The sequence below is a fragment of the Globicephala melas genome, chromosome 2 (assembly GCF_963455315.2).
Source record: "Globicephala melas chromosome 2, mGloMel1.2, whole genome shotgun sequence".
In the NCBI taxonomy this organism is placed as follows: domain Eukaryota; kingdom Metazoa; phylum Chordata; class Mammalia; order Artiodactyla; family Delphinidae; genus Globicephala; species Globicephala melas.
In genome coordinates, this window is record NC_083315.2 from 45,950,414 (window position 1) to 46,094,592 (window position 144,179).

Here is a 144,179-nt window from a genome sequence, read left to right on the forward strand (position 1 = left end):
ACCAAATTCAGTTCTTTGCCATGAAAGTTCTTAAACTTTTCTACATTGATTTATAACCTTTGAGGGAAAAAAGCATTTCTTAATTCTCCATGGTTTCTGATCACTTAGGCTTTCCTGGACTGCAGTAACACAGCATGCCACATGTTTTCCTAACAAATTACATTCGGACACTTTCCGACACTTTCATTATTTTAACTCACGTAATAATTAGTCACTGTCAGAGGAAGGACTTAGGTTGTGCAAATCAGAATAAATTTACCTTGCCATAGCAGCAGTCACAAATGAAGCAATAAATTAGAAATAGCAAATTCTTACGGACTTAAGAGATCACAAATCAAAATCGTTCCCTGAAATCCAGGAAAAGGTAGAGGACTGCCAAGATTTCTTTGAGAGCTTAATTTTTCCAGATAACTTTTGAGTCAAAATCAGTTTGTGACAAATCCCAGAGACGATGCAGACACTGATCACAAAGATGACTTTCTGGGACTTCACTCCTGTAATATAAGCTATTTCATAATGCTTCTTATTTTAAAAGAAGTACTTTTTTCTTCTTATGATATTTGGGAGCTCCTAAATCTTTTTGTACACATTCACACACGCACGCAGAGAAAATTAAAAATGCTTCTGAAAAGTCCCTTTGAGTATACAAAGGCTTTCCTGGTATACTAGTAGTCAGAATGGTAAAATTTGAGCTCATGAGAGAGTCCTGGATTTAGCTGAACATCTGTTCCCAGAGGTGGGTGATTAAGTGAATTGATGTCACCAAGGGGCGATGTTTCTAGGAGAATGTCATGACCACCCTGCATTTAGCCTCATCTTATTTTTGGTTTGTTTTTATCCAGGATCAGAAAGATGATGTAGAAGACATGCTCATCACATTTTCTTACACAAACCCAGAAAGGATCTTGAGCACAGTGAATGAAAGAGTGTGAATGTTGAACCAAAATATACAGTCATGTCAGTGGGACAAATGTACAGTCTTGCACTTTTATCCAAAGAAACAAAAGGCCTGAAATTATTGGATGAGAAAATTATGGCTTAATCAAAGCCTCTCTGAAAAAGATTGGTGGCTTCAATTGTGAAATAGAGCCATAGGTGTCAGCTATATGATGTGATACCCAGTAAGCTAATACAATGCTGCTTTGGTTATAGAAATAGAGGTACTGTATTTAAGGTCAGGTACACAGTCAGAGTGTTGTGTTTATTTATTGTGCTACATCCTAAGAAACACATAGAAACACTAAGACAAAACACTAATGGTGAGAAAATACCAGTCCATCCCACATGAAGAACACAGGTCTGTATCACTCAGAGAAGAGAATCTCCGGGTCAAGGTGGATATTACTGAAAACTGTTTTCCATTACTGACATAATCGCCACGTAGAAGAAAGAATAAATGTGTTCACTTTGGAACAAAGATGAAGAATAGATTTTGGTCCCAAAGGATGGAACTCAAACCAATGGGTATATTTCTGGTTAAAATGGCCACTGGATGGTGAGCATCTAAATTTTCCCTATTCCGGCTGCCCCCCAACATTACCAGTAAAATTATCAAAGTTTTGTTAACTAGGGAAAAGCCTTTATCATCCATACAAGAAGAGACTGACATGACAGAAGCTTTGAGTGATCTGCTCTATGTGACACATATAAAAACAGACTGAAGGAAGACTTTGAGAGTCATGATTCTCCTTCCTGTGAGAGGAGCACAGCATCATAATAAGTAGAGAAGCTCTGACAGAATCCACTAACATTTATAAACTGTAGGAGGTGGGCCAACAGGACTGCCAGCAGGTTTTGTCCACCCAGGAATCCCTTTCAACACTGATGCTGTAGCAAGAGGCTCTAGATGTCATTCTGTTACTACAGAAGGAGAACAGGTGAGGTTCACGGCCTGCACTTAGTTATGGTTTATGACTCCCTCCTGGTGCTATGGGAAGCAGTACAAGGGAGAAAGCCCTTAAATCCACACTGGGTAGTTGGTATAGAGAGTAGGTTTATAAGAAAGATAGATGTGCTTTTTGCTACCCAGATGCCATTTTATTAAGAAGAAATTCTAGGATGTCCCAGAGTTCTGGCTTTCAACACGTTCCTTCCAGACTTCTGGATCAGGGAGCAGGTAATATAAAGTAACATCAACCTGCCAAGTGGTCTACAGTCTGGGAACAACCTTAGTTGAAAATGGCTGGACATTATAAAATGAAAGACATGCTCGAAGACAAAATAATTGAATTGTAAAGCTGGGTGAGACCTTGGACATCTATTCTTATGTTTTTAAATGCTTTTCCTTGGAACACCACTGCAATAAATATTCTGCACAAACATGTTCCCCATAAAGTTTGGGAGCTGCCCGACTCCAAAGCTTCCCTTTGAGATTCAAAAGCACATTCTCACACAAAAGACCAATAAGTTCTTCAGTCAAGAAACTAGCTGAACTTTGTATAATCAAGGTGACTTTCAAATATGTAGAACCACAGTCTATAGAGGACTCTGGAAAATATTGCTTGAGTCCCATCACCTCATTTTGCAGATATCCTCAGTCAAGGTAAGCTTAAGAAACTCAACATAGTCTTTCCTTTCCAACCTATTAGAGAAAATTGTTGGGTTCCTTTTTATGGCTTCTCATCACTCCTAGTATTTGTGCCTTGGATCATGTTTTCACTTTAAATTATTTACTCAATCACTTAAAATGATGTATTCCACATTTGCCTTCCCTGATGAACTCCAATTTCCTGTGAAGGCAGAGGCCGTGCCACTTTTGCCTACTACTCTTCCTAGCATTTAGCATCCATCTGGCACTGAGTTAGTTGCTGTAAAATGTTGAATGACTACCTGACCAATGGTATTCTGGTGAGAGTTTGCAGGCAAGGTCTGTGTTATACCCAGCATCCCCTCCAAATTAGCCTAATTATGGCATAACCTTCCTCATCCAATTGGGATGGATTAGTCTTAGAATGAGGTGACCTTTCCTATTACCAGTGCTATATAGCCAGAGAGAGTACTCAGCTTAAAAGAGTCTTGTGAAATAGTTGTATCAGCTATGGGGAGTCAGAGCCATATCTAGGCTGGAAGGACACTATGATTGAATTACTATGTCTTCATAAGTGTTTTCTGAACAAATAAATGAATGCACAAAGAAACAAGGACCCTTGAACCACCAGCTCCAACTTATGTGGTAGTAACTTCAGGAGGTAATGTCAAGGAGTAGGTATAATTTGTACTAAGTACATTTACATTCTCCTGGTGAAGGCCACATGTTAGATATCAGTGCTGACAGCCTTCCAAGATTTTACACAGATGACATGGATGCCTGAGTCTTTCCATTCTTTTTACCTCCACCTCCTTAACCATTCCCCTGAGCTCCATTCACTTATTGTACCTGGAGTCTCCTTCCATCCACTGCTTTTAGCTATGGTGGCAATGATATTTGTGGTAGAGCAGGAAACTCTCTAATCCTGCGGTCAGAAAATTTGAGTTTGAGTCCCAGATCTTCCTCTTAGAAGCTTTGTGGCAACTCTGAGCATCTGTTTTATTCTCCTAAAATATCCACAGTAATGTTTGCCTTGCCCCAATTATGAAACTCTTGAGGGAAAGTGCTTTGATCACTACAAAGCCCTCTGTATATGAGAGGTTTTCAAATTTGTCCCTGTATTCATGGGAGAAGCTCTATGAAAAAAGGGGTCCAATATGCTTGAGGAAAAATACACTATATCCCTCTTTTTGATATTTATAGTGCACATTCGGAATTAGAGGCTTAAAAATCTTGCAGCAAATAAATCTATTAGACCCAGAGAGTCCCCCAAGAAATTTCATCACAAATCTTTTTTGTCTGTTTGTTTCTTTAATGTAATAAATATTAACATCTGCCAGACACAACTGTCCCACAGAACACTTTGGGAAATACTTCTCCAGGCCAATGTAAGGTAATATTATTGATAATGTGTCATGCCTCCCAGAAACCAGTTTTTCTTTTGTTTTATTTTGTTTCAAGGGACCTTTCTTTCTGGAACTGATTTCAAGAAGGAGTGGGATGCAGTGGGATTATCAGGTACTTTGGCAAAGGCAGAAGTTTGGGAACAGAGAAGCTTCTGGCAACTGGAGAAAGTAGACAGCTGATGCCTTGTCTTGCATGAAAGGCTAGTCCTGCAGAGGCCAACACAAGTCTGTTGGCTCCTTTCCTTCCCCTCAGTGCAGTGCAGGCTCTCATTCTCTCCCATAGACTAGTTTAACAGGCTTCTAACCAGCTTCTGTGTTATCTGTCTTACCCTTGTCTGCTGCATACCACCCTTCAAAAAGAGACGCTTACCTATGACCCAGCAATCCCACATCTGACTCTTTATCTAAAAGAATTGAAATCAGGATCTTGGAGAGATATTTTCATTCTCATGTTCATTGCAGCATTGTTGACAATAGCCTTGTGGAAACAACCTAAATGTCCATCAACAGATGAATGGATAAATAAAATGTGGTGAATACATAACAATAGAATATTATTCAAACTTAGAAAAGAAGAAAGTCCTGCTATTTGTGACAACATGGGTGAATCTTGAGGACTTTATGCTAAATGAAATAAGCCAATCACAAAAGGACAAATACTGCATGATTACACTTATATGAGGTCTGCAAAATAGTCAAACACACAAAAGCAGAAATGGAATGATGGGAACTGGTGGCTGAGGGGAAGGGGATATGGGGAACTCCTATTCAACGGGTATGAAATTTCAGTTACGCAAGATGATTAAGTTCTAGAAATCTGCTGCACACCTTTGAACCTTCAGTGAACAATACAGTATATATACTTAACATTTGTTAGGGATAGATCTCATGTTGAGTGTTGTTATCATGATAAAAAGAAAATTGCCCTTGTCGCTTGCTTAAGAATCCACAATGATTCCCCCCACCCCTTTTTTAATGGGATGAGATGAAGCCTAAATTCCTTAGCAAAGAAGTCCTGAGCTTACTCAGTCTGACTAACCTATCTTTTTCATCTTCATCTCTGGTCTGACCACTCCTATATCTTACCTACACTAAGCATTCAACTGTTCCCTAAAAGTGTCACACCTTTCCACAATTCCAGACCTCTGTACATGCTGCATCTTCTGCCCAGAATTCACTCCACCAAATTTCTCTTTTTAGTGCATGCCTTCAAAACCAATCATAAATATTCACTCATCTGTGACTGCCCCAGGCAGTTAACTTCTTTCTTCTCTGGAGTTATTACAGTACTACATTGAATATGGCTGATGTTATATATCAATCCTTGGCATTGAGATGTAGAGTCACTTTAGAGTTTGCCTTAGTCTGCTCAGGCTGCTAGAACAAAATGCCATAGATGGGGTGGCTTAAATGACAGAAATGTGTTTTCTCACAGTTCTGGGGGCTAGAAGTCCCAGATCAGGGTGCCAGCATGGTTGGATTCTTAATGATATCCTTCTTCCTGGCTTGCAGACCACCAAATTCTCTCTGTGTCCTTAAATAGTGGAGAGAAGTAGCTCTGGTTTCTCTTCCTCTTCTTATAAGGGCACTAATCCCATCATGAGGGCTCTACCCATGGCCTTGTCTAAACCTAATTACCTCCCAAAGACCCCATCTCCAAATACCATTGCATTGGGGGTTAGGGCTTCAATGTATGATTTTTTTTGGGGGGGGCAAATATTTAGTCCATAACAGTTACTCATCTGTGTATCCCAAGTGTGTAACACATAGCACAGCAGATGACACATGATAGACACTTAATACATTTTCTGGATAAATGCATAGACAAACCAACCACCCAACATAATTCTAGTGAAGAAGCTGGAGTGGTAAACTTGCAGAGTCACACAGAGGAGACTGAGATGTCTCTATCAGCTCAGGAGGCAGGAGCAAGAAATATTAAGTTGGCAAAGAAACCAATCTGATGGGGTCTGGAGCAGAAGGAATTAGAGAAGAAAAGTGTCTTTCCTAAATGCTGGAAGCAAAGGACACCAAATGGCTTTACCAGGCATCTTGGATTTATCCATCCAGTGTGGTTGGTATATTATTTTTGTGTTTATATACTTTTGGAATTGCAGTATAAATATTTTTGTCTTTCCCTCTCTTAAAAAGAAAAATTATATTAGGCAGCTGGCAACAGCATCTTCAAAGAAATTCTTTAGCATTTCAGTCTCAGGATTACAATATGCTAAGTCTATCTAACTGGTTAATTCTGTTAAAAGAGTTTTGGGGGGTTTGATAATTTCAAAAGAAACAGAAAAAATTCCTTTAAAATCATCGGAAAAATCACATATCCAAAGTCACTAAGGGATCTGGGTTGTCTCATTTATTCAATACATATTACTTGAGTGTCTACAATATGACACACTCCTAGGTACTAGGTACAAGAAATAAACAAAGTTTATGCTGAAGGATGAGCTGTTTGTCTCTCAGGAGATGGTCTTTCCTTATGAGAGAGGCTGATGTCCTTTTGTTACCTCCTTAAATGGCTGAAGGATCTGTGGCTTGCCGGCTGCTTTGCTCAGGAAACCACCATATTTGCAAACACAAGGGCATATTTACACTCTGATGAACAATGAAGATTATTTATTGCATGTGCTTGAAATAATGGCTGATTTTGGAGTGCCATTCATAAAACCTGCATCAAAAAGTGTGTTATGGTCTGACGTTTTCATTGCAGTTCAAGTAAAATAGTCCTTGGAAATCATCTTGCTACCAAATTGCAATCATAAAGGCAGGGGTTTAGACTGGGAGAATCATTTTATATTGTAAACTTCTGGATAATATATAACATAAAGAGTTTAATTGAATCATTCGGTTGGGTTTTTGCCCAGAAAAGTGGGAATTTAAATGCTGATACAGCTTCAGCTTCCAGTGACACCAGTCAGCACTCCTTAGATTGGATGTAAAAAATCCTATTTGCAGATATGCAATACGAGGGGGGTATGCTTGTCTGTAAACTTGTTAGCAAAGGTAATTAATTCTATCATGTCTTAATATATATGAAAAAAAGCACTGACCTCAAAGTAAAATTTGATAGGCATTTTCCTTCTAGCTACTAGAAGAAAACACTGAATTTTTAACAACTTTTATCTTACTTTGGAACTGCAGAAGCAATATAGAGAACACAAACACGCATACACACACACAAGCTAAAAGCTCAGAAGTTACCATAGCAACAGTAATATCAGCTCCTGACCCATGTTTGGAGAATTTTGCTGCAAAACAAAGTCCAACCTGATTGGATCATGTGATTCTTCTTTCCTGGGATTAGAGATGGGAATTTGTTTCAAATTCTCCATTTTAAAGTTCATCTTGATTTAAATCCTGAATTTCTCAAGTCCTGTTTCCTGAACTCCAGCCTTATCATAGCATTTTGAAAAAAATAAATCAGCTATAGGATCACTTAGGACATTGTAATCCACTCAACACACAACAGGAATGAAATGCATCTCAAAACAAACAGGCTGTTCCAGCAAACCTGATTTTTTGGGTTAGCTAATAAGAACTGTTCTCAATGTGTTCAAAATGGGCTCTGTTCATGTGGCTAAACATTAAATCAATTTATAGACAAAAAAAAAAGAATCTTAGGGAAAGAAAGGAAGAAGCTATGGATTAGAGTATTATTTCCTCTGGAAATCCATCTCCCTGGCATCATACAGGATGGCAGGCAGTATTAATCACTGTATTTCAGTATCACCTTAGATCCTCTCTCTTAATTCTCTACCTTCTTAATAATTATTCTTTCTCAGTCTCTTTCTACTTCCTCATTGATTCAATGTTCGAACACTGGTATTTCCAGGGGTGCCATACCTCACCCTTTTCCCTCCTCATCAGGTGTTATTTTCCCAAGTGAGATTAGTTACTGAAATTGCTACAATTCACCATCAGGTGTGTATCTCCAGCCAAGACTGCTCTCCACAATTCCACTCTGGTTCTGAGCTGATTATCTCCACCTGACATCTTACCTATACCTAAAACTCACCATCATCTACCACAAATTCATCTCCATCTCTGTTAGTTGCTCCTCATTCTTTTTTGTACTTAAACTTGTATATTTGAAGTTATATGAAACTTTCCCTTAACCTCCAGGTTCCTTTCAGGCATTATCAACTTTTATTTGCCCTACTTCTTTAACACGTCCAGAATTCTTACCTTCTCCATGTGCCCTGATGCAGCCTTTAGTCTGCCCCTCATCATCTCTTTCTGGGGCCATTTCCAAAGATTCGTGAACTGTATTCCCTGCTCCCTCTTCCATACCATCCTTTTTTACTGCCCCCAATAATCTTTAGAATAAAAGTTGGACCATGCTTAGAATCCTTCCATGACCTTCCCTTAGCATGCACCAGGAGGGCTATTGTCTTGATCTGATACCATTTCACCCATTCACTTAAATCTCCACTCTTGCACATGTGCCCCTCTCCTGTCCTTCATTTTCCCCACGTCTTAGATCAGGAGTCTTGACCTAGAATGTCTCCTAGGTGCTCCAGCAGGTATAAGCTGATAGGGAGTCATGGGGACTGTAATAAACTAGAAAGAGTGTGTACAACCTGAAGCAGTTAAATACTCTTTTACACTGTGCTAGGCAATCAAAACTCCTCTGTGGGCCAGATGACCCCTTTGGAAGGCATTGCCACCTCTGCTTCTGCTCTGGCCACACTCAAAGTCTCACACTCTGTGAAAGAACTAGTTTCTCTTAAAGCTCTGTGCCTTTTCATGTACTGTTTCCTCTAGATTCTTTGCTAGATATCCTATAAAGGGATAGCTTCCCTCCTGAAAAGCGCTTTCTCTCTCCATTTTCTCTGGATAGTTTCATAGATAAAGGGGGCCACATAAAGCCTTTCAAACCCCAAGCCTCTAAGTCAATCTATGTCTCTGTCTCTCTGGGACCCTGACTGTACCAGAATTGATTGGACAGGGCAGTTAAGGGGGTGTATTATGTCTTTATGAACTTGCAAATAACAACAATAAAGCTTAAGATTGGTGTGATGCTTGACAGCTTCTTAAGCACTTTCATACTTGATAGTCTCAAAAGAAAGAAGACTTAAAGAGGTATGAAGAAAGCAATAGGGAAGGGAAGAAAATTATTTGCAGGCAGTGGGCAGACGACTGTGTTGCTGGTATAGCAATTTTTTTAAAAAAAAACAATTTAAACCATCAGTCTCTGTTATAGAGGTCTCTAGAATCACTTCCAACTTTCAAACATGTGAATGATCACCCGAACTCCACTTTATAGATTGACTACAGGTACAATGTGCCCTAAATTTGTTTTTTGAAAGCATATACCAAGTCTTTTTTTTTTAATTATAGCCATATCATGCTTCTATGAAGTTTTCATATTTGAATTTATGGAATTGTTATATTGAAATGGAATTGTGTTACACCTTTAAACCTCAAGTGGCTACTAATATTTTATTAAATACAGCTGCCACTAGGCAATAAAAATTTCCAAGTGGCAAAAAAAAAGAGTGTGGTGTTTTTCATATCTGCTTTCTTCTTGCAGAAGCCATATGCTAGTAATACGTATATGCTGTCTGGTGTTCAATATATACTCCAGCTCTGTATATAGTTAGCCTACAGTGTTACACACCACCTGCATAATTTCAAAACACTGAACACTAGATGTCACAAAACAAAACCCCGTGCTCTGCTCTCAAGCACAAAAGCATTTACAATTGGTTAATGAGATATACAGAAAGCTGTTGCAAAGCCAAAGAAGTTAATTTCATTATACAAGTTTAGGAAACAATGGTGGACTTTGCAGGACAGATATTCTGCAGCTATAATTAGCTTTAAGATAAATCCATTTGGTATGCATTTGGTTTTTGATTAGGACATGCATTTTCACTCCTATGTGCAGTGTTTGAAAGGTTTACATTACATAAAATTAGGGCTGTATAAACTGTGTGCTTCATCTCTTTCTCTAATGTGATCGCGACTTCCCCCCAACACAGTTGCCTAAATGAGAGCCCCCATTGTATGCAATGCACGTCAATAAATACAGAACATAAATGTGAATCAACATTGTGTTAGTATTGGGATTAAGCAAGCTATTTTCTCCTTTTTTTTTTTTCTTCTGGGGAAATGAATATGAGTAAATAAAATGAGTGTTTGAAGCTGTGTTGGGGGGATTAGGCTTTGTGTTTTCCAGCCAACTGGCCGGCCTTGGCTGGCTACCTGGGCCAAGCATGGAAAACCCAATGCTCACCATTGTAGCAGAGAGCCTACTGCTTTGAAGGACGCAGGGAGGCGGACCTCCTCTCGCCCAGAAAAATCAGGTGCAACTCCTACAGCCTGGAAAGGTTATGCTTCATAAGACTTCGTTTTCTCTCTGGAAATTAAAGGACAATTTATGAGTGTCTAGACAGGAATTAATCGGAATAATATTGGCTGCTTTTGACCTGAGAGTGCTATTACAATAAAGTATACACAACACAAATATAGGACAAAATCATTTATATAGCCTATTATCATGCCAGTATCCAGAGGCACCTTACAAGAATAAAATGATTTACAAAAGAAAACACTAACAAAGACATATCTCTGATGATGAATGGTTTTGAAAAGCCAACTTAATCTGTTCCTGAAGTTATAGTTGAGAGAGTCTCTGTAAGTGCTAACAAGATAAGGAGATTTTAAATGATGGTAAAATAACAAAACAGATTGGTGGGGGAGGGGGACACAGATCCAGGACAGAACGAGTTTCTGCAATTTATAAGAAGTCAGTATGTGAGAATCTTCCAAAATCCCTGCAGGTACTAAACCAGGAGAATACATACATGTTCAAATCCAAATATACTAAATGCCTATGAAGTGGAAACAAATTTTTTATACTCACAGAGAGAAAAAAAATGCAAGTTTTTTCTGTGGAAAAAGTTATGAAGTTCAGAAACAGGTAAAAAATATTTTTACATGCAAATGAAATATATTATCACTCAGAAAAAAATGTTCTTAAATTTGCTAGGTAAAGGTAGAAAACATTTGAAGAATTAAACAATTCATAAAGAATTTCAATACGTTATGAGCAGGCCCCCTCATAATATGTTATATGCATATCCTTCCCCCAAAACAACTATTTAAACAGCCTCAATTGTGATGTACTACTTGATTCAGTTGGCTATTTTCTGAATTTAGGTAGTTTACTGCGTGAAAATGAACTCTAATTTTCTTTAATCTTTTGATTCAATACAACTGTTTTTTTCTCAATACAAAGAAAATATGATGTTGAACAGTTTATTCCCTTAAAGTAACTTCTCATAATTACTTGATTATTTAAGTAACACAAGCTTATTATATAAACTTGGAAAATACGAAAGAATATCAAGAAGAAAAGTTTTCTACATGATCTCCAATTGCAGAAATAACCACAGTTAATATTATGTTACATTTTTTATAAGTGGAATTTTTTTAAAATTAATTCTAAATTAATTCCAGCCTCATTCTAAGCAGGAAAAATGAACTACTCCTATAAAAACTCCTAGCATATCAAGCAGAGACGAGAATTATGGTAACTATTGGGTCAATTTATTTCCCCTCAGTATTTGTTTACCTATCCTGATAATTATGCAAAACTCTTTAAATTGAATTATTATATTTTCCATGCTGCAATTTAGTTTAGGAAAGAGAAACAAAGCCATGTTTTTTGAAACTAAATGTTAACATTATTTATATTTACATGCTATATTATTAACTTAAAGTTGTAAAACATTTAGCCATTTACTTTATTTCATTGCCTGAATAATGTTAATTAATAAATGTAATCTCTTACATGCACACAGACACACACACACACACACACACACAGGTATATATTACAGGTATGTACACATGATTTGTCTTCTTCCTATTTCCTTTCTTTGCTGTTAGAGTAGATATGTTTCTACTGTTCTATATCTGCTTGCTTGCGCAAAAAAGAAAAAAAAAACTTGGGCAGAAGACAGGAGGTTACATTTCTGTTTTTGTTCCAGCAGCCCAACCCTGAATGAGTATAATCAGCTGAGAACATGCCTGAAAAGGCTGGGCTCCTCTGGCTAAGTCACTGAGTGCTGGCTTTTGGTGACCTGGGGAGTGACACTCTGTGCCTTACTTCAATGTGGATTATTTTGAACACTTCAATTGCAAATTGCTGTTATAGTGAGAGAAAGATCAAGGCCAAAATATTCACAAAGAAAATACAATGCAAATGTGAAGACAGTCAGACAAAAGGCTTTTTTTTTTTTTACATCTTTATTGGAGTATAATTGCTTTACAATGGTGTGTTAGTTTCTGCTTTATAACAAAGTGAATCAGTTATACATATACATATGTTCCCATATTTGGGCTTTTATAAATCATTTGCTGTCTCTTTGCCCCTTAAATTTGTGAATCCATGCCTAAAGATGGGAGAAAAACACCTCTTAATCCCAACATAACTCATCCTCTTCTTCATCTCACTCATTATGTGATTGCCGAAATCAATTCCAGAGGCCCTCTGAATTGTCTTTTTTTTTTTAATACCATGAAGACATAGACCCAGTTTGCAGGGCAATTTTACTTTATTACACACCTGCTTGTTTGTATATTTCTTGACTTATTTTGCTATTCCATTTCCTTTGATGATGGTGATTACCCACTTTGCCCACAATTTTTTTTATGTTTAGTTTTTTATTGAAGTATAGTTGATTTACAATGTTGTGTTAGTTTCAGGTGCACAGCAAAGTGAATATATATATATATATATATATATATATATATATATATATAGTTCTCTGTTCTATACAGGGTCCTCATTGTTTATCTATTTTATATATAGTAGTGCGTATATGCTAATCCCAAACTCCTAATTTATGCCTCCCTCCCCCTTTGGTAACAGTAAGTTTGTTTTCTATGTCTGTGGTCTATTTCTGTCCACTATTGCCATTTAAGAAAATTACATAGAAAATTTGGATTAGTGTTAGATATAATAGGGACAAACAGATCTATTAACTCTCATCATCATCTAAACCTTGATCTGGCCTTTTGACAACTTTGGGATTACAAATATAAACTCACACCAACCAGTTGTTGTGGTTTGTTGCTACTGTCAAGGGTTGTGTCAATTGAATTGACTTCTTCTATCTCCCAGTGACAGAGAAACTGTTTTCCTCTTCTTCCCGCAAACTTAGCTAAGCTATCTTTCTTAAGTTTCTGAATTATGTTGTGTCCTTTGTTCCAACAGCTTAATCCTATCCTAATACACCTAGGAAACAGATCAGCTTCACACAGATGCCCCAAACAGTAATTTAAGGACACAGTTCTAGTTAGAAACTCTTGAAACTCAACTCTAATGGGAACCTTCAATATGTCAAAACTATTGATAAAAGGATTTGTCATTCTCCTCTCCCAAAATGTTTGGTTATCTATGATGAATTTTTAAAACATAAGAGTGATTATATTTCTCATTGTAATAACTGATTTGGAAGAATTCTCTGTTGGCTTGTTTTTTTGTTCTAACAAACAATTAAACTATTAGGGTTTCCTTTGTTTCCTTTTATCAACAGCTTTTTAACTCCATAGCTCATCCTAATATGAGTTCTCATTTTCTAATATGGGTTCTGTCCTGATGGAGGGAGGTGGTCCCGCTCACGTGCAGGTGACATGCAGGCACTGTAGACTTGCCTGGGGTACACTCTAATGGGGTTCCCAGGAGCACTGATGATTGAAGAGAACACTCCAGAGCTCACAGCATTGACTGGGAAATCTTTAGAGGCAGTTTGCATAGTGGTTAGTGGGATTGGGCTCGAGTCAGATAGTTTCAAGGGAAACCTTTAGCATTCAATGGACCAGCTAAGTGGGCTTGGGCACGTGGTTTAATTGTCTGTGCCTTGGTCTATAAAATGGGGATAATAGATAGTAGCATTTATTATTAAGATATTTATCTATATTCAAAGAACTTAGAATTGTGCCTGACCTGTAGGGTGGTGCTCAAAAAATTCTAGCTCATATTAATTATTGTACCTCAAGGTCATACTGGTCTAATTCTCTTTGAACCACATTTGCACTTTTTTTTTTTTTTTTTTTTTTTTTTTGCGGTACGCGGGCCTCTCAACGCCACGGCCTCTCCCGCTGCGAAGCAGAGGCTCCGGACGTGCAGGTTCAGCGGCCATGGCCGTCGGGCCCAGCCACTCCGCGGCATGCGGGATCTTCCTGGACTGGGGCATGAACCTGTGTCCCCTGCACTGGCAGGCGGACTCTCAACCACTGCGCCACCAGGGAAGCCCACATCTGCACATTTTTAATACAGGTTCTTCCATCATTTGGAGAAATAAATTCCTTTAGATAATAATAACCTGAAATTGTTGTTAGACTTACTTGAATTGGGATCTCAATTCTGTCCTTTACCCAACATGTGACCTTGAACCCAGGAACTTAGCTCTCCAAGCTGAGATTTTCTTATCTGTGGTAAAGCCTAATGCCTTCCTCTCCAGGATTTTGTGAGAATTAAATGAGACGATATATGAAAAGTTCCTAGCACTTAAAACAATGTCGACTTGAATCAAAATCTGTTTCATCCTTCCCCACATGTGTAAAGTTGGAATGCTGTCCTGACTGTTTATATACCCACTTTTTTTCAGGACTGTTCTTGTGTTAGCCTACAAAATCAACCAAGCATTGCCTTCTCAAACCATCTCCAAATCATTGTGATAGACATTGCTAGTGGCACATTCAACATCCAAAGCTCACTTCCTGTCTGGCTCAATTTTTTCTGGTGCAGTAATATGCCCAACCCCAGCCACTAATGAGAGCCTAACTGTATCACAACAACATTGGTGAGTTCTCCAGTGTTAACTTGCAGCCAGAGCTGGACAACTACACAAAGGAAAAATCTGTTAGGATGCTCCAGGAAAAGATTTTGCTTACTGATGAAACAAAAGGCTCCTTTTGCATGTGGCTTTCACTTTCTGTCTTGAATGCATTTGGGGAAGGTTGAGCTGCCTGGATCTGTGGCAGCCATTTTGTAATAAAGAGACAATGCTAAGGAAGTTGGAACAGAGTATTGAAAAGCCCTTAATGACATCCTGGAGCTCTTACACTGACCAGGGAACTACCTATCTCTGGTCTTTCTGGATGGGAAGATAATTAAATACCTTTATTATTTTAGCCATCATTAACTGGATATGCTGTTACTTTCAGCTGATAGATCTCTAAAACTCTTATTTGCTTAATTTTATTCTCTGATTTCTTGTTTATGCTTGCTAAGTGATGTGTTATGAAGATATATATGGCATTAAGACATGCCAAGATGTTTCCAGGGTCAGATGAGAAACTGCATTTGCATAAATATATCTTCAGCTTCCTAGGTGAGTAAAAATGCTAATGATAATATAACAATAAAAATGCTAATGATAATATAACAATAAAAACTACCAGTTTTTGCCCTTTCTTTCTTGCCAGGCTTGTTATTAAGCCTTTACCTGCATTGTTTAACTTAATCCTAATAATAGCATTTAGAGGGAGACATTTTTATCCCCATTTTATAGATGAGAAACCTGAGATTTAAAACAAAAACAAAAACAAAAACAATTTTCCCAGCTTACCCTCCTGAATTCACATATGCTGTTTCACCCCTTAACCTTTTTCATGTCAGCCCCACTAATCCTTACCCATCCTGCGGGACTGAGCTGAAACATCACTTCCTTGTAAAAGCCTTTCATGACCCCAGGCTAGATTAGATTACTTGTGACACACACACTGTTAGCAGCCTGGACATCTCCTTCGTAGCCTTTCACACATTTGCAATCATTTAATGGCTTGTAATTATTTTCCTCTTTTCCCCTTCTGTGTCTTGGGAGGAGTCACCTTGTCCATCCTGTTCATCATTGTAGCCATAAGGTTTGGCCCCCTGCCTCACTTATGACACTAGTCATTCACAATGTTTTTGTGTCCTCAGCACTGTTTGGAAGTCTAGAACTTTTCACAGCATGTGAAAAGGAAATTAGAAGACTCAAACAATCTTGAGAGAGTCTAATCACTTCCATGAAGCATCTACCATTATTCCTCTGGTTGCTTGTTTATCCCTCCACACTGCCTATCTAGCTGTTCCAGGAGGCCACCATAGCTCTGTAAGCAGCTCCTTTACCTCTTTTCTGTTTGATCATCCCTGTTTTCTTTAGTCCTTAATCATAAATATGAGATCATTAGGCAATATTTAACTTAGCTCCTGATTTCTGCTTTACTAAATATACACAACACCTTACCTACCCTGTTGATTCCTTTCCTGGATTAGAAGGAGTAAGAATGAAGAATGAAGTAGTTAAAGAATGACTGACCCTCTACCTCTAGTTTCCACTTAGTAAATTTGCAGGTGGACCTCACAGGCATAGGCAGACCACACAGACAAAAGAACATACAATTGCAGATGGACCACGCGAGCAAGACAACATCCCAAGGAAGATGGGGAGAAGTCAGCAGATCTGCACACAATGGAAAGATGACAAAGACTGCGACCTCCTGCCTTAATGATTAATTGAGATTGTTTCTCCCTTTTTCTGTTAAAAATTGTCATCACTGAGCAGAATCTTTGGATTTGGTTTCTATACATAAATCTACCATCTCCTCAGATTGCTGGTTTTCCTAAATAAAGTACTTTCTTTTCTACTGAAGCTTACCCCTCGATTTATTGGCTGTTGAGTGGTGAGAGGCTGAACCTGTGTTCAGTTACAGCTCACTGTTCTCAGGGATTCTGCAAGCCAAGTTCTAATATCAGCCTGAGGCATTACTTCTAACTCAAGGTAGTTGTGCATCTTATATCACATGAGCTGTTTAGCTTAGTGGTCCACCCAAGAGGCATCTCCATACAGTACTGTGATGAAAGCTGCTAATTGCCATCCAGTCATTCTTCTGCCCTTCTTTTTTCAGTAATATAATCCACGCTCTATCCTGAGTTTTAGGTAGCAAGAGGCCACACATGTAAAAGATACATCTCTCAGATTTACTTGAAATTTCTGTAGCCATGTGCACGTTCTTACCAATGGAACGTAAGCAAACTATCATGTGGACAATTCCTTCTTTCCTTCCTTGCCCTCTACTACTTGACTTTTCTCCTTCCTGTGGGTTGTAACAAGGTCATGGAACTTGTTAGCCAGGTTTGACCACATAGTTAAGGACTTTGTATTAAGGAACTGCTGAGCAGCAGAATTTATTACCCTAGAGAGGCTGGGATTCTTCAACCTCATGTAGCAGAATCACCCAGCACCCACCCAGGCTTCCTGCTTGCCTCTGCACTACACTATGAAAGATACTAATTTTTACCTTTGAGTCATTGTAATTTTGCTTCTATTTATTATCAAAGTGTAGTCTCTGCACCAACTAATGCAGATAAGTATATGTAGTTATAACAAAGAGAAACTTGACCAATCAATAGAAATTTGATGGAACTTCTGTAGAGTTTATAGAGCATCTGTGACATGTGTTATGACCCATGGCTCTAGGCACAATACTCTATGTTACCTAAAGCAACTGGATACATTGACATCATCAGCTGTCCCCTAAAACAGTAACTCTCAGGTGACATGCCAATGGCTGTCCCCTACATTCCTTGGTAGCTAGAATGGATGAGGAAGCAGCACATTTGAGCAAAGAAAGAGAAGAGGCACTCCACCTGGTATCAGGATGCTCAAATGACAGTGAGGATGGATAGATTTGACTGTCAGTTCTTCACTGATGCTCATATTATCTTCTGCCCTGTCTTTCTAACAGATTCTGCCAAGTTCTGGGGCAAATTGGCAGCATCAACTGAAAAAATAGTCAAATAAAACTGTCATAAAGAAACTGAGAGATGAAGTCCCTAGTTTTTCTGCTTAATAGTAATGGCTGAATTTTGGTTAGCATTCTTCCCTGCTACAACAGTGGTGGCAACATGGGTGACCAGGTACATGAAAATAACCCTGATGAAGAGAATGATACTATGAAACTATGACAAAACTTAGATTCAACCATGTCTTCAGGAGAAACCAGCAACCAATGGGACAGAAAGTGGGAGAGTAAAAATGGAGACTGTTGAGGACAAAGTAGCCACTGGAAATGACAGAAGAAAGAGCTGAACTAACTTGTAATAGAAAAATAACTTAAATCACCATGGTTAAGGATGTTGACTTTGGCTGGGGCTCTGCCAGAATCAGGGAAGCTCTTAAATTAGGGATGAGAAATCCAGCCATTTTGCTTGTGGGAGGTTTTCATGGCTGTTTTTATTGTTATCCTCACCCATTTGGTTATATCCCCTCCAGGATGGTGTGAGCTGGGAAACCTGGACTACATTTATAAAATATAAATATCTACATGCAAAGCAAATCTTCATTATTTATCATAGAGGTCTGCCTGGGAATCATAATAAACAATTAGATAGTGAGCAGGGGGGCAGGCATAAGAGTGGACCAAGCATGTCCTCCTCCAGCAAGGAAGGAAAATATTCTGGGGTCAGGCCAGACTCCTCTGGGGATCTTTTTTCACAATAACAAACTAGACAGACATACTTTCGTCTCAAAGTGCCTTTCAGAATTCTATGATGGTCCAAGTCAATTTTTAGAGATCTTAAGTTGATATAAACATACTGATATTTATGTTCTCAACCTAGCATATGCAGAACATCAAGAATTGGATGTTCACCAAATAATTCAGATTTATGGACAAAAAAATCAGGAAATCATTTCCAGAATATGCAGAGCTATTAACAAAATCTAAATGTGAGGGAAATAAAAATCAGTTAGGCTAAGGAACTTGGGGAAATAGGAACTGCCAATCAAAATGTCCATACAAGAGGCAAATTGAATAAAGAATGTACATAAATGACTAATTCTTTTAAAATACAGAAAACAATGTTGTATCCATTTATTTTGCTTGTTTACTTATGGTTTTATGTATATGTTTTTTCCACATAACTATCTCATAAGCTCTTTGGAGATTTAAGCTCTATTTACAATTCATGGTTGCCAGTGAGTGAAGCAACATCTCAGAAGTGAGGTGGACATGACTTAGAAGATTGTGTGTGGCAAAAAGGTTTGTCATTTCAGAACTCTAAATATATTGTTATTTGTGCTCACTATTTCTTAAATAGCCACCAACTGAGGTCTTGTTTGATAATTAGGTGGGAAGATTTTCCATAAAAATATGAAACACATAGTCATGAAGATTAGAGTAAGTGTATGTATAGTTGTTACATATTAGGGACTCAATAAATAGTAATAAAAACAACTTACAGCCTTGGAATGTACTGAGTCTGTCACCTGACACAGAACATTTTATACCTTTTTCACAAGTTATCTCATTTAGTCCTCACAATTATGTTAGGAGATAAAAGATATATTATCCCCCTACTGTAGGTAAGGGAAATTCCATACAGCACTCCTCCATGGATGGTTTACCATTCTCTTGAAACTTGAGCAATCTTCAAACACAAGTGATAAGTAAATAATATAAATGTGTGAAAAGGCCAACATTCAAGTAACACTCAGTAGCATTATAAATAATATCTATTTATTTAGAATTTTTTTCTATTTTCACATCTGAAAATAGAGACTTGTACCATCTTTTTCAATTTATCATGAAATAACAATACATTTGGGTTTCATGTAATATAAAACATTGAATTTCTGAAAGAAATCCTGAGGCTTGGACTAACTTCCATGGTTTATAACTGTTCCAGGAAGGTTGAACTGGGCTTTAGACTTCCAGTTGATCTTAACTACTTGAAGGTGTAAAGAAAACACATCATTCAAACTCACAGGGCATGAATTAATGGCTTTCTGTCACCAACCTCTTTTTTCCCTACTCAACGGGTCAAGGGCCCCATGGCCTCCTCTTTCCTCTCTGGGGAACTTTGGGAAATACTTTTTTGAAAACATAGCTCCTGAGCTGCTAGCACCTGTATTTTGTCTCAATCAAGACGGGTCTGCTTGTTCAGAAAATATTTCTTTAAGAAGTTGAGAATGATTTTGGGGCTCATCAGTTGAGAATATAAACTGGCCCACTTTAATCTTGGTCATGGGAAAAGTGACCATATAATTTATTGTCCAAACTTAGATACCTTTGAGATTGAAAGGAGGTGCTAATAAGAATTACTCTGGGATAACAAGCATACACTTGTCACAGGCAAAGGGAGCTATGAGTCTTGTGGGTCAAGTTAGGGATTATTTTCCTTATCCTCAGAGCAATGGGAAGACCCTGGAATTTTCAAATAAAGTAGAATAATCAAATGTATGTTTTGAAAGACAAGATCTCACAGATCAGTACACTGTGGAGGAGCCAAAAGTGACTGTAGGTAAAAAAGTAGTCCAAGAAATACTATAGTAGCAAATATTAGAGTGAGGCAATAGAAATAGATGGAAGCATTCAGATTTAAGAGGTCTATTGAGGTTATCAAACAACTGAACATGCAGATGTTTAGATGAGGTTAGCAGAGGAATTAGAGGGAAGAGACAAGGATGGCTCCTTTATTATTTATCTAACCAGATCGATGGTGAGGCCACTTGTTGGGAAGTGGCAGAGTTCTGAGATGGTGGATGGGGTAGTGAGGAGTGGAGATCATGAGTTTAATATTAGACATATATATATATATATATGTTAAAAGCTTAGAGATACTCAAGATGAAATTTGTATTATACATGGTTTTCCAGAGAAACAGAATATATATATATAATTTATTATAAGGAGCTGATCATGCAATTATGAAGGATGATGAGCTCAAAGATCTGCAGGATGAGTTGACAAACTGGAGACCCAGGGGAACCAATGGTATAGTTTTAGTCCCAAGGCCTGTAGCCTTGAGAATCAAGAAGACCTAATGTTTCAGTTTAAGTCTAAAGGAAGGAAAAAAAAAACAAACAAACCCTGATATGTCAGTTCAAATGCAGGAAGTCAGGAGGAGTTCCCTCTTACTTGAAGGAGGGTCAGCCTCTTTGTTTTACTCAGTTCTTCAACTGATTAAGTGAGGCCCATCCACATTAGGGAGGGCAATCTGCTTTATTCAGTATACAAATAAATTTTTAAATGTTAATCTCATCCAAAAACCCTCACAGGAATATCTAGAATAACGTTTGACCAAATATGTGGGCACCCACAGCCCAGTCAAGTTGACACATAAACTATTCACCACAACATCTCAATAGAACATACAGATCTGAACTCAGAGAAAAGACACAGCCTGTAGATTTAATTGAAGAATTATCCATGCAAAGATGATAACTAAAGTATTGGACCTTGACAAAATTGCCCATAGAAGAGAGTTTAGTGTTCCTATTCCTGGATCTTCTTCTAATTGCCTGAACTCTATAATCATCATCATCCTCCCTTATGAAGATATAAAGCATATTTATTCCCAAATTATAAATGTTTGTTTGGATTAGTGCAAGAGTCCACTAACTGGTCTGCCTGCTTTCACTCTGGCCCACCTTCAGTCTCTTCTCAAGACAGCAACACAGTGCCCTTTGAAATAAAAAGTTTCATTGTGAAGGTCTTCTGTTAAGAATACTTCAGTGGTTTCTCACCTCACACCCAGTGAGACCCAGAGTCCTTCCAATGACTCACAAAGCTTTAATCCCTTTGGCCTCATCTTTCTTTCCTTTCCTACTTGCTAATTCATGTTCTGGCATATTGGCCTACTTTTTTTCCTCCAAGATGTCAGTGATTCTCCTGTCTTCATTCCCTCTACTTGAAAGGCACTTCTCCCAGGAATCTGCAGGCTTTGCTCCCTCATCTTCTCTAAGTCTTTATGCAAAGGTCACCTTTATAGGTCATCTTCCCCTGACACTATTTGAAAATATTTCTACCTCCCCCAGCCTCTCCCACCCTCACTCTCCCACATCATTTTTTCCTTCAATACTTTTACCATCTAGCACATTTTACACAACACATGCTTTACATACTCACACACTCTTGTATGTACATATACATACATAGATATTAACTGGTTTTATTTATTTATCTTGCTTATTCTCCATATTCCCCACTGGAATATCACTTCCACAAGAAAGACTTTAGTCATTCCCCATGTCTGTATCTGGGTGCTTAGAAATGTGCCTCTGCATATAGTAGGAGCCAAATAAATATTTATCAAATAAAAAAAGGGGAGCAAGTCAATAATCAACTAAAACAGACCCTGTGTTACCATGTCAGATATTCCAGGTAATTGTGTAACATGGCTTTATGTTAAAAATGGTCCTGTTATTATTTCCAGATTGAAGGTCAGACCGGAGAAGTTGCTATAAATCAAACTTTCAGGTCAACCATGCAGTGTGGCTAAGAACAGATGCTAGATTTTCTAAGACAGTCCTTTTGCCTTTGCTGTGGGTCCCCAAATACTTTAGGGAGGTTCCTGGCCACTTGGTTAAAGAGGGGAACCTCGATCTATCCACCTTGCCAACCCTGCCTGTGTCTGGACATTTAGTCGGTTCAAACTGCTGTAACAAAAATACTGTAGTCAGGGTGGCTTAAACAACAAGCATTAATTTCTCACAGTTTTGGAGGCTGAGAAGTTTGGGATCAAGGGGCCAGCAGATTTGGTGTCTGGTAAGGATCTGCTTCCTGGTTCAGTGATGGTTACATTCTCATTGCATCTTCACATGGCAAAAGTAGTAAGGAAGCTCAATGAGATCTCTTTCATAAAGGCACTAATCTTATTCATGAGGGCTCCACCCTCGACCTAATCACGTCCCAGAGATCCCACATCCATATGCCATTATATTGGAGATTAGGGTTCAACATATGAATTTGGGTGGCACCTTGCATCTCCATCCCTCTCCTGAGCTCAGTCCCTCTACTGACCACCATGCACAAATGTAATCTGGACACGTAGCATGTAGTAGACATCCTTTAAAAACACCTTAAACCAACAAAAACAGAATTAGAGAAAAAAGAGAGAAGACACAGGAACCATGGCTACTGAGTGTTCAAGACTGAAAGGGAGAAGAAGGAGAATGAAATCCAGAGGGCTGAAAGCAGCCTCTGTCTGTCTCCTGGTTTTTCCTCCAGAGTGTCATATATTCCTGTCATCTCCATGAGTCTCCATGAGACCTAATATGGTAGTGTTCCCCCACATATTTCTCTCCTGAGGCATTTTCAGCTACTCTACTTCTATGACAGAGATATTTAAGAAACTGGGGCACAGGGGTCCAATCCATTCATTCATTCACTTATAAAATAAATAGTATTTATATTCAAAAATATTTATGAAGCCCATACTATGTGCTGTTGTATGCCAGGTTATGGGGAGTTCAGCAGAAAAAAAAACAAAAAATGAAACAAAACAAACAGAAAAAAACTGGACATAATGCTGCTCCCTTAAAATTCATGGAAGTTTACACATGACCACTGAAAAAGATGTCATCCTTTTTGACAAGACCAAAATGCTCCTTACCTGATAGTCCCTAAACAGCCCAGTCTCTTCAGTTGAAATCAAGGAAGAAAGTTTCCCCCGATCCTTATTGCTTTTTCCTGGGTACCATTTCCTCTGTGTCTAGACAAAGCATCTGCCCATTAAGAACACCAATCTTGCAAACCATCCTTTACCCTTCCCCCACCCCACAAATTACTCAAGACAGCAGCAAAGCCAGAACACCATTTTGAACCTGCTTGAAAGGGCACAAACCCCTTTAGGCTGCTTAGGATATTATCTTTTTCCCTTAAGTGGTAACCAGATGACCTGAAAAGGCTCACTGAGCTTCCAAAAGGTGCTTCACCAAAAATGAAGGAGGTATTTGGGCCCTAAGAAACTCTGGATCATTAAATAATATTTGCCTTAAATGCAACCATAGAACATTGCACATTAAGGTTTGGCAATCAGAAGGCTGAGCCCAAAGATGGCTTCTTCAATTCCTTTTAGAGGAATTGGAATGGAGATTTTACTTTGCTCCTCTTCCTATCACAGAGGGTGATCTCCCTGAAGACTTTACTGGCAGCCTCATCCTGCCAAAAGCATCCACTGTCCACAGAGCTCTTGCCTCTCCTCCCAGAGAACCACAGTCCCGTGAGAAAGCACGTTCGCAGTGCTGCTCTGTGGGAAACACCAGGAGGAGGACTCTTCCCAAATCTGTGCGAACTGAGTAACTGGAAGCAACACTCACCAGTTTCCTTGTTTATGTTATTCTCTGTAAAAATACTGGAAACCCAAAACAAGTCAGAAGCGTGTTGGCACTGAATTATGTCAGGACAAACATTCCATTCAAAAGAATCGCTGGATTTATTTTAATAGCTGAGAAACCTGGAGACATGTGCAGTCTATTCTTGCTGTCAATTTATGATCTTTAAAAACATTTTTTAAATTGACTGGTCTTTAAATACATCCCACCTCATCTTGTTCCAGCCAAGTTTTACAGATGCCATTTTAAAAATCAATTCAAAGAGCAGCCATAAACTCGAAAGCTTCCTCCTTGAGGTGTAGATGGCAGAATGTAATTTTGTTTAATTTTAATTGACAGAGATGTCAGCCTAAGAGACTATTTTAGAATATTAGTAGGAACAGTAAACTTGTGCCTTGACATTTTTTATAGTTATAATGGTATAATTCCCTGGAAAAAAAAAATCTCCACTGTCAGGATTTACACTAAAGCCACACATGTGTTACTCTTTTTTTTTTCCACTCGGTAAAGGAGTGACAAATGGATTACTAATTACACAATTGCTTTATTATGTGGAGCTGTAACTAAAATCTTTTCTGGATTTTCCAGCAAAATTGAGCTTCTTTCAAAACGATTAATTCTAGTAAATGGACTTGGGTAGAAAAAATTGATTCCAGCTGAAGGAAAACTAGCTCCCTGCCCTCTTCAATTGGAGATCCTGAAGTGGGTAACACAGAAACTACTTAGGACAAACTTCCAGGACTAGGATTATATTATTGAGTTTTACCAGTGTAGGAGTTTTCCAACAAGAGATGTGAGAAGCCAGAAACTTAATTCTCCTAATTTTAGGTATAAACATAGACAAAACTTAGAAGTCCAAGGGTGGTAGAAATTGGGATTACTTTGGGTTTTTAAACCTTCATGTTTGGGCAAATGCCTCTTTTTGAACTTAGGTAGCACCCGGTATGTACTTCAGCCTTAGAATTTATTACATTTTGTCAAAATAATGTCTTTATTGGTCTTCACCATTAGACTCCACTGACATGTCTCAATTAACTTTGTACCCATGATGCTTCACATAAGCCTTGGCACATTATAGGTGCTCAACAAAAGTGAGCTGAAGAGGAGTGGTAATTTTAACTCAGTTCAAAGAAGCCAAGGGGTGGCATCTCTACAACTTTGGGATCACACAGAGAATGCTGTTTTTCCGAAAATGGTTCCTGCAACCCTAGGAATAAACCTTTGGTCCTCAAAAGGAACGTGTCATGCTGGAGAGGAATATCCTTCATCAACTTCTCAAGGGTTCTCAGAGCTAAAAGGGTGTCCAGAGCAACAGCAGCAAAACAGACAAACAAACAAACAAACAAAAAATCAATGAGCATAGTAAAGGGTTTATGCAGGACATCTTCAGGACATTAACCAAGGCAAAAGAAACTTGAAAAGATAGCAGATTTTCAACTTAGATATTTCGTCCCAAAATTTGAAATCAATTTTAGTACAGCCCACTGATGTCAAAAAACTTCACTAAATCCCCTTCTTTATTAAAGAGTGATTACAGGGGGGTGAGGGTAGCATGATGCAAGGGAGACAGATAGGTATTCACCATTGCATAGATTACACATTAATGAGAACATGTATGCAAATTTAGCATTGTGACAAGCTTAGAAAAATGCTTAAGAAATGGGAATTAAAATAATACTAACAGCTAAGTATAAGAAGAGGAAATGTGTGTCCAATACCAGTAGCAGTACAAACTGCTAAGAACCAGGGAAAAGAATAGTTATCAGAAGATAAAGGGAACCATCCTAGCATTTGGCGTGGTTCTTGGAAGAAGAAGAGGATTTGAAAAAGTAGCCATAAGTGTGAAGCAATTTTTAGAAGAAAGCTTGTAGTGAGCCAAGGCAGGACAACAGGGAAGCACATAGTGGGTTTGGAGAATGGAGAAGAGTTTGACGTTACTAAAATTTTGATTGATCTATGTGTAATGGGTGATCTGGTTGAAATAATATATTAGGGTTCCTTCATGGCAGACTATAATACTTTAATAACTCATAAGAAGTTATGCCAAAAAGTTAATGCATGCACCATCTTTATTTACCTCTTAAAACTGCCCATCACAAAGCCATTATCTATAGTCTTTCCTTACCAAGAGAGACAGTGGTATCAATATAAAACAGTAACTAAGAGTTTGCCTACAAAGCATTGTCCAACAAATTTGAATTTCACATATTTAAAGAAAAGTCTAGGAGTCCCCTTGGATCTGTATTTCCATTTAATTCCAACAGATTGAATTTATATTGGTGTTTAATAAATGGTGTTCTGAGGTGCATAGTAAGGTATTAACTGGTGTTTCTTCACAAAGACTTAATGGTCATATGCATTGTAAAGATGCTGTGAGGGCCATCTTTCTTGAGGAGATTCACAATGCACATCTGTAGATAAAAAGCTCTGAATGTACTGCAATCAAAAAACCAACTTAAGTATATTTCATCTCCACTCTCACAGACTTTTTTTCACCATGAAAATTTACTCTGTGTGTGTGTGTGTGTGTGCATGCGTGAGCGCACATGTGTGTCTAGAATAACCATTAACATCTCACTGACTTAGTATTTTAGGGAACATATTTTGGGAAATTTCCAGAGCTATTACTGAGCTGTTGCAGTTGTAACTTTGGATGGAACCAGTCGCTTTGAACTCCCCCCAAAGCCTTCTGGGACAACAGATACTTCCGGGTCTTTGCTAATCATTTTATCCTTGAAGTGTACAGAAACAGATTCCTCTCACCCAAATTATACTTAAAATAATTTTAGAATGTTGCTACCGAATCCATCCAACTTTATCATTTAAAACATTTTAATGTGCTATATACTTTCCCTGCCGAAGTATTTCCACATACTAAATGGAAGGAAAAAGCCTTTCCACGTCCTGTTTTCAGAAATTGACAGATAAATTGAGTAAATCTTCCAGCCTCTACCTAATGCCTTCAGCTCAGTAAAACCTGGCCTGCATGCAATGTTGACATTGTGATGCAAATAAATTATTATATGGGAGTTTAACTTTTATAACTAAACTCCTCAAAGGTAAGAGTGGTGAAGGTGAAGGCAGCCTTAATCACTCCAAAGAGAAAGTTATATAGGAAGTGAGGTACTAGCAAAGATCAGTGTCTTGCCTGAGTCCCGTAGCTAATTTGTGACAAGACACTACAGTGGAACCAGATGGTCTGTTTCCTCTCACTACTCTTTCCCCACCACAGAAGATCTCACACTCCCAGCAAGAGGAAATTTCCATTGACTTAGGGATGAAGGCTTGAGAAAAAAAAACGAAAAAACATAGAGGCTTCCGATAAAAATTATTTGTAGGAGGGATGAAACAGTTATTGCCCAGTCAACAAGTGATAGAGGAAACTTTGGAGACAGAGTAAGAAATTCTATCTTCCCTCCACATGTGTGTTAGAGAACATGTTTGCAGGTATGCTCTTCAGGGAAATGAGCCAAAAGGCCAGGTAGAGATGAAATGTACACCAAGTAACCCAGTCAAGGTAAACAATTCAATGCATTTTAATATTGGTGTCTGACTGCAGAAGACACGGGTGATCTTTGTCTCTGCATTCATTCTCTGGCCTCCCTGTTCACTAGCAGCCCACCTCTAATTTTTTTTTTTTTTAATCCAGCAGGAGAAATACAGTGGTGAGGGGTGGAGCTGAGGGCCAAGAAGGGGAAACCAAGGGCAGTGCAGCCGATGCTCTGCGATCTGGGAGCGTGTGAATTTTAGGTCAGCTAAATCAGGACACGAAGCTCCAGCTGCTAAACCACAAAGCCCCACATATAGTTTCCCTGGCTCAATTGCTTCCCAGCCTCAAATCTGCGGAAGAGAGAGCCTTCCATGGGGGGAACCTTCTTCTTCCCCAATTAGTGCCTTTTCACAGCGGCAGGATGGAAAAGGTTTTACTCGGCAACATTACTGAGTATCAGTAATATGCAAAAGATCTGTGAAATCAATTCCCATTATTTCAAAGGACGCTGCATAGTAAAAATAATGCATAGTAAAAACACTGTAATGAAACTACTGCTTAATCTGCCGTGATTATCTAAGACGAACCAGCAACTGTTTCATCCTTATTTTGCAGCATCTGCTCAGTGGTACATAAACTGCGTGTGCCATAGTAAGACTTCATGTTTGGGAGGTTGAAACTGAATTTGGGGGTATCTTTGGGATAGAAGCTCTAGGGGACTGAATATTGGGCTGAAGATGATTAAAATGCTTCCATTCTCACCTCTCCTATTTCATTTGTTTAATGCATTGTTCTCTGAATTATCCTTTCTTATTTTTAATGGAAAAATTTTAAAAGCTCAAAGAATGAATGGTAGTACAGCATGTTCTTTTTAAAGAAAAAAAAAAGCTAGGTTGATCATTATGCAAATGTCACACTGCCCACATTCCCCCTCCCCCATTTGCCCCTCTGCCCCTTGCTAATAACAGTCAGCCTTGTTTGGCTGCAGCTTGGCAAAACTCTCAAACATTTTTGCCGCTCTATATTTCAGCCATGACTTTTGTCATATTTTGAAGAGAAACCTGCACCTGGCCAACTAACTTGCATGCCAAGATCCAGCCCATTGAGATTTAAAATGGATTTGAATCGATTGGCCTATGAAATTTCAAATGGATAAAAAAAGGAAGCAGTAAAAAGTCACAGCAGAGTTTTCTTACAGAGGTGAAAATAAAATAAAGGATATCCTGAGAGGTAGCATTTACTTCTCAGTATCTTTAAAACCACAGGCAGTATTTTTTTGCCCTATGCAAAGGTGAGGAAAGAGAAAGCAGTTAATAAAAGGTGTCATGAGAATAGAATGCATTTTTCTTTGGACATCACTGATGCAAAGAAAGAGTTTATGTTTTTTTTATTGTTATTACAACTTACAATTAACCTGATGCACAGGTATTTGCTGTTTGACAATGTGTTATTTGTTACCTTTTGGGTAAACACCTTAGTGAGAAATGGAGCCCTCCTTTTCTCTAGGGATTTGTGACTCCACAAGAAGTCTCCCCAGCATCTTCTCAACGCTGATGCTTTCTGCTCGGCCAGGAGGAAGACAAGCAGAGAAAGTTAATATGTTTGTCAATTTTGGTCCCTAGTGAGAACTGTACCACGGAGGCAGCAGGCATCTGAAACTGCCAGGTCATCAAAGGCAGACTGGCTCTCAACTCAGCCAAATGAAGCCCCCAAGTGCCAAACAGCGCCTACTTCAGTCAGACTGAAATGTGCTTATGAATCACTTCAGATCTTGTTAAAAATGCCTGTCTTGAATGAGTGGATCTGAGATTCTGCATTTCTAACAAGCTTGGGAGCCGATCGATGGTCAACCAAAGGACGGATGCTGCTTTTCCATGGACCATACCCTGAGTACCACGGTCTGATAGATTGGGCCCCTTCCTTTCACTCAAGAATCACCCACTCTAAAACAAACTTCTAAATGTCATAGAAAACTGGGCCCAATCCTAGAAAAATGGAAAGTCATGGCCCCCGAACCACAGACACAATCTTATCAAAAGCATTTCTTGAGGTCAGACAACATACTCCAAACACGAGGCAGTGAAAGCAAGAAAGTAAAGAGCTGAGACTCATAAAGAAAATCCATGTCCAGGAAGAGGAGATCCAGAGGCACTTCCTCCATGCTCAAAGTCATCAGCTGGTAAGGGCATCACTTTCCATATCTTCAGTTTTATTTGTTGATGTTTTGATCTAATTCCGTTTAATGTGTATATATATATATATATATATATATTTTATTGCAAGCAGGCTCAAATCTACTTGTTACAGAAGAAATCCATAGATTCAAAAACAATTAAAAACCACACACACAAAATAAAATTTCATTCTCCCTCATTGTGTAACAAAAGGGTAGTTATTATTTGTGACATTCTGTGTAGTCAAGTGGTGGCTGGGTGGTTGATCATTGACAAAGGTATTGGAGAATTCACCCTAAGTCCTAAAGACATCTTGGCTCATTATACGGATGCATTCTGACAAATGGAGCTCATGGCAAGCTGAACTGTGACTTTTTAAAGATTTGATTGAACTGGAAACAAGTAATGTTAATATTTTCTGATTGATATTATAGAAAACACTTTCCAGATGACACACTTACTTTAGCCTACAAAAGGACAAAAAGGATTAGTTTGTATTTAAAACTACTGCACAAGGACTATTCCTGTGGGTTCATCTCTCAGCACCTGTTCCACTCTGCAGGTAAACTCATGCCTTGGTGTAACCGGACGTGGCAGCCACATTAGCAATAATGGGTTCACTCTTTCTGTTATCTTGTCTTCTGAGTCAATGTTGCCTAAATGAGAGAATCTCATCAGTTATAAAACTCTTTTTTTTTTCTGGCCAAAAAAAAAAGGATGGAAAAGAGAAGAAAAATTGTTTGAGCGTAATATTGCTGCTGAATATTCCTATTTCCCTTTATGTTGCAGTGTTATTTTTATAGTGGCAATCCAATTTTTAAACAAACTTTCCAGATATGGACACTTATAGGAAGGTAGTGATTTCACCTCAGCCACGTGGGAGGTACCAGTGAGGAAAAAGCACAGATGTGGTCTTCAAATGTAAGGGTATGAGTGATGGCTAGGTCAAGTTACATATACATCTTGTATTTTTATTCCTACATAGAACTGAGAAACTAAAATGTATTTTTTCCTAGTTTATCTATGGCTTATCTATTGGGATAATGTTTCTGTACACATGAGTTGGCAGAAGGGATGGCAAGTAGCTTATTGAAATAAGGAACCTGACCAAAATATTTTTTAAATGTCCTAGTAAATAAAAGAATGTAAATCAAAATTGAATATCATCCACTCAAGTCACAATCTACTTATTTTGTCAATGAACTATCTCAGAGTACCTTGTTGAAATTCAGGCTTTACCCCTTAGAGAGATATAAGCAAAAAATATACACGAGCAGTAGATAAAATGTTCCTTCCTTCCACATTTTAGAGAATTCTTTTCCAGGAAGGTTAAAGTCCTTAACTGACTTTCAGAGTGATTCACTTTTTATTCCACAGGTAATCTGTTTCTGTCCTTGTTTTACCAAATGTTCCCCTTTCTGTACAATTTCAAACATATCTCCATTTTAGAAGTAAATGATTTTGTAAATGCCGTGTTTTACACACGACTGCCAAAGACTCTAAATCTGAAGAATTCTCCTTTCACAGACAGGGATAAACAACTCCATTTGGAAGTGTCAATAGAAGCCTGCATTGTAGGTTGTGAATCGTTCCAGTGTTATTTTTACAAGTGATATGTTTATTTTTGTGATCAGTGAGAGGTTTGGTCTATGAGTCCCAGCTGAGAATCCCAAGCACTTCCTCAGTTCCCAAGAAATGGAGAACACCTGGGAGAGGACTCACTCAATGAAAACTACAAACTCTCACCCCAAACACATGCAGACAAGATGCACTAGAGCTGCTGCTCTGTTGTCCATTCGGAAACAAACAAAAATACAAATCAAATCGAGTATTTCTGTCTTACCGTCTTTCACCTCCCGTCTTTAATTTAAAACAAGCAGATAAAGAAATAAACATTCGCCCAAAGCACCCCCCCCCCAGGCCATTAGGATCTCCAAAGTAAATAAAAAGTGGTACTGCCGGGAGTGAATTGCTGCTTCAATTCCAGGGAGAATCCTGATTTTAGCACCACTGTACCAAATTTGTCATTTCGGGAAGCTCTTGTTCCCTTTATTGAGTTCCACTGTAGCGAACAATTTCTGCCTGCATCCCTCGTGTGTCCTTTTGGTTTATTATCTTTCACTGTGAATTGAGCCTCTACCATCAGTTTCACGGGAAGCCTAATTTCGTTCACTGCTTATACATATGAGGAGACACCCCTCCCGGCCTCCCTCTCTCCCAATGTTCTTATCAAATGAAGAATTGTGGATAAGGGTTAGGTGCAGATAAACATGAGTGTAGCACTTCCAGAAAGGTTGTGACCCCCCCATAAGGTGCTTCTTGTTATGCCTGACCTTCAGATTTTCATCATCAGCCCGCCTGACAACTTAATAATGCAGAGGAGCAGAATTCATTTCACCCCTCTGAGAGAGCCAGCACGGGACGCCCTTTTCCCTGATTATTTCTCTGCACTCCCGGCTGCCCTTTATAAGCCAACCAGAACTCCATCAATCATGCTCCTCTCTTCCCTCGCCTCCTCGGCCCCCAGTTCTGAGGCCTCTAAAACCTGCCCCGTTCCTTTTGTCTGGGGCTGCCATGGGTATACAGCGATCCCCAAAAGGGGGGTGATGGGCAAATAAAACATCTTTAGCAAATCATTGCTCCAGTTCCCATGTCTGTGCATTTGTGTCAGAACACAGTGAATTTCCTTTTCTTTCTTGTTTTTTTTTTTTTTTTTTTGGAAGAAATCCTTGAAAAAGTTCTTATTCTCATTTGTGTGTATGACTGTCATGCACCATCTCTCTTAATGAGCTCTGATCAGTGCTGGGGTTTAAAATACCCCTCTAATGTAAGTTAGAGGTTTCCTGGCCTGGTTTCTTCATTATTGTGGGTACTGTTGTTATGAGAGTTTTTATTGTTCTGGAAGTAGTAAAAGGAGATGAAACCTGTTTCCCACCTTCCTTCCTGACCCTCTTTTCTCCTGGCTGCAGCAGAGAGAAAGAGGGAGAGAGGAGAGAGAAAAACAGAGCCGGGGATGAAAACATACAGACGGTGGGAAGAGAGAGCAGACCGGTTTGTGGGAGGAGTGGGGCATTTGGTTCACCTTGGTCAAAGTGAAAACGGCATGCAGAAGTTTGCAGGGAAGAAGAGTGTAAGTGCTTTGGGAAGGTGATGATATAGACTGGAATTGGATTCTAATAGCTGTAATAAACCTGTTCTATAAAATATGCATGGACTTCACCCTTCACCTTGCAAGCATTTTCCAGCCAGTAAAGAAGAGGTTTTAGAGGACAGTATAGTGCGGGTCTCACTAACAGGGCACAGAGTGCCCCTGGCCAGCACTGGGACCATGGCCTATGACAGCTGCCTTTTCTTTCTTGAAAATGGACAGCATCTCCCCTCAGTCAGCATCTCAGACGGATGAGGGACTGTCAGCCTATCCAGCTAGACCACTTGCATCCCCAGCTGCTAGGGAGCAGGATGGAAGTCTGTGCTCAATTGGATTGGGGTGTCAGTGTCAGCCCAGCTCACATTAGGCTGCTGCACTGAATTAGAATTTTTTTTAAGAAAGGGAAAAGAAAAGAATATACAATGGAAAATACAATACATTCACTTCATGGCCAAATATCCATTAAAGGAAAAATCAAAGAAACAAACGACAACCAAAAAAAGAGATCTTAAATAATCTTTGACAATAACAAAGCCAAGAGGTAAGTGCAGACAATATATCACATAATGTTTAATCAAAGGCATACATCCATCCTCTACTTCCCAGTAAAAATATGCAAAACCCTATGTTGAAACAGAAAGCAAGTTACCAGTTTTTCGTTTTTTTTCTTTCTTGAGTGAGTGACTGGCAGCCTCATAACAATGGGTCTCTCAGGAAACACAAGAATTAATCTACATACCTTTAATTCAGTGCCTACTGTGTACCTGGTCCTGAGCGAGATGCCATGGTGCTCAGAACCCGATATTACCAGGAAACTTGAATTATAGATGGAGTGGGGGCATCTAAAATCAAGATTTCTGATGTTAACATCTTATTTTGAACACCTATGTCCCCAAATGAAAAGAATTAGATTGAAACAGGTGACTTTGACCTGACCTCCAAGAATTTAGTGTGCATTTGTGTAGTTCATGTTGCATGTATTCATGTATATTTTTAGAATAAAGAAGTCACTGTTCTTATGCTATGGATTATTATGCTATGGATTATTCTTACGCTATGGACTATTCTACCCAGGGACCTTTAATTTGGTAGCCTGGGAGACTGGAGACACTAGGAATGATCATCACTGCCTCCTCCATGTTTATCCTGTAGTCCTTAGGCTAGAGCAGACTGTTTGGCAGTGGAGATACCCTTGAAGAGGCAGGTTTAAAGTGGAAGATGATGAATTTATCTTGACATTTCTTGATTTTGATGCATGCCAGACATGCAGGTGGAGCTATCTGTGGATGGACAGTTGTATACATGAACACTGGGGTGAGATCAAGACTAAACAGATAGTAGAAACCATCAGAACAGATAGAAAAGTGTGAAGAATGAGAAGAGACGTAAAGAGAGAAAGCTGGAAAACACCAAGTGTAAATGAGAAAACTATGTATGCAGCACAAGAAAGATTCAGAAGTATAGAATTAAATTGCTTTGTTTTTATGTTTATTTATTTCTTTAACATTCCTCTCCATTTCCCCCATCATGTAAGTTCTGTTAGGGCAAGGACTTGCTCACAGATATATCTGGAATATAATAGAATCCCAAATAAATATGTGTTTACAAATAAAAATTAATGGATGGGTAAAAGGAAGACCTGGAGAATGTGGTATCACAGGAGCACAGAAGTAGAGCTTATGTCTTATATACTTAGAAGGATGTGAAAAATGGAACACTGAGAGAATGTGCAGTTGACGAACTAGGAAAAAAGACATTGGATTTGCCAATTGGTAATTGGTTGAGGGCTCTTTCAACAGAGCAGTGAGAGGAGAAACTGGATTGTTGAATGCTGAAAAATGAAAGAAGGCAGTAACATATAGGCTGCTGAATTTCTTTTCAAGAAATGTCTGGATAAAAAAGTCTTGGCAGCCAGGCATGTGGGTAGATTTGCAACAGATGCTTTTCTCCCTTTTCAAGTACTTATTGGCTATGGTCAGAGCTGAGCATCTTAGGCAGACTTGCTTTGCTTTGCCCAGGTAAATGTAATAACTTATTTATACCTATAGTTAAGCACACAAGGAACTAGGATTTCAATAGGTACTTTTTTTATAAAGTGATGTATATTAATTACATAAAATACAAAAAAATGAAAGAAAATAAAAACTTTGCCTTTTTATCCATGTTTAATATTTTGTTATGTTTTATAATATTTTTACCTATGTATATTTTAAAAAGGAACCATTCTGTATTTGTAGTTTTATATCTGTATGTTGTCATATTTTTTTCATGCGTCATGCTATTAAATGTTTTTAAAATAGAATTTTTTAGTTGACCCCATAAAATGGAAATACATCTATATCAATCCATCTCTCTCTCATATATATATAATTCATTATATATATATAATTCATGTAATATCTGTATATATAATTTAGACTTATAACCTGTACATAATTTATTTGTACATATGCTATATATATAAATATATTATATATAATATACATATATATAACTTATCTAACTATTTTTCTATTTGGGGATATTTAGGTTCATGGAGGATATTTGTTATTCTTTGACTGCCCAGTAGCTTTTGAACCTCCTTCCTATGTATGAGGAACTTTTCTGGCATATGTCCTGTCTCTGCACCATAAGAAACCTAAATTCATCCTCCTAGCCTCCCTTGCAAAGTAAATGGAGGCATGAGACCCATGCTCTACCAATCAGATACACACATATGACCCTTCACTTAGGAAGAAAACAATAAGAAAATGGGCAGATCTATATATGTTGACAACAGTGATGCTGGTATCTGACTTTAGGGAGTAATAATGCCTCAGGTTCTGGCAAGTACAACTGAGCCTCTGGTGTGAGCTGTGTGTTCTATGACAAACAATGGCATTTTGGGTGTCTTCACTGGAGTGACCACCTATTGTGACCATATAGTCCTTAAGTCAGACTTCAGCACTCCCCAGAATTCTGTGTGCTTCTTGTAATGAATTCCTTTCTGTTTAAACCAGTCAAGGTGGGTTCTGTTTTTGTTTCTTTGATCTAAGAACCCTAAAGATCCAAAGTTGTCTTTCATGTTTGGCTGGGATGAATATCTTCATGTGCCAGTATTCTACCAATTCGCTGATTCTTTCATTTTTCAAATTCCTTGAAGAATTTCTGAGTCAACTGATGTGAACATTTTTAAGGTTTTTGATAGACCTTATTAAATTCTTGAAAGACTCTGCCAACTTAGTCCTCAGAGTGGTGATATGTGGAGAGTCACCTTAATGAGGACTCCCTAATATTGAATATTAGCTCTAAAAAGTTTTTAATTAAATGGGCAAAAATAGCCCTTCATTGAAGTTTAATTTGTGTTTTTTTTTATTACTGAGTAGAATAATTTCCTGTGTTTATCTGCTTTATTTTTCTTTTATAATTTTAATCTGCATCTTAATATTAATTTTCTATCAGATGATTTACTCATTTTTCCTTTATAAGAAAAATGGGTAAGAACATATATGCAAAACTCACAGAAAAGGTCACCCATAAGGAGGAGGGTGTCACTGAATGTTGGAAGGTCATCCATTAGGACTTGGAAATAATTTTATTGCCTTAAGTTAATCATATCACTAAAACTGTCAGTTTTCATATCCCTTCATTGAATTCCCTTCCAGGGACATTTTCCAAAAACACCATTTTATCATGCTCTGGACTTTCTTAAAAATCTTCAGTCTTTCCCCAAATACATACATATAAAGAAGCCTCCTAAAGCCTAAGCCTAGGATAAAAAATCCTGCCACAATGACTGCAATCCATCTTCTCAACTTTCCATCCCAACCCACCCTGCCCTCAGCAGCATTACTCAACTACATGTTGAACAATATGAAATTGCTGATAGTTGACCACTTTTTTTTTTTTTTTTGGCTGTGTTGGGTCTTCGTTTCTGTGCGAGGGCTTTCTCTAGTTGCGGCAAGTGGGGGCCACTCTTCATCACGGTGCACGGGCCTCTCCCGTTGCAGAGCACAGGCTCCAGACACGCAGGCTCAGTAGTTGTGGCTCACGGGCCCAGTTGATCCGCGGCATGTGGGATCTTCCCAGACCAGGGCTCAAACCCGTGTCCCCTGCACTGGCAGGCAGCTTCTCAACCACTGCACCACCAGGGAAGCCCTGACCACTTTTGATCTATGAAAGTTGGTCATTTCATTTGGTTCAATTTAGATATCTAACGAAAATACATTCATCCTTTCACAATGCTAGTTTCCAACCCAGTCTCACCATCTGAAATGCTGTCTTCGATTCCTATCCATTGAGACAACTTCAGGCCTCAGCTATATTCTCATTCTCATAAGCAAACTGCTCATTTGTGCTCCCCTTACTCCTTTATTCACAAATCGCCACTTTAGCATTGGATATTAACTGTTTTGTGACACTACTGCCTTAATGAATATAATGGTTTGTGAACACCTATAAACAAACACTTTACTTTGTAATTACCTACATTTATGAAAGACCACCACTGCTTACACTCCCCTCTGTCAGCCCCTCACTGGAGTTCCCATCATTGTTGCCAGATGAGCAATGCCCACCTTCCAATGAGGTACTCCTACAAGACATGGGCTTGATGAAATGTCTTCTGGTGAAGGTCCTGAAGCTGACATCTCTCTGGGTCTTTCTTGCAGACCAGTTTATACAAAGGAAAGAACTCAGGGCTGCATTAGGACAGGTACTGAGTATGATGTTCCCCCAAGAACTCTCAAACGTGAGTGGAGTCAAGAAAAGAAGGAAAAATGTTTGTGGAGCCAAGGACTGAAAACTAGTGAGGCTAACATTTCACCAAATCAACGGACTTGGGTGAGGTCACAAGTGAAGGAAAAGAGACAGAAAAAGTAGCTAGGGAGGGCTGTAAACCACAGGAATAATGCACATGAGACAGGGTGGCTCAGAACACGAGGAACTCTGAACACTAGGCATCATGTATGATGCTGCTTTTGTGCAGAGTCCGGCGTGGGCTTTCAGATCTGTGGTGGGGAGAGCAGTCTCTAAGGGTGCCAGATGGACTAAGTATGCTGAGGGATGATGAAAGAAGTAAAAAGATAACAAAAACAACAACAGCAAAAAGGAACTTCATATCTTAATGAAAACTGTGAATTTAGAAACACAGGAGTAAAACCAACAATGTAAAGTAAAATTTCTCAAAGGAGTACAAGAGCCCATTTCGAGTAAAAGTTAATCTAGTAGTGACACTTTTATTCCCCTTTCAAAAAATTATTCTACGTAACCCATTTCTTAAATGTACTTAGAAATTCCATTATCTACAGAATCATTAGATTAACAAGCTTCTATTTGAAACAATTAAAGAGCATGAGTGTGGTACTACTGACTGTCATACTTGATGGTTTAAGCAAGTGCTGTTCCTCTAACGTGTACATGATTTTGCAAGTGCTGTTCCTCTAACGTGTACATGATTTTAAGTCCTCGAAGGCAGCAGTCCCCAACTATTTTTGGCACCAGGGACCAGTTTCATGGAAGACAATTTTTCCACAGACCAGGGGGAGGGATGGTTTTGGGATGATTTAAGTACATTACATTTATTGTAAACTTTATTTCTATTATTATTAGATTGTAATATATAATGAAATAATTATACAACTCACCATAACACAACATCAGTGGGAACCCTGAGCTTGTTTTCCTGCAACTAGATGGTCCCATCTGAGGATGATGGGAGACAGTGACCCTTGAAGTGTGTTGCTTATGTCCAGTCTACTCCATAAGATGCAGCTTAATTGTCATTTGCCACTCACTGATAGGGTTTTGATATGAGTTTGCAAGCAATTGATTTATTATGGTCTCTGTGCAGTCAAACTTCTCTGCTAATGATAATCTGTATTTGCAGCCACTCCCCAGTGCTAGCATCACTGCCTCAGCTCCACCTCAGATCATCAGGCATTAGATTCTCATAAGGAGTGCGCAACCTAGATCCCTCATGTGCAGTTCATGGGAGGGTTCATGCTCCTATAAGAATCTAATTCCACCACTGATCTGACAGGAGATGGAGCTCAGGTAGTAATGCGAGTGATGGGGAGTGGCTGTAAATACAGATGAAGCTTCGCTTGCTCACTCACCCACCACTCACCTCCTCCTGTGCAGCCCGTGTCTTAACAGGTCACAGATTGGTACCAGTCCGTGGCCTGGGAGTTGGGGACACCTGCTCTAAGGTAATCTGTGTTTTGTTGGGGAAATAGATAGAAGGAAATACCTGCACTAGTTTGAGAAAAAGGGGAAATCACAATCATGTTTTGAACTTCATGAGAACATGAAGTTTCATATTCCTTCACCAAAAAGAACTGAATTGCATCTGGAGTAGGGGGAGGAATTAAAAAATATTTTGAGAGCTTCCCTGGTGGCACAGTGGTTGAGAGTCCCCCTGCTGATGCAGGGGACACGGGTTCATGCCCCTGTCCGGGAAGATCCCACATTCCACGGAGCCGCTGGGCCCGTGAGCCATGGCCGCTGAGCCTGCGCGTCCGGAGCCTGTGCTCTGCAATGGGAAAGGCCACAACAGTGAGAGGCCCATGCACCGCAAAAAATATATATATATATATATATATATATTTTTTTTTTTTTTTTGAGAGTGAAATAGTATTCTTTGGCTTATCCAGGCAACCTAACCAACTCATTAGCAGAGAATCTCAGTCAAGAAACTGAGACCTCCATGAATCCTTGGAAGGTGATCTCCAATCTGGCCATTACTATCGTTCCTTCTCACATTTTGACTTACTTACAAGCCTCCTGCTCCCACCCCATCTTTCTCTCATCCTACAGCCCTCATTCTATCTGACCAGTATTTGTCAGAACTCCCGGTACAAACATCCACAAAAACATGTCTGCCTGACATTATAGAACTTTAATTGCATCATCTTCCTTACCTGATGGCTGTATTTCAAGGGCAAAGTCATAGCTCCAACAAAGCTTATGAACTCTTGATACCTACTGTTGTCTCCTTGAGAAAACACATTCTCAAGGCAAACTTAAGTCTGAGCTGCTGGGTACAAATGCCTTCTTAATTTGGATACCACCTTCCTGTCTTGTATCTATGAAAGAAGGTCTCTCATCTCAGATAATCTAACTAGATTATAAACCATTCCCTTATTCCTTTGTGTATGGGCTGTGCCTTGCACATCTTTCAGAGACACAAATGCCAGTTTGTGTAGATTAAATGACTAGGTTAGACCTCAAATCATGTGCAAACTGTACCTTAGCCTTTTGAACAATATTGTGAACATTGCTTCTTTGGAGGAGTTTGCCTTGGTTAGTTGGGGTAGGAATTTTTTTTAAAAGCCCCGTGTGAGGTTAAAAATCATAATCACAATTATAAAAATGTATTAGAATAACTTAAAACTACTTCTTCCTGTCATCCTCCATGCTTTGAATTTCAAATTGAAAATAACAAGTTTCAGAGAATCCACTCCGCTTTGTGAAAACTGAAATTGGAAACTAGAAAATTTCTCCTCTGTGAACAAAAGGAAAACAAAGTCTCTAGTCCCTCATTTTGAAAGAGAGGACTCTTTTAGTGTGAATGTACTCTGCCAAAAGTGAAATGGTGTTGAGGGTATGTTCCCTTCCAGTCTTACCAGCTCCTGGCTGGAGGGAGGTTTACAGAAAAGGAGGAGGTTGATCTCTCCCTGCATCCCTGCAGAGTGGGTTCCAAGTGCTCTCTTGGGTGTGCAGTGGAGCCCTGACCTCGATATCTCCCTTCTCTGGCTTGGCAGGAGCTCTTCTTGGCAGAGACTCAATCAGTAAGCCTGACTAGATTAGGATGTAAAATATTTAACTTGAATCTATTACTGAGAAGAGTTCTCTCCTATTGTGAAATATAGAGATGAGTCATTGATATTCATTTCTAAATAAATCCCATTCTCATTATTGGGGAGAGCAGGTTATTTTGGTAACTCAAGTGAGATGACCTAATTAAAACTTGATATAAAAATTCAGCATGCCATACAGTACTTTACCTGTGCAAAGTAAACACAGACAAGCACAATTTATTTTACTGGAGTATCTCTCATGCAAAATTACTAGTGAGTATATCACAACCAATTACAGGCCACTGTATATGCAAATTATTACTCTTTCAATTATTTATAGGGAGCTATGAGTGTACACAGTTCTTTATAGAGCATTAAACACAGAAGACAAGGTCTCTGGATGAGGAAATCTGAACAGCTGGGGGACTTCTCATGGAATGACATGGCTGGGCGGCAGAAAAACCAAATGAAACTTGTTTGCAGAAAATTAAAGAAGACAAAGGGGGAAAGTATGGCTTATGCTCTTCAAAAAAGCAAGAGAAAACTCGTCACCAGAACAAGGATGGGCTCCATGCCAAACTAGGACCATAGCATCTGTTTTTATTTTCCTGGCTTCCATCCCCCACTCCCAACTACTACGCCATTTTACTATGTTAGGTTCTAGACTTCCTTTTTATCTTTATTTTTTTCACTCAAACTTATGTACAATAAAAGACATCATAAGTGAAGTTAAGAAGCAAGCAGCAAACTGAAATGCAGTATTTCAACTTACCTAGCAGTCAAGGATAAATATCCAGAGTATATAAAAACCCAAAAGAATAATAAGAAAATGAAAAAATAACCACCCCCAATTCATGGACAAATTACATGAAAATAAACATAAGTAGTCAATTACACATATGAAAAGATGCTCAGTATTACCAGTAACTGGGGGAAATGCCGATTGGAAAAAGTCCTCTGGCAAAAATTTTAAAATTTGGTAATATGTTGGAAACAGCAAAATGAAATAGAAACTCTCAAACAGCTGGTTGGAGTGTTCAGGTGTCTATTTTTCAGAAGACTTTCAGTCTTTATTAACATTGTTTCTTAAAGTGCATATCCAGTGCCCTAGCCATTCCACATCTCATTGACCACCTATCATAAGAAATACACGTATATACTGCACACAAGAGCTATGTGTAACAATGCTTTTAAAGAGCTATTTAAGGCTTTAAGGCTGTGAAACTGCCCTGCATAAAATTGTAATCGTAGGTACATGATATGACTCATTTGTTAAAGCCCACAGAACTTGCAAAACAAAGACTGAGCCTTAATGTAAACTGTGGATTTTATTTGGTAACAATATATCAATATTGGTTCATCAACTGTAATAAATGTACCACACTAATTCAAGATGGTAGTAATAGGGGACTCCTGGGGGTTGGGAGATAATATATGGGAACTCTCTGTCCTTCTTGCCCCATTTTTCTGTAAACCTAAAATATTGTTCTTAAAAATTGTTTATTAATTAAAAGAAAAAGAAGAAAGTGGGAGCTTTTAATGTTTTGGGAGATAGGTTGGTGTTAACGATGACAATGCTGACAATAAAGATGAAAGGAGGGTGTGTGTGTGGGGGGGTGTTGAACCTATGAGTGTGTTGAACCTATAAACAGTGGTGGTAGTGAGTATGTCTTGTTTGTATCTTTCTCGTCTTTTATTTTAAAATGTAGAAGTGCCTTTTCTCCCATTAGAGAGTAAGTTGTTTGAGAGATGAAAGGTTTTTCTTACATCTTACTCCTTTTCAGTCACCCTAAGCAGAGAAATATTGATGTTAAGTTATTATCAAAATGAATATTACAACTCTGATCAATCAATTTAATTTTTACATAGATAGAATAAACGAAAAGTGGGCCAGAAAATAGCAGTAGATAATATTAACATTAAGATATTTTTACCCTAAAGAGAATTTAAATGTTAAAAAATACAAACGTGTCTTTTATAAGTCATGAATTTGTATAATGAATTTCTATTTTCTTTGTTTCTAGAAACACTTGGTTATCATGGTCTCCCTATTTTGCTTCCCACCACCCACATTTGTAGCAAACTCTTCCCCATTCACTTCACATTTGAGATTCTCTACCTACAAGTAAAGTGCCATATTATTGTTTTGTCCAGTTTGTTTGTTGGTTTTCATTCTTGGCATTGTACCTCTCGTGTGTTCACCTTTTTCCTGCCTCCTCACTTATAAATCTTAATTGGATGCAGTAGCACTGCCAGCTTTCATCTGCCTCTCATCTTCCAAGTCTTTGTGTTTATCCTTCCGCGGGGCTATAAGCCAAAGCTTCCAGACAAATTGGATCGCATATTAGCAAGTTACCAAGTAATCCCTCTGTGGATTCAAAGGACAGTATGTAGAGTCCAAAGATTAAAGTTCAAAAACTGAAAAACCTTCTTGGATTTTAGGTTAGGTTTCTCAGATACTGAAGTTTACATGAAGAGGTCACTATCATCTGATATTTGAGAAGGACTCTGGAGTCAGACCAGAGGACTGTTGAAAGATCCAAGCCATTGCAAATTGACTTGGCATGGGAAGATCCTCCTGAGGAGTAAAGAAAACCAGTGCAGTGTCACTTACAACAGCAAACCATATGCTTGACTCAGCATCTATTACTGGGGAGGTGAAAGAGCCAGAGAAACGTACAGATCTGACAAGGAGGGCAATGCTTTGCCAATTGGAGCACAACACTTTCTCTTGCTCAAACACGTTTATGAAGACACATTCCTTGCCATGAAGTTCCCCTGAAACCTTGAAACCTATGCCTTTAATACGATGGGTTTTTATTTCAATTTTGAAATTCGGGGACAACTGCTTTAAAAAGAAAAGGAAAGATGTGATGGAAGTAATTGCACATTCGGCCGAAACAGGTTTCTTGTCAAGAGCTTAAGCATGTCAAGATAAACTTCTGTCTCTTTTAAAGATGAAAAGTAATTGGGACAGAAGAGGATGTACAGAGTTCTTGAATGAAGCTTACTGTTTCAGGCTGCCCAGAATTTAGAGAAATGGTAAAGAAACTTATTAACTATTGACTAAAATGTTTGTGGAAAAAGACATTGTATTTCAAAGAATTTCAAAGACATAACAAATAAATAAGGTTAATTTTATCACCAAAGCAATAATTTTGGAGGAAATTTTTTTTTAATTTATTTATTTATTAATTTATTCCTGGCAGCATTGGGTCTTCGTTGCCGCGCGCGGGCTTTTCTCTAGTTGCAGTGAGCGGGGGCCGCTCCTCATCGCGGTGCTCAGGTCTCTCATTGCAGTGGCCTCTCGCTGCAGAGCATGAACTCCAGGCTCGTGGGCTTCAGTAGTTGTGGCACGTGGGCTCAGCAGCCGTGGCTTGAGGGCTCCAGAGCACAGGCTCAGCAGCTGTGGCTCACGGGCCCAGCCGCTCCGCGGCATGTGGGATCCTCCCGGACCAGGGCCCGAACCCGTGTCCCCCGCATTGGCAGGCGGACTCCCAACCACTGCGCCACGAGGGAAGCCCTGGAGGAAATTTTAAATATTAAAGCCATGAGTAAAAAGAAAATAGATGTATGACAATTTTATGTAAACAATACAATTTTTTAAGTGAGAGCAGTAATATGGTAACGCTTAAAATGCCTGGGAAAACTTTTTTTCCCATTTTAATAGACCCTGAATCAAAGAGTGAAAGGGTAAATTGAAGTACATAGAAATAAAATTTATAGTAACTGAGGGTGATTGTGTAGATAAAGGGATCTAGAGAAATGGGAAGACTCAAACTTATTCAGAAACATAACATTGTATTTGAGATTTTTTATTGATAAGATTTGTGAAATTGTAAAATGGTATCTTCTCATTGAGATAAAAGTTGTATATAGGAGAAAAATAATGTTATACCTTTCCCCACCTCTAAGCCTATCCCTTTGGAATCAGTGCTGCCCTGTGGATTGTGTCCTTCCACATCTTATCATGATAAAGACTAAAAGTATTTTAAATATTCTTAGACCAAACTTGGAATTTCTTGCTAATATAGATCGTGTATTATTCAACCATATATCCTCAGTAAATAAATAATGATTGAATAAATAGAGGAACGAATGAATGTTTACCAATGTTTGATGGTAAAATTCCTGAGGCAAGATATTATGTCTTATTAATCTTTGCATTCTTATCAACTAGAACCTTGGCATATTATAGTGTACAGGTAATTCATTTTACTTGATTTGTTGAATAAATGAAGGAAAGAAGGATGAATTTCAATCTTAAATTGGTTCATTATGAGGAAAGTGAGGGAGAAAATATACAATAAAATAAATAAATATAAGGAAAAGAGATGAAGAAAGTGTGAGAGAATTAATAAAAAATAAGAAGATGAAGAAGGAGGGAGAGAGGAGCAGATGAGGACAGGGGTAAAAGAGACCTGAAGAGAAAACCCCATAGTTAGAGAATACACGTGGTAGCAGAAAATTTAAAAGAGAACCCCCAAGCAGAGTGCATTCCCTAAGTCTCAATGATCTACTTGCCAAGATCCACATTTAACTCCTTTTCTTTCCTTTGCCTCTACATCTAACCAATCACTAAGAACCTCTCTGACATTTGGCCAATTCTTTACTTTCTTACAAGACTTTTATCCCATCTTCCTGCCTAACCATAATCCATCATGTACATGGCTATGGAATTAATTCTCCCTGAAATATGATTTAAGTCATAACATCGCCTATTAAAACAAATTTGACTACTCTATCATGCTTAATAAGCCAAATTTTGTAGCCTCAAATTCAAGATGCTCTATAAGCTTTTATAAGATATCTTCTGAGTCTTTTTACTTGTTCAGCCAAGATAACTAATTTATCATTCATCTAACATAGTGTACCTTCTCCCACTTCCACTAAACCCAGAATGTTTTTGCTCCAAACTACTCTATGCAATATTATCCATTATTCAACTATAAGTGTATAACTAATATATGCAGCTATATGTGACTGCTTCCTTTTAATGCCAAGAATATTAATAGTATAATTTCTAGAATTTAATGTAAATATGGATTAATTCTCTTAAAACTTCATGATAAAATAATTCATTCATGATAAAATCACGAATGTATCATTGATCTATTTATTCCTTCAAAAATTAAATCAAGCATCTACACTGTGCCAAGAAATTATGATAAGCAAGAAAATAAACATAGCTTCTACCTTCATGGAACTTAAAGTTTAGAGGAAAAGACAAATAATTACAATAATATATTACGATTATTACAATAGGTGAAAAATAGATGCTTTAAAATATACACCAACACATGTCAAAATGTGAATAGCATAAAACTAAAACAAACCCACAAAAACCTATTACAATATCTTTGGAAGAATTTCTATTGGCTATAAAATCAATTGAATTGCAATGGGAAAAATAGCAAGTGACTGTTTCATGCTTTGTCTCATGATCATTATCCTAAAATCAGTCAAAGCCTTTTTTTCTGATGTCATACCATCTACTTCCCATCTCAGAAACCCAGTTTTTGTTCCGTGAAGAACGCTGAGTAACTATCCCTTTTCTGTACAAATGATACTTTTGAGGATACTAGAGTATGTTTCCTCATCAGTCTTTCTGCATTTCTTTCAGAGAATTCCAAATAAACAGCAGAAAAGGAAACAGGATTGCTGATGAAATATTAGATCGTTGGAATTAAAGCCCTCATCGTTCATGTCACTCCTTGCAAAACACCATAAGTTTGACTCAGTATCCTGTGCCAAGGAGGTAAAAGAGCCAGAAAATATCCTGTCCCCTGCTATCTTCCATTCAATACTTATAACATCCATAATTCGTTTTACAAACACCATGTTTATTGTAAAATTGTCAATCTTGTTAGCCTTTCTGGTGAATGTGTACTATTCATTTCATTATAATTTTAATTGACATTTTTTCAGATTACTAACGATAAGCAGAAATTTTTATATGATTATAAGATATTTCAGTAGCTTCTTCTTTAATGTGCCTGTTTGAGTTCTCTGTATTTCCTATTGTTTGGCTTTTTAAGATTAATTTGTAGTAGTTCTCAATATATGTCAAATAAGATTCTTTTGTTAGTTATGTGTACTTTAAACAGCTTTGTCCTTTCTGCACCTTTGTTTTTCACTCTCAATGTTTTAGTTTTTTAAAGAACATAAACACAATTAAGCTAATGTATTAACTTTTCTTTATCAATTTTTAATTTGGGGTTAAGGTTTTTTGTCTTCTGTTTAAGAATCCTTTTCCATTACTCCTATATTCCTATATTATCTTTTTAAAGTTTTATTGTTTAATCTTTCACATTAAGGTCTACAGTTCACAAGGAGGGTGAAAATCAATGTGCCAAGTACATAAGAAAAATAAGAAAAACACAAAAAAAGAACCCAAAGAAAGTAGGCAATAATAAATTAATAATATAGAAAGTTGCCATACAATAGAGAAGACCAACAAAGCCAAAAAATAATTCTTGGAAAAGACAATAAAAATAGAGAAGACAAAAATTACAAATATTAAGAATAAAAAAAAAGAACATCATTATATATCCTGAGACTTTAAAATGATTATACAATGGTATTATAAATATGTTTTTGTTAATAAATTTGAACTGACACAAGATGAAATAGACAGTGGGCATAGTCCTTTAACTACTGGGGAACTTGAACATGCAATTGAAAATATTGCCCAGACTTATGCCTTATTGAAATACCTATATTTCAATATATGAAATATTGAAATGCCTTATTAAAAGGAAGAACTATTAAAAATAAACAAAAGGAAATAGAATTATAAAATAAAATACCTAAAAATTTTTAAATGCTGTATAGACTTATAGCAGAATGGAAAAGACAGGTGAAAGATTCAGTGAACTTGAAGGTGGATCAATAGATGACCCAACCCAAAGAACTGAGAAAAAAAACAACAAAAATGTATTTTAAACCAAACTTCACGGTTCTATTGGATAGTATCCAAAGGCCTAACATTTGCAAATTGGAACCCCAGAAGGAAAGAAGGGAGGGATTGGTGAAGGTAAAATATATGACAAAATAATAGCAGAAAATCTTTCCAAATTTGGTGAATGACATAAATTAAAAATTCAAGAAAATTAGAGAAATCCAAACAGAAAAATGTCAAAGACCATGCCCACAAATATCATAATAAAACTTCTGAAAACCAAAGATGAGGGAGAAAATCATGAAAACAGGCCAAGAAAAGGATACATTATATATTGGGGAGCAATGGCTCTGGACTTCTCATCAGAAATTATGAAAGCCAGAAGACAGTGGAATACCTTTAATTTGCCTCCCATCCCCACCAAAAAAAAGAGAGAGAGAAAAAAAAAAAAGCAACTTCTAAAGCAGAATCTTGTATCCAGTGAAAATATCCTTCAGGAACAATAGCAAAAAAAAGAAATCTCATATGAAGAAAACTAAGGGAATTAATTAATAGCAGATCTGCCCTAAAATAAGTAATAAAGGAAATTCTTCACACTGAAGAGAAATAATACCAGAAGGAAACTTGTGACTTCAAGAATGAAAGAGGAGCAACACAAATAAATAAATTATTTTTCTCCTCTTAAGATCGAAAATATATATGACTTCTAGTTGTCTAAAATTTTCACTTTATTTTTGGTTTCAGCAATTTGATTAGAAATTATCTACTTTTTTCTTTTTTCTACATTCTGTATTTATACTGTTTGGGTTCTCTGGAATTCTTCAATCTATGATTAGTATACCTTCTTTAATTTTGGAATATTATCAGCTATTATCTTTTCTAATATTTTCTCTGCTCAAAATCTCTCACTGATGGACCCTTAAGATGGCAGAGGAATAAGATGTGGAGATCACCTTCCTCCCAACAAATATATCAGAAATACATCTACATGTGTAACAACTCCTACAGAACATCTACTGAATGCTGGCAGAAGTCCTCAGACTCCCCAAAAGGCAAGAAACCCCACATACCTGGGTAGGGCAAAACAACAAAGAAAAAAAACAGAGACAAAATAATAAGAATGGGACCTGCACCTCTGGGAGGGAGCTGTGAAGGAGAAAAAGTTTCCACACCCTAGGAAGCCCCGTCACTGGCGGAGATGGGGGTTGGGTGGTGGGGGTAAGCTTTGGAGCCACAGAGGAGAGTGCAGCAACAGGGGTGCAGAGGGCAAAGCAGAGAGATTCCTGCACAGAGGATTGGTGCCGACCAGCACTCACCAGCCTAAGAGGCTTGTCTGCTCACCTGTTGGGGTGCATGGGGGCTGGGAGCTGAGGCTCAGGTGTTGGAGGTCAGATCCCAGGGAGAGGACTAGGGTTGGCTGTGTGAACACAGCCTGAAGGAGGCTAGTGTGCCACAGCTAACTGAGAGGGAATCCAGGAAAAATCTAGACCTGCCTAAGAGTCAAGAGACCATTGCTTTGGGTTGCATGAGGAGAAGAGATTCAGAGCACCACCTAAATGAGCTTCAGAGATGGGTGTGAGCTGCAGCTATCACCGCAGACACCAGAGACGGGCATGAAACACTAATAGTGCTGATACAGCCACCAAGAATCCTCTGTGCAAACACAGGTCACTATCCACACCTCCCCTCCCTGGAGCCTGTGCAGCTGGCCACTGCCAGGGTCCCATGGTCCAGGGACAACTTCCCTGGGAGAACACAAGGTATGCCTCAGGCTGTTGCAAAGACTTGCCAGCCTCTGCTGCTGCAGGTGCACGCCACATTCCATACCCATCCCTCCCACAGGCCTGAGTGAGTCAGAGCCTCCTAATCAGCCGCTCCTTTAACCCCCTCCTGTCTTGGCAAAGAACAGATGCCAAAGGGTGACCTACATGCAAAGTCAGGGCCAAATCAAAAGGTGAACCCCAGGAGCCATGTGAACAAAGAAGAGAAAGGGAAATTTCTCCATGCAGCCTCAGAAGCAGCAGATTAAATATGCACAATCAACTTGATGTACCCTGGATCTGCAGAATAGCTGAATAGACAATGAATCATCCCAAAAGTGTGGTGGTGGACTATGGGAGCAACTGTAGACTTCAGGTTTGCTGTATTTGACTGACTAGTTTCTGATTTATATGGTTATCTTAGTTTATTTTTTATCACTTGTTATCACTGGTGGACTTGTTTACTGGTTCGGTTGCTCTCTTCTTTTCTTTCTTTTTAATTATTTTTTAATTTTTATTTATTTTTATTTTAATAATATATTTTTTAATTTTAATAACTTTATTTTATTTTATTGTTTTCTTTCTTTTTTCTCTCATTTTTCTTCTGAGCCATGTGGCTGACAGGGCCTTGGTGCTCCAGCCTGGTGTCAGGTCTGAGACTCTGAAGAGAGAGAGCCAAGTTCAGGACATTGGACCACCAGAGAACTCCTGGCCCCATGTAATATCAATTAGTGAGAGCACTCCCAGAGATCTCTGACTCAGCACTAAGACCCAGCTCTACCCAACGGCCAGCAGACTCCAGTGCTGGACACCCCATGCAAGACAATGAACATGACAGGAAAACAACTCCACCCATTAGCAGAAACGCTGCCTAAAATCATACTAACTTCAAAGACACCCCAAAACACTCCACCAGACTTGGTGCTACACAACAGAAAGACAACATGAATTCCCACCCATCAGAACACAGGCATCAGTTCTTTCCAACAGGAAGCCTACACAACGCACTGAACCAAACTTACCCGCTGGGAGCACACCAAAACAATGGGAACTACGAACCTGCAGCTTGCAAAAAAGAGATCCCAAACACAGTAAGTTAAGCAAAATGAGAAAACAGAGAAATACGCAGCAGATGAAGGAGCAAGGTAAAAACCCATGAGAACAAACAAATGAAGAGGAAATAGACAGTCTACCTGAAAAAGAATTCAGAGCAATGATAGTAAAGATGATCCAAAATCTTGGAAATAGAATGGAGAAAATACAACACATATTTACCAAGGAGCTAGTAGAACTAAAGAGCAAACAAACAATGATGAACAACACAATAAATGAAATTTAAAATTCTCTAGAAGGAATCAATAGCAGAATAACTGAGGCAGAACAACAGATAAGTGACCTGGAAGATAGAATAGTGGAAATAACTACTGCAGAGAAGAATAAAGAAAAAGAGATGAAAAGAATTGAGGACAGTCTCATAGATTTCTGAAACAACACTAAATGCACTAACAATTGAATTATAGGGGCCCCAGAAGAAGAGAAAAAGAAAGGAACTGATAAAATATTTGAAGAAATTATATTGAAAACTTAGCTAATATGGGAAAGGAAATTGTCAATCAAGTCCAGGAGCACAAAGAGTTCCATACAGGATAAATCCAAGGAGAAAAATGCCAAGGCACATCTTAAATTAAACTATCAAAAATTAAATACAAAGAAAAAAATATTAAAAGCAGCAGGGGAAAAGCAACAAATAACATACAAGGTAATCCCCATAAGGTTAACATCTGATCTTTCAGCAGAAACTCTGCAAGCCAGAAAGGAGTGGCCGGACATATTTAAAGTGATGAGAGGGAAAAATCTACAACCAAGATTACTCTACCCAGCAAGGATCACATTCAGATTTGAAGGAGAAATTAAAACATTTACAGACAAGCAGAAGCTAAGAGAATTCAGCACCACCAAACCAGCTTTACAACAAATGCTAAAGGAACTTCTCTAGGCAGGAAACTCAAGGGAAGAAAAAGACCTACAATAACACACCCAAAACAATTGAGAAAATGGTGATAGGAACATACATATTGATAATTACCTTAAATGTAAATGGATTAAATGTTCCAACCAAAAGACATAGACTGGCTCAATGGATACAAAAACAAGACCCATATATATGCTGTCTACAAGAGACCCACTTCAGACCTAGGGACACATACAGACTGAAAGTGAGAGGATGGAAAAAGATATTCCATGCAAATAGAAATCAAAAGAAAGCTGGAGTAGCAACTCTCATATCAGACAAAATAGACTGTAAAATAAAGATTATTACAAGAGACAAAGAAGGACACTACATAATGATCAAGGGATCAATCCAAGAAGAAGATATAACAATTGTAAAAATTTATGCACCCAACATAGGATCACCTCAATTCATAAAGCAAATGCTAACAGCCATAAAAGGGGAAATCAACAGTAACACAATCATAGTAGGAGACTTTAACAGCCCATTTTTACCAATGGGCAGATAATCCAAAATGAAAATAAATAAGGAAACACATTAAACAAGATGGACTTAATTGATATTTATAGGACATTCCTTCCAAAAACAACAGAATACACATTTTTCTCAAGTGCTCATGGAACATTCTCCAGGATAGATCATATCTTGGGTCACAAATCAAGCCTTGGTAAATTTAAGAAAATTGAAATCGTATGAAGCATCTTTTCTGACAACAACACTATGAGACTAGAAATCAATTACAGGGAAAAACCTGTAAAATATACAAACACATGGAGAGTAAACAATACACTACTAAATAACCAAGAGTTCACTGAAGAAATCAAAGAGGAAATCAAAAAATACCTAGAAACATATGACAATTAAAACACGACAGCCCTCAAATTATGGGATGCAGCAAAGGCATTTCTAAGAGGGAAGTTTATAGCAATACAATCTTACCTCAAGAAACAAGAAAAATCTCAGATAAACAACATAATCTTACACTTAAAGCAATCAGAGAAAGAAGAACAAAAACCCCCAAAGATAGCAGAAGGAAAGAAATAATAAAGACCAGATAATAAATAAATAAAAAAGAAATGAAGGAAACAGTAGCAAAGATCAACAAAATTAAAAGGTGGTTCTTTGAGAAGATAAACAAAATTGATAGTCCAATAGTCAGACTCATCAAGAAAAAAAGGGGGATGACTCAAATCAACAGAATTGGAAGTGAAAAAGAAGTAACAACTGACACTACAGAAATACAAAGGATCATGAGAGATTACTACAAGCAACTATATGCCAATAAAATGGACAACCTGGAAGAAATGGACAAATTCTTAGAAAGGTATAACCTTCCAAGACTGAACCAGGGAGAAGAGAAAATATAAACAGACCAACCACAAGCACTGAAATTGAAACTGTGATTAAAAATCTTCCAACAAACAAAAGCTCTGGACCAGATGGCTTCACAGGCGAATTCTATCAAACATTTACAGAAGATCTAACACATATCTTTCTAAACTCTTCCAAAATATAGTAGAGGGAGGACACTCCCAAACTCATTCTATGAGGCCACCATCACCCTAATACCAAAAACAGACAAAAATGTTACAAAAAAAGAAAACTACAGGCCAATATCAACTGATGAACATATATGCAAAAATCCTCAACAAAACACAACAAACAGAATCCAACAGCACATTAAAAGGATCATACACCATGATCAAGTGGGTTTATCCCATGAATGCAAGGATTCTTCAATATACATAAATCAATGTGATACACTATATTAACAAATTTAAGGATAAAAACCATATGATAATCCCAATAGATGCAGAAAAAGCTTTCAACAAAATTCAACACCCATTTATGATAAAATCTCTCCAGACAATAGGCATAGAGGTAACTTACCTCAACATAATAATGGCCAGATATGACAAACCCACAGCCAATATTGTTCTCAATGGTGAAAAACTGAAACCATTTCCACTAAGATCAGGAATAAGACCAGGTTGCCCACTCTCACCAATATCATTCAACATAGTTTTGGAAACTTTAGCCACAGCAATCAGACATGAAAAAGAAATAAAAGGAATCCAAATCAGAAAAGAAGTAAAACTGTCTCTGTTTGCAGATGACATGATACCATACATAGAGAGTGCTAAAGATGCTACCAGAAAACTACTAGAACTAATCAATGAATTTGGTAGAGTAGCAGGATACAAAATTAATGCATAGAAATCTCTTGCATTCCTATACACTAATGATGAAAAGTCTGAAAGAGAATTTAAGGAAACACTCCCATTTACCATTGCAACAAAAATAATAAAATACCTAGGAATAAACCTACCTAAGGAGACAAAAGACCTGTATGCAGAAAACTATAAGACACCAATGAAAGAAATTAAAAATGATACCAACAGATGGAGAGATATACCATGTTCTTGGATTGGAAGAATCAACATTGGGAAAATGACTCTATTACCCAAAGCAATCTACAGATTCAATGCAATCCCTCTGAAACTACCAATGTAATTTTTTTATAGAACTAGAACAAAAAAATTCATAATCTGTGTGGAAACACAAAAGACCTTAAATAGCCAAGCAGTCTTGAGAAAAAACAACAGAGCTGGAGGAATCAGACTCCCTGACTTCAGAATAACTACAAAGCTACAGTGATCAAGACAGTATGGTACTGGCACAAAAACAGAAATACAGATCAGTGGAACAGGATAGAAAGCCGAGAGATAAACCCACACACATATGGTCACCTTATCTTTGAGAAAGGAAGCAAGAACATACAATGGAGAAAAGATGGCCTCATCAATAGTGCTGCTGGGAAAACTGGACAGCCAAATGTAAAATAATGAAATTAGAATACTCCTTAACACCATACACAAAAATAAACTCAAAATGGATTAAAGACCTAAATGTAAGGCCAGACACTATAAAACTCTTAGAGGAAAACATAGGCAGAACACTCTATGATATAAATCACAGCAACATCCTTTTTGACCCACCTCCTAGAGAAATGGAAATAAAAACAAAAACAAAAAAAATGGGACATAATGAAACTTAAAAGTTTTTGCACAGCAAAGTAAAACATAAGCAAGATGAAAAGTCAACCCTCAGAATGAGAGAAAATATCTGCAAACGAAGCAACTGACAAAGGATTAATCTCCAAAATATAAAAGCAGCTCATGCAGCTCAATATATAAAACAAACAAACAAACAACCCAATCCAAAAATGTGCAGAAGACCTAAACAGACATTATTCCAAAGAAGACATAGAGATTTCCAACAAACAAATGAAGGGATACTCATCATCACTAATCATTAGAGAAATGCAAATAAAAACCACAATGAGGTATCTCCTCACACCGGTCAGAATGGGCATCAATCAAAAAATCTACAAACCATAAATGCTGGAGAGGGTGTGGAGAAAATGAACACTCTTGCACTGTTGGTGGGAATTTAAATTGATACAGGCACTATGGAGAACAGTATGGAGTTTCCTCAGAAAACTAAAAATAGAACTACCATATGACCCAGCAATCCCACTACTGGGCATATACCCTTAGAAAACCATAATTCAAAGAGTCATGTACCACAATGTTCTTTGCATCACTATTTAACAATAGCCCAGACATGGACGCAACCTAAGGGTGCATCAACAGATGAATGGCTAAAGAAGATGTGGTACATATATACAGTGGAATATTACTCAGCCATAAAAAGAAACAAAATTGAGTTATTTGTAGTGAGGTGAATGGACCTAGAGGTTGTCATACAGACTGAAGTAAGTCAGAAATAGAAAAACAAATACTATATGCTAACATATATATATATATATATATATATATATATATATGGAATCTAGAAAAAAAATCATTCTGAAGAACCTAGTGTCAGGACAGGAATAAAGACACAGCCATAGAGAATGGACTTGAGGACATGGGGAAGGGGATGGTAAGCGGAGATGAAGTAAGAGAGTGGCATTGACATATATACACTACCAAATATAAAATGGAAAGCTAGTGGGAAACAACTGCATAGCATAGGGAGATCAGCTTGGTGCTTTGTGACCACCTAGAGTGGTGGGATATGGAGGATGGGAAGGAGACGCAAGAGGGAGGAGTTATGGGGATATTTGTATATGTATAGCTTATTCATTTTTTTAGAAAGCAGAAACTAACACATCATTGTATAGCAATTATACTCCAATAAAGTTGTTAAAAAAAAACAAAGAGAAAAAACAAAAATAGTATAAAGAAATAAAAATAGAATTCTAAATCTTTTTTTAAGTAACACCAGAAAACAAAAGGAACAAATAGAATACTAAAAACAAAATGGCAGACTTAAGCCCTAACATATCTATGTTTACTTTTAATGAAAAGAAGTTGTTCCAGTTTCCAAAAGGAAGAAAGTGGGTTCTGATCAGCTTTGTGATAATCCTGAGCAAAAACTTTATAATGAAATAATTACATGTCAACTCAATGGGACCAGAGAATGAGCAATTAGATAGGTTGTGGTGACATAATATATTTTATGAAATCCTTTGAACAGGTATCAGGTTAGTAATTATTAATAAGTGTTAATTTTTGTCATAAAAAAATACGTAGTGGGGAAGAGACCTTCAAGATGCCAGAAGAGTAAGACATGGAGATCACCTTCCCCCCCACAGATACATCAGAAATACATCTATATGTGGAACAACTCCTACAGAACACCTACTGAAGTCTGGCAGAAGACCTCAGACTTCCCAAAAGGCAAGAAACTCCCCATGTACATGGGTAGGACAAAAGAAAAAAGAGAAATCACAGGCAAAAGAATAGGGATGGGATCTGCACCACTGGGAGGGAGCTGTGAAGGAGGAAAAGTTTCCACACACTAGGAAGCCCCTTCACTGGCAGAGTGACTGGGGGGAACCTTCACAGCCAAGGAGGAGAGTGCAGCAACAGTGGTGCAGAAGGCAAAGTGGAGAGATTCCCGCACAGAGGATCGGTGTTGACCAGCACTCACCAACCCAAGAAGCTTGTCTGCTCACCTACCGGCCGGGTTGTGTGGGCACTGGGACCTGAGGCTCTGGCTTCAGAGGTCAGATTCCAGGGAGAGGACTGGGGTTGGCTGTGTGAACACAGCCTGAAGGAGGCTAGTGTGCCACAGCTAGCCAGGAGGGAGTCCGGGAAAAAGTCTGGACCTGCCTAAGAGGCAAGAGACCATTGTTTTTGGGTGCACGAGGAAAGGGGATTCAGGGCACCGCTGATATGAGCTCCAGAGATGGGCACGAGCTGCGGCTATCAGCGTGGACACCAGCGATGGGCATGAAACACTAAGGCTGCTGCTGCAGCCACCAAGAAGCCTGTGTGCAAGCACAGGTCACTATCCACACCTCCCCTCCAGGGAGCCTGTGCAGCCCATCACTGCCAGGGTCCCGTGATCCAGGGACAACTTCCCTGGGAGAACACATGTCACGCTTCAGGCTGTTGCAAATCACACTGGCCTCTGCTGCTGCAGGCTCTCCCCACATTCTGTACCCCTCCCTCCCCCCTAGCCTGAGTGAGCCAGAGCCCCTTAATCAGCTGCTATTTTAACCCTGTCCTGTCTGAGCAAAGAACAGATGCCCTCAGGCGACCTACACACAGAGGTGGGGCCAAATCCAAAGCTGAACCCCAGGAGCTGTGCAAACAAAGAAGAGAAAGGGAAATGTCTCCTAGCAGCCTCAGGAGCAGCAGATTAAATCTCCACAGTCAACTTGATGTACCCTGCATCTGTGGAATATCTGAATAGACAGCGAATCATCCCAAAATTGAGATGGCAGACTTTGGGAACAACTGTAGACTTGGGGTTTGCTTTCTGCATCTAATTTGTTTCTGGTTTTATGTTTATCTTAGTTCAGTATTTAGACTTTATTATCACTGGTAGATTTGTTTATTGATTTGATTGTCTCTTCCTCCTTCTTTTATATATATATATATTTTTTCCTTTTTCTCCTTTTGTGAGTATGTATGTGTATGCTTCTTTGTATGATTTTGTCTGTATAGCTTTGCTTTTACCATTTGTCCTAGGGTTCTGTCTTTTTTCTTTTTTTTTTTCATATAGTTTGTAGCACTTGTTCTCATTGGTGGATTTGTTTTTTGGTTTGTTTGGTCTCTTCTTTCTTACTTTTTTCTTTTTTTATTACTTTTTAATTTTTTTATTTTTAGTAATTTTAAAAAAAATTTTAAAAATAATTTTACTTCTTTTTCTTTCTTTCTTTCTTTTTTTGTTTAACAAACATTAAACTCTTAAAAGGCTATGATAGAAACTTACATTTTGTGGAAGTAATCTGTTCTGCATAGCATTGAAAAGAAGGTGCATAAAGGACCTACGGTAAAATAATCTTGTTACATCATTACCCTACTTAAAATCATGAGTGATTCCATATTGCCAGGATAAAATACACAACTTTGAACATCCCTCCATAACTTGGTCCATTTCTACCTTTTGCCTTCTTTTCCACTGATTGTTCCATTAGTACCAAATGACTTGCACTGCCTCAAACAAGCCAGACTTTCACAGACTTTTAGAACACTGCATGGATTTCCATTTCAATGTCATTGACTGCCTTTTCTAGGTGGCCAAGTTCTTCTCAGCTCTCTAAGCTTTTCTGAACCTCTTTCATTAACCTTTCCATGACTCTCCCCTAATTAGATGATAGCTAGAAGATCTCTTTTCCCTCAGAGTAGACTACATATTTAGTTATTTCAGTAACTACCTTGAAATTATTTGGCTATATTTTCCAGCCCCAAAGTCAGGGATAATGTCTTATTTGTTTTTGTATCATTAGCATCTAATGTAGTGAGGTGTTAACTGCAAAATCAGCACATGCCTACTTGCTAAAACACCTTGTGTTCTCCACATATAATGGTGGATGATGACATATGAGCTAAGGCAAAGTGAAGAAACAAAGCCCAAAGTGATTTTTGCCCGTATGGAAAACGATTATTATTCTACTGACAAACACAGAATTTAGCTTTTGGGAATTCAAATCTAATTCACTACAAAGGGGTTCAATCTAAATCATTGCAAAGAAAAAAAAAAAATCCTGAGTCACCAAAGCAAAGTCATTTCTTTTTTATTATCTACAGTATCAAAAGCTACCAAAATATAAATGAGGATGTCATTGTGAATTTTATTATGTATTTAAATAGGAAAAAAATGCTATTTAATATAAAGCAACAGTTTATAACAATGTGTATGTTGCTAAGCTCCTCTTAAATGTATAGAGTAATCCTCTAAAACACTACATCTTAAAGTATGATCCTAGGAAGTGCAATATCAGCATTACTTAGGAGCTTGTTAGAAATGCAAATTCTTGGACTCCACCCAAGACTACTGATTCAGAACATGCATTTAACAAGATCACTAGGTGATTATACACACATTCAAATTTGAAAAAAACAACAACAAAACTCTACTGTAAAAGATATCTAGAATATCAAGAAGAATAACAGAGTCTGACTAAAAATCTCTGAAGAAGAAAAGGTTTTTGCATTTACCCTGGTTGTGTCAACTCAGCAGCAGTGGCACATGCTCCTAATGCACAAGATTGCTGATAGCATTTGTATCCATCTTGTATCCCTGGTATCAGGCACCCACATTTGTCTGCATCTACTGTTCACAAATAATTAGCATTTTGAAATGAGTAGCTATATCAATCTATTTGTGCTTAAATAATCACCTAGTATTTATTTATTTTTTCCTGTGGAAGAAGGTGCATGAGCCCATATGCTTCAATTTGACTTCAGAATTTATTCATTCTTTTTTAAATTTAAAGAAGAACAGAAATATACATTTTTTGGACTATATTGAATTTAGGATATTACAAATTAATAGTAAAAAAATGCTTCAGGTAAAATTTGTTTCCCTGTTAATTCCTTTTCCTTACTGTACGTTTGGAAACCAACGTCAGTTTCTCTCTTCAGCTGTAATTTGAAATGCAAGTAATAAAGTTATTTAAAGTCCTACTGATTACGCTGAGATTTAAAAAAAAAAGAAGAGAGCAAATTTTGCTAAAAGAAATGCTTAAAATGTAATGACCTATTTAAAAGGGAAAAGTGTATTGAATAGAGTTATAAAAACAGTACTTTCTTTGCATTTGAAACACCTATGATTTGACCATTTTTGTTTATCTTTCAAAATAAATAACACATTGGCCAAGAAAGATTTTGGTAGCTTAATTATAAATAAATTCTCCCCCAGGTTAACAGACAAAACCTATAGCAGAAGCACATCAATAGGATTCTTTATTCTCCATCTCTGCTTTCTCAAAATCTTTATGAGTTCACCTAAACATGCACCATATGTGTCTTTTGAGGGCTAAAGACCCAGTGCTCTATGGACTCTGTCTGGAAGGAAGTTTTCAAGAGTTATACCACTATTAACTTACATTTAATGGCAAAATAATTATACCTGCCAATTACTTAGATGCAATAAGAGAAGTCATTGCTCATATCAATTAAAAAGATAAAATTCAGTATGGAGATGAATTGTATTTTTAGATATTTTATTTTAGTTATCATTACAGTAAACACATCTCAGAAAGCACACCTTTATAAATACATTTTAAAAATCTTTAATGAGCGGAATGTAATAGATTAGGTTTTAATTTTCTACTGACCTAATTCTTAATCTTAGGAAACATTACTCATAAATGCTTACAAATGTAAAATATCTACTCACTTCAACCAGTTCAACTGAATCCATATGTTTAAATTGATTTGTGGGTAGAGTTTAGGAGATTACCATTTGTGACTTTGTTTTTTTTTTAACATCATAGTATACTATATTTAAAATAGGAATAGAGTATGTCTAAAAGATGAAAATGAGGATTTATTTGATTTTTTTAATCCACTCTGACAATTAACTGTGTTTGGACCATTCACATTGAGAGTAAGTACTGATATGGTTGGAATAATATCTACCATCTATCTACTTGTTGAATTTGTTTGTTGTCACCCCACCCACTTTGCCTTCTCTGGTCTTAATTGAGCATTTTACATGATTTCATTTGATCTTCTCTTTTATCATGTCACTTACAATTTTCTTTTAAAATTAGTGATTATCCTAGAGTTTACAATATAAATTTTGGAATAATCTACATCTACCTTCAAATAACAGGTTGTATACTTCACATGTTGCATGGATACCTTATAACAGAATATTCCCAATTCCTATCCCTTGGCCTATTGATGTCATTCATTATATATATATATACACACACACACACATATACATATGTATGTATAAATGTATACATATATATGCTAGAGTAACTCAATACAGTGTTACTCTTATTGCTTTAGCATTTATTATTATTATTTTTTTATTGTGGTAAAAGTCACATAATATAAAACATACTATTTTAACCATATTTAACTGTACAGTTCAGTGACACTAAGTACATTCACATTGTTGTGCAACCCTCATCCACCTCCCGAATTTTTCACCTTCCTAAACTGAAACTCTGTCTCCTTTGAAAATTAACTCCCCATTCCCCCTCCCTACCCCACCCCGACCCCATGGCCCCTGGCATCTACCAATGTACTTTCTGACTCTATGAATTTGACTCTTCTAGGTACCTCACATATTTGGTATTTAATTGATCATTTTGATCAATTAAAATAATAATAATTTTTTCTTCTACCCTCTTCCTTTCTTTATGTTGATCCAAATTTCTGAACTATGTAATTTTTTCTCTGTCTAAAATTTTCTTTTAACATTTCTTATGGAGGAGGTGTGCTCACAATGAACTGCTTGTTTTTGTTTATTGAGAAAGTCTTTATTTCTCCTTCATATTTGAAGGATAATTTGGCTTGATATGTAATTCCAGGTTGATAGTGTTCTCTTTTCAACATTTTAATATATCACTTCACTCTCTCCTTGATTGCAAGCTTCCTGAAAAGAAGTCTGTTGTAATTCTTATCCTTATTCCTCTAGAGTTAAGATGTTTTACCCCACTCTGGCTTCCGTCAATTCTCTGTGTATCTAATTATCAGAAATTTAAATATAATGTGTGTGTGTGTGTGTGTGTGTGTGTGTTTGGTATTTATCCCTCTTGGTGTTTATTGAGCATCTGGATCTGTGGTTTGGTGTCTGTCATTTGTTTTAGAAGGTTCTCAGCTATTATTACTTAAAATACTGCTGTTTCATGCTCTCTGTTATTCCACTATGCATATTTTGATATTATCTTTCAGTTCTTAAATCTCCTGTTCTTTTTATTTATTATTTTGTTTTTTACTTTTCTGTTGGAGAAGTTTCTATTGCCATATCTTAAAGTGCATTATTTCTTTCCTTGGCTATGTCAAGTCTACTAATGAGCCTGTTGAAGGCATTCTTCACTTCTATCACAGAGTTTTTGACTTCTAGCATTTCCTTTATATATTTTTTAGAGTGTCTATCTTTCTGTTTTTGTTTTATTTGGTTTTCAATTTTTTTTCTTTGCATGTTGTCTACATTTTCCATTAGAGCCCTTAACATATGAAACAGCTATTTTAAATTCCCTGTTTGAAAATTCCAACATCCGTGTCATAACTCAGTCTGTGTTCTGATGATTCTTTTTCAGACTGCTTTCCCTTGCCTCTCTCCATGCTTTGTTATTTTTACTTTAAATCTATAGATGTAGTATCAAGGAATGTGAACTGAAGTAAATAGGCTTTTAATGTAAGGATTTACATTAATCTGCCTGAGAGGTGGGCTGTGTTTCATGTTTGCTGTAGCTACAGGTACCAGAGGTTTAAAAATCCTCTAGTCCTTGTTTTTGTCTTTTCTCTTGATTTTGGGACTTTCCTAAGTACTGTTCCTTAGAGAGAGCTTGTGTCTTACAGCTCTTTAAGCTGTAATCCACTGTTATTATCCTAAATCCTTATTGGTGTGGTGGTAGGGTACAGAGGGCAGAAATGCTCTATAATTTTCTGATTAAGTCACAATTGATTGTAATCCTCCCCCACCCCATGTTAGGTCAAACAGGAAGGCTGTATGAGGCTGAGGTAGAGAGGAATTCCCTTTTTCCAGGTGGAGTAAGTTTTCAGAACTGTACTCTGGCAAAGTCCTTTTCCTTAAAGAGCAAAACTTTGTTATGGAAAAGGCTCTGGACATGTTTCATAAGGTTTTCTCTTCCCCTTCCCCTGCCAGAACCACTGGGGGGGGGCAGGGTCTTTCTTGTATCTTCATAGAATTCCCAGAAAGAAAGCCCAATAAAAGTGTGGATGCCCTCTAAGATTTTTTTCCCCCTCATACTTATCCACATTCTCACTTCAGTAATTCATCAGCATTACCATTTTAGTGTTCCTATCAGCTTATGGACCCAGAGTCTTCTGTTCCTGGTAAACAGATCTGCATTGATATAACTCTTAAGATGTCTCATTGTCTTCCAATTTCAGGATGGCACTTTTCCTTGTCATATCAGTTCTCTGGTGGGTCTAAGAAAAGTTGTTGATGTCCAGCTTCTTGCTGGAAGGATGGGCATGACTATTTCCAAGCTCTTTTCATGTCAAACCTAAAAGCAGAATTCCTTAGAAAAGAAGTTTTGGTCTTCCCTGGTGGCACAGTGGTTAAGAATCTGCCTGCCAATGCAGGGGACACAGGTTTGATTCCTGGTCTGGGAAGATCCTACATGCCACAGAACATCTAAGCCTGTGAACCACAGCTACTAAGCCTGTACTCTAGAGCCAGTACACTGCAACTACTGAGCTCACATGCTGCAGCTACCAAAGCCCCCATGCTATAACTACTGAAGCCCATGCACTTAGAGCCCATGCTCTGCAACAAGAGAAACCACCACAATGAGAAGCCCGTGCACCACAACAAAGAGTAGTCCCTGCTTGCTGAAACTAGAGAAAGCCTGCACACAGCAACAAAGACCCAATGCTACCATAAATAAATAAATAAATAAATAAATAAATAAATAAATAAATAAATAAATTTAAAAACTAAGAAAAGAAAAGAAGTTTGGAGCCAAACTTGGAAGGGTTTATTGTGGAAGTTTGGATTTGAGAACCACTGAAAGTTTGAAAAAACAGTCCTTAACATCCCAAATATATGTTAAAGAAATATTAATTTGCCATTGTGCTAAAGTGTGCTAAGGTCAAAGGAGATGGTGGGAGGGAAAATCAACTGGAAAGTTATTGATGTCTGTGCAGTAAATGCTGAGAGTTTGAGCACATGTAGCAAGAGTGGAAATAGAAAGGAAAATGTGGGCATGGGAAAAACTGAAAAGACAGACAAACAAGCTTAGTTTGCAACTTATGGTATGTGTAGAGAGAAGAAAGAGAGAAAGCAACATGATGTTTAAGGATTTGAAGGCAGTGGTCGTGACTTTCACAGATATAAGGCACAGAAGAGAAGGCATAAGCTTGAAAGGGACATGATGATATTGCCAGGCTAGGGAAACACCCATTTAGAAAGCTCATCATGAAGTTAAATTCAAACAACTCATTAAAAATATGGCAGCTGGAGATTTATATTTGGGAGTTAGCTACATAAAGACTCTAGTTGAAGTCATGTGGCTTAATGTCTCAGTGCAAAATGACATTTAAAAATATTTCATTGAACAATATTTACTAATCATCTACTGAAAATTAATGTCTGTGCAAGTATTGTTTGCTCTCTTTCTTGTTCAATCATAAGCAAAAGTGATTTAAACCAAGATACAATTAGCTGTCAATGAATAAACTATTATCTAATGGATGTTTTCTAATGTGGCCACATTTTTAATGGACCTCCAATGGTGTCACATTTATCAGGCTCAAATCTATAGCCAGAGGTATTAAGGAAGTATAAATTTATGGACACAATTCATTGGATGTGAAGTTGACCATAACACATGGCTATTTTCATCCTGACACCACTAACGATACAACTGAAATGCACTTGGATTTTACCAGAAACATCAAAGAAATTCCCACATGATTGATATTCATAAATATCCAAGAAAGGGGATTTCTTTTGAATTAGTATACTTTCATATATTCAAATTCTATGTATTTATAAATATAAACAAACTCCAAATGTTAGTGACTAGGAAATAAGTAAGTATATGGAGAAATAATTTCTAATGTTATATGTCCTGTTCTAAATGAGAAACTAAAATACTGAACATATTGATGCTATTGTGTTCAAACTCACTAACTAATTTGAAAAATCAAAGAAAAATGTAGAGGATCAGTTATTAACCAAATCTTTTCAAATCAGTATTGTACTCTCACGTATTTGAGTGGGTCAAAGTAGCCAGGATTTTAGCCCGATGTCAATTTATAAATAGACAAATCAGCAAAGACATATCACCCAGCATGGCTCTGTTCTATTTCTGTAAATTCTTTCTCATCAGATTTATTAGACCCTGGATTCTTTCTAAAGCCATTTGGACTTTGCATGTCCAGAGTTCTTTCAGGTTTTGGAGATGTGCAGGTGTCATCATGTAGAAGAGGAACTACTTCCCTTGCAGTGGTATGACACATTTCTGTATGAATTGATGCAACCATAAGTCACAGGTGCAATCTGGGTACTCTTGAAGAAAAGTTAAAAGTTAAAATCATTCAAGGTGGGATGCAAAGGCTTAGTCCCTTACACATTCTTATGGGAGGTTATGACTTCTGTGCAATGGCAGCCCATATATAAATATTACAGATTTATATTTTCCAAGCTGATGGCCTTACTATAAAATTGCATTTACAGTTATAATTTATTTTTAAATAGTTCTTGAGTTAGTAAAGTACCCTGTGGACTCAAGGATTTCGATGAAGCTCCTGACCAATCAGAACTCACTCACTGTTAGAGAGGAAAATGAAAGAAAGGAATCTTATGCCCCTCTGGAAAATGATCAAAGGTACTAGAACTGAGACAAAGGAACTTTCCATTAAAGGATGGCTAGTTCTACACAACACAAGTTGAAGAGGGACTATTTCTATCTAAATACGTGTAGCTAAACGAGATTACACAATTTTACAGGTACCTGAAATGTTCAGTTTAGTTCCCTATATTGATCAAATAAACAAAACATTTGTTTTCCACTTCACCTGTAGACAAGTATAAACATATTTATAAAAATCAACTGAAGGCAGAAGAGGGAATTAGGCAGAGGAGGCATGGCTCATAGACTTCCTAATACCAGCACAAACACTTTAAAGAGTGTGAACAGATTGCATGTTGTTAGGTGTATAATATTTTAAGTTATGTGTATTAGTGATCCCTAGGATTCTACTTAAAGCTACTGAATTATAAATTTCATTTGAAAAAAATTGAACCCATTTTTTAGTGTTCTGTTTACTCTGTTAAGGACCTGGTAAAGTCTCAAAATAGTCTTTTCATTTACTTGGCCATGAAAAATGTTTTCCTGAATGGTGTCTGTATGAGACAAACTTTTTCAAATATAGTATTTCTTTGTTTCAAAGATGTTTAAAAGGAACATGTAAGCATGTTAAGTAGAATGTTGGATTAGAAATTCATACAACATTGTAAATCAACTATACTTCAATAAAATAAAAAAATTAATATATATATATATATAATTGGGAACCATATGGATCAGCAAACAATAGGTTTTAATACAGAAAATATTTTTTAAGAAGCACTTACATATTATTTTCTCTTGGTTATAAAAATATTTACTAAGTTTAGAATATTTAGAAAATCTAGGAAAAAGCTAGAAAGCAAAAGATAAAAATCACTTGAAATCTTCCAACTGAATAAACCACTTTTTATCCTCTTGGTTCATATTCTTTTAATCACCTTTCAAGCCCTTTAAACAGAGTAACAGTGACCATTAAGAGTTTCACTTTTCTCTAAAATATTAATTTTTCATTTAGATAATTATATTTTATATTACTAACATAGCTACAAATTCTAGCTAAATACAAAAGGTGAGTTAGAAATTTTGACCAAAATGTCACTTTTGGGCTTCAATTTTCTGATCTCATCATTTACTATGATCTTCCTGATCTAAAATAATTGAATCACTATCTTCATTGTCAACTTCACCTTGTATATTTGAAATTTATCTTGAACACAATCTTAAATGATCCCACTTCACTACCACCCATAGGTAATTGAGAGAGGAAATATACTACTTGAGTAAAGGATAAATACTCAATGATTGGTGCTGACAAAAAGATAGATGTTCCTTTTGTACACTGTCTAACAAAGAATCCTGCATCTTTACCTTTCTGAGAATGCAGAGAGAATTAGAATGTTCTCTGTTCTAATACATATTTAGAGCCATTGTTTAGTTTCATTTTTCCTTCCTTCTCCTCAAAATATTTGTCAACTAATATAAATATTCATATGAGTTAACCTACTTTTTTTTTTATCACAACCTCACTATTTGCTTTTTAATCACCCACCCCTCCACCACAGACTGCTGCAAAATGTCTACATCCCATTTATTTTACACCTCTTCTTGCTAAATTATCACTAGGTTTGAGCTTTAAGAATACATTCACAGATCACTCAAGTTGGGGCATAAACATGTTTAATTCATTTGTCATTAGGCCTCGTGACACCTTGTTCCTTTAACTTTGCAGCCCTGGCAGCAGGCTAGCAAAAGTCCCTCTTTTCTACGTGGGTTAGTTAAGATGTATCTGGCTGTTTTGCACTATCTTTAGTATGCAGGGAGCACAGAGATGGAGATAAAAGGCGAAACGTCTATCTTTGAGTCCTCTGCAATACCGAATAAGTTATCAACCCACTAACATGCTTGTCTGAATAGACTCCTTTGGCAACAGTGAGATGTTATCTTCCATGACATGCGAATTCCTCCCTCATGTCAATCCATGAAAATACTAAAGGATGAATGCTCTAGTAAAACGAATGTGGCAACACCATTGGGACTGTGAGAGCATCATATTTTCCCCCAGCTCCTTTTTAAAAAATTCTCCAGCTGAATCCTCGATATACATATAAATTAGTCAGTCTGAAGAACCTCGACAATCCATCTCTTTAATCTCTTGGAGTAGGCGTGGGGAATATACTCTGTTTAATGCTCAGGGGACTTGTCTTTTTTCCCTTTCAGTTTTGCCATCCTCCTTTACACTCAGCCCACACAGATGGAACTAAGAAACATGGGGGCTGGAAGCTGGACAGCTGTGCTGGTCAAATAAGCATGCACTTGACTGTGGCTTGACCCAACTGGACTGACCCACAGCCAAAGTGGACAGACTGTCCACCTGATTAATTCACCATTACAATCATAAAAATGCTGGCATGGATGGAGTAAAAGCCACAGACTCCCACATGCTGTATAAGCACATTACTTCCATATGCCATTGGTTTCTCTCAATAACCCGGCAAAACTGCATTTTAGTTTTTACACATGAGGTAATTGAGGCAAAGACAGCCTATATAACTAGGGGATGGTGAGTTGGTATTCAAACCAAATATTGAGGCTCCAGAGACAATATTTCTAATCCTCTGCTCTACTATTTATCTCCCTCCTTCTTTTTTAAGCATATACATACTTTCTTCCTCATTATCCAGGTTTTGCTGTCTTTATACTTGAGTGCACAAAACTGTGTAGCAGGACTCAAAGAACAGATGATCCTGAGCGAACTAGTCAATCCCGTATTTTATGTAGTGAGGTGAAAATCAAGTCACTCACTCATCTATACAATAACAATAAAGCTTTAAGAATTTTAAGAATATAACTGAAATGATGCATCTTCATTTTTTTTCTTGAACCTGGATTGAGGTCTTATTAAACAAGTACATAAAAGCACATGATACAGCTAGGACTGTAGCACTGGCATTGGAAAATAACAAAGGGTGAAACTTGAAGTTCTGCCAGTAAATTGCTCAAATTAATTTCCATTAGAAATGTGTTACTTTGGGTCTATATGTACAAGGACCCATTCTAAAACCAAGAAATTTCACAATTAAAAATGAACCTTTATTTCAAGTGAGATTGCCATGATATAATTAAAAATACAGATAGGGCTTCCCTGGTGGTGCAGTGGTTGAGGGTCCGCCTGCCAATGCAGGGGACACAGGTTCATGCCCCGGTCCGGGAGGATCCCACATGCCATGGAGTGGCTGGGCCCATCAGCCATGGCTGCTGAGCCTGCGCATCTGGAGCCTGTGCTCTGCAAGGGGAGAGGCCACAACAGTGAGAGGCCTGCATACTGCAAAAAAAAAAAAAAAACATAAAACAAAAAACTTAAAAAATAAAATACGGATAGATGACAATCAATACTTATATCCAAATGAATAATTCAATTTTTCTACCTACTTAGGGAAGGGATATAGAGAAAGCAGGATGCATGCAAAAATAATAGTAATAACTAATGAGAATCTGTAGTAGCATTTAACTAACTATAATATTATTCAGGAAGCAATTATTAAAATTTTTATCCAATATAAGGAGCTCTGCTAGGGATATAATGCACATAATTTTTTAAAAAATTGAATGCTATCACTTGAAGGGTTTGCATTCTCAGTAGAAAAGAAAGAAAAGCTGTAAGAAATGTCTAGGGGAAGAGGGAAGACAGCAGAAGCAAGAAGAACTACAATCCTGCAGGCTGGGGAATGAAAACCACATTCACAGAAAGATAGACAAAATGAAAAGGCAGAGGACTATGTACCAGATGAAGAAACAGATAAAACCCCAGAAAAACAACTAAATGAAGTGGAGATAGGCAACCTTCCAGAAAAAGAATTCAGAATAATGATAGTGAAGATGATCCAAGACTTCGGAAAAAGAATGGAGGAAAAGATTGAGAAGACACAAGAAATGTTTAACAAAGACCTAGAAGAACTAAAGAACAAATACCCAGAAGACTTAAAGAAAAAAACAGAGATGAACAATACAATAACTGAAATGAAAATTACACTAGAAGGAATCAATAGCAGAAGACTGAGTCAGAAGAACAGATAAGTGACAAGGAAGACAGAACGGTGGAATTTACTGCCATGGAAAAGAATAAAGAAAAAAGAATGAAAAGAAATGAAGACAGCCTAAGAGAACTCTGGGACAACATTAAACACACCAACATTCACATTATAGGGGTCTCAGAAGGAGAAGAGACAAAGAAAGGACCCAAGAAAATGTTTGAAGAAATTATAGTCAAAAACTTCCCTAACACGGGAAAGGAAATAGCCACCTAAGTCCAGGAATTGTTGAGAGTCCCAGGCAGGATAAGCACAAGGAGAAACACACCGAGACACACAGTAATCAAATTGACAAAAAATAAAGATAAAGAAAAATTATTTAAAGCAACAAGGGAAAAGTGACAAATAATATACAAGGGAACTCCCATAAGGTTAACAGCTGATTTCTCGGCAGAAACTCTACAAGCCAGAAGGGAGTGTTGAGAAATATTTAAACAGATGAAAGGGAAGAACCTACAACCAAGATTCCTCTACCCAGCAAGGATCTCATTCAGATTTGACGGAGAAATCAAAAGCTTTACAGACAAGCAAAAACTAAGAGAATTCAGCACCACAAAACAAGCCCTACAACAAAAGCTAAAGGAACTTCTCTAAGTGGGAAAAACAAGAAAAGAAAAGAACCTACAAAAACAAACCCCCCAAAATAAAGAAAATGGTAATAGGAACATACATATCGATAATTACCTTAAATATGAATGGATTAAATGCTCCAACCAAAAGACACATGCTCGCTTAATGGATACAAAAACAAGACCCATCTATATGGTGCCTACAAGAGACCCAGGGACATATACAGACTGAAAGTGAGAGGATGGAAAAAGATATTCCATGCAAATGGAAATCAAAAGAAAGCTGGAGTAGCAATCCTCATATCAGATAAAAATAGACTTTAAAATAAAGAATGTTACAAGAGACAAGGAAAGACACTACATAATGATCAAGGGATCAATCCAAGAAGAAGATATAACAATTATAAATATATATACACCCAATATAGGAGCACCACAACACATAAGGAAACTGATAACAGCTATAAAAGAGGAAATTGACAGTAACATAATAATAGTGGGGATTTAACACCTCACTTACACCAGTGAACAGATCATCCAGAAAGAAAATTAATAAGGAAACACAAGCTTTAAATGATGCATTAGACCAGATAAATTGATATTTATAAGACATTCCATCTAAAAACAGCAGATTACAATTTCTTCTCAAGTGCACATGGAATATTCTCCAGGATAGATCACATCTTGGGTCACAAATCAAGCCTCGGTAAATTTAAGAAACCTGAAATCATATCAAGGATATTTTCTGAACACAATGCTCTAAAATTAGAAATAAATTACACAGGAAAAAACGTAAAAAACACAAACAGATGGAGACTAAACAATACATTACTAAATAACCAAGAGATCACTGAAGAAATCAAAGAGGAAATCAAAAAACACCTAGAGACAAATGACAATGAAAACATGACAATCCAAAACCTATGGGATGCAGGAAAAGCAGTTCTAAGAGGGAAGTTTAGAGCAATAAAATCCTACCTCAAGAAACAAGAAAAATCTCACATAAATGATCTAACCTTACACCTAAATGAACTAGAGAAAGAAGAACAAACAAAACCCAAAGTTAGTAGAAGGAAAGAAATCATAAAGATCAGAGCAGGAATAAATGAAATAGAAACAAAGAAAACAATAGCAAGGATCAATAAAACTAAAAGCTGGTTCTTTGAGAAGATAAACAAAATTGATAAACCTTTAGCCAGACTCATCAAGAAAAAGAGGTAGAGGACTCAAATAAATAAAATTAGAAATGAAAAAGGAGAAGTTACAATGGATACCGCAGAAATACAAAGCATCATAAGAGACAAGCAACTCTCTGCTTTGACCCCCCACCCCAGTTGCTGTGCGCTCCTCCATGGCTCTGAAGCTTTCCCCCTGTGCCACCCGCAGTCTCTGCCTACAAAGGGGCTTCCTAGTGTGTGGAAACACTACAAGCAACTCTATGCCAATAAAATGGACAACCTGGAAGAAATGGACAAATTCTTAGAAAGGTATAATCTTCCAAGACTGAACCAGGAAGAAAGAGAAAATATGGACAGACAAATCACAAGTAATGAAATTGAAACTGTAAATAAAAATGTTCCAACAAACAAAAGTCTAGGACCAGATGGCTTCACGGGTGAATTTTATCAAACATTTAGAGAAGAGCTAACACCCATCCTTCTCAAACTCTTCCAAAAAATTGCAGAGGAAGGAATACTCCCAAACTCATTGTACGAGGCCACCATCACCCTGATACCAAAACCAGAAAAAGATACCATAAAAAAAGAAAATTACAGACAAATATTGCTGATTAATATAGATGCAAAAATCCTCAACAAAATACTAGCAAACAGAATCCATCAGCACATTAAAAGGATCATACACCATGATCAAGTGGGATTTATTCCAGGGATGCAAGGATTTTTCAATATACACAATTCAATGTGATAAACAATATTAACAAATTGAAGAATAAAAACCATACAATCATCTCAACAGATGCAGAAATAGCTTTTGACAAAATTCAACACCCATTTATGATAAAAACTCTCCAGAAAGTGGGCATAGACAGAACCTACCTCAACATAATAAAGGCCATGTATGACAAATCCACAGCAAACATCATTCTCAATGGTGAAAAACTGAAACAATTTCCTCTAAGATCAAGAACAAGACAAGGGATGGCAGAAGAGTAAGACACGGAGATCACCTTCCTCCCCACAGATACACCAGAAATATATCTACACATGGAACAACTCCTACAGAACACCTACTGAACGCTGGCAGAAGACCTCAGACTCCCCAAAAGGCAAGAACCCCCCACACACACCTGGGTAGGGCAAAAGAAAAAAGAATAAACAGAGACAAAAGGATAGGGACGGGACCTGCACCAGAGTGAGGGAGCTGTGAAGGGGGAAAGGTTTCCACACACTAGGAAGCCCCTTTGTAGGCAGAGACTGCGGGTGGCACAGGCGGAAAGCTTCGGAGCCATGGAGGAGAGCACAGCAACTGGGGTGGGGGGTCAAAGCAGAGAGTTTCCCGCACAGAGGATCAGTGCCGACTGGCACTCACCAGCCTGAGAGGCTTGTCTGCTCACCCGCCGGGGTGGGCGGGGCTGGGAGCTGAGGCTTGGGCTTTGGTCGGAGCGCAGGGAGAGGACTGGGGTTGGCGGCGTGAACACAGCCTGCAGGGGGTTAGTGCGCCACGGCTGGCTGGGAGGGAGTCCGGGGAAATGTCTGGACCTGCCGAAGAGGCAAGACTTTTTCTTCCTTCTTTGTTTCCTGGTGCGTGAGGAGAGGGGATTAAGAATGCTGCTTAAAGGAGTTCCAGAGATGGGTGCGAGCCACCGCTAAAAGTGCGGACCCCAGAGACGGGTATGAGATGCTAAGGCTGCTGCCACCACCAAGAAGCCTGTGTGCGAGCACAGATCACTATCCACATCCCCCTTCCAGGGAGCCTGTGCAGCCCGCCACTGCCAGGGTCCCGGGATCCAGGGACAACTCACCCAGGAGAACGCACAGAGCACCTTAGGCTGGTGCAACATCACGCCAGCACTCTGCCGCTGCAGGCTCACCCCGCATTCCGTGCCCCACCCTCCCCCCGGCCAGAGTGAGCCACAGCCCCTGAATCAGCGGCAACTTTAACCCCCTCCTGTCTGACTGAAGAACAGATGCCCTCCGACGACCTACAAGCAGAGGTGGGGCCAAATCCAAAGCTGAGCCCCTGGGAGCTGTAAGAACAAAGAAGAGAAAGGGAAATCTCTCCCAGCGGCCCCAGAAGCGTGAATTAAAGCTCCACAATCAAGTTGATGTACCCTGCATCTGTGGAATATATGAATAGACAACAAATCATCCCAAATTGAGGAGGTGGACTTTGAGAGCAAGATTTATGATTTTTTCCCCTTTTCCGCTTTTTGTGAGTAAGTATGTGTATGCTTCTGTGTGAGATTTTGTCTGTATAGCTTTGCTTCCACCATTTGTCCGAGGGTTCTATCCGTCCGTTTTTCTGTTTGTTTGTTTTTAATTTTTTTCTAAATAATTACTTTTAATTTTGTTTGTTTTTAATTTTTAATTAAAATTTGTTCGTTTTTAATGTTTTTATTTTTAAAAAAACAAAAAAATTAAAATTATTAAAAAATTTTTTTCTTAAAAATACTTTTTATTTTAATAACTTTATTTTATTTTACTTTATCTTCATTCTTTCTTTCTTTCCTTCCCTCCTTTAGATAACGAATCATCCCAAATTGAGGAGGTGGACTCTGAGAGCAAGATTTATGATTTTTTCCCCTTTTCCTCTTTTTTTGTGAGTGTCTATGTGTATGCTTCTGTGTGAGATTTTGTCTGTATAGCTTTGCATCCACCATTCCTCCTAGAGTTCTATCCACCCTTTTGTTTTTTGCTTTTCTCTTAATAATTACTTTTTATTTTAATAACTTTATTATATTTTAGCTTACTTTATTTTATTTTACTTTATCTTCTTTCTTTCTTTTTTTCCTTCCTTCCCTCCTTCCTTCCTTCCTCCCTGCCTCCCTCCCTCCCTCCTTTCTTCCTTCCTTTCTTTCTTTCTTTCCTTCTTTGTTTCTACTTCTACTAATTCTTTATTTCTACATTTTCTCCCTTTTATTCTGAGCCGTGTGGATGAAAGGCTCTTGGTGCTGCAGCTAGGAGTCAGTGCTGTGCCTCTGATGTGGGAGAGCCAACTTCAGGACACTGGTCCACAAGAGACCTCCCAGCTCCACATAATATCAAATGGCAAAAATCTCCCAGAGATCTCCATCTCAACACCAGCACCCAGCTTCACTCAACGACCAGCAAGCTACAGTGCTGTACACCCTATGCCAAACAACTAGCAAGACAGGAACACAACCCCACCCATTAGCAGAGAGGCTGCCTAAAATCATAATAAGTCCACAGACACCCCAAAGCACACCACCAGACGTTGACCTGCCCACCAGAAAGACAAGATCCAGTTTCATCCACCAGAACACAGGCACTAGTCCCCTCCACCAGGAAGCCTACACAACCCACTGAACCAACTTTAGCCACTGGGGACAGACACCAAAAACAATGGGAACTACGATCCTGCATCCTGCAAAACGGAGACCCCAAACACAGTAAGATAAGCAAAATGAGAAGACAGAAAAACACACTGCAAAGAATTCAGAATAATGATAGTAAACATGATCCAAAATCTTGGAAATAGAATAGACAAAATGCAAGTAACATTTAACAAGGACCTAGAAGAACTAAAGATGAAACAAACAATGATGGACAACACAATAAATGAAATGAAAAATACTCTAGATGGGATCAATAGCAGAATAACTTGGGCAGAAAAATGGATAAGTGAATTGGAAGTTAAAATAGTGGAAATAACTACTGTAGAGCAGAATAAAGAATGAAAAGAACTGAGGACAGTCTCAGAGAGGGGTTCCAGAAGAAGCAGAGAAAAAGAAAGGGACTGAGAAAATACTTGAAGAGATTATATTTGAAAACTTCCCTAATATGGGAAAGGAAATACTTAATCAATTCTAGTAAGCACAAAGAGTCCCATACAGGATAAATCCAAGGAGAAATACGCCAAGACACATATTAATCAAACTGTCAAAAATTAAATACAAAGAAAACATATTAAAAGCAGCAAGGGAAAAACAACAAATGACACACAAGGGAATCCCCACAAGGTTAACAGCTGACCTTTCAGCAGAAACTCTGCAAGCCAGAAGGGACTGGCAGGACATATTTAAAGTGATGAAGGAGAGAAACCTGCAACCAAGATTATTCTACCCAGCAAGGATCTCATTTAGATTTGATAGAGAAATTAAAATCTTTACAGACAAGCAAAAGCTGATAGAGTTCAGCACCACAAAACCAGCTCTACAACAACTGCTAAAGGAACTTCTCTAGGCAAGAAACACAACAGAAGGAAAAGATCTATAATAATGAACCCAAAACAATGAAGAAAATGGGAATAGGAACATACATATCGATAATTACCTTAAATGTAAATGGATTAAATGCTCCCACTGAAAGACACAGATTGGCTGAATGGATACAAAAACAAGACCCGTATATTTGCTGTCTACAAGAGACCCACTTCAGACCTAGAGACACATACAGACTGAAAGTAAGGGGATGGAAAAAGATTTCATGCAAATGGAAACCAAAAGAAAGCTGGAGTAGCAATTCTTATATCAGACAAAATAGACTTTAAAATAAAGACTATCAGAAGAGACAAAGAAGGACACTACATAACGATCAAGGGATCAATCAAAAAAGAAGATATAACAATTGTAAATATTTATGCACCCAACATAGGAGCACCTCAATACATAAGACAAATGCTAACAGTAATAAAAGGGGGAAATCAATAGTAATACAATCATAGTAGGGGACTTTAACCCCCCACTTTCACCAAGGGACAGATCATCCAAAATGAAAATAAATAAGGAAACACAAGCTTTAAATGATACATTAAACAAGATGGACTTAATTCATATTTATAGGACATTCCATCCAAAAACAACAGAATACACATTTTTCTCAAGTGCTCATGGAACATTCTCCAGGATAGATCATATCTTGGGTCACAAATCAAGCCTTGGTAAATTTAAGAAAATTGAAATCGTATCAAGCATCTTTTCTGACAACAACACTATGAGACTAGAAATCAATTACAGGGAAAAACCTGTAAAATATACAAACACATGGAGAGTAAACAATACACTACTAAATAACCAAGAGTTCACTGAAGAAATCAAAGAGGAAATCAAAAAATACCTAGAAACAAATGACAATGGAGACATGATGACCCAAAATCAATGGGATGCAGCAAAAGCAGTTCTAAGAGGGAAGTTTACAGCAATACAATCCTACCTTAAGAAACAGGAAACATCTCGAATAAACAACCTAACCTTGCATCTAAAGTAATTAGAGAAAGAAGAACAAAAAAACCCCAAAGTTAGCAGAAGGAAAGAAATCATAAAAATCAGATCAGAAATAAATGAAAAATAAATGAAGGAAATGATAGCAAAGATCAATAAAACTAAAAGCTGGTTTTTTGAGAAGATAAACAAAATTGATAAACCATTAGCCAGACTCATCAAGAAAAAAAGGGAGAAGATTAAAATCAATTGAATTAGAAATGAAAAAGGAGAAGTAACAACTGACACTGCAGAAATACAAAAAATCATGAGAGATTACTACAAGCAACTCTATGCCAATAAAATGGACAACCTGGAAGAAATGGACAAATTCTTAGAAATGCACAACCTGCCAAGACTGAATCAGGAAGAAATAGAAAATATGAACAGACCAATCACAAGCACTGAAATTGAAACTGTGATTAAAAATCTTCCAACAAACAAAAGCCCAGGACCAGATGGCTTCACAGGCGAATTCTATCAAACATTTAGAGAAGAGCTAACACCTATACTTCTCAAACTCTTCCAAAATATAGCAGTGGGAGGAACACCCCCAAACTCATTCTACGAGGCCACCATCACCCTCATACCAAAACCAGACAAGGATGTCACAAAGAAAGAAAACTACAGGCCAATATCACTGATGAACATAGATGCAAAAATCCTCAACAAAATACTAGCAAACAGAATCCCACAGCACACAAAAGGATCATACACCATGATCAAGTGGGGCTTATTCCAGGAATGCAAGGATTCTTCAATATATGCAAATCAATCAAAGTGATATAGCATATTAACAAATTGAAGTACAAAAACCATATGATCATCTCAATAGATGCAGAGAAAGCTTTCGACAAAATTCAACACCCATTTATGATAAAAACCCTGAAGAAAGTAGGCATAGAGGGAACTTTCCTCAACATAATAAAGGCCATATATGACAAACCCACAGCCAACATCATCCTCAATGGTGAAAAACAGAAAGTATTTCCACAAAGATCAGGAATAAGACAAGGTTGCCCACTCTCACCACTCTTATTCAACATAGTTTTGGAAGTTTTAGCCACAGCAATAAGAGAAGAAAAGGAAATAAAAGGAAGCCAAATTGGAAAAGAAGAAGTAAAGTTGTCACTGCTTGCAGATGACGTGATACTGTACATAGAGAATCCTAAAGATGCTACCAGAAAACTACTAGAGCTAATCAATGAATTTGGTAAAGTAGTAGAATACAAAATTAATGCACAGAAATCTCTGGCATTCCTATACACTAATGATGAAAAATCTGAAAGTGAAATCAAGAAAACACTCCCATTTAACCATTACAACAAAAAGAATAAAATATCTAGGAATAAACCTACTTAAGGAGACAAAAGACCTGTATGCAGAAAATTATAAGACACTGATGAAAGAAATTAAAGATGATACAACCAGATGGAGAGATATACCATGTACTTGGATTGGAAGAATCAACATTGTGAAAATGACTCTACTACCCAAAGCAATCTAAAGATTCAATGCAATCCTTATCAAACTACCACTGGCATTTTTCACAGAACTAGAACAAAAAATTTTACAATTTGTATGGAAACACAAAAGACCCTGAATAGACAAAGCAATCTTAAGAATGAAAACCGGAGCTGGAGGAATCAGGCTCCCTGATTTCAGACTATACTACAAAGCTACAGTAATCAAGACAGTATGGTACTGGCACAAAAACAGAAATATAGATCAATGGAACAGGATAGAAAGCCCAGAAATAAACCTATGCACATATGGTCACCTTACCTTTGATAAAGGAGGCAGGAATGTACAGTGAAGAAAGGAGAGCCTCTTCAATAAGTGGTGCTGCGAAAACTGGACAGGTACATGTAAAAGTATGATATTAGATCATTCCTTAACAGCATACACAAAAATAAGCTCAAAATGGATTAAAGACCTAAATGTAAGGCCAGAAACTATCAAACTCTTAGAGGAAAATATAGGCAGAACACTCTATGACATAAATCACAGCAAGATCCTTTTTGACCCACCTCCTAGAGAAATGGAAATAAAAACAAAAATAAACAAATGGGACCTAATGAAACTTCAAAGCTTTTGCACAGCGAAGGAAGCCATAAATAAGACCAAAAGACAACCCTCAGAATGGGAGAAAATATTTGCTAATGAAGCAACTGACAAAGGATTAATCTCCAAAATTTATAAACAGCTCATGCAGCTTAATAACAGAAAAACAAACAACCCAATCCAAAAATGGGCAGAAGACCTAAATAGACATTTCTCCAAAGAAGATATACAGACTACCAACAAACACACGAAAGAATGCTCAACATCACTAATCATTAGAGAAATGCAAATCAAAACTACAATGAGATATCATCTCACACCAGTCAGAATGGCCATCATCAAAAAATCTAGAAACAAAAAATGCTGGAGAGGGTGTGGAGAAAAGGGAACCCTTTTGCACTGCTGGTGGGAATGTAAATTGATACATCCACTATGGAGAACAGTATGGAGGTGCCTTAAAAAACTACAAATAGAACTACCATATGACTCAGCAATCCCACTACTGGGCATATACCCTGAGAAAACCATAATTCAAAAAGAGTCTTGTACCAAAAGATTCTTTGCAGCTCTATTTACAATAGCCCAGAGATGGAAACAACCTAAGTGTCCATCATTGGATGAATGGATAATGAAGATGTGGCACATATATACAATGGAATATTAGCCATAAAAAGAAATGAAATTGAGCTATTTGTAATGAGGTGGATAGACCTAGAGTCTGTCATACAGAGTGAAGTAAGTCAGAAAGAGAGAGACAAATACTGTATGCTAACACATATATATGGAATTTAAGAAAAAAAAATGTCATGAAGAACCTAGGGGTAAGACAGGAATAAAGACACAGACCTACTAGAGAATGGACTTGAGGATATGGGGAAGGGGTAGGGTAAACTGTGACAAAGTGAGAGAGACGCATGGACATATATACAGTACCCAGCATAAGGTAGATAGCTAATGGGAAGCAGCTGCATAGCACAGGGAGATCAGCTTGGTGCTTTGTGACCACCTGGAGGGGTGGGATAGGGAGGGTGGGAGGGAGGGAGATGCAAGAGGGAAGAGATATGGGAACATATGTATATATATAACTGATTCATTTTGTTATAAAGCAGAAACTAACACACCATTGTAAAGCAATTATACTCCAATAGAGATGTTAAAAAAAAAAAAGAACAAGACAAGGTTGTCTACGCTCACCACTATTATTCAGCGTGGTTCCTGAAGTGCTAGCAACAGCAATCAGAGAAGAAAAAGAAATAAAAGGAATAAAAATTGGCAAAGAAGAAGTAAAACTGTCATTGTTTGCAGATGACATGACACTATACATAGAGAATCCTAAAGATACCACCAGAAAACTACTAGAGCTAATCAGTGAATTTGGTAAAGTTGCAGGATACAAAATTAATGCACAGAAATCTCTTGCATTCCTATACACTAACAATGAAAGATCAGAAAGAGAAATTAAGGAAACAATCCCATTCACCATTGCAACAAAAAAATAAAATACCGAGTAATAAACCTACCTAATGAGTTAAAAGACCTGTACTCAGAAAACTAAAAGACACTGATGAAAGAGATAAAAGATGACACAAACAGATGGAGAGATATACCATGTTCTTGGATTGGAAGAATCAATATTGTGAAAATGACTATACTACCCAAAGCAATCTACAGATTCAATGCAATCCCTATCAAATTACCAATGGCATTTTTTATAGAACTAGAACAAAAAATCTTAAAATTTGTATGGAGACAAAAAAGAGCCCCAATAGCCAAAGCAATCTTGAGGGAAAAATATGGAGCTGGAGGAATCAGGCTCCCTGACTTCAGACTATACTACAAAGATACAGTAATCAAGACAATATGGCACTGGCACAAAAACAGAAATATAGATCAATGGAACAGGATAGAAAGCACAGAGATAAACCCACACACCTATGGTCAGCCAAACTATGACAAAGAAGGCAAGGATGTACAATGGAGAAAAGATAGTCTCTTCAATAAGTGGCGCTGGGAAAACTGGACAGCTATATGTAAAAGAATGAAATTAGAACACTCCCTAACACTATACAGAAATATAAATGCAAAATGGATTAAAGACCTAAATAGAAGAGCAGACACTATAAAACTCTCAGAGGAAAACATAGGAAGAACACTCTTTGACATAAATCACCGCAAGATCCTTTTTGACCCACCTCCTAGAGTAATGGAAATAAAAACAAAAATAAACAAACAGGACCTAATGAAACTTAAAAGCTTTTGCACAGCAAAGGAAACTGTAAACAAGACAAAAAGACAACCCTCAGAATGGGAGAAAATATTTGCAAACAAATCAATGGACAAAGGATTAATCTCCAAAATATATAAACAGCTCATGCAACTCAATATTAAAAAAAAAAAACAACCCAATTAAAAAATGGGAAGAAGACCTAAATAGACATTTCTCCAAAGAAGACATGCAGATGGCCAAGAGGCACATGAAAAACTGCTCATCATCACTAATTATTAAAGAAATGTACATCAAAACTACAATGAGTTATCACCTCACACCAGTTAGAATGGGCATCATTAGAAAATCTACAAACAAAAATGCTGGAGAGGGTGTGGAGAAAATGGAACCCTCTTGCACCGTTGGTGGGAATGTAAATTGATACAGCCACTTTGGGAGAACAGCATGGAGATTCCTTAAAAAACTAAAAATAGAATTACCATATGACCCAGTAATCCCACTACTGGTTATATACCCAGAGAAAACCATAATTCAAGACAACACATGCGCCCCAATGTTCATTGCAGCACTATTTACAATAGCCAGGTCATGGAAGCAACCTAAATGCCCATTAGCAGATGAATGGATAAAGAAGACATGGTACATATATACAATGGAATATTACTCAGCCATAAAAAAGAACGAAATTGGGTCATTTGTAGAGATGTGGATGGACCTAGAGACTGTCATACAGGGTGAAGTAAGTCAGAAAGAGAAAAACAAATATCGTATATTAACACATATATGTGGAATCTAGAAAAATGGTACAGATGAACCAGTTTGCAATACAGAAATAGAGACACAGATGTAGAGAACAAATGTATGGACACCAAGGGGGGAAAGCGGTGGGGAGGGGGTGGTGGTGGGATGAATTGGGAGATTGGCATTGACATATATACACAAATATATATAAAACAGATAACTAATAAGAACTTGCTGTATAAAAAAAATGAAATTAAATTAAAAAAACAAAAGAAATGGCTAGGGAAAGAAGTGTCAGAAACATGAATGCATCCATTCTGCTGAAAAGTTAAGGAACACACAACAAAGTAGCAACTCAAAGAAGGTGAGTTTCGTTCAGGAAGAATTCTTGGATGAAGAAAGATGAATTGAATTTTGAAAAAAATTATGGGCACAGCTGGAGGAAAAAGAATGATGCCAATGCTCTAATAAGGTCATGTATAAAGGGGGAGAAATCCCAAGCAATGTCAAAGGGTTGGCAATAAGTTTTGGAATGGTGGATTCATAAAATGACACTATCAGTGAATACCACAAAAATAGGATAGTTGATGTTAGAGGATGGGGAGAGGGTATAAATACCAAGAGAGGAAGCTCATTACAATCAAACAAATGATAGGAAGAAAATATAGATTCTGGAGCAATCTGTATGACACGTTGCAATAGGTTGATGGAAACATGGTGGAAGCTTTGTAAAGAAACTTCATTTCTTGTCAGGAAAGGAACTGCTATTGAAATCCATATGGCCATGACTCCAGGCCTCAGGTGGAGTTTCAAGGATTTGTCAGGCTCACCTTAACCTGTAACATGACTGAGCAAAATTTGCAGGTCTTTCTTCATCCACTGTGTGATGCTTAATACATGTAGAAATGGCACTAGCACTTAGAGAAGATAAAAACGTTGTGTAATTTAGCTGTCAGTTATCACAGTTTGAAAAACTACATTATGATTTTGCATATGTAGAAATAAGCCTCTGAGAAGTTAACTGAAGTGAATCAGATCCTCAAGACAGGAAAACAGTGCAAATTGGACTAGAATGCTGGCATGTCTGAATGCATACCAAACCCTCATGATGGTTATATTCCAAGTGAGAAGATCAGATTCCTAATCCTATCTCTCTTTTCCTTCCCCATATAAGTATTTCTTTAATGCTTTTTCATTTAAAAAGTATGTGCCAACACTCATAAATTGTTAGATTACAAAGTGAATTCCCATCCTCCTAATTTCCCTGTGCCCTCTTTCCCCTTCTCTATTTGCATTGACATGAGAACTTCTATTTCCACTAAATGAGTCATTTGGGACAAGAAAATTAATTTATTTGAGCAGATGTATATAAATGTTGCTCAGAATAGAATCACAAAACTGCCCAGTATTTACATAAGGTCCCTATAATTGATGACCTTTTTATAGTTTTGTGTGAAGAATCCAAGGAGCTGACTAAGAAGCTACATGGGAAATACCAACATGATTAGAAATACAAGCTCATCTCTTGAATTCCAATTCTGTGGTGACACACAGAGAACCTAGAGGAGGAAAACAGCCACAGAATTCCTCCACCCAACAATGCAGTCTTCATCCTGATTGCGCTGAAAGTCAGCTGATACCATAGTTTGAATGTGTCAAAATGATGGTATTCAGTATTGTTAATTACAAATGTTTAACTTAATGGGTTTTTTGGGGGGGGGTTTTTGTGGTTTTTTTTTGGCCCACACTAGGAAATATCTAAGTTTTAAAACGAAACCAAGAACTTATTCTGAGTTTGTCTTCAGTGGTACCATTCAATTTATATTAGAACTAATCATCTCCACTGTGTGACATTTTCAGACTTCTACTCTGGATCTTTTGAACAAAACGAAGAACACTCTGTTTCAAAAAGCTCACGGCTAAGCATAACTCTTATTTTACGGATCAAAGAATTTCCCTCAAGATATTGCAGATTCTGTACTTCTTTAACAAAGTGAGGGAAAAAGTCGTGATTTGGACTTCAAATTCTTGACAGCAATGGGTAAAGCTTTCCAGGGGAAAAAGAAACACAGCAAGTAAAAGTACCACAGATTTCTCCAAACATAAATGAGTACCCTGATGGAATAGCAAAATACGTGAAAAAGTAAATAAATAACTTGAAAAAAAAAGAACTATTTGGACAGGAATTAACTATCTGAAACTTACATGTACATCTTTATAAATGGCACTCTATTTTGAAGAATTTAAAAAGTAAAAAATACATTACCTTTTCTTAGAGAATTTAAAGGCTTTTTTTTTTTTTTTTTTTTTTTTTTTTAAGAAAGGCATATTAGGGCTTCCCTGGTGGCGCAGTTGTTGAGGGTCCGCCTGCCAATGCGGGGGACACGGGTTCGTGCCCCGGTCCGGGAGGATCCCACATGCCGCGGAGCAGCTGGGCCCGTGGGCCATGGCCGCTGAGCCTGTGCGTAAGGAGCCTGTGCGTAAGGAGCCTGTGCGTAAGGAGCCTGTGCGTAAGGAGCCTGTGCTCCGCGCCACAGCGGTGAGAAGTCAGCGTACGGCAAAAAAAAAAAAAAAAAAAAAGCATATTAAAACATAAAGGACAAGAGAGAAAGGTAAAGGAGGAGCAAATTTTATGGAGGAACAAAAAAACAGGCAATTTTCAATGGAAGAAGATGAGAGTCTGGTAAGTTTTTATCTGTCCATTCTTCACAAGAATTTTACAAAATGTCAGAGAAGTAAATGTATTTACTAAGCGCGATAACAAAGCAAAGCTCAAAGACTAATAAATGTGTACCTGCCTAGAGGTGCACAAATTAGTGCCCTAAAACTATAGTGATGAAGCTTGTCTAAGGAGAAATTGAAGCAGATCTTTATTCATATACTTAGTAAGCCTTCAATAGGATATTAAGTGTCTCCTTTGGCCAGGCGAGGACCTACCCTCTGGAGGTATAAAAATGTATAAGCTGCCTGACAAAGACAGGGCCTGGCCCTCAAGAAGCTCACAGTTGAATGAGCAAGATTGAAAAGTTACTCCCAAATTAATACAACTTGTTAGTGCTATTCTAGTGCACAGGGCATTGTGGGAACACAGACGAGTAGCCCCCATCTAGCATAAAGAGCTTCACTCAAGCTCAGAGGCTGATTTACCTTTGCTCTTGTAGAGCATGAACATTATTAACTATTTCCAGGACAGTAGTGAAATGAGGATCTTAACAGACTTTCCACACTGAGAGAGAAACCATAGAATGAAATGAAACTGGTATATGATTCCAGGCAGTCACTGAATAGCCCTATTTTTTCAATGTTCATAACATTTATTTATCAATAAAAAGTTATACATGTTCATTATAAATTATGAGGAAAAGAATTAAAAATAAAAAGAAAACCCACTTCTAATTCAGCCACCCCATTCACTGCTGATATTATAATAGTCTGCTCAATTTTTCTGAACCATGCCTAATATTGACCTCTGCATTTCTAAACCTATACTGCTAACTATTCTTAGGAAGCTTTTTATATTTCCTAAGCAACCCCCAAAATATTTTTCTACATTTACACTGAAAAGAACCATGGTGTTTCTCAAGTCTGTGTGTGGGATGCCAATGCTTCCAGAATGAAAGATGTGCTGAGTAATCCCAGAGACAACCTAGTTGATATATCAGAATACATTTGTTTTTACCACCCTGTTATGCACTATCTTATCAACATATGCTTTATCTCTCCAAATAGACAGTAGTATTTGTGTAGGCTGGGATCATCTCTTAGAGTATTTGCATTTTCTATGATTTGAGTATAGTGCTGGGCATATAGTCTTTGTCAAAAATACTTGAAAGATTGATCTGTCAGGTCTCAGACTTGGGTAAAAATTTAACCACACACCCTTGGCCTCACATGCTCAGGGCTTGGCACTCAGTTTAACTGGCTGTAGATGAACAGGGATTTGAGGAAGAGCCACCTCAACCTTCACCCGTGAAATCCTGGGACTTGAACGTTATAAACCTTTTAGACTCTTTCAATGTTAGAACCATAAATTACCTAATTCTTAACACCAATTACCATTATTTGATCCCTGAAACACTTGCATTAGTTGACCCTGGACTTCAGTGAGCTCATATCTGAACCTGAGCTATTATCCTTCTTTTTTATTTTTTCAATGTTCCATAGGGAAAGTACTGTGAGGGTGGCCTTCCCCCCCACCCTGAGGTGACAGTATGATATAATGACACTTGGGTCACAATGTCATGAGCCATTGTCCAGAAAGTGATAACCCCCTTGTCCACCAATCCATCCTTGAATGCTGAGGTTGGATTCAATCTGGCCAGATGGAAAGTGGCCAGCCAGGCTGAGATATTTACCCCAAACTGTCCACACAGAGCTATTTTAAGAACCCTGAACAGCATGAAAAATCACAAAGCAGCAGCAAAACTCAATGTGATGCTCTCCTGCAGAATTAGTTCCCCTGATAGAATTTGTTTTCTATATTCCTCAGTTTGCTGCTTAAAAAAAAAAAAAAAAAAAAAGCAGCCTTTTTTGTTTTGTTTTTTTTCCTCTTCCCTTCCCTTAGGGCCTCAGCTTGTGTCTGTGTGTAAGTCCTGGGGTCTTGGGTGTCAAATGTCAGGCCTTGTACTGAGCTGTCAAAGAGAAGAATGGGCTGAGATGATTGATGACTGGGAGGCCTGAAACCCAAACCTCCACTGCAAATGCTTCTTTTACAAAAAAGCTGGGGCTACCCACAGTGCCTATATTCAAGGTCACTTCGCATACCATTACACCCACTGCTTTCGGCTCCCAACAAGCCACGCCATTCACACTGGGCCTGACTTCTCTTCTGAGCCGGCTCACTCTCTCCCTTCCATGCCTCCTCTGCTCCTCTCACAAGCCCTTGCCCAAAATGTTGGAATACCTAATCCCAATCAAATAAAAAAATAAACAAAAAGATAGGATCTTTTTGTTTTGATTTGTCTTGTTTTTCTTCAGGCTACATTTGCTCTGAGAAGTCATGGACTGGAGCTTTCTGGAGCGCAAGTCAGATGACAAGATTATTAATGGGAGCAGAGCAATGTCATATCTGATTTCATGCATATTCATGAAGGGAGCCACACAGCTGGGACCATGCGCTGTGGAGAGGGAAAATAAAGAGTACTCTACCCCTCACCCCAGGCATGAAGAATGTCATTGTGAAGATGAGGATCCTGACTGGAAAAGTTTAAGTGACTGTACCCTTTATTTTGAAAAGAGGGGGATAGAATTTGCAGAAACAACAATAGCAACATAACAATCTTTGTTTACTCTGGCCATACTCAGAAACTCAATTCTGATGTAAAACCTCATACCTAAAGTCACCTACCTGGAAGCTCTCCTGGTAGAAGTAACAAAAGGACAACCTTTGCAAATGGTGTCAACAAAAGAAGTAAATATGATGAGACAAAATACCCAAAAAGCCAAAAAACAGAAAAAGAAGAAATCAGTGAACAGAAAGAAGTTCATCATGACCACTAAAACATGGAATAGGCTCACAGTAGAAGAACAATTATGATTAGTTATGAATTAAACAATGTAAAAATTGAAGAGCGATAATTCTAGTTGCTTACCAGAACCAGGATCAAATCTTCTTTCAGATCCAATAAAATAATAGCCAGGAAATCATTTGTGTTCTTTTTGTAGCACAGGCACATGAAGAAGCTGTGGAGTGCACCATGGTACCACTTTGGGAGCTCCACACAGTATCACAGAGCTTGCTGATCACAGCTGAGAGACTGACCAGTGAAGAACGTGAATCACAAAGTCTGTTGGACACCCAAATGGAAAAAATAGAAAGTCCTCAAGAGGCCATACCAGCACTTGTATAAGAGTAACTGTTGGGAAGCTCTTTACTTGGCCACCCAACCTAGCCCAACAGCCACAGGCTGCAGTGACCAGTTGGAAGAGACCAAAGAGCAGATGTCCCCAAACAATAAAGGTTGTTGTATCAGATATTTCCCCTTCCCAATTTATGAATCACCTTAAAGTTCACACTGGGTACTCTATATAGTGAAGAATTCTCATGTAGCGTCACCTCAAGTTGTTGACGCCATAAAAACAGTAATAATGGTTGGATTTAAAAACACTGTTCTCCAAAATTGGACCAACCCACCACGGAGTAGGGGCAGACATACTCTAGACTGCTTTCTTTCCCCTCCTCAATCTGAGCACTCTTTACCAACACGTGTGCCTGTCTTAAAATTGCTCTCATCCCCCTTAGGAAGCTTAGAGAATTCGATGTATTGGGTAGGCTTATCAATTAGACTAAAATGTTTAATGACATTTGACCCATGTTTAAATCTATACCAAAAACTAAATTCAAAATATAAAATAACAGGCACAAAGTTATTCAATGCAATGTTATTTATATCAGCATAGAAAAGAAAACAAATAGAATGAAAAAAATGCGTTCAATGTTAAACCATAGACAAATGATTAAGTAAATGACGATTCATCAACTGGAAGTAATCAATTGATATTTTCATATTCTGATCAATTTTTGACAGGAAACAAGGCAGGATACTATTTTAAGACTATATCTCTTGGAATAATGTAAATAGCATATTATTTCAGAAATTTTGAGTAAATGTCAGTCATTGGAGTAATGAGACTCATGGTATATATTCATGATATTGCATATTGAGATAAAATAATAAATATGCATCTACCCATTTACTATCGCCCATAAAATGATAAAATAGATGACAAGTAATTTGAGTCAATGAGCCACTTTCTCTCATATCTCCAGTTTCTTGTTCCAAGTTAATTCCATTTGGGAAATATTGAATGAGTGGAAGGGGATGTCAAGCAAGTGATCATTATTAATTTGTAGCTTTATATAGATAAATGAAAATTTGACCCCAATTTTCCTTGTCAACTAACTCTGAGTAGTATTAAAACATTGACAGAAGACATATGATTTTCAGTTTTTTGTAGATATGAAAAGTGACTTATTTTCCCCTTCTTTTTCTTATTTATGCCATATGTCAAACATATATGTTTCTTTCAAACAATGATATGAGTTGCAGGGACCTAAATTTTAATCAACCTGAGGTCAAAGTTTGGAGTTTTGTATAGTTAATAGTTTTTCCTTTAAATTTTGTCAAAAATATGGGTACTGTAGTTAGTTAAATTATATTAAATGGTTTATATTACACCTTTATTAATAAATATTAAATGTTTTTTAATAGAATGCTAAAAATACATTAGGTTTTATAGAATGTGAAAAATGTATTAGGCTTAACATAAAATTTACTAACTTTAAAAGTTTGTGTCTAACAATAATAGAGAAATATGTCCTGGAATTTTGCTCCCCTTCCCAACTCTCACCTCTCTCTCTCTCTCTCTCTCTCTCTCTCTCTCAGGAAAAAGGAGCATCAGAGAAGATTATGCAATCTCACTATGCATTGCTAAAAGCCTTGGGGGAAGTAAAGAAAGAAAAGAAAGAGGACTTCAGAGAAGATCTAAGAGAGCAATTCTGCCACCCTTATTCTCCTGCTGTCCTGAGAAGCTGGTTCTATGCTGAGGGTGCCCCTGGTTGGGGGGAACCTCGGGGAAGCATCCCTAAGCACAAAATTTTGGAGGCTGTGCTAATTTTTGGACCATGGTTTTCAGGAGCAGATTCAGGAACCAGCCAGCAGGAGAGGCTGGGGCAAAGCCTGGATCTGACTCAGACATGCCTGTGAGGTAAAGGCAGGCATTTAGCCCGAAGTTGGGTAGGTACCAGAGAATGAAGAAGACACAAATACCTGAGTGCTTGGAACCAGGCAGAAGTTCTAAACTGAGGATCAGGCAGAGCAAGCCAGACAGCAGCAGTGAAGGCCAAGTCTGCATTATCAAGTGACAGATGGGAAAGTTGAGGCAGCCCATGGCCCCAGCCAGGAAGCCCCTCAGTTGCAATTGTTAACCTTTGCTGCATATTAAAAACACCTGGGGAGCTCTTAAAGCCTACTAAACTGAAGCCCCACTCCAGTCCAATTAAATCAGAAACTCTGGAAGTCCAAGACCAGGAACCTTTTAAAGGATACTTTTTAAAGTTCCAAAATTTAAACTGGGGGCTAGCCTATTGCTGGGTGAGGGTGAGCAGATAGTTGGGATGATTGCAGAGAAGGGTCACATATCTCCACGGAGCTTGCGGTCAGCCTGGAGGTGGTGGGTAACCAGCCTCAGTTTTTACTTTGTACCTAGTCTTCAACCTACCTCCTCAGGCCTGGGGGGAGGGATGGTTCCAGGAATAACAAACCGGTCTTTCAGAGTTTACCCATTACTATATTTACTCCACAAAATTACACATGAGGCAGATAGTTCCTATAGGTCCTATAGCTACCAAACGTGTGAGGGGATGAGGGTGGTATGGAATTTGAAGGCAGATATGTTTCAGTGCTACACCCACGGTTGAAGCCGCTATGACACCCAGCATCCAGGACCACTGCATCACAGAGGTAAGGGTGGACTAGCCAGTGTCAAGGGAGTACCATCGTGATTATAAATTTCTTGAAGGCAAATCAACCTGTTATTTCTTACATACCTTATACTCCCTCAGTGGCAATATGCTTCAGCAATAAATGTCTGCTTGTCATTATGAGGCAGGTACCTGTTCTATGCCTTGGCTTTCTCACCTGTCAAGCAGGGATTGCCAAACTAAGCTGTCTTAAAATAAGATATAATGATAGTTGCAAATCATTTTCAAAACAAAAGCTGGTAATAATCTCATTTAAATATGTAACAGCAGTGTCTTTCTTCACAACAAATGTAAGAATGGCTAAAAATTCAGACCCCAGTCTCAGTATTTTTCTGGAGATTTGTTGGCATGCCAGTTTCAGGAATGGCTTTGTGATGAATGGCTCAGTTTATATGCAAGTGAGATATTATCAGTTACTTAGATTGATGCACACCCAATGTGAATTTTAAAAATGTCTATGGCACACCTAAGTTCCTCAGGCCCTCAAATTCTTCTGTGCTTTGCATATGAAGATTTAATAAAATGTAGATACTGGAAATCATCCTAACGTGATACAGTCTTTGAGGAGCAGAGCAAAACAAAATTATGTAATATCATATCTACAGTGTTAAAAGGATAAACAGCACTCTCCCTGTCCCAATACATAAATGTGAATATGTTAAATAAAATATATCTGCCCAGATACACAGGTTAGTAAACTAGGAGTCAGACGATGCTTATTAACCTCCACATAAACAATAAGTGAAAGCCAGATTTCTAATCCAACTTTATCTGAATCCAACACACAAGCTTGTCTGACCTACATCATTAGGGAAATCCTAAATTTCTTTACATAACCAAATATCCTTTTAAGACTAAACATGTTTCTTTTATTTAAAAACAACACAAAATAAACCCTAGCTTATAATTTCTATCTGAAAATGTATTTTCCTTTTTGCTTCCTTCATATCATTATGGATTTTGTATATATTATATTTTGAAGAATGCAGAAGAGAACTTTTACCTAATCCTCCCTTCTTGGCAGTAGAACCCTGACAGTTATCTGGACACTTGGTCATCCTGAATGAAGACTACATTTATCAGCTTCCCTTGTATCTAAGTATGGCCATGTGTTTAATTTACAGACAAACAAATGTAAATAAAAGTGTGTATAACTTTCTAGGAGTATACAAAGTGAAAGGCATGCTTTTTGTTTCTTTCCTTCTTCCTGTTGGCGGAAATATGGATGTGGTTGATGATGGAGCAGCCATCTTGTGCTGTGAGGTAGAGGGCACATATTAAGGATGACAAAGAAGCCAGGAGATAGATGGAGTCATCATCCTATTCCTGGATTGCCTAAGTTTTCAAAAGCTATTTTTTAAACCAGGGAGAGGCAAATTACATCCCACCCTTCCAAATCCAGTTCACCATCTGGTTTTGTAAATTAAGTTTTATTGGATCACACTAATGCCGTTCATTTAGATAGCATCTATGACTGATTTGACCTCACCAAGGCAGAATTGTGTAGTTGCCAGCATGTGGCCTGCAAAACCTAAAATATTCACTATTTGACCCTTTACAGAAAACACTTGCTGACCCTGGGTTTAAACCACCATTCATTTAGATTTTCTGTCACTCAAAGCTAGAACTAATTCAAGTTAATAGAGAGGCCTTCGATATATGCCATGTTAAAAAATTGAAAAATTTTCCAGATTACAGTAGGGTACCATAAAAGTTTTATTTATTTATTTTTGGTAGGTTTTATTAGGGTATAATTACTTATATTTAAGGAGGAAAATTTGATCAATTTGATATAAGTACACTCCTATGGAAACTATCACCACAGTTAATGAACATATCCAGCACCACCAAAAATTTTCTCATCACCCTTTGTAATCTGTCATTCCTGTCACCGCCATCCCAAACAGCCATAAAACTTCTCCCTGTTTGTATGTTCTAGTTTTTTTTATAAATTGTAGATGTTATGCATTTATAGAGTCATACAATATGTTCCCTTTTTTGACCTGGCTTTATTCACACAGCATAATGATTGAGATTTATCCTTGGTCTCATGTTCTGGTATGTTTCATAGTTCTTTTTTTTTCTTAATAGTAAGTATTTTATTGTATGGTTATAACATAATGTGTTTATTCATTCACATGTTGATGATATTGAGGGTTTTCTTTCCCCCAATTATTGGCTATTACAAATAAAGCTATCATGAGCATTTATGCATTCAAGCACAAGTTTGTGCATGGACAAAGGTTTTTGTATCAATTAGGTAAATATTTAAGTGTGAAATGGCTGTGTTGTATGGTAGGTATTGGTTAACTTTTTAAGAATATGTTAAACTGTTTTCCAAAGTAGTTGTACCACATTACAATTTCAACAGCAGCATATGGAAATATCAGTTCTACACATCCTTACCAATACTTGATATAGTCAATCTTTTGGATTACAGTAAAGTAAATAGGTTTGTAATTGTATTTCATTGTAGTATGAATTTGTATTTCCCTGGTGACTAATGGTATTGAGCTTCTTTTCATATGCTTACTGGCCACTCATATATTATTTGGTGAAGTATATTAAAGTATTTTGTCCATTTTTAATTGGGCTGTTTGACTTATTATTATTGAGTTATAATATATATATATTTAAATAAATATGTGTTTTAAAACTATAAATATATCTCTAAGCATTGCTTTAGCTTCATTTCATAAATTTTGATATTTTCTTTTTCATTCATTTAAAAATATTTTATAATTACACCTGTGATTTCTTTTTTAACCCATGGATTATTTAGTAGAAGTGCATTATCTAATCTCAAGATATTTGAGGGTTTCCCAAATATCTTTCTGTTATTAATTTCTAATTTAATTTATTTGTGATCAAACAGAACACTTTGTATTATTTCAGTCCTTTTAAATTTATAGAGTCCTTTATGGTCTAGCGTATGGTCTATCCTAAAGAATGTCTCATGCAACCTTGAAAAGAAAGTATATTGTGCTGTCATGAGATGATGCATAACAAAACTGTCAGTGAGGTCAAAATGGTTGATGGTGTGATTCAAGTCTTTTATTTATTTATTTTAATTAATTTATTTAATTTTGGCTGCGCTGGTTCTTTGTTGCTGCATGTGGGCTTTCTCTAGTTGCGGCAAGCGGGGGCTACTCTTTGTTGCAGTGCACGGGCTTCTCATTGAGGTGGCTTCTCTTGTTGCAGAGCACAGGCTCTAGGTGCATGGGCTTTGGTAGCTGTGGCACGCAGGCTCAGTAGTTGTGGCTTGTGGGCTATAGAGTGCAGGCTCAGTGGTTGTTGTGCATGGGCTTAGTTGCTCCACAGCATGTGGGATCTTCCCGGGCCAAGGCTTGAACCCATGTCCTTACATTGGCAGGTGGATTCTTAACCATGGCACCACCAGGGAAGTCCCTAAGTCATTTATATCACTGGAGATTTCTCTTTTTTGGGAGCAGGGTATTGAAATATTATTGTTGAATTATATTTTTCTTTTCACTTCTACCAGGTTTCTGTTCATGTTTTCTGGGTCTATCTTGTTGTTAGATGCGTATACATCATATTTATCATACCTTCCAGATATACTGACCTCTAACAGCATTTCTTTTTATAAAGTCCATGTTTTCTAATATTTATATATAGCTACTTCATGTCTCTCATGGTTAGTGTTTCCATGGTATGTCTTTATCTATCCTCTTACTTCTACATGTTTGAGTCATTTCCTTTTACTTCTACATGTTTGTGTCATTGAATCTAAAATGTATTTCTTGTAGACAGCATGTAGTTGAACCTTACTTTTTTATTCAGTCTGACAATTGCTGATTTTTTATTGGAGGATTAGTCCATTTATGTGTAATATAATTATTGATGTGATTGAATTTATATGTGCCATGTTGCTCCTTGGTTTAATATGTCTTGTGTCTCTCTTTGTTACTCTTTCACTTTTTGTTACTCTGATTCTCCTGTCCTGCCTTGTTATTATATATATAGATAATTTTGATATATATATTTGATATGAAGTACAAAATGGTATAATACATGTGATACTTTATATATATATGTACATGGTATTATATATATGTATTTTTAGTATTATATATAGTATTATATGTGTTTGGTATATATGTATGTATGTGTGTGTACGTATATATATAAATATGTATATAATATATATATATATATTATGTACATATATATATTTCCAAACGCTAAGATCATAGCAAAGGAGAAACAGATAAAGTAACAAAAATTATAAATAGCACAATGACAGATATGTACCTATATCTCTCTATCACCATTTTTAGTTTCTCTAGTGATTGCATACATACTATTAGTTATTTTCTATGGATCTAATAATCATTATAACAAATTAGATTAATTCTTGTAAGATATAGAAACTTTGTTACAATATAGCTTCATTTCCTCCACCTTTATTTTTACTGTTCCTGTCACATGTATTGTATTGATATATCTTATACATTCAACCATACTGGTCTATAATGATTGCTGTATGCAATCTTGTGCCATTGAAAGAAGGAAATGAAAACAGAAAAAATTATATAGTCTTGTATATTTATCCACATATTTATCATTTCAAATTCTCTTAATTTATTTCTGTGGATTTGAATTAATGTCTGATGTCATTACTTTTAGCCTGAAGAACTTCCTTTTGTATTTCTTGTAAAATAGATCTTTGTTTACCTGGCTTATTTTAGCTATTAAGGTGGATATTTTTTGCTAATATAATGAGATATAACTAATATCTTCTAGTTACACCACACAAATTTTGATATGTTGTATATTTATTAAAAATACTTTCTAATTTCCCTCATGAGTCTGTCCTTGACCCATGAATTATTTAGAAGTGTGCTGTCTAATTTTCAGAAATTTGTTTTTTCCTACATATTTTTTTATTGATTTCAAATTTAATGCTTTTGTGATCAGATAATATACTCTATATGATTTTGATCCTTTTAAATTTAATGAGAATTGTTTTATATCCTAATATATGATCTGTTTTAGTGACTGTACCATGTGTACTTGAAAAGAATATGTAAGGTGTAGTTGTTGGACGTAATGCTCAGAAATGTTAATTAGATCAAGGTGCTTGATAGAGGTTTTTAGGTCTTCTATTTTCTTTTTGTTTTCAATGTTAATACACTATCTTTTTGAATTTTATTTTACTTTATTTTTATACAGCAGGTTCTTATTAGTTATCTATTTTATACATATTAGGGTATATATGTCAATCCCAATCTCCCAATTCATCCCACCCCAGCCCCCACAGCTTTCCCCCCTTGGTGTCCATACATTTGTTCTCTTCATCTCTGTCTCTATTTCTGCCTTGCAAACTGGTTCATCTGTACCATTTTTCTAAATTCCACATATATGCCTTAATATACAATATTTGTCTTTCGCTTTCTGACTTCTGTTTTCTTACTGATTTTGTCTTGTTCTTTTATTAATTCATGAGAACCAACAGTTGTTAATACACAACTACTACATAGTTGTGAAATTGTCTATGTCTCTCTCACTTTTCACTTATTGTAATTTGAAGCTATATTACTGAGTACATGGATATTGATAATGTTTCTGTCTTCCTTCTGAATTGTCCCTTTTATCATTTTGATTTTTTAAAATTTTATTGAAATATTTATTTTTATTTCTAGTAGTACTCTTTTTCCTTGGCTTTATTTTATAAACAGTAATGCATACTTTTTCTTGACAATTTTTTTTACACTCATTTACTTTCAGTATGTTATTTTTATTTTTAAAATGTGTTTCTTGTAGGCAGCACAGAGTGGAGTCTTTTTTTAAGCTACTCTGGCCAATTTTTCTGCCTTTTTCTTAAATCAGAGTGTTTAAACCATTAACCTTTAATACAGTCATTGATTGGGTTGGATTTATATCCATGATGTTATTAGTTTCTTTTTATTTCATCTAGTTTTTCAATTCCTCATTTTCTGTGTTCTTTTGAATTACTTGGAGATTTAAAAATATTTTATTTTATTTATTGAATATTTGTCTATATCTCCTTGTGTTACTTTTAGTGATTGCTCTAGAGATTTCAGTATACATACTTAATCTTTTACCTATCACTTTCACCTAAAGTGATATTGTATCACTTTATGTAAAATGAAAATCTTTGTAGCTACATTAGTTCCTTTCTCCACCACACTCATCTTCATCTTATAATTATCATACACATTACTACTGCATACATCAAGTATTTCAACAATATAATATTTTTTGCTTTAATAATCACGTATACATTTTTTGTTTTAGTGAGTAAATGTAATATTTTATATTTATCCTGCTATTTGTTATTTCTCTTACTTTTCCTGTATTCCCCCAAATTCAAATCTCTGTATTATTTTTCTTCACCTTGAAGAAATTCCTTCAGCGTTTCATGTAATGCAGGCTTGCTGAGTTTAAGGTTATTTTTTAGTTTTCATTTATTTTTAAACTTATTTTTCACCTTCATTTATGAAGAATATTCTTATTGGAATAAGAGTTAACAGTTCTGAGTTGACAGTTCTTTCTTTCAGTGCTTTAAGGATATTAAAAGAGAAATCCACCATCATTCAATTTGTTCTTCCACTGTATGTAATGTCATTTTTCTAGATTTTTCTTTATCTTTGATTGTGAGCTGATTATAATATACTTACCTATAATCATCTTTGATTTTATCCAAGTTGAAATTTCCCAATCTTCAATCTGTAAATGCATGTCTTTCACAGAATTTAAGAAGTTTCCTACTATTATTGCTTTAAATATTTTTTTCAGCCCCAATATCCTTCCACTCTTTTTCTGAACTTCAATTACATGTATGATCGACCTCTGATACTGTTCAAACAAACTGAAGCTCTGTTCATCTTTTTTTTTTTCAATCTTTTCTTTCTCATTTTTAGGATAATTTCTACTGACATACCCTCAAGCTTGTTTACTCTTTCTTCTGTGGTCAGTATTCTATAATTGGGTCCAACTAGTAATTTTTAAATGTCTTACATTGTATTTTTCAGTTCTAAAATTCACATTTAGTTCTTTGTATAATTCCTATTTCTGTTGACAATTTCTCATTTTTATTACTCATTTCAAGTGTGTTTTTCTTTACATACATATGAATAAAAGCTGTTTTAAAGTATGTGTCTGATATTTCCAGCATTTGGGCTAACCTCAGACTTGGCATATGTTAATTTTTACCTTTGAGATTTTGTCACATTTTATTATTTTTTGTTATTGTTGTTATTTGTTTTGGTTTTATATCAATTAATTTTGGATTGCACCCTGGATATTGTGAATGTTAAGTTGTTGGACACTGTACTTTGTTAAAATCCTCTGGAGAATATTAATGTTTTGCTTTCAGCAAGCATTCAATCTATTTAGGTTTCAATTGTAAGTTGTGTCTTCTCGTTTGTGGGAAGTGGTTCAATTATTAGATTAAATTCTCTAAGTCTTTGATATGCAGATTTGACACTGCCCTATGCATGAACAGCTAAGAAGTTAGACAGATACTTGTGCAGATAGTTCAGTTGAGTACTACAGTCATTCACAACTTTTGGTTTGTATTTATTCCATATGTGTACTCTTCAAGGACTGCACTGAAAGAGTTGTATGTGTCATTCAATTCTCCTCATTTATCTCAGCCTTAGCTAAGCTACTGTAGGTCTGTCCCACAAAGATGTAGATCAAGGTGTAGGCTAACACTTGCATGTCTTATACATAGAATTAGAGGCTCCTCTTTTCTTCCTTTCAGCATCCATTTCTCAATAATATCTTACCTTGAGAGTACTCTTTTCCTGGTTCTTTTGGCCAGGGTTTCATTCAAAGTTTTAGCTGAAGACTCCACCACTGCTGCCATGCTGAGAGATAACTGCTGCCATGCTGAGAGATAATGTATGATAAGATAGAAAAAAAAAATTCAGGAAACTCATCTCTATACAGTTACTTCTCCAAGTTTTGGCTCTACTTCACCTTCTTTGTTAACTTTTCAGAGTACTCAAGTAGTCATTTTTGTATTTCATCCAAAGATTTTAATTGCAATTAGCAGAAGAAATAGGTTAGAGTGGATCTTCAGTATCAAGCTGATACCTTCCTGTCTCCTACCCTATAGAAGTTTTTTAAATAAGAAAAGGTAGTTGGTTGCTATGTGAAACATGTACATGTCAACAGAGCTGTTTTAATCTAGATAAAAGCTAAAGGTGGCAATGGGATAGAAAACAAAAGTGGATTAAGAGTAAGAATTGACAGGACAATAGAAATGATTGGATATGAAGGATGCTCCGGAGAGAGGAGGAATCAGGCATGAAGCCCTGGTTCTGATTCAGTTTGACATAACATTGGCAGTTCTCTTCATTAAAATGGGGAGAAAAGAAAGAATTTGAGGGATGGGTACAATATGGAATCTCAATGTGGACATGTTAAGTTTGGGGTGTCCATGGGCCATCATATTGGAGAGGTTTAGTAAGAAATTGATAGAATCACTAGCATAAAACAGGTACTCCATACATATGATGAACAAATTAAATTGAAATTTACCTTTAACAGAAAGGTGCTATGGGACTATCTTGGCTTCTAAATATAGGCCATTATCATATGCTTCATTTTTCCTCTGCTTTACCTAGCAATGAAACATTTGATTAACTACTGGAGGTATTGACATTTCACTTCCCACCAGCACCATCAGTCATTGTTTTGGATTTAAACATTACAAATGGAATCCACTATTTTTGTTCTACTCTAGTGGTTTCTTGTTCTCAACATTGAGACTTTGGGGATTTCATGGACGACACGGTATAGCAGTACTATGTACTTGTAGTTGTGTACTAAATACTAAGATGATGCCTTTTGATTAATTCAAATATTGCATTTACAATGGTCTGATAAAAGGATCTAACAATTAAAACTGCATCTGCACACCATAGAAAGTTAGTAGCATCTAATAATTGTCAGTAATATAGAGAGACAAAAAATAGTTTGGTAAATGGAAGGGGCAGAAAGAAAGGACTAATATTTATTGAGTCTTTTGAAGTGGCAACTCATTCATATCTGTTATTATATTCAAGCTTCATGTAATCCCTTGAAATTGATATTATTAGATCTAATTAGAAAGTAAAGCAATTGAGACTAAGAAAATGGAACCACTTGCCCAAGATCACATAGCTAGTAATCAGCAGAGTCTAAACTGAAACTTATTCTACCTTCAAAGGAGATATTTTAGGGCTTCCCTGGTGGCGCAGTGGTTGAGAGTCCGCCTGCCGATGCAGGGGACACGGGTTCGTGCCCCAGTCCGGGAAGATCCCACATGCCGCAGAGTGGCTGGGCCCATGAGCCATGGCCGCTGAGCCTGCACGTCCAGAGCCTGTGCTCTGCAACGGGAGAGGCCACAACAGTGAGAGGCCTGCGTACCGCAAAAAAAAAAAAAAAAAAAAAAGGAGATATTTTAAAATATTTGAAGATATCCTTGTTCTGCCTATGTTAGCCTAAAAATGTGAACATCTGCATAAATGATTTGGAAATTCTCAAACCATTTAGTATCTCATCTGTACTTTCATAAAAATCTAAGGACAAGTTAGGACCTTAAGATTACAAAGTATTGAAGCAATGCCTCTAACCACCATTTATGATTAGTCAGCCTCACAGCTTTTTAGCCTGGAGGAAAAGTTTTCTCACACTCCGTTTTGTCCAAACATATTAAGGACTATTTTGATTTATTTGTTTTAGATTTTGATTCTACTAAAAACATCAGTCCAGACAATTGCATTTAAAGGCTAAAATTAAGACCCTACATTCTGTGCTGGCTTGACATCTAGGGAAACTGAGAGGGGCTTGAATGACCTAACTGCAGGTTTTCCTCCCCACTATGCTTACCGGTATAAATTTCCTTAGCCAAACAACCCTCCCTATCAAGAGGACCAGGCATAGTTCTTACCTACCTCTGAGTAGCAGATTTTAGTTCCCTGCCAGTCTGTTGAGTTATTCAAACAAGCCAATCACATCTTCCTGCAGGAACCGTGGGTCACCTCACCCTCTTGATACTACAAAGGCTGACTCCCACAGACTTACTTTTTCACTCTGTTCCTGAATGCAACTTCCATGTGGCCCTGTAGAGCATGCACTGTCTTTCTCCCCCAGGCTGTGAGCATACGTGACATAAACTGCCGTCAATCTCATCTGCCCGGTGTCAGGTGACTTTTGTTGGCCATTCTAATAAGCCTAGAGTGGGAATCCCTCCCTCACTAATAAGGTGAATAGGAGGTGACTGAAACAACAACATCATCAAGGAATTATTTTTATTAAGTAAGGATTTTTATTTGTAATTCCATTGACCCGGGAGCCATCCAGAGTTTCAGAGAAGCCTTGAAGCTTCTGACACAAAAAGTGGTCTCTTATTTCACTGATGTCCTGAATAAGAAATCAGAGGAAGAGGAATAAAAAACTTCAAGAACTAACATACCATTGTAAAGCAATTATGCTCCAATAAAGATGTTAAAAAAAAAAAAAAAAAAAAAAAAAAAAACTTCAAGAAGTCCTACCTTGTTTTATTGTACCTGCCTTATGACTGGAAAGGGAGAAATATAAACCTGGAATCTGAAGTGTTACCTTGTGGAATAATATAGCACAGTGGCTAATGTTGCAGACTTAGGAATCAGATAAATTGGGTTCAAGTCCTGGCTCCCATATATACAATCTCTGTGACATTGGCAAGTTAACATTTCGGTGACTCATTTTCCTTATCTGTATAGTACAAAAATAATTACACCTGTTGGTGCTTTACAACTGTAAATGTTGTGAAGATCATATTTTTTTGTTTTGTTTTGTTTTGTTTGTTTATTTTTACTTATTGATTTTTTTAACATCTTTATTGGAGTATAATTGCTTTACAATGGTGTGTTAGTTTCTGCTTTATAACAAAGTGAATCAGCTATACATATACATATATCCCCATATCTCTTCCCTCTTGTGTCTCCCTCCCTCCCACCCTCCCTATCCCACCCCTCTAGGTGGTCACAAAGCATCGAGCTGATCTCCCTGTGCTATGCGGCTGCTTCCCACTAGCTATTGATTTTACATTTGGTAGTGTATATGTCCATGCCATTCTCTCACTTTGTCCCAGCTTACCCTTCCCCCTCCCCGTGTCCTCAAGTCCATTCTCTAGTAGGTCTGCATCTTTATTCCTGTCCTGTAAAAAAAAAAAAAAAAAAAAAAAGATCATATGTCTTTAAGTAAATAAATTACTTATCCCAGTGCCTGTTTTTTGGTAAAGTGTTCTTTTATTAGTAATGCTAGTATTACATTAGTAATAATATTAGAATTAAAATCATTAGAATACTTTTATGTTGAACCATATGAAATAAACACTTTTTAGATGAAAATCAGGTAAAATACAAGCAATTTCTTACAGTTAACTTCATTCATTTTCTTTTTTTATTGAAGTATAGTTGATTTACAAAGTTGTGTTAATTTCTGCTGTACAGCAAAGTGATTCAGTTATACATATATATACATTTTTTAATGTTCTTTTCCATTATGGTTTATCATGAGATACTGAATATAGTTCCTTGGGCTGTACAGTAGGACCTTGTTGTTTGTCCTTTCTATATATAATAGCTTACATCTGCTAACTCCAACCTCCCACCCCATCTCTCCCCTAACCCTCTCCCCCTTCATTCATTTTTATGCTCTTATGACCACAACTGAGAAGAGAAATTCTGAAACTCCAGGGTATTACTGACTTCTGACTCTGGAGAAGTATAGTATAATAAATATAAAGTGTTGCCTCCTAATTACTGATATTCCACCTTATGTGATTGCATCAGTGTTTCGCTCTGCCCAGTGACAGAGAGGCAACAATTGCATATTACTTAGAAAGAAAGATGGAGCACTAATAAATAAGGGAATCCTTTCTATTTTCATGAGAATGAAGTTCCACAGCCACATCTATAGTCATATTTTTGTATTCTGTGTTCATCACATCCTTCTTTGGGTTTTTTTTTTTTTTTTTTTTTTTTACTGAGTGGAAACCTGTATTCTTAGTTTTGTCACCACTTATGTGACATTGGAATTATTTACTTGGTACTTTCAGATTTTCATTAAGCCAGTATATCTGGATTCAATGGGTATTTTCTGAGCTATTGGCCACAACAGATTCTGCACTTAAAGACACTGATGTAGGAAAAACTTCCTGGTTTATATCTCCAATTAAATAGAAAAAAAAATACAATTATATGCAGCAATCCTAGATTAGCCTGACAAATTAGGTGTGGAGAATGTGGACTGGGGGAATTATGCAGTAGTAGATCCAACTCATGCACAATTCATCCAAATAATTTGTTAAAATAGACTGAATATTTTTAATGTGGCAAAACATAATTCAAACAATCTCAGAAAGGAACAGAATTTCATTGGCTCACTAACAGATGTCCAAGAGAACAGCCAGCTAAATGTTCAATCAGACCCATGGACCCAAGGAATATTGTCAGGGATCTTTCTTTGCTTCTACCTCTAAACTCTCATTTCATTGAAATGAAGGTTTCTTTCACTGTGTCAGTAAGATAACCACTGACCACCACTGGCCTTTTCTGGTTTACCTCTTTTTAGCTATAAAATACAGACATAAATAGGTATTGTCTTTTCCAATAAGCATGAAGCAATCTCGGGGAAGATTCTGCTTGCACTGGTAAGGTAATATACACAATTTCTGAGCAAATGTTTGGATCTAAGGAGATGTAGTTTTATTATTGGCCCAGTCTGTGTCACAAACCAACATCCGTGTCAGAGAAAGTGGTGAGAGGTAGTGCGACATGATGAGTGAGGGGTAACAAGGACCATACTGGGTAGAGAGAAGTGATATACCTAAAGAAGGGATATTGACAATAGAAATAACATGTCCACCAATTGTCTTCTGATAAAAAATATCTGTTGTGGAGAGATTATATTGTTCTTCCAGAAGACATTTGTCAAATTGTCTTGACAACACTACATATAGCACATCTGGAATTGGTTCCCTTCAAATCACTAGATAGAAGCTGTGCCTCATCCTCCGGAACTAAATCTGATATTGAAAAATCTGCACATAGTAGTAGTACGAACAAAGCTATAAACTTATTCCATTAGAGCGTCTGATTTTTTTTTTTTTTTTTAATTTTGCGGTAAGCGGGCCTCTCACTGTTGTGGCCTCTCCCATTGCAGAGCACAGGCTCCGGACGCGCAGGCTCAGCGGCCATGGCTCACGGGCCCAGCCGCTCCACGGCATGTGGGATCTTCCCAGACCGGGGCACGAACCCGCGTCCCCTGCATCGGCAGGCAGACTCTCAACCACTGCGCCACCAGGGAAGCCCTGTCTGATTTTTTTTTAATAGAAATTCCACATTTCCCTCTACTCAGAAAGCCATTGTTATTACAGAACCATTTCAAGAGAAGAATCTTACTCTTTAGGATGGCTCAGAGCACTTCCAGTCTTTTTCTAAATTCTGCTGCACCAGCTATAATCCTGAATCAATTATAGGATTGTGCAATGTTATTAATTGAGACATGTGAAGATATGTATTTTTGTTAGAAGAAAGAGGAAAGAGTGTTTTTTTTGTTTTTTTTTTTGCAGTACACGGGCCTCTCACTGCTGTGGCCTCTCCTGTTGCGGAGCACAGGCTCCGGACGTGCAGACCCAGTAGCCATGGCTCACGGGCCCAGCCGCTCCGCGGCACGCAGGCTCCTCCCGGACCAGGGCACGAACCGGCGTCCCCCGCATCGGCAGGCGAACTCCCAACCACTGCGCCACCAGGGAAGCCCAGAAACAGATTTTTATTCATGGTATTATCCTTGTGTCTCACAAACCTGAGCTAGTTACTCAGCTGCTATGGATGTTCTGAAGCCTATGGCTGACAGAGCCTCCCTAATAAACCCTGAACAGCTGAGGTTGAGTTGGGTTGACATCTCAAGTCTGGCTTAGAACTTCACTCATACTTATCAGAACATTTATAAACCAACAAGAGAGTGTTCTGGACATTACTCTATTGATTCTCACACCATTGTCATATTTTTTCTATCAAAGTTGAAGCTCTGGATCTGGCTGACCTGAGCCTCTGCTGTTATAACTGAAGAGGACAAGCCTATAATAATAAGAGTTATACCAGCATGATATCACCATATTAATTAGTTCTGGAGATGGTCCCCTCACAGCAAAATACTTCAACATAACTATTAGAAAAGCTGTCTTTCTGGTGTCACTTCACTTAGCTATGTGAAGGAAGAGAGAACAACAAATAGTACAGTAAAGACCCTAAAGAGGAACCATGTGTGGTACATTTAGGGGAAAATAAATAACTTGAGATGTGAGAAGGATAGAATGTGAGGGCCAAGTGATAAGAGATGATCCTGTAGTCTAGCATTAATTAACCTTAGATTTACAGTAGCATAATCTCACAAACTCTCAGGGAAAGTTTTTTTCCAAACTTTTTTGTCATTTTACATAGTATATTATAACATTTCCAAGTAAAATAGATACTTCATTTTGGATAAGCATATTTTTGAAATATATGGTCAATTTTATTTGAAACAATTTCTAATGATATTCATAATATAAATTTAGTAACTACAGAGTACGGTGGATATCTTAGATCAAGTTCTTGGAAAGAAACACAGAGATTTTATGCAGAAAGTTTATTGAGGAGTGCCTGCAGGATCAACTCCTGTGGAGGAGGGAAAAGGGGACTATAGCAGAGGAAGAAATGCAATTTAGAGGGTATCAACCTGATCCCAAAACCCCTTGGAGAGTTTTGGAGATGGATCATCGCTTCAAAAGTGCCTGCCTTGAAGCAAGAAGCCTGCACCTTTAGTCTCTATATTACCAACCATTGGGTCTGTGCCAACACTCTAGGAAAAAGTGCAAATATGGGCTCAGTAGTTCTCAGCTGGGGGCAATTCCTGAATATGGAGTCAACAGAGTAATATTTCTAGCAGGTGGGAATGAGTGCCTCAGTTCTGAAGGATGAATACAAGCATAGCTCCTTCTATTGCCCTTCGCTATATTGTGCTTTGAAAATAATTGCTGCATTGTTGTTGTTTACAAATTGAAGGTTTGTGGCAACCCTGCATGGAGCCAGACTATGGGAGTCATTTTTCCAACAGCATTTGTTCACTTTGTGTCTCTGCATCACATGTTGGTAATTTTCGCAATATGTCAATTTTTTTCACTATTATTATATTTGGTATGGTGATCTGTGATCAGTGAGCTTTGATGTTATGATTGTAATTGTTTTGGGGTGCCATGAACTGTGCCCAAATAAGACAATGAACTTAATACATAAATGTGTGAGTTCCAACTACTCTACCAACCAGCTGTTCCCGTCTCTCTCCCTCTCCTCGGGCCTTCCTATACCCTGAGACACAACAATATTGAAATTAGGCCAATTAATAACCTTAAAATGGCCTCTAAGTTTTCAAGTGAAAGGAAGAGTCACATGTCTCTCACTTTAAATCAAAAGCTAGAAATAATTAAACCTAGTGAGGAAGGCATGTTGAACTGAGATAGTATGAGAGCTAAAGAGTTAGTCAAGTTGTGAATGTAAAGGAAAAGTTCTTGAAGAAATTAGAAGTGCTGCTCCAGTGAACACACAAATGATAAGAAAGCAAAAAGAGCTTTATTGCTGATAGGGAGAAAGTTTGAGTGCTCTGGATAGAAGATCAAACCAGCCACAGCAGTCCCTTAAGTCAAAGTCTAATCCACAGCAAGGCCCTAACTCTCTTCAATTCTATGAAGGCTGAGAGAGGTGAGGAATACAGAAGAAAAGTGTGATGCTTGCAGAGGTTGGTCCATAAGGTGTCGAGAAAGACATAATCTCTATCAAATGAAAGTACAAGGTGAAGCAGCAAGTGCAGATGTAGAATCTGCAGCGAGTTATTCAGAAAGTCTAGCTAAGACCATTAATGAAGGTGGCTACACCAAACAACAGATTTTCAATGTAGAAGCAGCCGCCTTACTTTGGAAGAAGATGCCACTTAGGTCTTTCATAGCTAGAGAGCAGAAATCAATGCCTGGTTTCAAAGCTTCAAAAGACAAGCTGACTCTCTTGTTAGGGGTTACTGCCTCTGGCAACTTTAAGTTAAAGCCAGTTCTCATTTACCATTCTGAAAATCCTAGGACTTTTAAGAATTGTGGACCCCAAATCTACTCTGCCTGTGTTCTATAAATGGAACAACAAAGCCTGGATGAGAGCACATCTGTCTACATCATGCTTTAACTGAATATTTTAAGTCCATTGTTGAGACCTTCTGCTTAGAAAAAAAGATCCCTCTTGAAACTTTACTGCTCATTGACAATGCATGAGGCTACTCAAGAGCTCTGGTGAAGATGTACAATGAGATTAATGTTGTTTTTATGCCTGCTAACACAACATCCATTCTGCAGCCCATGGATCAAGGAGTCATTTCAACTTCCAAGTCTTATTATTTATGAAATACATTTTGTAAGACTATAGCTGCCATAGTGATTCCACTGATGGATCTGGGTGAAGTAAATTGAAAACTTTATGGAAAGGATTCACCATTTTAGATGCCTTTAAGGACATTTGAGATTCATGGGAAGAGGTCAAAATATCAACATTAACAGGAATTAGGGAGAAATTGATTGCAACACTCATGGATGGGACTGAATTGCTGCAATCTCATGGTAAAACCTGAATGGATGAGGAGTTGCTTCTTATGGATAAGTAAAGAAAGTGATTTCTTGAGGTGGAATCTACTCCTGGTGAAGATGCTGTGAATATTGTTGAAATGACAACAAAGGATTTAGAATATTACATCAACTTAGTTCATAAAACAGCAGAAGGGTTTGAGAGAATTGACTCCAATTTTGAACTGTGGGTAAAGTGCTATCAAATAACATTGCATGCTACAGAAAAATAGTTCATGAAAGGAAGAGTCAACTTCACTCTTGTCTTCTTTTAAGAAATTGCTACAGCCACCCCAACCTCAAGCAAACCCTGCCCTGATTAGTCAGCAGCCATCAACATTGAGGCAAGACCCTCCACCAGCAAAAAGATTGACTCACTGAAGGCTCAGATGATGGTTAGCATTTTTTATCAATAAAGTCTGTTTTAATTAAGGTATGTAAAAATGTTAAGGCATAATGCTATAGTATATTTAATAAGGATTAGGATAGGGACATCTGATGTTTTGCATCAAAAACCTTGAATCTCCAAATCCACTGAACCATCTAGGCCAAAGGAAATAGCCTATCCCTCCCTGTTAAAAGCTAGACCTCTCTTTTTTTCATGAAGACTATGCAGGTTCTTCTGCCTTATAAAACAAAGTGTGGCCCGTTCAGGATCTGCTCCCTATTCACTCCTGACCATTAGGCCAATAATTAGGGATAATCCACAATGATATCTAGCCAGGGAATTGCTGAGCTTACCAATGGAGGAAAGGAATTTGCTATAAGATGTAGTCAACATGTACTGTCAGAAGCCAGGTGACTATGTAGAGGATAGGATTCAAAGGGTACTGAAATAAGTGGGACAGAATATAATTCTGGACAGAGAGAGTTTACCAGAATTGGATTGTTCCTAGAAAAACTGGATACAACAATCTGGCAAAGACCTCAGATGACGATTTTAACACATTGTTAGGGTGTCTCTTAGAAGCTTGGGGAAATCAATTACCCTCAGTAGGTTAAGTAGAAACGACAGAACTGCCACTGCAGATTATGTAAATAGGGATCAAATGGCTCAGAGAATGGACATGCTAGAGTTGGTGTTGTATATAAGATTGGAAAACCCACCAACTGACTATATTCTGCAGAAGGGATCAGAGGTCACCCTGCTTATCAAACTGGCAAGCAGACTGATGAGAGGAACACCAATATCACTGAGAAGTTCAGTGGTGGCTGAGTGGTGTGGACCAGCATTGACAGTAGGAGCTGCTATTATAGAAATGGGCTCAATGATAAAATGGAATCATGGAATTCAGAAATATTAGAGGATAGGTAGTGGCACTTAACCACCACAGCAAGTTCTATGCAAAGATCATAATAAGTAAGAAGTTTAAAATGATAGCTGGGGTTAACTGGCCTGCAGATAATTGTGAAGATAGATAATGGATCCCCACCTCCCTAGGAAAAGGATTGTTGAACAGTTAACAAGAGTACAATCATTTGATGAAAAGAAATAAAAACTGTATATGGTTCAGAGCAACCACCCCAATCAAAAATCACAATTCCTTGTTCAGATACTGAGCCTGACCCAGTTTATAGTCCAGAACCCACTGACTGAAAAAAAAAAAAAAAAAAAAAAAAAAGAATCAGATTTCCAGGGGGAAAGACTATAGCAACACCAGAGTAAGTGTATGTATTAATGGCTTTCTTGGTCTCTTTACAAATTGAGCCACTTACATGGGTAAAACAAAGAAAATATCTAAATATTATGAGAGTTTTTGGAGACAGCATCTGAGCTGACATAGATATTCAGAATTCCAAAGAATCATCATGGAATCTTCTATTAGTATGGTTATATATGGGAAACAGGTAATAAATGAAGTCCCATATCAACTACCAGGTGATAAAAAGGCTGTCACATTTGTGAAGAGCCCAGAGGAGGAAAGAGCTTCGCAGCAGACCCAGGCTGTGGTGCAAGCAGCCCTGCCACTTGGGCCATGAGACCTGGCAGAAAATATGGTACCAGTGGTTGCAAAATATGCCATCCTGGCTGGTGTAATTGACATTCATTTACACAATGGGGGCAGAGAAGAATAAGTTTAGTCACCACTTGGATATGTCTTACTATTCTTGTGCCTAATTTTGATAGCAAATGAGCAAGTGCAGCAGCCATAGCCTGAGCAGAGCATGGTCACCAGACACTCACACTCTTCATAAATGGGAATATTTTAGCCTACTCCCCAGGTAAGCTACCTAAACCAACAAAAAGGTCATTCTAAGATGAAGGAAACCTAGAATGGATAGTAAAAAAATGAAATAACAAATACTGGTTATACAGCCTCATGAACAGTGTCAATGTGAGGGTTGTATATGTCCTCCCAACAGTTTCTTCAGGAAAGGAGCCCATCGTAATTCTGGGAAAGGAGATCCCTAAAGTTATATGAAGCATGTAGATCTCAGTCGTACAAGACGCAGACCGTAATGGATGTTGTGAGGTGCCAACCACACCCTTCAGGATTGAATCACATATTTTCCCAGTCATTGGCAGTGTCAGTGACTCACTTGCAGCTCACTACCCCCATCTTGACGTGGTGAGTTTCATAGACCAAAGAGTGTTGCCTCATCCAAGCTCATATGCCCTTCCCTGAAGTAAACCACATGCAACGTAGGGTCTATACAAGAAGCTCAATCCTTTGCTTTAATTTGGGGCAACTCTGCAAGATGATCCCAACCCAGCTAAGACTTATTCTATGTATGCATCTCAGTCTAATTTCTCTTTCTGTCAAATCCTCATTCCTTTAATTCCTCACAAGTATGGATCATGAGAGAATGTCCCAGTAAACTTCCAGTCGACAAATCTCTGGTTCATTGCTTCCTGGGGAACCTGACTTGTGATATCAAACTTGAATGAGCACAAAATTCTTAGTAGTTATCATTACATAATTGATCAAACAGGACTTGATTAGGATCAAGTGGAAAATAATTTTATTCTCTCTCACCACTTGCTCTGAAGACTAGTCACTCCCCACTCCTAGATGATATTACCAGAGAGGTCTTTAAGATTTCTAATCCTCTTTAGTCATAAGAGTAATCTTATTTCAGGAAGTAAAATGACCATCCTGCTCTGCTTCTCTTCACCTGTCCAGGTAGCCTTCCCAAGTGGTGTGTGGTGTTTCTTTCTTTTTTTTGGCCACACTATGTGGCTCATGGGATCTTAGTTCCCCAACTAAGGATCGAACCATGCCCCTTGCAGTGGAACTGTGGAGCCCTAACCACTGGACAACCAGGGAATTCCCCCCCACACTTTTTTTTCCAAGTAGTGTTTCTTTTGGAACGCTCCAGCAAACTCCCTCTCAAAGGGTCCATATTTGATACTTGGGGAACCCACACCATCATAGTCATCTGCAGAAGCTTCAGAATGTCCCTGAATTTGCCTTCAGACATCTCCAGGTAATGGTAACACACCAAGAAATTCTAAGAAGCAGGCCATTTAAAGGGTTTTTTTCTCTCACTCAGTCAAAGATAAGAAAAACACCTCTCTGCACTCCCAGAAGATGTGCTCCTTCTTTGTCTCACCAACCTCTACTCTTATGACCTGGAGATGGGTTATCAATAATTCTGGCAGATCAACTTTTGGCACATCCTGCCATGGTAGACCCAGCTCTTCTCCTTAGGCTGGGACATTTCTTGGAACATTATATTTTTTCTCAACCACTGGGGGACCAAAAAGGAGATGCAAAAAATCTCTCTCTAACATCCTGTTATAATTATTATAAATAATAATTATAAATATTATTATAATAATTATTATAATATAATAATTATAAATATAATTTATAATATTAATTATAATATTATTATATAATTTATATATAATTATTATAATATAATAATTATTATAATAATTATAAGTAATTATAAATATAATTTATATTATTAATTATAATATTAATAATATAATTTATATATAATTATTATATTATAATAATTATTATAATATAATAATTATAAATAATTATAAATAATAATTGTATGTAAAGACTAATGTTTACTATTTCCCAGAACAAATGTCACTCATTATTTACTGGAAAATTAATTATGTGAAAAATTCTGAACAAATAATTTTTAAGATGATATGCATCACATAATTTTTTGCACCGAATGTCAAATACAATGTAGATTGAAAGTGAATTATTTCTTACAACATAAGTAGTAGATAAAACTGCTTTCCTGGACTAATTGGCATTTAAGGTTTTGAAGTCTCTGTCTTGCTGTCCCTCTTATACACACCGCCCACCCCACACACACACACTCCAACACACAACTGGTTAACTTGTTTTATGAATATTATAATTTGCTTCTAAACTATAAACTTCAGCATGCTACTGGCAGATGCTATTCCATCATGGGTGCATAGACTATTTTATTACCAGTAAACTAAAAGACAAAATTTTAAAAAGTCACAAGAAAATGTTATTGTATGTTTTTCTAACCTTTGGTTTTGATTACCAGATTACTAGAGACATCAAGATTGCTGGAGATATCTTTTGATTACTGCAGATATCTTGCTGTAGTTTATACATATTGTGACTGGATGAATTCAGCATTATAGATCCATTGATGCTTATTGCACAATTTTCATACTGCTTATTAAGTCATATTCTAACATCATTCTTCTAGGCTTCATTTCTTTAAGCAATAGTCCACTATGAACATAAATAAATAAGTTTAAGAATAAAAAACAATTCACCTGCCTATTATGACTACCAAAGCATCCCAGGGTGTTCTCCTTCTAAGTGATGGAGGTGATTGTGACAGCATGAGCAGGGTTGTTGGAAACCCACCGGTACCAGACATGTATGACATTAAAGTCACCACTGGAAGCTCTCAAAGTATTTCTGTTTTGAAGAGGGAATATTTTGGTAGTTTAGTTATTGACTTAAAGTACTAATTAAAATAGACCCCATTACTGCCTTTAAAGGCAAGATGTATCGGAGCCCCTGGGGATAAGCTGCTGCTGATGGAGAGGAACTAAGATAGGGAAGGGATTTGCACTAAGATAAGGCATGATCAGACTTGCCACAAGATGGAGAATGAATGAAAGGTTGGGGATTGGGGGTGGGAGCAGTTTAGAAGATGGAAGAAGAGCTAAGAGACTATTGCAGCAATCTGAGGATGAGACGATATTGACCTGAAGGAAGATAGCAACAGGATTTGGAGAACTAGATAGATTCTAAACACAGTCAGAAGGGAACACCTGCATCATTGATAATTGCTTGCTTATGGAGGATATGGACAAAGAGGATATGAAAGTCTGGTTTGGTGTACAGATTAGGGAGTGGTGTCACTCACTGAAATAGGACAGGGAGAGGAAAAGGCTTTTCTGAAAAAAGACTGTTTCAGCTCAAGATATTTTGAGTTGGGGGTATTTGTGGACAATTTAAGGAGCTATGCCTCCTAGGAGCATTTCATCTGGAACCCTGACTGGGAGTAATTGGAGTAGGAAATCATAGGGTAGAACCCCGTGAAATGTCCCCAAAGAGGGGACACTCTCATTAATGGTGAGTCACCACTCTTCTAACATAATACTCATCTTTTATATCAAGTTAGGGGTTGTGACTCAAAAGTTAAACTCTATTAACATATGGTATGTGTGCTTATTATCTATCCCAAGCAATATACAAAAACAATTGGGATTAAAACAAGCTTTAAAATTTCCATGACTTGTACCTTACTGCATCTCATGAAATAAGATCCACGTCACTAAACTCTTTCAAAATAAAATCCAGGGCTTCCCTGGTGGCGCAGTGGTTGAGAGTCCGCCTGCCGATGCAGGGGATACGGGTTCGTGCCCCGGTCCGGTAAGATCCCACGTGCCGCGGAGCGGCTAGGCCCATGAGCCATGGCCGCTGAGCCTGCGCGTCCGGAGCCTGTGCTCCGCAACGGGAGAGGCCACAACAGTGAGAGGCCCGCGTACCGCAAAAAATAAATAAATAAATAAATAAAAATAAAAAATAAAATAAAATCCGAAAAGTAAATTCTGACTCATTATTCTAAACTGATTCAGGTAATGAAAATTATTAGCACAAATGAGAGTTTGGACAAAACTTCGTGGAAGGATCACACGGCTGTGCTCAGTGGCGTCTCACATTTTTGCAGCATGCTCAAATACAGGCTGATGATATTGCTAAATATAAAATCCTATATTAATTTTATGTATTTAGGCTACTGCTTCATTTCTGCAATCAGTGGAGTAGTGGATAATCTAAAGTACTAACAATGCCATTTTTTCTCACACCAATAAAGCAAAGAAAAATTCACTGATAGAGATTATAACAGTGTAAAGAACATGACAGGGAGATCAGAATAGAGGAAATAGCATGTTAATAGCATTCAATATTCTCCCTGTGTCAAGTCATCAGCATTTTTATTGCCACTATTTCTCAGCATACACTATTAGAATTTATTGAGTCAATCTGTCTCCATCACCTGTGATATATATTTTATTCAATAAGCTATGGAATAATATTTATCTTTCAACTCCAATGACTGGCTTTCAGGACAATAACTGCTTATCAACCAAGCATTACAAGAGGAAAAGAGGTTGTATGTTTTAATATCTGACCCCAGGGTTATCATTTTAGCATCTCTACACTTGGTATTAAGAAGTGTGCAGACTTCAATCCAAGAAATCACTCAGATTCAGTAGTTATGGCAAATGATGGTATCAAATCATGTTTTAAAGTTCTAGCCTATGAAGCATATTGCAAGAAGTTGAGGGGAAAAAAAGACTAGGCTCTTAAGTTTACCCCGCGAGACACTTGCACTGGGTTCTCTACACCAGAATGAGAATCAAATGCATACCTAAGAGCATTCATTTCGTAAGAAATATGGGAATAGAAAATGGATGTTTGGTTTTTTTTAATGCCTCAGATAGCCCACATTGAAAAATCAAAGTCGAAGTGAATCTGTAAGTTACGTCCTCAAGTTATCATTCTGAATGTAGGTGCATTCAGGGGTGGACATTGGGTCCTAACTGTCCATTGTCATCAAGGTACTTGATACTCCACAGTGGCCTTTTGGAAGGAGAATTGCGTTGCTGATGGCCGCTTTGTTCTGGGAGGCATACAGGTTTGAGAAATCCTGCAACAGAGTTAACCAAATTCTCAGCTTTCTGCACAGTTTACATTCCAGTTGCTCACCTCAAGTAATTTTGAAAAAGAATTAACTATTTTATTTTCCTATGTGCTTTGTTAAACATTTATTTCATATCCGCTTCTTTCCAGCTTTCTCCCGGAAATCCCTTGTCCCTGTGTAGACAAAAGGCTGTCATAACACTGACATGATTGAGTTGGTATTTGGTGGTTTCACCTCAGAAACGAAGGGGTCTGGAACTCCTGCTGATAAAAAGCATTAATTCATCTGCTGTTAGCTTTGCTCACCAGGAAGTCTCCTCTCCCAGCCAGAGAGCACAGAACTGCACAAAAGCCACTTCCTGTCAGGCACTTTATTGCTTGATTGCGCCAACTCTTGCTGACCTGCATGTGTGGGTCAGGCAGCAGGTAAAACACAAAGATATCCACCTTCCAACAAGCCCATCTTAACACGTGTCATTTTAATACCATGCATGCTTAGCACACCCATCTTTATTACTCCCTGCATTTAAAAAGAACCCTTCAGTCTGAGCTCTTGTTACAATAATAATCAACTGCAGTCGCCTTTCTCTGCCCAACCCATGCACACATCTTTATTTATTCTGTATTGCATATGGAAGAAATTGAAAAGATTTGGGGTGTTGGAATCATTTGATTTGAATCCAAATCCCAGTTGAGCTACTTACTAGCTGTTTGCTATTAAATAAACTCATCTCTCTGAGCTGCAGTCCATTTGTCATTAATGCCTACCTTTAAGGGGCTGTGATAATGGTAAATGAAATAATATATGTAAAGGGACTGCCCCTGGGTCTGACTCACAGTAGGTGTACTTGCTTCCTTTAAAAAAAAAAAAAAAAAAGAAACAACTAAACTTTTGGGTTATATTATGCTTTTGAAAGAACACAGAGTAGAGTGTTGCTTGTTGGTTCATTTATTTACTTATTACTGCACAGGAAGGGGGTGATGGGAAGGAGGAAGTGTGGTCAGGAGAGATCATGCCTTAACCCCACTGGGAATTGTTCTAAGTGTGTGTTTTGTGTATCCTACTTATATCTTCTTAGAGTCCCCATTTTAAAAGCATGTCCTTTCTTTACTTTGGCACCATGCAAGACAGTAACAATAGGATTAAAAGGAGTGTATCTGGTTTAAGATTTGTCTTGAAGCTTTACGGAAGCCCAAAGGAGGTGTTACATTCCCGGCCTAGCGGGGGAGTTCTTGGCACAGGAAACCTCAGCCTCAAATCCTTGACTGTCCTACATAGACTTGAGGTTGCTTTGTTGTGTGTGTACCCTTGTGTGTTGGTGTTGGGGTGGGGGGAGGCCTAGGAAGGGGGTGTGACTTTGGGGAAAGTAAATGGAGTGGGGACATCTGATGAAGAGTTGTGTGGGTCTGGATCAGATCCTGGCTTCTGGGCCCCGGTTGACGGTCTTGCGCAAAATGTCCCATCTACCAACCTCAGCAGGTCTGTCTTCAGGCAAGTTTTTTAGCCTTAAGTCGCTTGACTTATCGGTAGAGGGGGAAGGCAAACATATATCTCAGGGAAGACAAATGAGGAATTATGTATAGAGTATATAGAGCAATGACTATTCATTATTCAACACATATGAGTTTCCTTTTATCATGTGGCTTCTTACCTTACTTATATGCTGAAAGACCTGCTCCTGGGGACTCACAATGTGATATCTATTCCCCATGCAAAAGAGTTGAGCAATGCAAGAGCCACCTTAGACCTTAATCCATTTCAAACCTCTCCCATTAAATGGAACTACACTTCCTTAGACCATATGTCCTGATTGAATGTTCAACTATATAGTGGTTCTGTGAATGTCACCTGACTCTCTTCCTTGTGTATATAACAACGAGCAACACAATTCACCATCAAGACCAAGGTTAGCCTTCAATTGACCACATGGCCCTAATAGAATGTTAGTTTATTGACTATTCATTTAATGATTCATTGAGAACTGACTAAGTGCCAGGCACTGTTCTAGATGCTGGGTACAGTGGTAAATAGGATGCACAAAGTCTCTGAACTTCAGACCTCATATAACAGTGATGAAAGAAAAGAAAATTATCAAACATACACATGAAGTGCTATCTGGTAGTGATAAAATTCTCAGAAGCAAATCAAGGCAGGGTAATGGGATAGAGACTAAAAGATGAAAGGGCCTAATAGAGACAGGAAAGTTCAAAGAAATCCTCTTTGAAGAGGTTATGTTTCTGAGCAGAGTTCTTAAGAAGTGAAGGAGAAATCCAGGCAATGATCTGGAGGAAGAAGGAAGCCAATCTGATGTGTTAGAAGAATAGTTCTGTGGTTGGTGCTGGAGACAGCTTATGTCAGACAAGGGAGATCAGACAGGATGTGGGTCAGAGAGGTAGTCAGGTGCCAGGGGAAGACCAGTCTTGTAGGCTGGATTAAGGAGTTTGGATTTTTTTCTGAGTATGATATGAAGCCATTGATGGGTTTTGAACCTAAGAATGTTGTTACCTATTTTATATTTTACCAAAATTATTCTGGATACTCCATGTACAATTGACAGTAAGTGGGTAATGATGGGTAAATTACTATTTTAAGTGTTGTTTAATCAAGGCAATGTGATTCCATGGTGAGCATGACAGAGTGGATTGTGCAGCCCACTCCTTACTAGAGGCCCAACTCTAATCAAGTTACCATACTTTTTTAAAAATTAATTTTATTGGAGCATAGTTGATTTACAATGTTGTATTAGCTTCTGCTGTACATCAAAGTGAATCAGTTATAAATATACGTATATCCACTCCTTTTTAGATTCTTTTCCCATATAGGTCATTACAGAGTACTGAGTAGAGTTCCCAGTGCTATACAGTAGGTCCTTATTAGTTATCTATTTTACATATAGTAATGTGTGTATGTCAATCCCAATCTCCCAATTTATCCCTACCCTCTTTCCCCCCTTGGTAACCATAAATTTGTTTTCTACACCTGTGACTCTGTTTCTGTTTTGTAAATAAGTTCATTTGTACCACTTTTTTAGAGTCCACATATAAGCAATATCATATGATATTTGTCTTTCTCTGTCTGACATACTTCACTCAGTATGACAATCTCTAGGTCCATCCATGTCACTGCAAATGGCATTATTTTGTTCTTTTTTATGGCTGAGTAATATTCCATTGTAAAATTGTACCACATCTTCTTTATCCCTTCATCCCTCGATGGACATTTAGTTTGCTTACAGATCCTCGCTATTATAAGTAGTGCTGCAATGAACACTGGGGTGCATGTATCTTTTCAAATTATAAGTTACAAGACTTTGAGCCTCAATGCTCTCATCCATAAATTGGGAAAAAGACCACCCACCCACAGGGCTGTTCTGAGAATGTAATAAAGGGCATATGTGAAATGTTTAATGATGTCACTGGAAAACAATAAGTGCTTAAAAATGTTAACCCCCCTTGCGCCTCACCTCACTTATTCAGTTAGTTAAGCCTAGTTAGCCTTTACCATAGGCCAGGTGCTGCAGTCATCACGGAGTGCAGGGACTCTTACTCCCACCATGGGAAGGGGGTGAGTAACAGGGAAAAGTAGCAGGACAGAACCATAGTAATTGCTAACTGCTAAATGATGCCTGCAGTGAACTCTGGAGAAGCTCAGTGGAAGGGGAATGACCATGCTATAGTTGTTAGGGATGACATCAGAGACCTAGCAAATGTCAGAGCAGTTGATGAGGAAAGGGTAGCTAAGGGTGACCTTTTGTCCACATGTGGAGAAATCTATATTTTACCCAGTTGAGAAAATGTAGCCATTGCCCTCAAGTGCCACAATGTGAGGAAATTCTATCACTAGTGATGTCTTTATCTGAAGAAACATGTCTCTGATTCAGAGGTCTTTTAGTTACACACAGAGGAGTCACACACAAGAGGTTGTGTGGCCAGGGAAGGCTAGGGAGAGAAGGGAGAGGGTAGAAGAGCATGTAAATGAAGGAGGAGAAGGCACTGCCTGGCCTTGGAACTCCCTATATTATCTACCGCAATGGGGAAAGCATAGTCAGGAGGACACATGGTAGATTTCAACAAAGGAAGTGGTCATCACTTATTAAATGTCCACAGTGAAGAGAATAGCCAAAGATCCCAGGTTTAATTTCTCTGATGCACATTACCCATCACTAGGCCAAAAACATCATCATGGTTTCTTCTAACACAAACTTCAAGATGCTATGTGCTCTGGACTGACATCCACCTCCTAATAGGTGTCTGGAAAATCCATTTTCTACTATATTTGTTAATAAATCTTAGTAAAGCATGAATTATAAAGAAATGTAATGTCTTAGCTCGAAGAAATCAATAATGCGTTTAAACAGAAACTCATTAGTATTAAAGATTATTCCCATTTTTCATTATATTGAGAAAGAAGGAAAATGATAATCGTATCAATGTGTGTCATCCATTGAACTAACGTGATGTCAAATGCATTGCCTAAAAAATTGAAGTGTCCCATACAGATCAGATATTATTTATTTATTTACTACTCTTCTTCCCAGCAATCCTTTTACCCCCCGACACAAAATTCCTACCAAAGAACATTTGAGACAGCTTACCAAAAATGCATATAATTCATTAAGACAAAAATAGATCAAGAAATCAGAGAGACATATATTACTATTAAAAATAGCATTTCATACAAATGATAAAATGAACAATGAATACATCATGTTCTATAATAGTGGTTGCCTTTCATCCTATAATCTGAAAGGACTCTATAGATATCAACCTATAAATAGTCCTGTTATATTTGCCCAGGTAATTCATTTTAGAGAAGATTAACATTCAACAAAGTATCAAGAAATTTGAGATTACCGTAGAAAAAATGAATATTCTAGAAAACTGTTTTCCATCTTTTAGGCCATTTTCACAGGTTCATGGAAGAATTATAATAATAATTCTTTAACAAGAAAACCTCACTGGAATATTGTCTGTGCATGTCAACCCAGTTTTACTCACACATCTTCACAGTTATTCACACATATACATATGTTTTTGTTTCAGTGCATGTAGATATATGTATACTTGCTTTGTAGAGAGAGACAAAGATATTCCCAGAAGGCAACTGCCGAAGGAGGCTATCAGGTTTCTTAGTTCTTGTGGTGTGCAAGCCAGTACTGCCCCAAGACAACTAGATGAATGGCCATTTGCCAAGCAGGATTTGATCACTAGGAGATACTTGTCCTCACCTGTGACCACACCTCCAAGGTAATTGTAACAAGCACTGGGATTCCTTACACGTAAAGGTATAAAGGTGAGGTTACCCATGCCAACTGGGAAGAGGAGGCAGGAGCTTGGGGACCATGCTTTTACAAGGGATGTAAATCCACAAAACATTCCAACCCCAACCAGACAGCTCACTCCTTGTATAAAAGAACACAATCAGCAGAAGTCTCCCAAGAAAGCACAATATAATTTTTTAAAGGTCACCCTAAAGTAGTTTTTACATTCTACATAAACATTTCACTCAAATAGTTATTATAGAGTATTGCTACTTTTCCTTTTCCTGGTTGTTCTTTAATGGAGAAAATTTCACTAACAGACCATGGATATAAAATATGAAATCAAGATCATCTACTGCCTAGGAGAAGACAAACATCACTAAAAAGGATTAGTTTCTTTCGCTGTCTAGAAATTTTTCATAGAAGACCTTGGCTGGCCTTTTGATATTAAAACTTCCTAACAAGTATTACACAGGAGTTTTAAATTATAACTTGCTGTCACCGAGACAGTTATAAACTGTTAAATATGTCCTTTCTATGCTAAGCTCCTGTAAAGTATGCACGTGGCCATGGCCGGGACACTCTTCCTGACAAGTAGCAGGGTGAGATCACAGAGATGTTTGCAAGCTGCCTGCAAGTCCGTGCAGGTGGCCCTGTTAAGATTGTGTGTGTGTGTGTGTGTGTGTGTGTGTGTGTGTGTGTGTGTGTGTGTGTTCCAAATAAGCCATACTTCTCTGCTTCTCAAATCATATACTTTCCTCCGATGAAAACTTCTTATGGAAACCACGTTGTATTTTTCAATATCTACAAACCAAAGAGTGATTTTCAAGCTACCTTTTATCCATTGGATTAATTTAACATGGAGTTTTCTCAAATAGTAAGACCTTAAAAAAAATCATTCTATTTTATCATTATCCATAAGGTAGATCATGATCCATAGGGTCTCATAATTTTACTGACTCTGAAACACTGTCATCTCTTAAAAATATTTTCCTGTTATCATTATTTTTCACAAAACATAAAAGTAATATATGAGGTCAACGACCACATCCTAGAAATTGGGGGGTGGGGAGAGGTAGAGAAAAAGGAAACTCAGACTTCCACCTTTTCTCATTCCTATGTTTTATTTTGTTTATTTTATAATATATTCCAACAACAAATATCTCCTTCCGAGTTCTGTTCTGGAGGTGATGTAATGAACTCTGCTTTCTCCTATCTGACCAGCAAAGCCCATCATTAGTGCTTAATTATAGTTTATATGGCCACTTTGGCCAAGAAGAAAAGAGCAGCTTTGTTACAGTCAATGAAGTATTTAAAGCTATGCCCAAGACAGGGCTGGGTTTATTAAACACTTGTGTAAGCAATAATAAACTTACATTGATCGGGCGACTCGATAGATCTCTTTTATGTGCTGCTTACAGACAAAAAAATCCAGGTAGAATTAAAAATAAATGGGGGCCCTGTATGCTAAAAGTGCCCACTTCCCTACAGGGCCAACAGAATGAGAGAAACATAATCCCTTCCTCCAAGAAAAACTGACTCTCCAAAAACACGAGATATTCCTGCTTCACGCTGACTATGACAAAAGGGGTGGACACATCTTATATTCTACAATAATAGTTATATGCCTTGAAAGAAAGGCACGGGCTCAGCACTTTCCTTGCATATAAAGGTTAAATAAGTTGTCCAAGGTCACAGAGCAAGAATTCCCATCAAGGGGGTTTTGTTTCACAACATGAACACTTAAATCCCAAATTCTAACCTTCCTCAGCTTAAGCAAAGAAGGATGCTGCTTGCGTGGACCTTTTATGATTTTTAAACTAAAGAAATTATTCTTGGCTGACCTTCCTTCCAAAATTAAACCTTGCTGGGAGACAGAACCCCCCTCTTACTGTAGAGGCTAAAGAGACAGGCTACTCATTGCCCCAGCTTCTCCTGCAACAAGGGCATGGCCATGTGTCCCAGGACAGCTGGTAGCATCCTGAGACTTGAACTGGGAGCCAGCGATGCCCAGGAAGGGGAGCAGGGTGAGGTGTCATTCATTTTGGCTGCAGCAGGTACACCGGCAGCAACGTCTAATTTCCCTGAGTGGAGGGAACTGTGGTGCCAGCAGTGGTGTCTGGGGATAGGGGACAGTGCCGAGTGGGGCCTGGCAACATGTGTTGTCACATCTGTGCTCATCAGGACAAGAGCTATGTAATTACTGGCCAGGTCCTGGCTACTGCCTGCCTTCTTTCAGCTTCTTTTTGCTGAGCCTGCTTCTCCTTACTTCCCACTTCTCTGGTGGTTTCAAAAGTCTGTTTCCTCTTTAAACTTGTCAGAGTTGGTTGTTGCTTGCAACTGAGCTCTCTGCTAAACACTTGATGATAAGTTGCTCTTTTCATGTATTTAAGCATTCAGCAAAGTAATTGCGCTTGTTATATTTTGCAGCACTAGGTGAATTTCACATTATGTCTATGGAAAGTGACATTTAAAGTTTTATTATTTCTGGACTGTACCTCACTACTGTCAATCTAGCTCAACACATGCATGGATAAAGGCCAGTACGCTAAGCCCACTACATCCAAGGCTGCACACCCTCTGTCAGGAGGGAGGGAGGTCTGCATTGTCATCCTTGTTAGTTCTCTCCTGGGATCATTGCTCAAGGCAGAGAGGGTTAAAACAAAAATGAAGCTGGATAATACAAAAAACAAACTGCCTCCTTCTGCTTTTTTTTCTCAACTCTCACCTTTTCTTAGTACAAAAGTAATCAACACCACTACCTCTACAATACTCATGCATTCATTCATTCGCTCATTCATTGTCTTGGGTGAACCATGACCTTGCTGCAGGACAGTTACACAGGCAATGGGGGAGCAGTCATCAAATAATCACAGAAATTCACAATTTGTAAAGGTGACAGTTGCTCTTAAGGAAGGGTCCTGGGTAGTTTGAGAGTGTCAGATGGGAGTCAGGATCTAACCTGATAAGACATGGCATAAGAATATTGGGATTGGTTAAGTGAGGATGTAGGAGGGGGCGGTTTGTTGGTTGCTGCTAAACAAATGACTACAAACTTCGTGACTTAACACATATTTCTTACAGTTCTGGAGGTCAGAAGTCTGAAATGAATTTCACTGGGCTAAAAATCAAGATATCAGCAGGGCTAGTTTCTTCTTGAGACTCCAGGGGGTAATCTGTTTCGTTGTCTTTGCCATCTTCCAGAGGCTACTTGGACTCCGTGGCTCATGGCTCCAGCCAACAGTGTAGCACCTTCTCTCTGACTTCTGCCTCCAGTCTTACTTCTTTTGTCTTTTACTCTGATCCTCCTGCTTCCCTCTCATAAGGACCCTTAGGATTACATTGGGTCTACTTGGAAAATACAGGATGATCTCCTTATTTATCTCAAAACCCTTGAATTAGTCACATCTGCAAAGTGCCTTTTACCTTGTAAGGTAACATATTCACAAGTTCCAGAGATTAGGGTGTGGATGGGGCATTCTGAGTAGAGGAAGCAGCCTGTGCAAAGGCACTGGGGTAGTCTAGGGCATGGTTCATTTGAGCAATTGAGGGAGGTCAAAAGGAGAAAATTGGGAAGAGAGTGCCATGAAAGAGGCCAAAGAGAAACAAAGAATACTAATCACACAGGGCAAGACTGGAAGACCATGTCAAGGACTTTGCTAGGTATCCTAAGCACAGTGAGGAGCCAAGGTTCAATTTGCAATTTATATATATATATTTGAATTTTTGTACATAGTTTGGTTAAATCATAGACCACTATAAGATTTCTGGTTACCTGACTTGCATTTTTAAAGATGGTTGTGACTCCAGAGTGGAGAACTCGTTGTCACGAAGCATGAAAAGAAGAGGAAGAAGGAAGAAGGAAGAAGGAAAATTATGCACAGTACATACCAAGAGAGAGACAGGGCATCAGATCCCAGGATATGTTTAGAGAATCAAAATGGGAGATGGAGTCTGATGCCCTAAGGAGAATCGTATCCTTCACACTCCATCTTATCTCAAGCCTGTTAAACCACAAGCCAGCCCATCTAGGGTGAGGAATCTCTGAACAGAAATAGGTTTTTAAAAATCATGGTTAGCAAGGCAGGGACATATATAACCTAGGGAATTGAAATAAAGTGTTAAAATAGCATTAATGGTAAATATAGACATATATTTATTTAATTGATGAATAAATTTGTGATCCAGAAAATCATAATAACCTTTAAATTTGGTCAACGGTCAACAAACTTTTTTCTGTAAAGGCCACATAATAAATATTTTAGGCTTTGCAACCCTGAAGTCTCTGTGGTAACAATTCATCCTACCATTGTAGCATAAAAGCAGCCATGTATCAATGGGCATAGCTGTGTCCCCAAAAAATTGTGTCAACAAAAACAGGCTGCAGGCTGGTTTTGGTCCAAGGGCTTACTTTGCTGACCCCTGATCTAGGGTGTCAAGTTTTAAAGAACTCCATGTAAAGGGCATTATATCTTTCTTTTTGATCACTTTTCAACCTTTGATAAGGGTTAACAATTTCTCCAATTCACTTTACTAAATAGTACATTTAACATGTCCATCTTTATAACAACTATATGCCAATTACACAGAATCTCACAGTTTTCTCTTAGAACAAAGGCTACAGTTTGCCTTTACTCACCTCACTAAATGGCCATACTTGGTTTCCAAAAGCAAAGGAAGTTAACATTGTGGGCAGAGTGGATTTTACTTCCAGGAACTTAAGCTAGCAGCTACCCCAAATGACAGCTCCTCAGTTATACTAAACCAATTGAAAATACTTTTTCAGTAATAGAATTGTTCATGAATGCCCACTTGCTCTCACATCAATTGTTGAAGATTATATTTCCCACTCTGTGGCCAAACGACTTGCTTTGGCCAGTGAAATGGGTTTTGAAGTGTTGGGTGTCAATTCCAAGCAGAAATTTTCAGTCAGGTTGTGCTTCTTTTCTCTTAGACTCAATGGTCTCTAATGTTCTAGATAGAAACTGGTGTATGAGCCTGGACTCAAAGAGAAGACAGCCTGGAACACAACTGCAGCCCACAATTAGTACATAATGAATGTACATTTTTTGTTGTTTTAAGCCGTTGAAATCATGAGGTCAATTGTTACTGCATCATATCTTAGGCCATCATGATGAATAAACTGGAAACCTCTCACCCAAACATAGAACATCATTGTTCGAAAAGCCACTGTTAATAAGGAATAACTATATTCTATATTGATGTGGTAAGGATCCTAGTAGCAGTCAGCAATAGCTCAATGAAGTTAAACTGAATTGATGGACAAGCTACATAACAAAGGGCAAAAAACACATTTTGTGAAAATGCATTTAAAAAACTAAATCAACATAAAATTATTTTACAATTTCTCATAAAATTGCCAACTTTCTAAAATCTCAGAAGATCTGGGTGATTACCTAGCATTTGTACATAGCAATGATGGACTGGAGACGATTTCTGACTGCCCTCTCTAAACATGGTGTCCCCTCTCCAGTTTGCCACAGCCCTTCCCTCACATGTAACAAATACAAATGCCCTTCACTAACTTTCCCTGGGCCTGCCCTTCCCATCCACCATTTCAGGCTTTGTACCTGCCAGACACTTCTTCTATACCCTTAGTCAGTGAGATTTTTGAGACCAATGTCTGTGCCTTCTTCATCTTTGCATCCTTGGATCTCATATTTGCACAGTGCTTGGAATATAGTATGTGCTCAGTACATGTTGGCTGAACACACAACTGCAATTGAACTTCTGTACTAGAAACTTCCACAGAGTTAAAAACTTAACAATCAACTAGGCTTCAGATTTGCTTTGAAGCGATGAGTATATCAATCCATCTAAATATTCATTAAATCCAAGCAAGTATTAAAGAGAGTCTATATGCAAAGTAGGAGAAAAAGAACAGAGGCTGTAGCGGTCAAAGGAATGTATGATATTGGTAAGTTCTGAAGCCTACAGGATGTTGCCCAAAATTCAGTTGAACTTCTAAGGTGTTTTAAAAAGCAGAAAATTTAAGGACATGTTCATCCCTGATATTTAGTATCACTTATTATGAGACTCTTGCTCCAAGCCAGGTGTGGTAAGGTTCATCCAAATCTCAGGAAGAGAGAATAAAAGTTGATGTCTGTGAACCCAGAACTTTAATATTAATCACAAAGTCTATAACCTTTTCCCAAACCTGTTTATTTCACTTCTCCGTCCTTCCCTCTCTCCACCCTTTTCCTTGCTCCATTACACTTTATTCTCTTCTTGGGGGACGGGGGATGGGGGGAGAAGTAATTCATGCTGCATCTTCAGACTGTGTGCAGAATGTCGTCTCCCTTCAAGGTGAACAACAGTAAGTCAAACTCTTCATTTAAAAGGTGAACATAGGATCCACAGTCAGCAAAATAATTATACCCACAGATCAGCAGAATCTCAATCCAAACAGATAAAGTACGAAGAATCACTTGGCTGTAGTATTTATTTACTTCTTGATAAACTTAAGAACAGACTTTCAGATGTGCACAATGTTTTTTCATTTACAACTTTATGTCTTTACGGCAGTAAAGAAGTGATGGAGTTGCACTGATTTATTTTAATGAAAAAGAAATAGATATAAAAAGCTGTAATTTTAATTATATTTTACTTTCATGACATACTTGATTTAATTAATTTAACATTATTACTGCTTACAGTATGACATTTTATAAAGAACTGCTCTTAAGCAGGACTCTGCATTCAACTTTACTCTCTCTAGTGGTCTTATCATTTATCTGCATTATGCACAGTTTTGCAACAGGAGAATAACAATATCTTGTAGAAAAATAATAAACTCAGTGAAAGGAACTTGCTCAGAGTGCCTGTACTTTATTCCTAGGTGAATTTCTATTGTCCATTATCATTTATATCTAATATGAACCATTCTACACTGCTTGCCTCTAATCCCCACTCTTGTTAAGAAGCTTAAGAGGAGAATCACTTGATTTCAGGTCCTTTTGGAGTTCAAGGGCAAAGTGATTATTTCTTTAAAGGAAAAAAATAAAGATCACGGACTCATCACAATTTCCAAAGTTCAGCTCTTTTTGCTTCACTAATTAGAAGCCAGACCAAATGCATATCTGGAGGCTTTTATACAAGCGATCAGCCCTTTGCTCTGGGACCAATTATAGAAAAGTGTCTTTTACACATTACTCTCTGTGAATATTTAGTGTTCACATAAGCTGTCATGTTTCACCATGAGTCATGTTAAGACCATATAATCACATAGTTGAAGAGCTAATGATATGTTTGCTCTTCTCAATTTAATTTACAAGTATAACTGCACTTAAATGCCTATGGCTTATCTGTAGCTTAAAAATAAATGCATAAATATACATATATGCACATTCAAAAACAAAGGATGCTATTTAATCAGTAAATAAGATCATGCTCTTTCATCTGGAAACTATGTTTCTATGTCTAATTCCATCCATAACAGTATTTTGTCTTTGCAAAATGACAGCAACAGTTGAGTGTATTTATTGAGAACTTGGTTTGGATACCAGCCTGAAATGGGTAGTCTTTTTTGATGTGTTTCAGAGAACTATTGGCATATTGTTTATGTATTGGGTTGGCCAAAAAATTCATTCGGGTTTTTCCTTACGAGGTTAAATAGATCTATTTTTTAAAATGGCTTCACTTTCCCAACTTTATTTATCTGGTAGAGAGAGAGAGAGAAAGAGAGAGAAAAAGGAAGAGATTGATCCTTCCTGACTGAGGAATTTGCTTATGTAATTATGGAGGCTAACAATTCCAAGATTTACAGTTGGTGAGTTGGAGAGCCAGGAAAACCAATGATGTCGTTCCAGTCCAAAGGCCAGCAGGCTAAAAACCCAGGAAGAGCCAATGTTTCAGTTCAGTCTGAAGGCAGGGGAAAACAAAACAAAACAAAACAAACAAAACAATGTCTCAGCTTGAAGGCCATCAGATAGGAAGAGTTATTTCTTACCTGCAGGAGGGTTAGATTTGAATTCTATTCAGGCCTTCACCTGATTGGATGAGGCCCACTCACATTAGAGAGCACAATCTACTTTACTCAGTTTATAGATTTAAATGTTAATCTCATCCAAAAACATCCTCACAAAAACACCCAGAATAATGTTTGACCAAAAGTCTGAGCACCCCATCGGCCCAGTCAAGTTAACACATAAGACTATTCATCACATCAGCCAACACTATTGCTGGTCAAAATCTTCATATTTTTTTTTTTTTTTTTTTTTTAATTTTGCGGTAAGCGGGCCTCTCACTGTTGTGGCCTCTCCCGTTGCAGAGCACAGGCTCCGGACACGCAGGCTCAGCGGCCATGGCTCACGGGCCCAGCCGCTCCGCGGCATGTGGGATCTTCCCAGACCGGGGCACGAACCCGCGTCCCCTGCATCAGCAGGCGGACTCTCAACCACTGCGCCACCAGGGAAGCCCTCTTCATATGTTTGATTATGGTGGCCCAATGATGTCTAATTTATGTAAGTCATAATCTAAAAGGGCTTAGCTCTTGTCACAGATTTGAAAATTTGAAATGAGAAAACAGGAAAGACTCACCCTTAAGAACTAGGCAATGGTACAATCTTCTCACAATGTAAAGTCTATAGAAAGAACATAAGAGGTCTTTTAGAGATATGACACTTAGAAACCTCTGAAGGATTCGTATTAAATGCGATGTGTGTTTATCAACAATTCCACTTTCTAGAAAGGGTCACCTAATTGTGATGTTACAAGTGACTGTTGTCATTGAGTATTATTAATGGTTGAATGGTGGGAAACAATGCTCACAAAATAATTTTCTGTGTCTTCCACTGGAGAGACGACTTGATTATAGTTGACAGAGGAAAAAAACATTGCTTCTTCTATTAACTGCCAAGGATAGAAAGCTAAGTTAATCTTTTTTGTTGTTGTTGAATATTGCACTTAAGTCTACAAAGCACTTCAACATATGCTGATTTCTTATTTTTTGCTATGGGGGAAAGAGAGTACTAAACAGAGGATTTAAGGAAAGAGGAAGGGGTCATCTTGTCAACAACTATATAGGAATGTTGGGATGGTTAGCTGGGGCTTAAAATAGGATATGTATTCTGAAAACAAATACTTGTAAATAGTTTTAAATGGCTTGGTTCTGTGTAAATGTTATACATGTAAAGGTCTCCTAGGTTCAGGATTAGACTGACCCCCCCAAGATTGATGGTGGATTTTGTTTATCAGGCTGATAAATAAGGTACCTTGTCTTCTTCACATCCTACCCTATATCTTGTGTTTAAGTTGGATGCCCTTCCCAAAGAGAGAAAAAATTAATTCTTTAGTCAATGGCACACAAGTAAAAGTCATCCCTTCCTGTAAGTGCCAAACAAGCACTCCAGGTTTATTTACCCACCTTGTTAATTGTATAATTGTAGTTTATGTAACTGTCACATAATTTTAAGGCAATCCAACCTAGAAGAGGTTAGCCAGGGTTGCTAAAATTTTCTTACGACTATGTCCACTTTTGTAAAATTAAATATTCTGGCTTTGATTTTAGATAGATCCAAATTTGGGTTCTGCTGTAATTTCAAATAATAGACTTCTTAATTTAGTAAGTCACAGTTTATGGTACTAACTGCTAGGGAATGAGGTTAGGCGAAAGAGCGTCCTTTCCTTTGAGATTTGAATAAAACTGGACTGAGTACTCTAGGAAGTGCCACTGTGGGGGAAGCACAGTGCCTTTTCAGATTCTTACTGACAAAGACACTTACTTGGCTCTCCTCTATTCTCTCTTCTTCCTGCTGGCACATTTTCCACTCACTCTGTGTTTAGAGCAGTTTGGTATCTCTTCAGTTCCTTTGCCCCTTCAAACCATGCCCTCTAGACTTTACAGAGGACTCTCATGCATTAAAAAAAACAAAAACAAAAAAACCCTGCTTCATTGAGTGTTAAGACATTCAGCTGAGCCAGAAGTTTCCCAAATCTAAGTTTTCAAACATTGAAAATAAAGAGAATGACACCATTTGGAAGTCCAGAGGAGTGTCTAGTGTAAGAAGACAGAGTACGATAAGCTGGTGCAGTCAGCTCAGGAATTACAAGGTTGGCCAACATGGAAAAACTATATTTTTCACTCCACAACTTCCTTCAAATGACCCAGAAACATTCAAAGAAACTAAATATATAAAATTGAATATAGAATCTGGTAGGAAATATCAAAGCTGGAAGTTTTTTTATCACCATTCAAGTCATGACAGTCTCTGGGTAACAGATGTGGAAATCAGAGATAGATTCAGGAATCAGTTAATGAGGATGTTAATAAATATTTTGAGGATGTTTGGTCAAGGAGAGGAAACAACACCAAAAAAAAATAATATAAACCAACAACCAACACTGTATAAAGTCTTATTTTGTTAAGAATGACAAACAATAATAAAAATTAAAGAAACAAAAGATTCTAATAAGATTTTCTAATTTAATATATGCATATTATAATCAAATATATTTGTTAACTTATTCATTTTCTTCTTAAATGTAAATTAGTTTATGAATTGAATTGTAAGCCAAAATAAAGGCACAGATTGCTTAAATATATACAAAGCAGATGCTCTGAATATCCTTATATGCAGATTCTATGTATACGTGGCAGTGCCTGAGTTATTAATACCCACTTAAGACTACCTATTTATAATTTAGGGATAAATCCCACTTGAGACCATAACTCTGCCTCTGTGAAATATATGAGAAGGTGGTCAACATTAGACGTTGTGAAGGAGCTCCCAAGATTTAATGAAAGTGTTAACTCATCATGATGCCATTTTTGACAAGTTTCCAGCAAGGAATAATCCTGGTAGAAGTTTGTGGAGAAGCCGTATCTTTTTTTTTTTTTTTTTTTTTTTTGCAGTACATGGGTCTCTCACTGTTGCGGCCTCTCCCATTGCAGAGCACAGGCTCTGGACGCGCAGGCTCAGCGGCCATGGCTCATGGGCCCAGCCGCTCCGCGGCATGTGGGATCTTCCAGACCGGGGCACAAACCCGTGTCCCCTGCATCAGCAGGTGGACTCTCAACCACTGCGCCACCAGGGAAGCCTGAGAAGCCGTATCTTAAGCTGATAAACTGGTTGTGTTCTTCTTCTCCCAACATAGACCTCAGTGAAACACAGTAACATCGCTACAGAGGGACCATGTCCTCCGACAATCACTACCACTAAAACATAAAAATTTCTGCTGTGACCACCCTATCCTGCCATATTTGTGCTTTGGCTGGCCCCAATCTACTTCTTAGATTCCCTAGAGTTTTTCTTAAACTGACTAATGAAGAGTAGTGAAAAAGACAACTCCTCATTTCAAATGGTGTCATCAGGATGGTCAACTTGTTGTGCAATCTCTAATCTTTTTTTTTTTTTTTTTCCCCTGCTGTGGCTCATTCATTACATTGGAGAATCCATCTTTGGCTATTTTTGGCACATGGAGGAACTAACCAGAGGAATGTGTTAATTGGGAAAAAATGTTCTTTCTTTAAGAGAATCCATAAGGATGGAGTGAAATATAGTTGGACACTGGAGTGGTCTTGAAATGAATGTAGCTTAGATGAATCCATGGAAAAGAATGGAGATGTTGGTAGTTTTGAGTAGAAGGTCCAGGACAGCATGCATTATTTATAGAGGAAAAGGTAGTCAAATATAGACCAATGACTGACTCAGGCAGACAAAAAGAAAGAATTGTGGAATAAAAAAATAAAAAACATAGTCTTAGGAACTAATTCAGAACAAATTTGATTTCTTTAAAAATACTATTATTATTATTTTATTTATAAATTTTTGTAGAATTAGCAATAGTGACATGGAAAACTAATATACAATTTTAGTTCTCACACCTTACTCTCTGAGCTTCTCTTTATCCCAAGGTCCAGGTCCATGTGTAGATTATCATCCTGGCCCTCTAGCCATAGACCACTGAGGTATGAATGACCACCTGGATGAACCTAATTCAATAGGAATTTTTTCTCTTAGAAATATGGAAATAATACAGTGAAATGCTAATAACTTACTGTTAACTGATTGAACAGGGGGTGGTGGTACAGATTACCCATTTGTTTACCTAAACTGAGGGAATTATTCTACAAAATAGAAAGAGAAAAATGAAGTAATGGTGAAATTTCATGGATCCCACAGAAATAGTAAGTTTATATTGGTTCCTGACTATCCTTCCTTGTTCCAATATGGAAATAAAATATGATTTCATATCTAACGTTTGATTCTATGACCTCTTTTAATAAATTACCTTTTTCCTTTGTATATGTGAGTTTGAATGGTTTCTCTTCCTAATGACCAAACAATTCCCAAAATATAAAAATAAAAGGGCATTTAAAGTTTCTGTATATATTTATTTTTTATACAATATTTCAGTATGCAATATATGTCCAGTGTACAATATTCTAAATTTGTTTTGGGGTTAAATAGGTTTTTCTGAGATGTGCTCACCACCAGCTCACACTATAATAAATGGGTAGGAGGCAAATCCTGAAGAATGTTGAAAGTCATTCTTAAATTATTTTAAAACCATTTCTAAAAGAGGATTGAAAAAAAACCCTCTTTTCTCTATTAGGCATAAACATTTTCCTAAGTCTGTATTTTCTAAATAAATTTCAGGAAAGAGATAATCCCAAGTGCCCCCAATTTCCAATCATATATTTGCTGTTTTTTAAGACATGCACTAACTTCCCTAATGGGTAGCTCAGATCCATGGGGAAATTCAAGACTATTTTAACTGACACCCACAAAATTGGAAATAATTTATGTTTGATTGAACAGAGAGATATATAAATTGTTAAAGTAGTTAATTAAAGTCCATCAAAATATAGAGGGTTTTAATAAGTATAAATTCTTAACTGGAGTAAAGACAGTAAGTTTCCTCTTTTCAAAGGGAAGGACTAATGGTAATAGAGTTACTGTATAATCATTAGGTATTAATGTGGGAGAAATGTTATTGTCCAGGCTTCTGGTTACAGTGCAGTAGTTTATTTGGTTAAAATTTCCTGCTGAGGATAACTAGAAAAGCTAGGTAAAATATAAAAATCTATCTACTTGAAGATTCTTCAAATCAGCTTCAAATCATCTTAATTTTAGAAATATCATTAAGATTGTATAAGAGTGCCAGAAAACCTCAGTACCTGTCAAAGAAAAAATATAAATCATTTTGGAGGAAGATAAAATCATGCATGTTTCAAAGTATTTCTACAAACAATTTTCAAATAAAATATCAGGCAAAAACATGGTCAGGCCCATGAAGAACTCAAGACTGTATGAACAAACCCTGGAGAAATAGTTTAATAGAGGTTCTAGAATCTGGAATCATCAGAAACAGATTTGAAAGTGGCAGCTATGCTTACTTTGTTCCACAAAATAAAAATCTAAAATATTTGAGAATTTTGGATGACATCTATAAGACAAAGATGGAAACACAGAAGAAAAAGAAGAGGAAGAGGAAGAAGGGGAGAAAGAGAAGGAACAGAAGAAAGAAGGAACAGGAAGAGGAGGAGATGGAGGAAAAAGAGAAGGAGGAGGATAAGAAAGAAAAAGGAGATGAGAAAGAAAAGAAAAAAGAGTCAAATTGAAAGTCTAGAGTTGGACAATAAACAGAATTAGACAATTATTGGATGAGATTAATGGCAGGAAATGACAAAATGGAAGAGATAATTAGTGAATTGAAAAATACATTAGACAAAAACTTTCAGAACAGTGCCAAATAGAAAAATTGAAATAGAGCAGAGCAACAAAGTTTAATCCATGTAAAATTAGATTTCCAGAAGAAAAAAGGAAGGAGGGAGAGGAGGAGGGAGGAAGAATGAAAGAGGGAGAGAATAGAACAGAACAAATGTTTTGAGGAGATAATGGCTAAAAATTGCAACACCAGTGAAAGACCTCAAACAAATTCAAGATAGTCTATAATTATAATTAGAATAAATAAAAATAAATTTGCACCCAGATATATCATATTACAACTGGTGAAAACAGGAGATTAAGAGAAAATCTTTAAAAACATAATTCCAAAGAAGGAAAATACAAATTTCCTAAATTCTCAGTAGAAAGAATAGAAGGCAGAGAGTAATGGGATATTTTTTGTTGTTAAAATAATATTAAATGTTAAAATGAAGTAACAGCCACCTGAGAATTTTATATCCAGTAAAATTGTCCTTTCAAATTAAAAGAGAATTATAGCAATTTTAAGACAAACATTAAGAATTTAAGAGATTTATCACCAGCATTCCTGTACAAAAGAAGAGCTAAAAGAGATTTTCAGAGAGAAGGAAATTAACACCAGACAGAAGATCAGAGATCTAGGAAGAAATGAAAAGCATAAATAGATGAAAATTAATATCAACCGTAAAAAATAGTGTCCTGTATTTATATATTTAGAATTAAATTTTAGCAATAACATATGAATAAGGAGAGTGAAATTGATTTAAAGTGCCCTAAATGTCTTGCACTGTCTGAAAAGAAAGTAAGAACACCAATCAATATGTCCTTGATAACCTGAGAAATGCATGTTCTAATCTCTAGGCTAGCCACTAACAAAACAGTGAAAGAATATATGACTTTCAAGCTAATAGAAGACAAACTGGTAAAATTTAAAAATATATATTTCAAAACACTACATGTATATAAAGAAAAAGAAACTTAGATCATCAGAAAAAAATAGAAAGCATTTAATAAAATATTTTACACTCAAATATATCAGCTAGTATATAATATATAAATGTAGTAAGTGTTCTAAATAAAAGAAAAAAATTCCAACTCTATTAAAAAATTCAACTATATTCTATAGTAAGTGATATCTAAAATATAATAAAAATATTATAATAAATTTGGAAACATTGAAAATAAAGAATGGAGAAGGATATAACATGTAAATATTGATCAAAAAGAGAAAAACAATTTTGTTTACCTGTATTAATGTAAGACACAGTAGACTTGAAGGCGAGAAAAGTTCAAATGTCATAAAAATAACAGTTTCAATTCACCAAGAATTCAAGTTAGAATGCACCTAAGAGCATAGCCTCAAAATATATAGAAAAATGCGGACACAATTAAAAGGAGAAAAAGACAAATCCACAATCCTAGTGGGATATTTTGAAATATAACTCTCTCGTCAATAAAAATCAAAAAGCATAAAACAAGCAAACTGAAAAGTTAGTAAGGATGTGAAAATTTTCACTAACAATACCCACAAAATTAACCTTGTAGAAATACATAGACCACTACACCTAATAGCTGCAGAATACACTTTTTTTGAAACATACATGGAACATTTTTGAAAATTGACTGAATAATGAGCCATAAAGACAATCATCACATATTTCAAAGGATCAAAATTATATGGAGAATATGCTCTGATTGCAATACAATTATTAAAAAAATAAGTAACAAAAAGCTAGAAAATACTCTTATGTGTGAAAATTTAAAAATAATCTCTTATACCTAACCCATAGGTCAAAGAATAACTAGCAATAGAAAAGTTTAAATATTTTCAACCAAAGAAAACCTGCATATATGAACATGCATGTAAAGCTTTTGCCAAATGGGATATTTATAAGTTTGGTCACATATATTAGAAAAGAAAGAAGCTAGAAGTCAATCATTTAACCATTTATCTAATAATTTTAGAAGAAAATGGCAAATTAAGCCCAAAGAAAGAAAAAGATGGAAATAATTTACAAAAATTATTAAATAATGTAAAACTAATATAAAATGACCAACAAAGTCAGAGTCTGTTACCTGGATACACTAAAAAAAATAAATTAAAAGACCTATAGTAAAAAAAAAGAAAAAAAAGAAAAAAAAAACCTATAGTAAAAGCAATTAAAATGAGAGAGAGAGTGCAAAAATAATGCTAGAAAGGAAAATATCAATATCACTGCAGAGGTTATACACATTAAATAGAACACAAGAAATGTTATAAGCATGTTTAGTAATTTTTAAAATTTAAATAAAGTGAATACATACCTTAAAATCGCAAAACTGACACAAGAAGAAATAGAAAAAAAAATCTATAATTAAATGTCATTACACACCAAAAAAATGAAAGGATGGGAAGGGGAAGAAAAATGAAGGAAGGAAGGGAGGGAGGGAGGGAGGAGGAATGAAGGAAAGAAGAGAAGGAGGAGGAAAGGAAGAAAAGCAGGCCAAGGTCCAAATGGCTTCACTGTTGAATTTCATCAAAATTTCAAGAAAGAAGTGCCAATCCTATCACAGAGGAGTAAAAGAGAAACTTACTCTCCAAATCTTTTCTTGAGGATAGCATAATCTCATTACTAAAATCAGATTACAAGAAAGTAAAGTTATAGTACCTAAATGCTAAAATTTTAGAAAATGAAATACAGCAAAATATAAACATAATAATACATGATAACTAATTTGTGTTGGTTCAAAGTAGGTTTAATATTTAAAGGAATCTTGGATTCACAACATTAATCAAATTAAAGAGAAAAATTTTATGTACATTTCAATGGATGCATAGAGAACATCCAGAAACCACTTAAATATGCATCAATGGTAAGTGCATTGTGGTATGGTTACTGTGGTTAACACAACAGAATACAATTCAGCAATAAAAATGAAGAAACTAGAGCTACATACACACAAGAACGAGTTGTACAAAGATAATGCAGATCAAAGGAAACCAGACACAGAAGAATAAATATTGTTTAATTCCATTTGTATAAAGTGAAAAAAAAAGTTAAACCAGTGTTTAGGATGCATGCTTAGGTGGTATAAAGAAAGGAGAAGGTGGTTATATAAGTACCAGGATAATGACTGCTTTTGGTAAGAGGTATAGGAGGTATAACTGAGAGGGAGCAGTTTCTGGGGTGTTGATCATGTTCTATTTCTTTACCTGGGCAGGCATTATATGGATGTGTATTTTGTGATAAATCATTGAGCTGCTTATCTTTGTCTTGTACAGTTTTCTGCACAACTTTTGGCTATATTTCATAGAAAGTCTTTACCAACCATATCCCACGCACAAAAAATAGGTGTAGATTATAGTATCAGAGGTCTATACCACAAATGTGAAAAACTGATATTTAAAGAATCATTATTCTAATGGCTCATGTTAACAAATACAAAACATCACTTATTTGGCCTTCCTTCTTACTTATACATCAGGTAAGGACAAATTCAGTGTAAGGACATACAAAAAGTAAAAGCTATACCTCATATAAAGGGAAATCGTTATTTAATATCATTTTGGCATTCTGAATACTTCACAATTGATAGAAAAATGACCTTAGCCACTGAAAATACACCAAAACATTTTGTTCATGCCTTAACTTTAAGAACTGTGCTTAAAACATGAAACATAAACATAAAACCATAGCAGATAATTCATAGTTAAATTATTGTAATAAATAACTTAGTTTACCCATGTAATTTTAAAAATTAACTGTACCAATTGCATACTTTTCATCTACTTTGTTGTGCAAATACTTTAGCAATTAATCCATTCGTTAGTTAGATTGTCACTTTAGATCTATCAAAATCAAGACGCTCCTCAAGGAAAGAACCTGGGCATTATTTTTCTTTTATTACTTCTAAAAGCACCCATCAATAGATTCTTGTTAATTGTTTCACTTAATTTTAAACAAACCAAATCTGAGGCAAAATCTGAGGTAAGAAAGAATATTTAGGCAAGGATGTCATGAGTTATGAAAGTCATAGTTGAAAAGGCTAGTGTGGAAGGAAGGTCCCATCCTAAGAAAACTCTAAATTTGAAAGAAAAAAAAAAAAAATGCTGGTTCTGGAGAGGCACCAAACAAACAGACTCTGCTGGTAGATAGGACCAACATAGAATTCCACCAGAAACCAAACATTTTGGAAACATATAAGCCATGCTTTAACTGTGTAGAGTTAACTCTAAGAAAGTTGAGGTGTGTGTGGTTTGAAAGAAGAAGAGAAAGTAAAACTGACAGGAAAAGAACAGGAAAGAAGAAAATTGGGAGCCTCTGGAAAGAGACACAGTTTTTGTGAGATTCACTGCAGAGGGCAGGTACACAGAGGAATAGATACTGAGATAGAAAATTATTGTGCGCAAAGCCAAACATAACTCATTCCACACACATACATAGTGATTTTAATGTTTGGCATTTTTCTCCACTCTTTTTTAGATTCTTTTCCCATATAGGTCATTACAGAGTATTGAGAAGAGTTCCCTGTGCTACACAGTAGTTCTTTATTAGTTATCTATTTTATATATAGTAGTGTGTATATGCCAATCCCAATCTCCCAGTTTATATCCCTACCCCCCTTCCCCCCTTGGTAACCATAAGTTTGTTTTCTACATCTGTGGCTCTATTTCTGTTTTGTAAATAAGTTCATTTGTACCATTTTTTTAGATTCCACATATAAGAATATCGTATGATTTTTGTCTTTCTCTGTCTGACTGACTTCACTCAGGACTAATGTTTGGTGTTTTTAAAAGTTACTGACCCTCTTTTTTCTCTTTAATACCAATTTTCTCAGAAGCATAAAGATGCAGATCTGACCAAATTTTATCAGCCCAGAGAACTCCCCTCTGCCCCAGTTAATGGAAAGATGGTTTAAAATGGTTCCTGGCAAGGATATATAAAATTATTAAAAAATAGAATAGGAACGAGAACCACTTAGCAGTTCAGGTCAAGCCCCGTAAGCCGCTGAGCAGTCTATCCCTTCAGCAGAGAGATTAGGGAAGCTCTTGGTCCAGGGGCAGCAGAGGGCACTCCAGGCCACATCAGGTTAAGTTGTGGTCACTTTATCTCTTGTTGTTGACGCAAAGTCCCGAGGCCATGGCCCAGGATTTTCCTGCAGAAACGTGTTTACAAGCAGGTCAAGGACTTGTAGACAGATAACCATTAGCAAAACAACTTTTCTATTGACAACAGAGCAAAGAAAGGTGTGTTTGCAGATGAATTATCACTTGCTTCTTAAAGGAAAAGAAAAGAAAAGCTCAACCAAATCACTAAATCCCAGCTTTCTTACCCCAGGACTAAATTCTCTTGTTTTTCCCAGTGTTACATTCATACCTTACCAACTTCAGAGAAATCTGCAGTGACACCTTTTAGCCTTCAACAATACCTATAAATTATCCATTTGAGTCTTATTGAGATGAAGAAATGATTTTATGCAGGAGTTAAAAAATAACGAAGTAAATATCAAGAAAGTATTTAAATCTCTTGAGCAAGTCTTGGGAGTGCCTTATTGCCGGGGAAGGAGAATTCTCAAAAAACTGCTGACATTTTCTGGTTTGAACCTGTGTCATGGCCTTTAGGCTGCAGATATTTTGGATGAAATTCTAAATTTATAAGGATTGAAGCCAGAAGAAAAGAAGGATTCTAGGTCGTGGAGGCAAGTGGAGGAAAAGCAAAAGAAAACCAATCAACAAACAAACAAACAAAAAGATTTCAAATACGGTGATCAGAACTCACAGGAATGAAAAGCTTAGCTAATGAACACGTTTAAAGCTTTGAAAACTGTAGCCTGTTTCAGCTCAGAGCGTGATGTAACTGGTGCATAGAAGCTGGGGAGAAATAAGCCTCTCCTGACATGGCTACTCTTATGCTAAAGAAGGGAACTTACATTTTCACTAAAGGAGAAAAATCTGAACTTGGAAATCTGCGAATGGGTAAATATGAGCTGTCTCATTAGAAAGATACTTCTCAATTAGTTTTCTTTTCATCCCTCTTGCTTTCGGCTCTCAGCCCTCTTATGCACAACCCACACACACACAGAGTTCTGCACTAGCCAAGGGTCAGAAAGGTTCCTGCCCATTTCTCTCCATAGAAGTCCTGACAATGTGGCATGTGCAGTGTCGACAATGACATGCCACTCAAAATCCCTCCCTTCAGATTGTCCCTCCCTTTAAAGGAGACAGCCAACGTGAATGAAACACTTTTTCCCCCCCGGGGAAGTCTGACTTGCTTTTATTAACCCAGATACAAAGTGCCACTCAGAGGCCTCGGACAGTCGAATTCTTTATTCCCTTAACTAGCAATTCGTTTGACCCTCAAGAATAGTATTAAAGCTCCATCGTGTTTTATATTTCTTATTTATTTTATGCTCCCACTGCTTCACGAAGCATGCTTCTAAAAACATTGTCATGTACCGTAAAGTCTTCATATTAAAAGCACGTTTTAAATGGTTTCATCTTAACATGCTTCTGTCACTCAAACTGGAAAACTTTATGCTAGTTCCTTTCCAAGCTGTTAAAGATTAGCTTGATGTAGATAAGACTATTCCCCAAACTCATTATCTGTCTTCCAAATGCACCTTAAGGACTCCTTAATAAAGTCAAGGTTACGCGAAGAGTATTTTACTGAAAATCAGTGAATGACTATTAATAAATTTGCATTACAGAGGAGTTATTTCATCTCCGCCTCTCATCTTTACAATGAATGATCTTTCTCTTTTATTAGGTTTTTAAACAATAAGGCTATTTATTAATTTTATATCACCAACAAATCAGTAGCAACTGGTTGGAAGCAGCTAGAAAATATCTCCACCAATTTATAAACAGATGTACACCATATATTCTACTGTATACATTGCACAAATATCTTTGACCTCTACATCACCCCAACATTAAAACTCTGCCCCACCCTGCATCTTTCTTACCAGCATATAAAATACACACACACACACACACACACACATCCCTTTCCTAAATAAAAACATGAATAGTTCCCATCTGATCATTATGTTTTTAGTTCTGGTAGAAGAAAACTCCAGTATGTATAATTAATATAACAGGTGTCTCTCTATCTCATACAGATCTTAAAGATACATCGAGTTGCAAACTCAGTAATTCTGTTGTCAACCCTACCTCTACGTAACTGGAACTCCACACAATGTTTTTTCTAGTATTTAGCTTTTCACTAAATCTACACCTTTCCTACCACACACAGCAAATATCACATGTTGCTTACGTAAGAATCACCTCTTTTATTTTGGAGTCAGGGTTTCTTACTACCCCACATTCTCCTGCTTTCTTCACCAGACTCAGGATCCCAGAGTTATTTGGAATGTGGCATTAGAATTTATCCTAAGCCATCATGAGGGTCTCTCATAAGGTAAGATTGTTTTGTAGTGGAATTTTTACAAATCTGCTTTTAACACATACAACAAAGGTGTGAGCAAATCTTTTAAGGCTTGCTTTGTAACAAAGAAATGTTTTATGGGTGGCTCCTTTCTGACAAACCTGAGCCACACTCAAATCTTTTGGTTGAAACATTTTTACCAGGGATCTTCCAAGCACTGGCTTTCCAGGAGTGATTTTCTCACCTTTCTGATGTAAGTCAGATTAAAATCCAGCGTACTTGAATCATCTATCTTTATTGATCATGTCAGCTCAAGCCAAAATCACCATCTGCAGACTTGTAATCATAGTAATAGTGGTGCAGAAAGCCAATGAGATAATGGACCATTTAGAGGCTGCTCCATCTTGACTTCTGAGAATTATTTTGGGCCCATAATAATGTTGCTAAAACTATAACTTCACATACTTGAATATGAGTAAATGGAATTTTTGTTCCCTGGGCCACACCTTCTCAGTAGAGAGACTCTTATACTGTTCAGTGCTTCCTGGTAGCCTGAGTTCCACACCTAAATTTAGAGCCCACAATCCACAGCTTTTCTAATGGTAGAGGACAAATCTGGCTGCATATTGTAGGGAAAAAGGATGAACTAAAGATTTCTCAATGTTTCTTCCATTCCTTTCTTTGTAAAACATTCTGGGATATTTTTTCTCTGTAGTCCTCCTGAAGGAGGCCAGCCTTACCTTCTGTCTGCCTTCTCTCCCCTTTTCCATCCAACATGATTCAGGACTGATGGAGTGGAGGGGCAGAGGCCAAGGAGGCCTACGGTGTGAGCAGCAGGGCAGTGTTGTCCCTGGCTCCAGTTGACAGCAGCCCCTGCCTGCAGCAGGGGGCTTCCAGGGATCAGTACGGCCACTCCAGATGGTCGCCATGCAACTAATCCCAGTGACGGTGGGGGGATCTGTCCTAGTGGAAAAATTAACAATTCACAGAAAAAATGAGATTTAAGAGACAGAGGTTGCAAATGAACCTACAACAAAAAGCCTTCAAAATATTTTTACGTCTTGTAAAAGAGAATCATAAAAGCAGCACATGAAATAAAGAAAATATCAGTGACATTTTATACATTTTAAATTACTGATAATGAGTACTGTATATTTTAACTTCCATTTGCCATCCTTTACTTGCTATAAATTTTCAGGATCTTCCTCTGCTTCTGTTTCAGTGACACTTGGAGATTAAAAAAAAAAAAAAGAAAGAAAGAAAGTATACCAAAATGTACGTGAAACCAAAAACAACTCAAATATCATGTATATGTTCAGTTCCTTCTTTGATTTATTGGCTTCTAACTTGAGTCCCAGTGGGGTCCTGAGACCAACCCCTAAATATGAGCTTTTCTTCTGGGCTTCAATTCTGGTTCTGTGATCCATTTTTGAACCATTTAACAAGAGATGGGAAAGTACAGTGATCAAGTAACACACTTTAGATTTAGACCCAGACCCATCATTCGCTAGCCATTTTAATTTCTATAAAAGTGAATAATAAAAGTAGTAATTAAAATAAAAGAAAAATGACACTTTATACATTTTATACAACTATTTAACCATGTACGACTCTGTTTTCTGATCTGTAAAATTAAACATTACTAACTTCAAAAACCTATTGAGAGAATTAAATTAAATTATTTAACAAATATTTGTCCTGTCTCACTCATCATAGCAAACAAATAATGACTGATCTTTCCCATACATACATGCAAACATACACACATACATGGCATGTATATGTATGCAGATATAAATATACACAAACACCATTATATGTAATAGTTGAATGATAGCTAGCTATGTGTGTGTGTTGCATATAGTTAGACCAAAATTCTTGATATTACATAAATATATCACTGATTAATGTCTCACTTACTCCATCTTAGGCAGGATGGTTTGGGGCTCCTGTGGCTTCAAGTACCTCCTAGGTACTTGGTATTGGAATGCTTAATTTACTCTTTCATCCCAAATTGCAGAAGGCACAGCTCACAGTAACATTCCTAATAAGCTATTTGGTATCTCTCTATGATTCAGACATGGTCATTTCTCTCAGTAAATAAATATATATATACTTAATATATATATTTATATATATTACATATATTAAAATATATATATATAAAAATTCAAAGCATTTTACTTTTAGCCATTCTAGTGAGTATAAAATGATACCTCATTGTGTTTTAAATTTTTGCCTCATGATTAAATATACTGAGCACTTTCTCATGTGTTTATTAGTCATTTTCTTATCTTCTTTGGTGAAGTGTCTGTTAAAATTCTTTGCCCATTTTCAATTGGGTTCTTTGTCTTTTTACAGTTGATTTGTAGGAGTTATGTAAAAGTTCTGGATACAAATTTTTGTCAAGTATGTGGTGTATCATATATCTCCAGTACATAATGGTGTCTTTTGAAGACCCAAAATGACTAATTTTGAAAAATTCTATATTTGTTAATTTCATGGTTAGTGCTTTATGTGTCTGTGTAAGAAATTGTTTTTCATTCCAAGGTTGTGAAAATATACTCCTTTGTGTTCTTCCGGAAGCTCTATGGCTTGGAGTCCATATCATGGGCTTAACTCAAGTTGATTTTTGTGTGTGGAGTACGATAGGGATTGAAGTTGACTTTTTCTTATAGGTATCAAGATGCTCTAGGAATATTTGTTTAAAAGGTCTTCCCATCCCTCATTGAAACTGGTCAAAAATCAATTGTCTCTATATATCTAAATCTAATTATGTATAGCTTATTCAGTTTGTTACTTACCTGTCCATTCTTAAGACAAAACTACAATACCTTGATTACCATAGCTTTATAAATCTTTAAATCAGATAGTATAATTCCTCCTGCTTTATCATCTTTTACAAAATTGTTTTGACTACCTAGATCCTTTGAATGTACATCTACACCTTTAAATTAGCTTGTAAATGTGTACAAATCAACTTTCTGGGACTTTGACTGGGATCATGTTGTATCTATGGATTAGTTTAGGGATAATTGATATCAACTTTATAAATCTTCTCAAAAAACTAGCATTTGACCTTATTAATTTTCTATATTATTTGTTTACTATATCATTGACTTTGGATCTTGTTTTGATTAATTCTTTCCTTTACTTACCTTAAGTTAAATTTGCTTTTGTCTTTTCATTTTCTTAATGAGGAAGTTTAAGAAGATATAAGATCAATAATTCTTTAATTTGTGCTATAAACATCTTCTTTAATTTGTGCTATAAACATTTAAAATTATAAATTTTTCTGTAAGCACTACTTTCACTATAACCAACAAATTTAATATATTGTGTTTAATTATTATTTAACCTAAAATATTTTGTAATCTTTGCTTGTGATTTTTAATTTTTATCCATGGTTTATGTAGAGGTTTGCCGATAAATTTCCAAATACTTAGGAATTTTTAAGAAATACCTAGCAGTGCTATCTTATATCTTATCACTATTAATTTCTAATTAAGAACCAATGTGGTCAGATGATTAAAACTGAATGATTTCAATTTTTCAGTATTTATTAAACATGTTTCAGTATCCAGTCTATATTCTATTTTAATAAAGGCTCTATGTATATTTGCTAGGTAATATTCAATAAACATCAACTAGATCACATTAGATGATAATGCTTTTCAAATCATCTATATCTTTACTGTTTGCGTGTTTGTTTGTTTTTTGGTTTGCCTGTTTTATCATATTCTGAGAAAAGATTGTTAAAATCTCAGACTATGTTTTGCATTTATTTCCCTCTTTACTTCTGCCAAATTTTCCCTCATGTATATAAAAGTTTTAAAGGTGCATACACATTTAATATTGTTATAGTTCTTGATAAACTTGATCCTTTCAACATTACGAAAAACAAATTTAGTACTATTTTTCAAAGTCTACTTAGTGTAATATTTTTATAGGTAGGCACACCATAGTACACTTTTTTCCATATTTTTAATTTCAAATTTTATGTTTGCTTATAATTTTTAAAAATATAGTTGGGTTCTTTTTTCTTTAATTTAGTCAGAAAATGTATGTCTTTTAATTGATTTTCTAATCAAGTTACAGTTAATTATCAATATGATTCAACTGAGCTCTTCCATCTTGAATTTTTTCATCTTTATCCCATTTCTTTACTACTTTGTGTTGTATTCTTTTGTTTTCCGTTTGTCTTATGTATTAAGCATTTAGCTATATTTTTGTGTTATTTTTGATGAATGTTCTAGTGATTACATTATTTATCTTTAAGTAATCATGGTCTACCTTCAAATAATATTATACATTTTTTTAAAACAATGCAAGAATCTTAAAACTATGTAATTCAATCTACCTTCCTCTTACCCTTTGTTCTATTGTTTTCTTACATTTTAT